Source organism: Eulemur rufifrons, chromosome 17 (assembly GCF_041146395.1).
Source record: "Eulemur rufifrons isolate Redbay chromosome 17, OSU_ERuf_1, whole genome shotgun sequence".
In the NCBI taxonomy this organism is placed as follows: domain Eukaryota; kingdom Metazoa; phylum Chordata; class Mammalia; order Primates; family Lemuridae; genus Eulemur; species Eulemur rufifrons.
The window spans coordinates 26,276,194-26,420,372 of NC_090999.1; the positions used below are offsets into that span (position 1 = coordinate 26,276,194).

The 144,179-nt window shown below is 37.6% G+C and overlaps 1 protein-coding gene across 1 annotated transcript; it reads right to left on the bottom strand.

Moving 5' to 3' along the window:
• Window positions 1-9,533: 9,533 nt before the first annotated feature.
• On the bottom strand, window positions 9,534-94,930 carry FYB1 (FYN binding protein 1). The gene is made up of 18 exons (XM_069492158.1): window positions 93,791-94,930; window positions 55,496-55,652; window positions 43,987-44,033; window positions 41,762-41,781; window positions 41,265-41,299; window positions 40,157-40,277; window positions 37,613-37,772; window positions 36,989-37,130; window positions 32,931-32,953; window positions 29,960-30,026; window positions 28,960-29,097; window positions 27,205-27,230; window positions 24,857-24,923; window positions 21,994-22,093; window positions 20,954-21,116; window positions 12,566-12,599; window positions 10,460-10,500; window positions 9,534-9,680 (listed from the first exon to the last, which is right to left on the bottom strand). The coding sequence occupies exons 1-18, from the start codon at window positions 94,923-94,925 to the stop codon at window positions 9,658-9,660; spliced, it is 2,499 nt and encodes an 832-aa protein (XP_069348259.1). The 5' UTR covers window positions 94,926-94,930; the 3' UTR covers window positions 9,534-9,657.
• Window positions 94,931-144,179: the final 49,249 nt, after the last annotated feature.

The window sequence follows — 144,179 nt, forward strand, 5'->3', positions numbered from 1 at the left end:
GTGAACCTGTAATCAGAGTTACAATGTCAAACGCTTGTGATATATGTACCTGGAAGGCAAAGAGATATTGGGACTTCCTAATCCAACACTTTGATGGAAAGATTACCATGAAAGACCTTCTGATGTACAAAATATCTAATAATGCAGAAGAAGAGATAATAAGCATTTCTTTGAATGTATAGTTGATCTCATAAGAAAGAAAGTGAAATTCCCAGGGTTTGAAAGACTGGCTTCCAGAAACCAGCAGTGTTAGCTGCAGCTGACATGATAACTTCCCGGGTTTTTTGATGATGTTTACACTGAAGAAAGTTGCGTTTTAAAGGTAGTTTGGGAAAAATAAGATTGTGTGTCTGCATAAAGGTGGGAAGTTGAAACTGAGACTCCTCTTACAGCCTATCTGCAAAAATCAAGTCCACTTTCAAAGGGTAAACATTTATTATATTTTGACAACAAAGATATTAAAAATAAATTCTTTCTAAGCCCTAAAGGCAAATTTGAAGATAGAATCCCTCTGTGCCTCCTTTTTTGTGTAATAATAAATCCCAATCTTTTTTATTCTCATTCTCCTTCTTAATATAATATCTGTACATATAATATCTGTACATAATTTCTGTACATAATATCTGTACATATATATGTAGCACATGAAATATTTTGATATATGCATAGAATATGTAATGGTCAAGTCAGGGTATTTAGGATATCCATCACCTCGAACATTTATTATTTCTTTGTGTTGGGAACATTTCAATTCTTCTTTTCTAGCTATTTTGAAATATTCAATAAATTATTGTTAACTAAAGTCACCCTGCTATGCCATCAAACACTGGGACTTATTCTTTCTATCTAATTGTATGTTTATGCCCATTAACCAACCTCTTTTCACCCTCTCAACCCCCTCCACACACCCTTCCCAGCCTCTGGTATGTATCTATCATTCTACTCTCTACCTTCATGAGATCAACTTTTCCAGTCCTACATATGGATGAGCGCATGCAGTAGTTGTCTTCTTGTCCCTGGCTTATTTCACTGAACATAATAATCTCCATTTCATCTATGTTGCTGCAAATGACAGGATTTCATTATTTCTTATGGCTAAATAGTATTCCATTGTGTATATATGCCACATTTTATCCATTCATCTGTTGGTGGACAGAGGTGATACCATATCTGTGCCATTGTGAATAGTGCTCCAATAAACATGAGATGCAGGTATCCTTTTGATAAACCAATCAACCCTAATCTTATACAAAGCATTGAAATGAGTGTGGATCCCCACATATTGACTACTTTGAATGAAACAATACTATTCCGGATATGTAAACTCTGATAAGTCTGCTAAACAGTCAATTGTAACATGTTGTCATCATTTTTCTGCAGTTATGATAAAATTTACATCTCATATTCTCAAATTTAGCTAACATTAATTAAATTTATATATTGACTCACAATTCCCTCTGTTAAACTCCTAATCTTATTTTATACTATACTTATTCTGATTGTCATCTGTACAGTAATAGAAAAGATCTAACAATTTTCCTTATTTCTGACTTTTTTGTCTCACTGATCATTTTCAAGCTTTTTTTGTTTATTGTTTATTATTATTGTTCAGTGAGATTAGGGAGAAGTGTGTATCATATGTACAACAAAAGCAGGATAACACAATTAAGACCTTGGGTATGGGGTATAAGCCTTATTGGCCATGTAATTTGGACAAATCATGTATCACCTCCAAGTCTCATTTTTTCATAGTAAAATGCACCTTACTTGAGAGGGTTGATATAAGAATTAAATGAGACAAGGCCCACAGGCACTTAGCAGTGTCTAGCAAATAGTGAGTACTCAATAAAAGATAATATTATGTATGGTGAAGAGGATGATGATAATGTACCATAAATAAAATTAACTTAAATACTGAGATTGGATAATTTTAACATTCACATAAATGAATAAAAGACACATGATAACAATAAATAGGCTTATAACGAATATTCACCTTTCAACTGCCTCTCAACTGATTTACCCAGTATAAATTTTGTTACTTAGGGAATGTTACAGCCGAAATAATTCAGGTTGCTGACAGGACCCTGACAAGCCAGAACAACTCCTTAATGATATGGGGAGGTCAGTTCTAGGGTCTGATCCATAAAATATACACATTCATATCCCTTCCTATTCGATGACAGAACCACTGGCCCTGCAGAAAATTTACTTCTGATTTTTTTCCTGGTAAATTTTCTTGGCAGGTGCACCTACCTCTCAGCCACTGTAGGAGTTGGCTAGCAAAACTCACACGTGCAATTTAATGGTGCCCAGAGATTGGTAGGAGACTGAGGTTGGGGAAGGCGATGACTCCAGCAGCCAAACACTGACTGAGGGGTGTAGGACAGCCCAGCTCCCTCAGGTGGCCTAACGCAGTGGTGCCATTCTTGCTCCAGGGTTCCTCCCACAACCAGGCTGAGGTTGGGCTTTAACTGAATCCACGTCTTTGCCTAACTTCTCCAGTGCACTCCTGCTTCCTTCATTCCTGTAAGGTTTCTCCTGAGAGTACTCCCTTAACAAATGCCTCATACAAGAATTCCTGTCTCAAGCTCTGCTTCTAGGAAATCCAACTATTATGGACTGAATGTTTGTGCCCTTCTCCCTCATTCATATGTTGAAGCATAATCCCCAATGTGATGGCATTTGGAGGTGCGGCCTTTGGTAGGTAATTAGGTCACGAGAGTGGAACCTACGCAAATGAGATTAGTGCCTTTATAAGAAGAGTCCAGAAAGCCAGCTTGCTGTCTTTCCACTGCAGCCTGAGGACACAAGGAGATGTTATTTTTCTTCTAGACGAATGCACAAAAACCTTTATGTGTCCTTTAGTAGCTTGTGGTTTAGGTTTTCTAGTCCTGTACATTTATGTAGATATTGGAGGTTAGGTAACCACGGTAGCTTTCTGCACCTCTTTTAGATCTATACGTATTAAAGATGAGAAACCAAAAGAAAACTCTGGTCCCCTGAGGCATGTGGGAGGCAACAGAATTTCAGTGCTTTACTTAACACAGCTTCTACCATTTACAGTGAAGCTCTGACAAGCATATTGCATTAGCTAAACTACCATAACCTGAATTTCGTCCTAACTTTTAAAAAAAGATTACTTTCAATACTGCTGCTAGAGACATGATAAAGAGTTAAGCTTCATGTCTGATTGCATATTTGTTGAGATCAGCAAGTTGAAAGGGAAGATATGGTTTAAATGCTTAAATAAAACTCTTCATCAACTTAATATAAAGTTTTTGAAAAATATTGCAATATTTCAAAGACCTACTTCCAAGAAGTGAGACGAGAGGGCTGACGTCAGTGGTCATAAAAGGGATTTCTTAACTGTCCTTTGCTGATACGAACCTGGCCACAAACAGCCTATACTAGCTATGGAATAGCATTCTCAGCTGGGCACGTTTCAAACCACAATTTAACTTTACACTTTTATTCAGTTTTAGGCAGTGGTATTTGCATCATCTCAGATGTTAAAGAATGTGTGTGCAGCAACATTACTTTTTTATGATCATAATCCTAGTAGACCTCTTGATGGCGTTTGGTGCTACTGAGAGAGAGGGAATCTGGCTGTCAGAAGCACTAAATACATTTGGTCTGTCACTCACCCATACTAAAACCTTCCTCTACACTGGCACGGTGGAATAGTTAGAGTGACCTGTGCTTTGTCTGATTTATTTCTCATCATACATGGCACAGGTTGCAGATTAACCACATAGGCCAAATCTGGCCTATATTTTGTTTGGTCTGAATAGCGTATTGAAAAAAATTTTAATCGGTAGTAAGAAAAAAAGTGGAAATTTTACACATAAATCTTGATATCCACCTTCGCTTGAAATATTGGATGACCCAGCAACATTGGGTCCACAATTCATTAGAGTTGAGTCATGTATCAATAGAACCTAGGCAGGAAACAAATGGCAAACTCAAATTGGGAAACTGGAGGAAAGCTTAATAAAGGGATTGTTCACAAATGTGTGGACAGTGCCAGGATAGCACACAGTAAACAGCAGAACCCCAGGGCTGGTCAACACAGGAAGTGGTTGCAATGCTGGAGGAGCAAGTTGAGGGAGAAGAACTGACACCTAGAGAGTCCCCACAGCCAAGCTGTGAGCTTGGGGTGATGGACAGAGCGAGCTCACAGTGACCCCTCCGGGAGGATGCTGAAGAAATAAATATCCAAACCTCACTCTCTGTCCTTCTGATTGACTGCTAGTTCTTTCCAGGGACCAAATGAAACTGGAAGCAGAAGTCAAGGGAGCCTCTTGGGGTTAGTCCATAAGGGTTAGTCTTGAGGGGCACAGAGCAGGATGGAGAAGGTTGGAGAGGGGGATCTGGAGGGCCAAGCAGAAAAGAGCCAGCATAATTAGCAACTCACTCTGGTAGACAGAGCTTATGCGCTACAGTTAGCCACAGTCCCCACCATTCTCTACTGTCCTCGTACTAAAGCTGAACATCAGTTGCCACTTATCATCATGCTGGCACTACAGTGTTTCTTATTCTAACCATTTCTCTACCAATGTCTCTATCAAAAGTGGGCAAGGAATGATAAAGGACCAAATTCTTCAAGAAAATGGAAGAAAAATACATATAGGATAAATATTAGTGTGTTTAATATGTAAACAGAATATACCTTGGTTTTCTTTAAATTTTTGTTTATATATCTTTTACTCGTGAGGTCGAGTTCACTCTCTTTGACAGCATTTTGAATTTTGTGTTGGGAAATTATCTTTCCACCGTTGAGAGTAGTCTTGTTTGAGAGGATGATTCTAGGTGATTTTTTGTTACTGTGGGAGGTGACGGGTACAACCCTCCCTCACCCCACCACACGGGCAGGCACATGACTTAAGCCCAGTCAAGGGTGTTCTCTCTCCAGGGCCTTTGAGTCATGAGTGAGTTACTCAAGGGCAATAGTAAATTTCTGTTGCTTGCAGGCAAGAACTCTGACTGAATCATTGTCTAAAGTGAGTAGGAAGACTATTAATAGGTTGGTGCTTAAATACAATTTTTGACATTTGGAAAACCCTTCTAACTCAATAGGCTGTGGAGAGAGTTACAGAGGAATTGCTGAATGCAGATGAACCCGCAAAGACGAGAGGTACCTGTTGAGCATCTATTAATTTGCCAAATTTGCAGATAAAGCTGAAGATTGTGACTATGTTCTAGGCTACTGTAGGAGAACATACATGTAGCCTACATTTTTCCTGGAGGAAGCAGAATGAGGACTGCTCATGACTGTGCAGTCATCTGGTACAGGTCATGACCTTCCCAGGGTGGCCCACATAAGATAACACAAGTGGGGTACAAAGGCTGCCTGTTTTGGACTGAAAGGAGGGAACAGATAACGGGCAGCATTTACTCCAGAGGTCCCTGTCTGGCTGGCTGAAGCTTTGTCAAGCCTGCATTGCCGTCCAAACTCTTCCTCTGCTCAGTCCTGCTTCCTCCCCTTCCTTTCACAGATATTGATCCTTAATAGACATCTCTTCCCCCAAACTCTGTCCCAGCATCTGTTTCCAGAAAGATGCTGGGTGGTTGAGACCATTGCAATCAGCTTGGTCTTGATTGCTTCAGTGAATTTTCCTAAGGTCGCCAACGACCTGCATGTTGATAAATCAAATAGGCATTTCTCAGCCATCAATTTACTTAACCTCTTATGGTGTTTGAAACAGTAATTAAGAAAAAATTACAGAGACACCCCACAGAATTAACAGATTCCTTGCAGGCACATCATTCATTTATAGTTTCATTATTAAATATATAGCAAAAGGCTTCAAATACCATGTAAAATATAGGACTATAAAAAACAAGACAGAGTCTTTGTTTTCCAGGAGCAATGTTCATTGATATTTCATTAGACATGGACAATAAAAGAACAGAAACAAAGCAACTTCTGGGTTTCTAGCTTGGGTGACCGGATGACAGAGATATCACTGAGGTAGAATCTGCAGGAGGGGTAATTAATTAGTTTAAGGGGAAAAGAGGAAAAGTTCAATTTTGAATCTTACGAGTTAGAGGTACTTGAAGGACATCACACAGAGGTGACTTTAGAGTAATTGTTGCAGAGATCAAATTGCAGTAAGTTGAAGACTCAATATACCTTGAGAATATGGCAAAGGATGAACAGAGACGAGGGATTCCCAGATGGAGCAGAGCATCAAACTCTTATTTAGAGTTTGATTTAGAGTTAATAAAAATTGGATTACAAAGTTCCTCCCTGCCCCAAGATTCTGATTCAGTTGATCTGAGGAGGAAGAGGTGCATTTTACAAACTCTTCAGCTGTACTGTGTTCAGCGTGGATTCTCTGGAAGGCAGACACCAAGATGCAGTGAAAATGCAAGGATTTTCTTCTGGTGGGCAGGGAGGAATAAGTGTGTGAGAGAAAATGAGGAGGGAGACAGCGAAGGCTGCAGGAGCTGTCAGATTGCAATGCAAGTCTGCCCCAGTGCGGGCAGGAGGAGGGACGGTTGGAGGGGTAGAAGTGTCTCAGGACACTGTGCAGGGTGAGGAAGTTTTAGTAAGCTTGTCAGGGAGTCCTCAATCTAAATACGCCACGTGAGGAGTTCTGTATCTTTCAGGAAGAGGGCTGCCTTAGTATCCCTGCCGTGCTCAATCATTGGCTAACGCAGCCTGTGGGAAGCCGGGTCTTGGCATGAACATGGTGAAGGATTTTGAAGCACAGGAGCTGAAGCCTTTGGTCAATTAAATTCCCCATAGTTGGAGGTCTTTGAGGCACATTCTCCTGGCAACCACATGTACCCTACCATGTTAAGACAGTGGGATAAGGAAAGGAAGATAAAAACGGGCTGTAGTTGGAAAGATATTTGGGTCTAAGGCAAGTTTTCATGTTGTTTTTCAGATGGGAAAGGTTTCAATATGTTTGTAAGCCTAGAGAAGGAATCTGCACAATTGAGATAACCAGTGCAATGATGAAGTACCTTCATAATTATAGCCAAAGCAGAAATGGGATATTTAATAATTCTTATATCTCGCTAATGTAATCTTTTGAGATTAAGCAGAGAGATCATTTTCTGTTCAAAATTTCAAGACTTTATAAAGATAACCAAAATTTCATAACAAATGGTAATAAGGAGTTTGTGAATTCATTTTCTATGATACCCAATAACGTGCCAATTAAAACCCAGACACCATACTGGCACCTAATGAATATAGCAGAATGATCAAAGAAATTAAAGATAAAGAAGAGGGAGAGGGGGAAAAAGAGAGAAGGGGGAGAGAGAGAGAGAGAGAAAGAGAATGAGAAAGAATGAATTGTGGAGGAAGAAGACTCCAGAAAAGGTGGGAAGAAATAGGATCAAAGACTGTGGTTTTGAATCTGAGATGTGGCATCTTATTCTCTGGGACCGTGTTTCGATATAGGTTAAGGTTGTGGATTGTAGGGAGTTGAAGGGAATGCATTTGGTTATCTCAATTTCTAACACCAAATAGGAGGCAAATTACCAGAAGCAATGTTGGAAGGTTTGCTTTTAAACAGGAGGTATCCCAACTTCTGAGGCTGAGCAAAAAGAGGTAAGGATGGGTCCAGAGACTCTTTTGTAGGTGTAGGATCAAGTTAAGGGAGCGAAAGGCTGATGGTCTTAATTTTTTAAATGAAGTAAGAGGCAAGGTTTCTTCTGAATGTATTATTTATTTGTAGCTCATCTCACATGACAAATTTCCATACATAAAACTATAACAGAAATAACATTTGGTATATTAAAATTAATGTTTCAAATATATCTTTCATATTAAGATCATTGTCTACCATATAAATCTTCCATAGGTGTGTGTCTGTTTCTTGGTGTATAAACCAAAACTCTAAAATATTCTCTTGTTCTACCTTGGAATTTTAAAAACTGACATTGTATTTAACTTATAATATTTTCAGTCAGAAAAAAGAATTACTGAAACTGTCCTGTCTGTGTATTATGTATATTTTCTACTAAATTTAACAAACAAAGCTCACTTTTGAACCAGGTAATTTTATCCAGTATTAAAAGAAATTCATCACATGGGCATACACTGGCCAACCCTTTTTAAAAGTAGACATCAAAGTATTTCATAATTGCAGAGAATCTTTGAAGGGAGTAGCTTCTAATCTGGGGGTCTCAGACTCCAAAATCTATATATTTTGCAGTGGAAGGTGATGATTTATTTTCAAATTTCAAAGCATCTAATGGAAATCCCACTTCACCCCTGTGAAAGTTTTGATTTCGTTTAGTTATTTGAAATTATTTCAATTCAGTAGGGCCACTTCAGAAACTCCACTGGGCTTTTGCAGTATTAAAATGTGGATAATGCATTAATCAATGAGTTTTAAAAATAGACAAAAGCTTCTGAAACATGGGCTGGAGTAGGAGGATTATACAAGCCTGAGGTAATTGGTAGCAAAAGAGTCGGGAAAAACTGACTTAGTCTAATCCTGTAATTTACAGATGAGGAAACTGAGAGGATAAATAATTTATTCAACATCACATCATGGTTCATTAGTAGGAGCCAGCATTAAGATTTGCTTATTTTGTATTTTAGAAGTTGTGAAAAACTTATTAAATGTTATTTTCTAGGGTGTTTTCCATTTTTTATCATAGTGTTTAGTGTTCTTAGCATTTGAAACCCAAATGCTTCACATTTTGTTTTTGGGTTGCTTTGGAAATGAGTATCAATAGGGAACAGCCCAGTCCAAACACTAGGGCTTATTACTTTGTACTCCCTCTGCTGGCCAACTTTCCAGTAAAGTGGTTAAAAAAAAAAAAGTTCTGTAATTGAACACAAAAACAAAAATTTTAAAAGCATCTTCATTGTAAGGAAGAGGTGGCATAAAATTCAATTTAGTTTCAGGTTCATTCTTTCATTCTTTATACTGTTAGAGTTATTCACATTCAGAACTACTCTAGCTAATATAATAGTACTTCAAACAGTACAGAATTAAATTGTTAGCAAATGAATCTGCAAAAAGAAAAGGCATTTTAGACTCTTCTACAGTTTACTCTTAGGTGTCCATACCAAATGCATAACATTCTTATCAAATAATTAACATATGTACACAATTAACAAATAGGGACAAACTTTATACAAAAGTTCTGCTACTACTGTAATTTGTGAAAACATTTAGCCCACCAGCAGGAGATAAGACAGTACCACCTTTTAGAAGATAGATAATTTGCATAGAGAATATAAGATATAATCATAATTAGAGGTGTAAACAATAGTTTTCCTTTTTGTGGAATGTTTTAAAATTCTCTTCCTTATGTTTTTTTCAGACAAGATAATCATTTCTTTTTGAATAATTTTCCTTTTTCTTTTCTTTTTTTTTTTTTTTATGAGTGGGGGGGTTGTCTATTGATGATCTAAAAGAGATACCTTCATAATTGTAGCCAAAGCAGAAATGGGATATTTAATAGTTCTTGTATCTTGCTAATGTATCTTCTGAGATACTGATGAAGCAGAGAGATCGTTTTCTATGTTCGAAATTTCAAAACTTTACAAAGATAATCAGAATTTCATAACTAGTGGTAATAGTTTTGTACGTTCATTTTCTATGATGTCCAATAAAATGCCAATTAAAACTCAGACTTCATATTGGCACCTAAGGAATACAGCAGAATGACCAAAGCTGAGTGTTAGTCATTGTCATAGATGCAACCTGAAAGAAAACAAAAAATTTAAATATAGTTATATACAACATACTTTTTAAGTGTTCCAAGGTTGGAAATATGGGTGATTCATACTTTCCTGATTTAGGGATAAAAAAAGTAGAAGTGGCTCATTTTATAAAAAAAAATGAGTTACATGGAAAGCCATATATTTAACTTTCGTTGTTTAATATACAATTCCAACAAAATTTCTGAACAGATTTATTCTCTATCAAAGTGAAACTCCAGATTATTTTATTTTGTCTGGCACTTAATCAGATGTACTTTTTGGTAGTCATTCTGTAGAGGGTTGAAAATACTAAACATCAACAAGAATCATAAATTTTAAAGATTAAAGGGCAACATGATTAGCACTATGCTCCATTTCAGTTAGATTCATTTTTAGATAAGAATTTAGATATGTATGATGTTTACAGAATAGTATTATTGGTTATGAAATTAATACCTATTTATTGGCCAAGTATGCAAATTTATTTGGATAAAAGAAATTCTTAAGATTCACAGTACAATGAAAAGTTTACCAAATATTTTTGTACTTCTGTTTTCAAAGTAAATAAAGGTTTATTTCTTGATTTCCAGTCCTGTGTGAAAATGTGTTTTTCTTTTCTCCCCATTATGCCAGGGCATTTACCTTTTCTAATATTTTCAAGTGATTCACATTCTGATCAGATTGGAAAGCTCTAATTAATCCAATAAGCTATTTTTAGCATTTGTAAAAACAGTAAATTCACTGTTACTATTCTCTGTGATGGTGCTGTATGAGACTTACCATCAGCAATATCATCATAGATCTCTCCATCGTCTCCATCACTGTAAATGTAGAAAATCCACATATTTTTTAAAAAAGTCTTCTTAACATTAAAGCAATATATAGAAGAAAAAGGTAATAGTATGAATTTATATAACACAATTAAGGCTTTAAAACATATTATGCATTTATAAGAAATGTCGTATTCATCATCCCTTCTCTCATTGGCTTAATCTAATCTTCTGTTTTGGTCTACACACAGAATAATTAACACATGCCTCGAGCACAGACTATGCCTTACTTATCTTTGTAAGAAATGTTTGTTGAACTGAACGAACTGAAAAACAGTCACGGTGTGGGGCCTTAATTTAAAACTGGAATGAATTTTATGTCTATTAACATCAGATTCATAATTTCACTTGAATCTCAAATGTTGAATGAAATACAATAATATTTGGCATAGGAAATGTCTGCATTATTTCATGTTTCTAATTATAATTTTTAAATATTATAAATACATAAATATTATTTACCGAATAAGTAGCCAACACGTGGTTATTATGGTGATTCTTGTATGATTCTAAAAATATCACTTATGATTATAGGCAGCATCCATAATAGTAGTTTTGGCTACTTACACACATTTTAGATTTTGCCTGGCCCTGAATATTTGTAAAATATGCTATCCAACAAACATATTGAGTCCCTTCTATCTACCAGGAGACAGAAATATGAGTTAAGACACAAACTTTGATTTAAAGTACCTTATAATCTAATGGGAGAGAGGTACATGAGTAATAAAAATAGAAAGTATTATAAATATTAACACAGCCTTGAAATGTAAGACGCACTTTCAAAGTTCAGAAATGTAAGCTGGTTTTGTCACTTAAACCAGAGCCACTCTTTGCTGTATTATCTCTGTGCTCTACCATAGAAGCAGCAGGAGGCCCTTCCAATTGCTGCCAACTACGGCAGATGCTATGAGTTGTCTTCTGTTTCGATCCTTTCTCTGAGATTGAGGGAGGGTTTGGCTAATGGAAATCTGATACACATGCAAAGAGGACAGATTTTCCTGTCATTCACTCAAAAAACATTTATGAAGTATTCACTTCAATAAGTGGTGAACCAATAATTACTTAGAGAATATACTTTCTAAATTCTCTCTTAATCAGCCTGCAATAATCACTGATGAAGATGTTGTCCTATTACTTGCCATACATTCTTTCCTGAAAATGTATACCTTTCATGGAACAAAGCCCATTGAAAAGTCCCATGATTAATGCCCTGAGGAAAACAAAGGCATTATGATTATTTTTCTTTTGACTCTCTACGATTACAGTTTGCGGACAGACCTCTTCACATTGATTTGTCTTTCTGATTGGTGTCGGTTGTTTATGGATACAGTTTGTGAATCCTCCTGGATCGTTTCATTGTGCTGAATTCTGTAAATCTTTGCACTGGTATATGACCTAACCTGATAATGAATTTTAGTTTTTGCACTGGCTTACTTGGGACAGAATCTTATAATGTTTTGGGGGACTCCAAAGGCACACTAGTACCAGACTGTGACAGACTGTGACAATGTCTTGTTCATATGAATAAAAGAATCATTGACCACTATCTTTTTTCTGGCATGCTTCCAAAAAAGGCAACATAATACTCTACTATGCTTAGTGTGAGTGAAGAAAAGCCCTCAGTCAGTGGATAAACTATAAACTGTTAACAGGTGACATCAGTACCTACTGTGTAGACACTAATTGGTCGTGAATTCATTCAGTTCAACCAAGTGCATGAGCAAGCGAAATACAAAGTATTAATGAAAACGTTAGTAGTTTTGGCCTGTCTTCAGTGTTTGCTGAGAGCACAGTGAATATATAAAACTGTGAACCATGAACTGTATAATCATGAATGAGACGGGCTTTTGCCTATTTAAAAGAGTAGCACTTTCTGAAAACCTTAACTTTACTATGGATACTGCCATGTTGACATTAGTATAGCATATTGTTTTTAAACTTATTCATGATAGTTCAATAGGTTACATTATTTTAATGATATTAGCAATCTTTTTTTTTAAGAAAAGCACACAATTCTTTTTACAAGTGTAGTAGTAGATGAAAATGGGCTTACTTGTTTACCAGATAACTCCGAAGGACATAACCATCTATGAAGGAGAAAGAAAATAAATTTTATTAATAGCACAAGTTTGAAAAATCTTTAATATTTGTTTTAGATAATTGGAACACAAGAGAATAATCATCGTAATATAATAAAATATATTGAATAATTATATCTGTCTCTGAATATGACCCATTTTTCTTGTGTCTAATTTTCTCTCCATCCTTTTTTCTTTTCTCCTTTCTCTCTCTCTGACTTGTCTTATTTTCCCTCCATTTACAATCTTTGCTCTTTTTCTCTTTTTTTTTTTTTTTTTTTTGAGACAGAGTCTCACTCTGTTGCCCAGGCTAGAGTGAGTGCCGTGGCGTCAGCCTAGCTCACAGCAACCTCAAACTCCTGGGCTCAAGCGATCCTCCTGTCTCAGCCTCCCGAGTAGCTGGGACTACAGGCATGCACCACCATGCCCGGCTAATTTTTTCTATATATATATATATTTTTTAGCTGTCCATATAATTTCTTTCTATTTTTAGTAGAGATGGGGTCTCGCTCTTGCTCAGGCTGGTCTCGAACTCCTGAGCTCAAACGATCCGCCCACCTCGGCCTCCCAGAGTGCTAGGATTACAGGCGTGAGCCACCACGCCCGGCCTCTTTTTCTCTTTAAATAAACAAAAAAATATTTTTTTTCTAAGCTACTACAGGTCATAGCACAGTGTTGTTTCAAATTTTAATCTAGGTCTTCAAGATATTACCCATATAACACAGTTTTAGGAAGAATTTAGTCAGTCTAGATTGCAAAAGTAGTTTATAGGGAAGTATTTTAAATACCAGCAGACCTAAAACTTACCTTTTCAAATTTTGTTATATTAAGTAGAGTCAGAACTGTTTTCAATTCCCCTTTCAGATGCCCATGAGCTAATGACTACGGGTGGAGAATGCATTTTACTCTCTTAATATACATTCTAAAATTTCTGGTACTCAGTATGGAAGAAGTTCCTCTGTTTTTGCCATTTGACAGAGTGTCAACATTTGCATTTCATCATTCATAGAACAAAACTATTATTAGAAGAATATATACCCAGGATTCTGTTAATTCATAGAAATAGAAAATAAACCATATTTTGCATATTTTGTGCAAGAAAGCTAAGATTTTTTTTTAATTGTTGTTGTTTTTCAGCACCTTATATTTGCCCTTCATTGTGCAAATACTTTCCTAAGGAAAAATATGAACTATCTTTCTTGAGAAAATGTCTGCTGACATCTAATTAATATTACTAACCTTTGAAATTGCTAGTTTTGTGTTAGCATCTAAAATCTGTTGTATGCTAGAGATTAGTATCATTTATTGCCTCTTAAATAGTCTCTAAATAATTTCTCTCACTGAATCTGTCTACTGGTCTTGGTCCACTTTAGACCTAATTTTGGTTCTAAATCAAAGTCAATATGTTAAAAAATTACAAAGAGGAAATCCATAAGCAAAGATTAATACAAGTGATAAACTTACTTAAATGCATTGTTGTTATATTGTCATTGTTTAAATATGAAAAAAGGTTTTTTAAAGTTAGGATTATACAACTGAAGTTATAGATTCAAATTTAGGAGAATGAACTTTCCCTTGAAGTATTCCAGGGTAAAAAAACTCCACCAAAATATTTTATCAAGAAGTTTACTACTTTTTAATGAAAACTGTTTATAAATATCATATTTGGAAAAGAAAGAATCAAAGTTATCTTTGCATTCTTATAATATGGAAATAATGCACCATGTATCAAAACGATAAAAGTACAAAAAAGTAATATATTTTATGTAGAACATGAAAAATTACAGCATGTTATGTCTTTCTTTTTATTTCAATTAGAGCAAGAGTAGCAAAAATTACTAATGTAAAAACATCTACAATTAATATCTATGGCTCCTGGGTAGGTTTTGATATTACAGTTCATTTTATGTTAACAGAATTTCTTTTTAAGTTAAGGTATACATCATACTTTAACATAATTTCTAAAAGGGGGTAAGCTCATGTCTAACAAATTTAATTTTACATGTGTCTCTCAAAAAAGAAAAATCTGTGAAGATAAGCTTTTAGAAAGATCGTAGATTTTGTATCAGGGTCCCAATAACTGAAATCTCTTTATCTATATCTATATTTGGGGCTAACATGAACTTTGAAGAGTTCTCTACAGACAGTAATAGTCACAGACTTTTTTTTTTATCAGTTAAAATTGGTGGTTCTGCTTTCATTTTGGATTTTTTCTTAAAACAAATTGAAAAAAGAACAACATAATAGTAAATGTTCCCATGTTCCCATATTCATGTTTATGTTAATAATTAAAAAAGAATTATGCATATGAGCTGAAGCATTTAACATTGAAGTCAATCTCATGTAAGCTATTAGGACTTCATAAAGTCTTTGAACTAAAATTGGAAGATAGAAAACAAAAAATGTTGAAGATATTATATACTGTTGACTGGTGCAGTGACTCACACCTATAATCCCAGCACTTTAGGACACAGAGGTGGGAGGACTGCTTGAGGCCAGGAGTTTGAGATCAGCCTAGGCAACACAGCAAGACCCTGTCTCTACAGAAAAGAAAAATTCAAGAAAATCAACAAAACAAAACAAAACAAAACAAAAACAGTTGCCAGAGAGTAGTATTAAGGTAGCATCAAATATATCCCTGTCTTTTTTTTTAAGAAACAAAAACAGAAACAAAACTCCCTAGGAAATTATGAGAAATAAAGTTCAAAACAAAGAGCATGTAATTACCTTTTTTTAGAAATGGAAGATTTTTATTTTCTCATGCTTTTAGATAACGTACTTTTAAAAATTCAATTATGCTAAAATTGTGTAGATCTAAATAAAACACTATTTGTAAAGAACCCTAAAACAGTCCTTTACATAACCAAAGTTACTCATTCATGATATATAGTGTAATTACCTCAACTTTACAAATTAATTATAAAAAATATATTCGCTTAGATTCTCAAACCCTTATTCCATTCCCTCTTTTATCTTGCCTGTTCAAGAGTTCTAAGGAACAGCTTTATCTTTTGTTGAACACTCTGTTGTTGTTGTGTGTTTGTGTGAAATACATAAATATCAATGCTTGGAAATGTTGTTTAAGAAAATTGTACTAAGGAGATGTGGATGGTACTGTGCTGCTGAGATGTTTCCAGAAATGAAGTGATAATATGGGGCTTGTTAGCTATAAAATCACTATTAAATAGCATATTTACAGAGTAAACGAATTTTAATACAGCATAGATTTTGCTGTCTAATACCATTAAGAATCTTTGCTAAAACTTCATCTATGAAAAGCATGGCTCATGACACAGTCAAAACAAATGACTTCCCATAAATTTTTATATAATTTCTCCATTATAGTTCCTAGAAACAATTTTTGTTTTTTGCAGTAGGAAAATGTTCTCTTTGCTCACATGTTACATGTACATTCATCATAGGGAATGTTAGTGAAAAATACAAACATGAAACAAACAAACAAAAGCATGTTCTGTGCCACGTAGAATGGCTGCTATGTTTAGGGAGCCCGATGATATTGTGAGTTCTGGCACGCCAGGGATTCTCACATATCAAATGAAATTATTATTTGGAAATCTCACATGCATAGAGCAGAACACAGTGGCTGGAAACAAATGTTTTGAAATATGTGGTGGGGTAGAGTGAGTTAGGAAAGTGACACCCACCCCCCACATGTGCCAGTTAATTTCTCCCCCAAACATTTGCTTGCTGCAGTGCAGATGTGTCTCAGAACTAATGACTCACCTTTGAGAAGGGTATTGTGAATATAATGTTACCAAAATATAAAAAATAATCTTTGGAAAAATGGAAATTATCTTCATCTAATATTTTCAAATTGTTTTTCTTAATAAAAATGACAATAGAATATTTCATCATTATTTCATTTGTTGTAGCCAACTCCAGAAATAAAGTTAAACTGACTCCATTTGGCCTCCTGCAGTTTAAAAACAATAAAATCATATTGCATAGATTTATCCAAGCAAGTGGAACAATGTCCAGCTTCACGGAAAAATGCTCATAATGTGATAAAAAGAAAAAAACAAAATGTGGTGTATAATACTGAGTACAAATTATTATCTTAGTTTTACAAAAATATTCTCTCTCCTCTTTTCTGTCTCGTTATAGTTGTTTCTGGGGCTTTATATCTGAACAACTTTTACAATTTCTAAATTAAAAAAAATTTTTCATCACTGAGCATGCGTTGTTTTAAAATTGAAAAAAATTACTTAAGTAGAGAAATGATCAAGTGGATTTGGAAGGATCTAAAGCAACTTTAAAACCCCTCTTTCTTTGATGTTTAAAGGAAATGGAGAACATTTTGGCCACAGATAACTCAGTTCTTGTCTCATTCCACATTTTTTGTAGAAAATTTTTCTCCAGTGACAGGAGGTGGGAAAACTCACAGTTTATGAGACATTGAGTTGTGGAATATGTGCAAATATTAGTGAGAAATCCTAAACATTTGGGAATGTGCCAGAAATATATATTTAAGATCTCAACACCTACATAGTACACGCTTCTACAAGTCAGTGGGTGAGACTTGATCAAATGTGATAATGTCTGTAAAAGTGGCTTGTGCTCTGCTCCACAATGGTGACGGATTGTTGTTCATGCCTTAACTTTTAATTTCTATCATTACCAACTTTAAGTTGAAGTAAGCTATGCTTTCTTTTCTTTGATGGATTAAAGAATGAAGAGTAAAGATAACATTAGCGTCACCACGGTGCTGGATTGCAAATGCCTTTGCTACTAATCAGAAGATGCTGAAACAGGGAACTGAAAGATGTAGAGGCTCCCCAGTAATATATAACAAGCAAAGCATATTACTAAAGCTAAGAGAGAGAATTGTATTCTAACCAGTTAAACTTTTCAACCGACTTCTTCCTGTGAGTGTCTATATATCAGACTTGCAACTGGCTATATAACTGCAATTTCCAAATTATTACATTCAATCCAGCAAGCCCCACACAAGGTGCAAGGCACTTTGCAGTATGTTGGCAATACAATGTTGAGAACATTTTATTGAATAATGACAATTACAGCAGCAAAAGAAGTATAATGGAATTGGGGAGAGATTAATTGTAATGGGGTGTCTGGGAGTAGACAGTGGGGATGCTTCTAACTTTGCATGACAACTGAGTTGTTTTTAATAGACAATTATGGGCATTCCAAGTTGAATAAAATAGCATAGTAGGATGAAACAGCATAGTTTATTCAGGGAGTGACAAGTAAGTTGTTTGTATTTCTGGCGTGTATAATAGATGGGAAGCAGCAGTCGGTGAGGGTGAGTCATAAAGGGTTTTATGTGCTAGCTTAAAGACTTCATTTTTAAAAATAATACTTAGGTAACACTGTGGTGAGTGGATTGGCTGAGGGTAAGGGTGAAGACAGACACATCATTTGAAAGGCTACTGCAATTACCCAGGGGAAGGAGGGTTAAATCCATACAATCATCCCAGATTCTACAGAGGTGTGTGAAGAATGGATTAGAAATTTAAAAAATTAAGAATGTCAAGAATCCAGTCCAAAGAAGGAATAAGCAGCAGGTTTGAAAAAAATTAAAGTGAAATTAAGTAGGTATGGTAATTAAATCTTGGAATAATACTTAATCTGAGAGGCAGTAGCAGATGCTCCTAGCACCCTCCCTTATGTCCTCACCCTTACCACTTGCGTGCTTACAGATCCAACTGATGACACTGGCATTTAAATTTTTTTTTTACTGACGGCTTTTCTCTGGCTTCCAGAACTCTTTGTCAGCTTGCTCAGCATCACGAATTACTCCCTCCCTGCCCATGAATAGGGGTGTTTCCCAGAAACACTTTCCAAATGTGGAAGCCAAAGGAAGCCAAAATTCTGCCCAAAGAAAATATTTATATAAAAAGCAACAGGTATGTAAGTGCTACCGATACAATCATCTGGTTTCCAACCTATTTGAGATGGACCCCAAAAACACCTGAGAACTGAAGTAGTTATCACTGAACTTGGAAATTGTAAAGTGCATTGGTACTACACCAGAAAAAAAAAAAGATAAGTTGCAGAGTTAACATGAAACTCCTGACTGTGATCTACCAGAAGTTTATTAAATGTTTCCACTCCTGATTTTTAAAAGGTGATGACTTCTAAGAGGTCAGGAGCTCTCCAGTATTTGTAATAGTACCTAGAATTATTGATCTTCAAATAGGAAATGATAGTAGATTATAAAAATATCCCTAAATGGCTGCTGCTTTTCCTCCTTTTTTTTTTCAGCCACTCTTTTTTTTTGAGACAGAGTCTCACTGTGTCACCCTGGATATAGTACGGTGGCATCATCATCAGAGCTCACTGCAGCCTCCAACTCCTGGGCTCAAGCAATCCCCCTGCCTCAGCCTTCCAAGTAGCTGGGATTACAGGTGTGCACCACTACACAGGGCTAATTTTTTCTGTTTTGTAGAGATGGGGTCTCACTCTTGCTCAGGCTGGCCCCAACTCCTGACCTCAAGTGATCCTCCCACCTCAGCCTCCCAGAGTGCTAGGCTTACAGGCATGAGCTACCATGACAGGCTTTGCTCTTCCTCATTCTTAAGGTCCCCTGATTCCTAGGAAGACAGGAATCTCTTTAAATTTCTGTTACTGGTGCTATATCTATTCCTGCTTGTCTATACCCATACATGTTTGTTGATGAGGTCATCTATGTCCTTGTTACTCAGGAACAGCACCAGCAATTACTTGGGAACTTGAAAAAATGTATAGTATCATGCCATTTTTATAAAGGCAAGGTGGGGAACAAAAGTAAAAAAAAAAAAGAATGTCCGACCTTACTTCAGACCTACTGAATTAGAATCTGCATTTTCAACCAGATCCCCAGTGATGTGTAAGTTGGACTAGCATCACTTTAGACAGTATCTGTTGCTAAGCATAGGAGCTTAGATCACCATGACGAGATTTTCTTCCACCATACCAGGGGCAAGATGTGCTTGTACCCTGGACAGAGGTCTACATGACAAATTCTAGGACAATTCTCTGCTGTGAAAAATGTGAAAGCATTCGGAAAGTACAGGAAAGAAAACATCATTTAGACTCATCACCTTATTCAGCCACAATTAACATTTTGACATAATTTCTTTCAGTTTCATTTCTTTTATTTGCATGATTTTTCAGCATGGCTGTAAGTCCTACCCCAAATTATTAATAAGTAGCCTTCTTATCTCTTCAACTATTATGTCATGAGAAATTCATCACATTAGTATCATAATCATTAAAATACTCATTTGAGTATTTTCATAACATTTAATTATTTAAAAATCTTTGAACTTTTTAATATTTTTGATGACCTTTTAATGCATATAGTTTTTATGTTTCTGCAATTAAGGCCATTCCTCAGGGTAGATCCCCACAAATCCTAGGGCTCTTTCTATACATTATCTCCAGTAAGCTTCAACTATTAATATTACACTGTCCTGCCCTTTATCTTTGCATTTACATTTCATCTTTTCCTTTGAAAAGCCAACCACACATAACTTTATATCCATTTCCTCCACCCTTGAGTCACTGTGTTTTATTCTTGAAACTCCATTTCAGTTCCTATCCCTGAGTCACCTTCCTCTTATTAACATTCAGACTCCAAGCCCATGTTTTCCATGCAGATGAACCAAGCTGATACGGGGCAGCTGTGTTGGCTATCCAGTTCCAAATGTAAGACAACATAATTTTGAATTATTCTTCCCTGGACTTTCAATAAGCTTCCTTTTGAAATTTGACAAAAATATTTCCCTCTGTCAGCTTTAATAGCTGATAAAGTCAAAGACGACAGGTACTCTTTTACATTTATTTGGAATAGTATGTTGCACTGAGTATGTCCAAAGATGAAATAAAAACAAGTGGATTTGCAAGGTAGGAAAACTGGAAATTCTAGGTGTGAAATACCTAGAATGCTACATAATTTGAAATTCTACATAATTTTAAAATCACACGGGAGCAAGAGCCACTCACTAGCACAGTGGTTCTCGTGTTAGTGTACATATGAACAAGCTAGGGAAGAAATTATGGTCACAGATGTCATCTAATTCCCAGAGCTCATGATTCAGCAAGTCAAGAGTGGGTCCAGGCAACTGAAACTTTAGTATACACACAAGGACCGTATTTTGAGAGCACTAATTTGCCATTACCTTTGACACTAGAGTGTATATATATGGTGGTGGTAAATGAAAAGAGACTGAAATAAAATACATTGATTTCAGGACAGCAAAATCTCCAGTTTCTGAATGTTCTGTATAGCTCACAAAGCACAGAGTAAAAAGAGTTGGTCACTACAGGGTGGTCACTACAACTTGTTTGGTTGTTAAATTCTCCAGTGCCATATAGAGGCAGTGTAAGCAATGACTTACATTTTCCTTCTTCGTTTCTGCAGAGAACCTTTGTATCATCTGTGTTTTGTATAACTTCAAGAGATTCACCAGGTTTTATCTGTAGATCTCTGGTCCCCCACTTTTTAGAAGTTAAGGAGGCTGCAACTTTGGTTGAATAAAGGACTCTAATTTCACCGTCATACTAGGAAAAGAAAGCAGAACATTTAAATTATTGGTTGATGTGTATTATTATTACAGTAACTCATTTATTTATTTTTTATTTTATTTTTAAAAAATGAAATTTTTGTTCACTGGGATTTGGGACCGGGTAATCAAGAAGTTTGGTGTTTTTTCTTTTTCTGAGACAGAGTCTCACTCTGTTGCCTGGGCTAGAGTGCCATGGCGTCAGCCTAGCTCACAGCAACCTCAATCCTCCTGCCTCTGCCTCTCAAGTAGCTGGGACTACAGGCACATACCACCATGCCCGGCTAATTTTTTCTATATATATTTTTAGATGTCCAGCTAATTGCTTTCTTTTTTTTTTTTTTTCTCTTTTTTAGTAGAGACAGGGTCTTGCTCTTGCTCAGGCTGGTCTCGAACTCCTGAGCTCAAACAATCCACCCGCATTGGCCTCCCAGAGTGCTAGGATTACAGGCATGAGCCACCGCACCTGGCCAGTAACTCATTTATTGACAGATTTATTATGAAAGTCTTTGCTAAATAGTTCAGTGTTTTCAAAAGATGGGTAAGAAGATTAAAGAAAATTTCTGGGGGAAAACCACTCATAACCTCACAAATCTAATATAACAACTATTTTTAGTATCTTCTTATCAAGGTACGAAGGACAACTAAATTTAGATGATTATCACAGTATGTATTTTGTGCATGTATTACAGCTTGCTTAATCTCTTATAGGAATAAATTTAAATGTAAAACAAATTTTGTATAAAATAAAGGAGCTATGATGGCTAACTGTAATATTGATTATTACACTTTTAAAATGTGCATTTTGGAACTTAAAAATCATGGGTTTTTTCATCAGTGCTTTGAACTTTGTTTAATATTTAAATATTACATACTTTAAATTTTTTCCTGAAGTCTTTTTCTTCTTTTTCTTGCTTTTTTAGCTTCTTAGGGTCTTTTTCTTCTGTCTTAGACTTTCCAATATTGATTCCTTGACTAGAATGGCAGAACACACATAAAAACAATACTTTGTTAAGAAAATATAAAAATAATAGTGTATAAGAAAGATTTAATTCCTAATACTAAATTTTTGCTAAATTTTGTTTTCCATTAATTCTTTTCCTTAGAAATCCAATACTTATTGTAATAAATGATGACATTTTGTAATGCATAAAGGAATCTTCAAGAGAGTACAGATCGTGAGAGTTAGAATGGAAGTGAGAGATTCTCTGTTTTACTGAGTCATATAAAATCACTGAGTCATAATTCAAACAGGGTTGCATATCAGTGGTTTTATATGATTCAACCTATTCTTCAACCCCCTCTATATTTTCAGCCCTTCCCAGATGATTAAATGGCTTAATCAATGTCATAGAAAAGGCTTTTTTAAAAAGAACACTTTTTAAAAACTGATTTTTATGGCTTTACAAAGTTTATGTGCTAAGTTTTTCACATCTACTTAAAACGGAGCCAGAGTATAGGTTAATGAAAAAATTTTAGGTAAAAGTTTAGATTTTAGATATTGTAAGAAGGAGCTTCTTAAAGAAGATGGCTAATATTCAATCTTTATCTTGATCATTTTATCAATTGTCCTTTTGTGGGTGTGTATGTGAGAGAGAGGCGCATGAGAGAGAAAGAGAAACATACCCTAAGTATTTTGATCAATTAATGGACCTAATATTTTTTAAAAAACCCTAGAATCCAGGTATAGAAATTCACCGTATCTCATAGATACTAAACAGACGGAAGTCAATAACTATCATATAGGTGAATAAGTCCAAGAAGTGACTTTCTAGCCTGGCTACACATGGGATCACCTGGGAAGCTTTCAAAATATACCATACCCTTGCCCGATTCCTGGAAATTCTAATTTAATTTACATTAATTTAAAATTCTAATTCAGTCTGAGTGGGGTTCAGGTACTAATATACATATTTTAAAGGCTCCCAGTTGATATTAATTTGTAACCAAGGTTGAGAACTATTCACTAGGGTTAAGTATGGATGTTAGGGAAGGGATGTGAATCTCTTCAGAAGGGAATTTTAAAATTAGGATATGCGTGAATCATGAAACATTTTACACACTGATGATTTTTAGATAATTTAAGATAAAGTTTTGTCTGTAACCAATTTATTTAAAATATTAGATTCTTAATTTTTAAATCTTAGCATTTAGCTGGTTCGCTGTGAGAACTGGCACAGTGTCCCGTATGAGGGTCTGCCTCTGCTCCCCGTACCTCCCGCCTACGGTAGTCTGGGCACTGCTGAAATCATTGCCCCAGGCGAGCCCTCTGAGGCTATCAGAACATACATGAAAGTTTAAAATGCTCTACAAACTATCTTTGAAAATAATGTGTCAAAATTTATTTAAAAATAGAATGCCATGTTAGAGAACACAAACTTGTTTTAAACTCTGAAAATAAGAAATCAGGAAGAAAACAGTCCATATCAAATACAGTTTTGTCAGCTGGGATTTATTTTGCTTGGAGAAAAGGGCCAGCGTGTGGCTCTGGATTTCTAGAGAGCTAGTTTATGGAATGTGGTGGCGTTTCTACAGTAATATAAAACGAAAAAACGCATTGGAAACTGTCAAGGATTGAAACACCAATGGTGAGAAATATTAAAACTCGAACATATTACTAAGATTAGATTTTTGTTTCAGGGAGAATGACTCTCTTTTCATCTTTCTTATTTGTTTTGCTTGTGGAACTTAATCTTCCTCTTTGAATGACAGCATATTTTCCCTTCAGATTCTTTGATCTTGATACACTTGCGAGTTCAATAAAATTAGTTTAACAACGTTGGTAAAAAATAAATACTTTGGAGTTCACTCATGCATTTTTACCAGTACAGCTCAGAAGACACCACTTACTGTATTCCATTTATGTTACTTTCATCCTTTAACCTATCAAATACAAGACCTTTTTATTCATCTTTCCTTTTTCTTGAAAAATCTAGGGAAGTGTTCTTGCTTTTATACACAGTATGTATCAGATCATCTTGCACATTTATTGGTATATGAGAAGGCACCTTACCATGTTATTTTCTATTTCAAAAGAATTTTCAACAGGGTCTCCTTTTGTATTAACTGATCTAAACAGATTTTCATCCAACATTAGCCTAAAATTAAATTGAAACTTTAGGTAAGCTGAAGAATGTCACTGTTCACTGTTGACTTTTTTTTTTTTTTCAAATTTGAAAGAAACCTTTGAGATTCTGATGCTTTTATGAAAATGAGACATACCTAAAAGCCCCTTTAAAAAACATCCTTTTTATTTTCCATAAAAGAGACCATCTTGTGGAGGACAGAGGTGGCCTGAACAAGATAAGTGAAGGCGGAGATGTAAGCTAAGAAGTATATTCAAGATAAAAAGGTTGGGGAAAATAGCAAAAATAAAGGGAGCAGATGACTCAGTGAGATCAGTTGTGATCAGGATGTCAAATATATTTTCCCAGTGGATGAGTGAATAAATGAAGGCACACATGGGTGAGTCACAGGGCAGAGGTTGATCAGGAGACAAGGAGCAGAATGGGGGAGGGGGAGGAGGGTTTGGGGAAGGGCAGGAGGATTGGTGCTGTCCACTCACAAATGCAGCAGAGGGGTTAGAGATGGGATCAGAAAGAGACACAGCTTTAGAGAGGACAGAGCAAACATAATTGCACACAGTAGACACGCACCCCAGTGCGTTTTCATTTCAGTTAAATTTTCTTGGGCAGTCTAATTTTCATTACTTCATTGTAATTAAAGCATTTAAATTACCTCATCTCTGCTGGCGGAGCAGGGAAATCAGAGGTATCCACATCATCGTAAACTTCATCTCCCATGTCTAATGAACGACAGAATACCAATGGTTGAACTATTGTCAGTTTAAATTTTGATATGAACATTCAAGAATTTTCTTTTGTTTGATACATATATATAGATATTTTTTTTTTTTTTTTGAGAGAGAGAGAGAGAGTCTTGCTCTGTCATTCTGGCTAGAGTGCAGTGGCATGATCATAAATCACTGCAATCTCAAACTCCTGGGTTCAAGTGATCCTCCTGCCTCAGCCTCCCTAGTAGCTGGGACCACAGGTGCGTGTCACCACGCCCACTTAATTTTTCTATTTTTATTATTTTTTAGTAGAGATGGAGTCTCGCTCTTGCCCAGGCTGGTCTTGAACTCCTGAGCTTAAGCAATCCTCGGCCTCCCAGAGTGCTAGGATTAATAGGCGTGAGCCACCACTCCATCAATGATGTTTTTAATATAAAGATTGCTTTGGGGAGAATAAAAGACATTTTCTTGGTTTCTGGGTACATTTCCCCTGAAAGCACTGTCTTGTTCCTTAAAGGGGTGAGGTTCTTATCTCCCTGGATGCGTCTGTTATATTTTCCTCAAAAAACCAGTGTACCAGTGATCATAATTGTAACTATTGTTAACTAGAAGGAAAAAGAAAAACCCACGGAGCAGTGACTCTGATTGATTATTTGAAGATCTACAAGTGTGATGAGTGGAAGGAGTAGCAAATTGCTGACAAACAAATCAACATTACTGGCGATTGTCAGGATGAAGTGGAGCTTGAAATCAAGATTCTTATGGGATTTCAAGTGCTTTGGTAATAATATATATCATTTTATTTAAATGTCCCTTCCTCCCTCTAACCCTCTGTTCCTTCCTTCTCTCACTGATCTGTTCCTCATTAACATTTACTTTACAGTGATAGGAGGAGTGGCACCACCTTCAAATGGAAAGAGTATTTCTCTCAGTAAGATACTTCTGATACCAGTAGGTGCTGAGAAACAGTATTGGCAGGAAAGCTGCCATGACCTTAACTGGATTCAATGTCTTTTCCAATCTGTAGATATTTTTCTTCCTTCTAGACATCTTGTTAATAAAGTCGGGAAGAATGTTTCCTCTCTGCAACTGTTCAGTTGCTCTACAGCAAATTAAGCTGAAGATGTGAACTGAAGAAATTGCAAATATTTTAAAGAATGATTAGCATAAAAAGTTGAAATGCTCTCTGGTAGGGCAAGGAATTGATTTCCTTTAAATGTTTCTCTCTCTCTCTCTGTCCCTCTCTGTATCTACAGATATAGATATATCTCTGCGTGTGTGTGTATGTGTGTGTGTGAGAATTCAGGTTAATTAATTTCACAGAATAAAACTTGCCAAATTATATGAAAAAGCCAGAATAAATACTTTGAAAAATATCATTGGTTTCCAGAGAGTAAAAAATTCTACTCCATGCACATGTACTTAAAACACACTTGAGAACAAAAAACTTAAAACAAGAAACACATTTTTCATTGAATTGATTATATTTGTTCCATTTTTATAACTACTTTTTGTGGAGTAAAGTTTTTTGAATACTTTTTGAATATTGTAAATTAGAATATAAGCATATCATCAGATACCGATCAAATTGAGTTAGTCCTTTACCTATTTTCAAACTGATAAATGAAAAGAAAGTTTTAACGTCAGATAAAATGTTTGGAAGAATAGATTATCTCTGTGTTGGCTTGCTCTTTTAATTTATTTTTAAGTTAAATAAACTTTTTGAAAGCACCTGAATACTCTTATGAGACATTTTATTTTGTTCAAAGAAAATTTTTAAAAAATCTTTTAAAGATGTGTCTCATCAGGGATAAAAAATAATTGAAATTGTACTAGGAAGACACTGTGCTACCTTTAAAAATTTCCAAATACAATATTAATTATACATTTAAAAAATCAAAGAAATTAGATCTAAATGGGCCTTATTGGCACACAATCCAGCATGTTTTAGATATCTTTACGCAGAAGTCCCTTATATTAAGCTTGGACTGAATTGGGGTAAGGGGACATAGGGGTTGTTGATGCCTATTTCTTCCCACTTATCCCTAACTCCATAGCAGCTCCTGGAAGAACAGTTTAAAAACCATCAATATTTTTAATTTTTCTCATCCTGCTATTTTATTCTTGAGCAATGGTGGCCACGCAGGTGAAGTTACTTGCCCAAGGTTACATACTTCATTATTTTCAGAGTCAAGACATTAATGCTGATACTGTGACTATATCCAATGCTTTCCCACTACCCCATCTGTAAGAAATAAAGATACAGAATATACAATTAGCTTTTATTACTTACCCAATTGTTTAGGGGGAGAAGGGAAACTGAAAAAAATATGAGAACATAATTATAATCAGACTGATATGAACATGGAAATTGATTATATAGGAGAGGTATGAACAGCCAATAGCCCAGAGCAATATAAAGGCTAATTAATCTGTTGACCACCATTCCTTTCTCATCCTCCATTTCTCCACCAAATTCAAGTTTCTGTCCATCAATTTGGAATTTAGCAAGACTGTTTTGAACCCCAATATTGGCCAAAAATGTCAACAGTCAAGAAAGACACTCAATTGGCTTATTTTACCCACAGACATTAGACACATGTTTTCAGATTTGTTCTGAGGTTTACATAGAATATTAATTAGAAAATTTACTCTGAGTACCACACCAGAGTAAATTTAACGGACTCAGTATTTTTAAGTCGTTGTGGCATACATATCTCTGGCCAAAACTAGTTAGTTGAATTAAAGAGTAAAAACGCAAAGTCAAAATCAATAGAGGCCAAAGGAAATGACCACGTTTCCCCAATATGTACATATATACCCCCAGGAGAATGGTGCATGAGAGGAATATCCACTTAAACTAGAGAGTGAGAGCTTATTAATAGAAGTGACCTGATATCAGGATTAGATGGCATTTAGTGTCAACAAAAAAGACCTGTGCTTTTATTATTTTCTGAACTATGACTTCTAAATACACACACACACACACACACACACCCCACCCCTCCCCTGCATTGAAAGCGTGGTGGTGTACAGGATAGGAATCAATGGTTAAAGCAGAATGTGAGGGACCGTTAATTCAAACTATTCAAAATCAGAATTGAATGGTGTGTAATTGAAGCAGGAAAAAAATCTCTTATTTTAAAGTAAGGATTATATTTGCATAATACTGTTCAAGAGAGGACTTCTCACATTTTCTTAAAATTTCAATTCTACTCTTTATTGTACTATTGTTTTGCTGTTTCACAAAAGGGTTTAAAATTAGGAATGCTATATAGAATTAATATCTTACAAAGATTTTAGTTAAATATGGTGAATTCATTAGGTATACATAAAAGAGAAAGACTTTTTTGTACAAGGAAACATGATTAAGATTCTTAAATTCATATGTATGGAATTTATACTACAGGCTTATTTTGGGGATAGAAAAAGAAAAATTTTGGCTTGGTTTTTATGGACAAACTCAATATATTTAGAATGATTTCAATAGGAGAAATATAATTCAAATAGCATTAATATGTCATTATTATGGAACAGAGTTACAAAGATTTTAAATACTGTATTTAGAGAAAAGAAATTCCAAATCATGTCCTTTATTTCTAACAAATTAATTTTTAAAATAGAATGCATGTTTTTAAGAGTAGTCAATATAAAACACTGTATAGTAAAATTCGGCATTGGAATTGTGAGCTTTTAAATGAAATAGTTCAGTTAAAAAATCCTATTAAATGAAGTGTGTGAATGTTTGTGTATGAGTGTATGAGGGTGTGTGTGTACTTGTGTGTAAGTGTCTTTTTATGCACGTTTGTGGGGAAAGTGAAATATATCTTTGAACTACATGATAATTTTGGATACTTGGGCTCCTCTATGTAATGCATGAGTTTAAAGGATGACACCATAAATGAGACTAAGATGATTAATGGAAAATAACATTAAGATGGCTTAAGCCTATCAGAATTTGGTTATTGATTATTGAATATTAGTAGCATTTCATTAAATAAATATTAGTGTAGTTATTGTGCACTGGATTTAGTTGGTTGATTCTTACGATGAACCTTCGTTACTGTCTGACTCAGAGACTTTAGGTTTCCCTCGTATACTTTTCTTTTTGTCATCTTTCCCCTTTAACATCTTCAAAATCCCCCAGGACCACGTGTTACTCTTCTCTTCAACCTGTAGTGTGGAGCTTTGGAGCATGCAGGCATTGATCAGAATGTAATAATTAGTGGTATGTGAAGACATTGCATGGACATTCAGATTATATTTTGCTGCATTAATCATTCAGGCAATTAACAACGCATTGTATTCAACAAGATGATGCTATTAAGCTTATAGATCATGGAATTTGAATACTGCTACTATAAGGCTAATCACTTTTTTCTATTAAGAGAGAGTCCTCTTGGTTCTTAAAATTTAAAGTTAAGTGAGTTAGGATTAAGTTTTAAACATTACTTTAGCTTCATTTATGATTAAAATTAAATAATTAATAGATTTAAAATTTTTAAGTATGCTTTTTTAAAATGGAAAGAAATTTATTTTATTATTAACCTAAAGAATGCTTATTTTTATAATTTATTACTAAATATAATAACTATAAAGATATTTATTATTAAGATAAAGGATTAAGTATTCAGTACTGGTTCTGCCACAGATAGCATATGGTCTCAATTTATTTGGGTTGCCTATAATTATGTCATTGTACAAGGGATAATTATGCAACTGATAAACTCTCCAGAGATTATTATAAAAGTAAATTGTTGACTGATGAATAAATGATTAGAAAAGGTTTGAAAAAACATCTACAATACCTGTAATTTATCCTTTTATTTCACTTCTTTTGCCATAGTCGTTGAGATTCTTTCAATCTACCCTTTCATTTAAGTGTAGTGCAATTACACTTCCTGATTTGCTATTGCTGTTAAATACCCAACTAATTTGGAGTAATGTAACAAAGAACACTATTTTCTGGTTTTGTCCTAATTGGAAATCAAAAGTAGGTTTCAGCATATACAATAATTTACAAAAAGCAATTCCCTGATTGTTCTTACCCATCATCAGCATCTTCCTCTTCAATCCCATCATAAATGTCATCATCTGGTGGTGGTGGGAACATCCCTTCATTTGGAACAGGGGGAAAATCTGCTGTTAATTTCATAATTTGGCCATGTAATGGTCACAGATTTTGACAATAGATCTTCCTTATTTAACTGCAGAAACTGTCTTTTATACTAATCATTCAAGTAAAAAGCCTTTACATTCCTACTCTCATGTGATTATTGCTTTGCTGGTCATTTTATAAGGAATTATTGGGGCTAAAATTACAATAAAAAGTGAGAGGTGATAAGAGGTACCATGGACTTGAGTTGAAAGGAATGGGGGAGAATAAACATGAGAAAAAGTAAAATTGAATACGGTATAGAGTTAAATACTTATCGTTGAAAAAGAGAAGTGAAGAGGCGATGAAAAATCTAGTTAAGAGTGAGAACTCACTTAGAAAAAGATACTGATCAAGATATAAATGAAGATGGAATGAAATGAAATGAAAAGTGAATTTGCAAACATTGATGGTGCTTAAAACAAAGAAAGAAATGAAAGGTAACCTTTTTAATATGTGTTTTTTTAAGTTAAACTCTTGTTCCATTTGTTACAGTATGCTCCTCAGAAACCTTGCTATTTGATAGATATTTAACAAATGTTTACTGAATGCCTTCCATGTGCAGAAATACATACAATGAATTTGAAATTTGACTTTTCATATGAGAATTTTAGCTCTGCAAGGTATTAGTTCAAATCCTTTATTTTGCTGCTGGGAAATATAAGGGTCTTGAGGAGCCACAGTCAAAGAGACCATATAAGTTATTGTCCAAACAAGGATAATTCTGAAAGTGAAGGGGGATGCTGTTATTAATTGTGCTCAGCCAACTGGCATAAATCAAGACCTTGCTGGGCACATTGGAGTGGGGTCACCCTATGATCCATCACAAACTGGGAAGAAAGAAGTGATTTGCTTGGAGTCTCTTGGTGGCCAGGTCTAGAATCCAGTTCACTGGCTCCAAGGCTAGTGTTCTTTAGATCACATTAATATCTAATTTATTATTTTGCAAGTTAAAGCATTTTGTCATTAATTTACACAAAAATATTGAAGACTTACAGAGAAACTACTGATAAAAGTGTGTGGCTTCCTATGCTCATGGATTGGAAGAATTAATATTGTTAAAATGACCATACTATCCAAAGCAATTTAAATAATAGATTCAATGCAATCCCTATAAAAATATCAATGTTTTTCACAGAAATAAAAAAAAAAATCCCCAAATTCATATGGAACCAAAAAAGAGCCAAAATAGCCAAAGCAATCCTGAGCAAAATGAACAAAGCTGGAGACATCACACTACTTGACTTCAAAATATATTACAAGGCTACAATAACCAAAACAGCGTGGTATTGGTATAAAAACAGACATACAGGCCAATGGAACAGAATAGAAAACTCAGAACTAAACACAATTTTACAGCAAACTGATTTTTGACAAAGGTACCAAGAACATACTTTAGGAAAAAGACATTCTCTTCAATAAATGGTGCTGGGAAAACTGGATATCCATATGTAGAGGAATGAAATGAGACACCATCTCTTGCCATATACAAAAAATCAACTTAAAATGGATTAAAGGCTTAAACATAAGACCCAAAACTATAAAAGTATTATAAAAAATACATAGGGGAAACACTCCAGGACGTTGGTCTAGGCAAAAATTTTATATCTGGGACCCCCAAAACACAGGCAAAACCAAAAAGACAAATGGGACTATATTAAACTAAACAGTTTCTGAACAACAAGAGAAACAACCAACAGCAAGACAACCTCTTGAATGGTATAAAATATTTGCAAACTATTCATTTAACAAAGGACTAATATCTAGAATATACAAGGAACTCAACAGCAACCTCCCCCCAAAAAACCCCCCCAAAACAAACAACAAACAAACCCCCAAAAACAAAAGCCCACAGACAAAAATTAAAAAGTGGGCAAAGGATCTAAATAGACATTTCTCAAAAGAAGACATGCAAATGGCCAACAGGTATATGAAAAAATGCTCAACCTCATGAATTATCAGGGAAATGCAAATCAAAACCACAATGAGATACCATCTTACCCCAGTTAGAATGGCTATCATCAAAGAGACAATAATAGATGCTGGTGAGGATGCAGAGAAAAGGGAACTCTCATACACTGTTGGTGGGAATGTAAATTAGTACAGCCATTATGGAAAACAGCATGGAGATTTCTCAAAAAACTAAAAAGTGGAACTACCATACAATCCAGCAATCCTGCTACTGAGGGTATTTATGCAAAGGAAAGGAAATATCAAAATGACACATCAACCTGCATATTTATTGCAGCACTATTCACAACAGCAAAGATGTGGAATCAACTTAAGTGTCCATCAACAGATGAATGGATTAAAAAGTGTGATATATTTATACAATATAATAGTGTTTGGCCGTAAAAAAATGAAATCATGTCATTTGGAGCAACATGGATGGAACTGCTGGTCGTTAAGTGAAATAAGCCAGACACAAAAAGACAAACATTGCATGTACTCACTCATGTGTGGGAGCTGAAAAAGTTGGTATTATGAAGGTAGAGAGTAGAATGATAGACCCCAGAGGCTGGGAAGGGTGTGTGTGTTGGGCGGGGTGGGGGAAGAGGAAGAGTGCTTGGTTAATGGGTACAGATATACAGTTAGAAGGAATAAGTTCTAATGTTCAATAGTAGAGTAGGGTGACTATAGTTAACAATAATGTATCGCACATTTGAAAATAGCCAGCAGTGAGGACTTGAAATGTTCTCAACACATAGAAATGATAAACGTTCATGGTGATGAATATCCTAAATACAGTAACTTGATCATTACACAGTCTATGCATGTAACAAAATACTACAGATATACCTTCATAAATATGTATAAATATTATGTATCAATACAAAAAGTAATCAAGAAAGTGTGTGACTTACCTCCACTTCCACTCTGACTGTGGCTAGAAAAAAAAAACCAGAAATATTAAATTAATATATGAATTATTTAGCTCTCAAAAAGAGAAGTACATATATTGATCACTTACACAAAAGGGAAATAATATTCCAGTTAAAATTTATTAGGGTGCTATATGCAATAAGGAAGAAAAATATTCCTTATCATAACAGATGACTAATAATAAGGTAATAAAACAAAACAAACAAAAAACAAGAATTAAGTGAGTTAGAGTACTACATATGGTATTCAAAACGATGACACTATTGCCTTTTAACATTTTCCCATGAGGCAGTTTTCAGAGTATACATTATTACATCATTCCATAGATAACTATTAAAACAAACCCCAAGGGTATTATTCCAGAAATCATAATAGAGCAGTTATCATTGCATTAAATTCAATCTTCTCTGAATATCTTATAACTGCAGCATTGTACTCCTAGTCCAATAGCCTTAAAATTTTTTTAAAGGGAGAACTTTTTAAAAATTGAAATCTTATTCATAGAGTTTTTAATATAGTGTGACCCCTGACTCTCTAAATCTAGATTGCCTGTGTTTTTTTATTTACTTTCATAACATTATGTGGTTTCCCTATTTTAGCATTTATGTTGTAATTGTCTGTTTTGTTGCCTGTATCTCTCACTAAAATGTGAATTCTGTAAGAGCAAAGGAAATGTCAACTGTGAGAAGTGGAAACATATCAGAAGTCATCTATTTAATTACCTCATTTTGCAGAAAAGAAACTGAGGCTCTGATACATTAAGTGACTTGCCCAAGCCCACTTCTACTCCTGGAGGCACTCCCCATACCCCTGCTTTTCCCCCTCGGTTAATCTGTCAGCAACAGTTACCAGTTTGCTGTTGCCATCAAACAGGGCAATTATATAGTACTCATATCTGATTCCTTGATGTTAAAAGTCAGTAAAAGAAAGTGATCTGATGCAGATCTTGCCTTAATTTAGACATAAAAACATACTGCTGCTAATGGAACTTTGGAGAAAAACATGTTATAAGCGTTTTGCTGTATAAATAAGGAATTGACTTTTGAAGAAGTTGCAGTACACTCTTCACTTGCTTAGGTACCATTTTTACATTTATTTTCCCTGACTCTCCTCTCTGAGCATGAAGCAGGCAGTTGGAGTTACATGAAGAGTTGCATCGTGGTTGGCTGCCACTCCTGACAAATATGTTTCATCTTGGCAATTTTTATACTCAATTCCTACAGAACAGGGTTGTGGTGATCAGGAGCAAACCCATTTATTTCATTTCTAGAGCAATTCTTCAACTTCCTAAAATGGCCTGTTCAGAATGTAAAACATTTGAAGATGGGAAGAAGACGAAGAGAGAGAGGAGGGTGTGAGTGGAGAGGAGGGTGGGGAGGGAGAGAGAGAGAGACGTGGAAGGAGGAAGGTTTGCTGTGTGATGGAAGAGTGGTATTTGCATTTGTAATTTCCTTTCCTTCAATGTGTCATATTCATTACAGAAATTGCTTTAGTGGAGAAGAAGGAGAGAAGGACCTGTCAGGACCTGTGTTTTGAAGCCTCATGTCTATTCTCAGAGTTGGAAGCCTGCAGCCATCTCTCCTCAATGGGGGAATCAGGAAAGGGTGGGCAGAGAGTGCAGGAACCAGGGGGCATGCAGAGGGTAGAGAAAGAGAAGATGATGCCTTCTCTTCTCATTCTTGCCAGGGCAAGCTGCCGACTATATTCAGCATCTTTCCTTTTTCTACTAAGAACAAAGCACGTTCTGTTTTAAGATCTCTGCCAGCAGCAGCTGTAGTTTCAAAAATAAAACACGTATAGAAATAGCTTCTTCCTTAATTTTCTTATTAAGTATGCATAAGAGAGGCATAGATGCTAGTAAATATTGTGGTGTTATATGTGTTGAAGATACTGAGCATTAAAACCATACAATACACTTCTTCCAACCTCATTCTTTATTAAATATAAGATTATTTTCCTGCTACATGTTTACCAACTACAGCATGTTTTCAGAGTTGGGGTATGTATGTATTTAATAAAATGGAAAAAGGTAATAATGTTAGTTTTGGGAAATATTCACCTAATATGGTTAAACAATACTTCATTTTAAGAACATCATTTCTTTCTTGTGGATTTATTATTTTTATTCTTGAGTATACACAGCAGTGTAAATATGTATTTATTAATGTAACTGGGGTTCTTTAAATACAAAATAAAGAAAATGTACTTTTAAAAAATAAATAAAAGATAAATATAAAGTATATATCTTGTTAATATACTTGACATACTCATGTCCAGAAAATTCTGTAAATTGTAGAATATGACCATTTGGAACTTCATCTGACCCCCAAACTGGCATTTACTGACTCTCAAACTGGGCCAATGTGTTTCTTATTACTAAAGTGATCCGCAAATCAAATTCTAGTCCATGTATTGCATGTTTTGACATGTTTTACATAATTTATGATCATAACATGGTAAGGCATAGCAGGCTGTAATTTATGTTAGAAAGACAAACTTCCAGAAAGCAGCATAACAAGTTTAATTGATATTATGAGGTAAAAGACTCTAAGAGGGAAATTAAATTCTTCATGTTTTATAAGAATATTACTAATTTGGTGGTTTTTAAATGATTGATAATTAAATTTTTTTCATTGAAATTTGAGTTATGAAGAATGCAGACACAGTTTTATCCAGCTGAATGAAGATCTAGAATGATCGTTGTTTTTTTTTTTTTTTTGGTTTTTTTTTTGGCAGACTCTCGCTCTGTCATCTCAGGTAGAGTGCAGTGGCGTCATCATAGTTCATTGAAACCTCAGATTCCTGGGCTCTAGCTATCCTCCTGCCTCAGTCTCCCAAGTAGCTGGGACTACAGGTGCGTGCCACCATGCCCGGCTAATGTTTCTATTTTTTGTAGAGATGTGGTCTTTCTATATTGCTCAGGCTGGTCTTGAACTCCTGACCTCAAGCAATCCTCCCTCCTCTGCCTCCCAGAGTGCTAGGATTACAGGCGTGAGACACCGCACTGGCCAGATCGTGTTTTTTGGGATCACAATGGAGGTTTCCTAATTTCAAAAGGTGGGCATAGAAAAATGAGGATTCTGAACTGGGCTGGAGATTTTCCTCCATCTTTTCTTTCAACTTGGGATCACGGCTTTAATAGGAAAGGGAGGTATTGGAGGAAAGAAGGAATGAAAGGTGAAGGGGAATGGAAAAGTATGAAGGAGAAGAAAGGACACAGGAAGATCACAGCGGGGACAAAGAGACAGAGGGGAAAGGATGGAGAGAGAATGTAAGGCTTAGAAGGGAAGGTAGAGAAGGAAAGGGTACAAGGAGAAGATGGCCAATCTTTCCTCTTGCTCCTCCAGAAAGGATGTCTTATTCTGTCATTCTGGCCCAGGCAGGTGTTCCCATACTTTTAAAAGGGAAGGTCACTTTAACCTAGTGGAATAAACGGGCTAGGGGAAGTTGGATCCTTAATTGATACCCAAAGATCATAGGGAATTGACTTTTTACTTTTTTAATTAATTAATTATTTCACATTATTTATTGCAACATATTTTGAAGCAACAAAAGATTAGAAACAACCTCTAAATATCATTTTTAATTTTAAAGAGAAAACTGAAGTTGTAATAAAAACTATTTTTTTCTGTTATATTTTGAAATAATAACAACAAATATATTTAGACTCAGAGATTTTAGAGTAAAAAATGGGCTTATTTTATGCTTCATATTTTACCAAATCATATTTACATTAGGCATATCCCTAAGATCAAATCATAATAAATATTATAAAACGGTGTTTTGAAATGACAACATATTTGACAAGACCTGGCAAATGGCCCATTACATTTCAAGTAGTGCTTGATATATATATATTCAAACAGTAAAATAAAAGACTACGGAGTTTTAGATGACCCTTCACCCATCTTGGGATTATTGTAAGTGGTCATTGGGTTTAGCGATAGAGATATGGAAGGTAAAATTGTAGCATCTTGAAATATATAATCTCTGACAAGGAGACTGTCTGGTCTGCTCTACAATATGTATTTGCACGTACCTGCTAATATCGTCCTGCTCTGCAACATCATCATATACTTCTTGGTCATCCTCAATAGGTCTTGAAAGAACAGCAAGTGAGGTTTTTTTCCGCTTCAAAGAATCGTAGTCAATCTCTACAGCAGTTGTTTTAATATAGCCATCTACCAAAAAGGAAAAGATTTATGTTAGGGCAACTGTAGTGTAAATATTTTAAAATTGTGAGTAATATATCAATTGGACATTTGCTCTTTAAAATTTTCCTTTATTTATTTGCTTGCAATTGTGATTTATACTCTGTCAAAATCTTGTCCTGTTGTATTATAGTTTAATGTAAGCCTAGAGACTGTTTTAAAGATTCCAATGTGATTCACATGAACCATTGTTTCCTTTTAACATCATTGAGGAACACAATGCCCTTTGTTCCACCCTGTAATAATATAAAATTTTACATTGTTCCCCACTAAAAAGATAACACGGATGAGGTGAAGATGGAATTATTCCTGCCATTTAAAACTTTCTTGCCTTTGTCCACCCTGTAACATTCTCCTAACTTGATGCCTATCAGTAGTTCCAGAGGAATTTGCGTATTTAATATTGGCTTAAAAAGAAAACATTTTGAAGTCATAGGGAAATTTTCACTCACATGACCCCCTTGCTGTTCTACCCAACCATTTTCCTTCAGGGTTGTCTGTGATGCGGATTATTTCAATTTGTTCGCCTTGCTTAAAGCTCAGTTCATTCTTTCCTCCTTTGACATCACAGCAAGCTTTTGCTTGATGGATGACTTGAATAGGGCCTGTTAGCTACAAAGAGAAAAAAAAAGTAGTAACAATAGGTTTCCTTATTATTCAGAAAAACTTTAAGGAATGCAATGTTGAGAGATAATAAGTCTACAACTTGCTAAACTACCTATATTGAACATTTACAGATTTGAACCAGAGATAGAGGGTGAATGTCATTGCTGGTGAATATTCTTATAGGAGGGATTAGGGAAAAATCTCAGAGGCCAAGCAGGATCAGCAACGAACAGGTGAACATGTGCTTGGGGGCCAGGAGAAAGTGGTAGCGATCTGTTGACCTTAGGAACTCTGCAAGAGGCCGGCACTGGCAGCCCCAATAACTGAATAGCACTTCGGTACAACAATGGATGCTGAATGCTTTGTGTTTCATGGGATATGCTGGTGGTCTGTTTGGTAGGAGTGTTTTTTCCCCTTTGCATTGTGTAGTTATCTGATGGCTCTCTGCAGGCAACAGCAAAGGGAAAGGTGGGTGGCAGTTGTAATTGTGGGAAAAGCATTTTCTATTTTTATTTATTTTTTTTAACTTTGTGCCTGTCTATAAACTTGGAGTAAACATTACCTGTTATAAACAAGATAACATTTTAGAAATAGCTTTGTAAATTAAAAAACAGCAAACAAATGTTATGTGAAGTTTTAAAATTAATATCTTAAATAGTTGGTGGTTTCTTGACAGCAGGGGAATAATCTAGTTTAGACCATGAATCCCAAACTCTTAAATTTCTTAATTCTAAATTGGTATCTTTTCAACAGAATTTCTTGGATCTTTTGATATGCAAATATGCATGGTGACTTTTGAAGCTCTACCTTATTTTATTGAATATGATGCCATGAATTGTAAACATGTACCATTAATTATGTACCACTAAGAAACAAAGAAACAGCTTAAATTAGATATGTCATGATGTTGATGGGTTTCAGTTCTCACATTCATTTAATTTTCTTACCTATTATCTATTAACATCTTGTGGAAAAAATTTAGCTTGTGAAGTCCTAGTCTTGACAAACTTTTGAGTCCATATTTAATGGTCTGATTTCCGTACTCTGTTTTTTTCCTACTAAAAATATTTGAATGAATGAGGGGAAGTAATGTAAAACTGGTTTCTCCAAAGGAAACATATGGAAACATCACATATAATTCCTTCAGAACTATAAACAATCTCTTCATGAAAAGAGCACTACATTTTCATTTAAGAAATTAATTCTTCACTTGAAAAATATAGACATTGGTAGACATGCATTCTGTGTGAGTAAAATGTTTTAATATTCATACCATAATCATAATCTTACTTGTACATAGTGAGCTGTTTCAAAATGTAATGAAAACCTATAATAGATACAGTGCCTTCTGTGCATTATTTTGTTTAATTACATAACAAACTTTCTGAACTGGTATCATTTATTCTCACTTTAAAGATTAAGAATTTAAGGCTTAGAGCAGTTAAGTAATAAGCCCCGTATCATGTGCAACTCGTATGTGCAGATGGAATTTGAATCTGCACATCTGTCTGACTGACTCTATTCTGTATGTTTTTCCTTCACTGTGCTGTTGAACCTTTGCTTTAATACAATAAATATGCTGGGAAGTTATATGTAAATCAGATTTTTATAATTCAAACCATATATTAAATGCTCCGAAAGGAATAAATATTTAAAGGAACCATGATGTGCATCCTTTTTTAAAGTGAAGAATAATAGTATTGTAATTCAAGTGATCACTCTAAATGTATCTGATGTGTACACCCACACCAGATGAGCCATGTCATCAAAGATGGTGTAGCCAAGAGAACATAGCCTGTGAGTGTAGCATTTACTGGCGGTAGTAAGAGAAGTCACGCAATTATCAGAGAAGAGAGAGGTCAGAAATCCAGATAGACAAAGAGGAATGAGAAACAGCAGGTATCAGGGGTCAGCATGCACACAAATTTAAAATAAAGGCAAAAACATAAGTCAGGTCCAGATACCAGAAATTAGAGTAGTTCATAGAAATCTTACTCTAACACAGGTCTGGTTCATCCAGGAGCCACTTGTATCCCTTGCCCCCACTAAAATACATGCCACACAGACATCTATGTGTGTGGTGCTAAGCTCATACCATAAGTAGGCATTATGGGAGAGCCAACATGGGTTTGAGTGAGTATTCATTCACTCAATCAATATATAATTTCCTGGATGCCCATCATAAAATAAGCCACCATATAGTATATGAATTTTATCATATTACATTTTTCAGTGCAGGGATAAGGGAACACATTGGCCAATAAGTACTGTTATGAAGATAGTTACTCTTTAGAAATAATGATTAAGTAATTTTCCAACTTATGTAGGTTTCACGAATGGTGCCCCTTTTGTGTGAAAGTTATAAAAAGATGTTACTCTAAAGCCCTTACTTTAAACTTCTTCTTTATTTCTTGTTCTTTCTTTTCTTTCTCTTTCTGTTCCTTTTTCTCCAGCTCTAATCTCTTCTTTTCCTCCTTTTCCCTTTTCTTCTCTCGTTCTTTGGATGCTTCTCTGTGAATAGAAATTGTTAGATAGTTTCTGCATCTGAAGTGTTGATGTGGCAGGGTTCACTATTCAGAGAGGTTTCTACCCACAACAGAAGATGGTATCTGAAGCATGGATGAAGGTAAAACACCAAAGGTTGGTCAAAATCCTGGATGTGCGAGATTGTTTTTAAAACCGGCAGGAGGCACAGAGCTCAGGATACCTTCCAAAGGCTCTGCTTCCCCTGACAACTTGTGCCAGCAAGTGGAAGCCACTGTTTATAAAGGCCCAGTTCTTGCTGCATGTTGGGATGAATAGAATTCATTTTTCTCCCTCTCTCTCTCTCACACATGCACGCACACCATGCATTCACAGGTATACATACAAACCTTGGTTCAGCAACGTTAGTTAGAATTGGTTGGATAAATACTGGGTAGAAGAAATTAAGACATCTGAGACCCCCATTTGATAAAAGAAGATAACATATTCATTTCTACTCTCACCCACTTTTCAAGAAATTTCTTAGTCCTGGGCTACCTAGAAAGCCATTTTAGAGCTATTTTTAACATCTTTCCAGGTGGAAACGTTAGCAGGCAGAAACATTGGTATCTGGGTGCCATGTTAAATTATTTCTCTTAGCTCCCCTGTGGGTTAAGTACAGCCCAGGTAAGAAGGTACAACACATAAGTTACTAATAATTCATTTGTCCAAGGATACACTGAGAACAAGGAATATAGATTCCTGTCTCTGATTCCCTTCCTGTGGTTTACCTATTATTATAGGCTGCAGACCTCTGGCCTCTTACACAACAGCTTGTTAACAGAGTCCTTTGTAGAATCCTTAGAGAACTAAAGAAGTTTTAGTTCTTTGTATTGAAATAAAGGTTATTATTATATGCCAATTGCTTGAACAAATGAAGCTTCCCTCCTGATAGTGGTGTATACCCACTTGCCCTTGTACAAAACATTATATTTATCTTAGAAGAAAAATTTCATGGTAAAATGTAATTCATACATGTCTTCATATGTTTCTCCATCACTCTCTTGTTCCTGTCAAGAAAAACATTGATAATGATTAATTTTGATTATTCAAAAAGTTAACATACACATATTACATTAATCAAACACTCAGTAAAACAAGTATTTGTAAGCATCTTACTCTAAGTATACGTAAATTTGGCTTGTTTAAAATTTTTTTTTTTCCTCTTTAGAGATATACTGGGAAAGTAAACACAAAAAAGTTTCATTTTCTATCTTGCTATATAATTTAGAAGTGTAGCCAGACTTAAGTTTATGTTCAGCACTACAACATTACTATGAGTCAGTGTAATGACTGGTGTTTAATATCTCAAGCATTTTAGATGAATTAAGATTATAAATGAAAAAATAGCATCATTACTCATAAGAATTTTCATCTGTTCAGTTTATACCAATAGAAAATGAATCATAATAATTGTTAAATATTTTAATTGTAGCAATGTAATGTGAAAAGAAAAAGAAAAAAAATCTGACCTCATCTAGATGTCCTGTACCTAAAGGATTAAAAAGAGAATAAAATTTAATATATTTTAATAAGAAAACATCTTAATATAGGATTATTTTATATAATATAATAATATTCAAAACAGTTCATAATCTAACAGAACTCATGCTTTGTCAAAGATATGGAAGAATATATGCTTTAGATCCTTACTGTGGATTTTTTGATACTTGCAATTTAATCACGAAATCATTTCATTGGCTTTCATAAAGCAATGCAAAAGCCAAAAAATAATCAAGACACAGTTTATTCCCTTTATGAAAGGCATGTCCACTTGGTTCTATGGGTTTGTGTACAACGAGGAATTATAAAAAAATCACAGCTAGTTATTCCCAAGGATTTGCTTTCGGGTATTAAACAAATCAAGTTATTTAGATTTTTTAAAAAAAATTTTTACTGTTTAAGAGTTTTGTGTAATATCAACTAATTACCAGATATCAAGACATAACCTAATATTAAGAGCAATAACATAATACGAAGAGCGATAATACTAACAGTGTGTTGTTGGTATAAGAACAGGCAAATAGACCAATACAATAGAGCAGGGAGTTCAGTGACATATGCAAACTTACATGTACACATTCATAGAATATACACATAAACACGCACATATATACACACGTACACACATACAGAGTTGATATGGTATAAAGGTGGCACTATAATTTAATGAGAATAGGATGGATTGTTTAGAGTATGGTAATGAGAAAACCAGCTCCATACATAGGCGACAAATCTGCATTTCTACTAACTCCACAAAGGGGCACTACAAAGAGACCAAAGACCTACATACATTTAAATGACAAAGTTCACAGAAAGAAAACATGAGGACATTTTTATTTCATAAGAACTTTTTAAAAAAAACTTAGGAAGCATAAATTAATATAAAGCAAAAATTAATGAATTTGATTATATCAAAATTTATTTATGTTCAGTGAAGGACAGCACGGGCTAAGTTAATAGACAATGGACAGAATGGGAGAAGATATTTGCAATACTTGAAACTGACATTGGGTTTATATCTGGAATATAAAGGAACTCCTGCAAGTCAACCAGAAAAAGATATGAACCTCAAGAAAAAGAATGGTCAAAAGATAAAAACTGGCAACTTACAGAAAAAGAAACCACAAAGACTGATAATCAAATGAAGTGTTCAAACTCAAGAGTAAGCAGAGATATGAAAATTAAAAGGAGATATAGGCCGGGCGTGGTGGCTTACGCCTGTAATCCTAGCACTCTGGGAGGCCGAGGCAGGAGGATCGCTCGTCTCTGCTAAAAATAGAAAGAAATGATCTGGACAGCTAAAAATGTATATATAAAAAAAAATTAGCCGGGCATGATGGCGCATGCCTGTAGTCCCAGCTACTCGGGAGGCTGAGGCAGAAGGATTGTTTTAGCCCAGGAGTTTGAGGTTACTGTGAGCTTGATGCCACAGCACTCTAGCCTGGGCAACAGAGCGAGACTCTGTCTCAAAAAAAATAAAAATAAAAATAAAAGGAGATATAATTTTATATGTATAAGAAAAAAGTGGAAAGCCGAATAATGCCATGTGCTGGAGACATGTTGGAACCTTAATGCCCTATTCATAAGAACATAGACGGGTGCATCTCTTCTGGAGAGCACTATCATGCTGTCAACATAAGAACTCTACAGCATACGAACAGCGATTTCACTGCTGGATAATTATCTTAAGGAAAGTCTCTGAGAGGCCCACATGTGGTGTAAGTACAATAAGGTGCACTGCAGGATTATTTATGGCACCAGTCAGTTGCAAACAAATAAAATGGAGATGAATACTGTGGAGTACCGCACAGTAGTTAACAGCAACAGTTTAAATGCATACACAGTGATACGAATGGGCCCCCAAACCACATTATGCTGAGAAATATGGTACTAAAAAAACCCAGAATAACCTATAACATACTGTTTATGTAAATTAAATATATGCATGTATTCCACGATATGTGAAGAATACGTACACACAACATTAAATAAGTTATAATATTTGTCTATGGTAAGGGAGAAGAAGGGAAGTGGGGATAAAAGGAAATAAACAAATAAATAACACAAAACAAGAGAGGGGTCTTACATGGACCAATGACAATAACAACCCCTTCACAGCCTATATGGAATGATCAGCTCAAACTTCTGTACCTAGGGTAACAAATAAATAAACAAAATGTCTTTTGGTCTTTACCATCAGCGTGCATGACACCATCTTGCTGTTCTTCATTTGCAGGGCTTCTGAAAATAAGACAGAAGAAAATGTGAGACTGGAACAAGTAGATTCTCTCCTTACAATAAAAGAGAAAAAAAGATTATTTTTTGAATTATTCTTTTCTCTTTAATATTTGCTCTGTTAAAAACTTCAGACATCACTAGGATAGGCTTAAGCCTTGTATTTACGCTGCTCTTGTGGTGGAAAATGGAGAATTGGGAAACTTGAGTGCAGCAATATACAATCATAGTGGACACATACAATTAACCCATTGCTTGAGGAGAATAATATGTTTTCCATTAAATCGGCAGTAAATCATTGATTCAATTCCGGGATTCTGAAAGCATTTGATTGGCTCTATGGCATATATACCAAAGAGAATTAGTTCCAATCCCTGACTCCTTCCTCTTTTCCAGATGGTGTCCACCTGGCTTTGCTTTCATCACTTTGTAGCTTGGACTCCAGGGGACTTCATTCCAATGGCTCGTAACATAATTATCAATACCTGGGTCCCACTAATCCCTAATGATTTATGTACACATCTGTATTTTCTATTCCTAGTCTCAGGTTGATTACCATAGCTGGAGAAAACTGCCAGTTTTACTTACTCTGGACACTACAAATAATTGGTATTCAATCTCAACTGTACTCCCTTCAATACTATTCTATAATCTCATTACTCTTTTTCTATCAGCCTTCTCTTGCATCATCCTTCTCAGTACCTATTAAAAACTTTCATCACTTTCATTCGATTCTCAGCTTGACTATTGTTGGTATATAGGAATGCTACTGATTTGTGTACATTGAGCTTGTAAGCTGAGACTTTGCTGAATTTATTTATCAATTCCAGGAGTCTGTTGGCAGAATCTTTGGGGTTTTCTAGATACAAGAACATATTGTCAGCAAAGAGCGATAGTTTGACATCTTTCCCCATTTGGATACTCTTGATTTCCTTCTCTTGCCTGATTGCTCTGGCTAGGACTTCCAGCACTATGTTGAACAGAAGTGGTGACAGTGGGCAACCTTGTCTGGTTCCAGTCCTAAGCAGGAATGCTTTGCAAACTTGTACAACCTCTATGGACATTAGTGTGGAGATACCTCAAAGAACTAAAAGTAGAACTACCATTTGATCTAGCAATCCCAATATTGGGAATTTACTCAAAGAAAAAAAATACATTTTATTAAAAAGACACTTGCACTCAAATGTTTATAGCAGCACAGTTTACAATCGCAAAGCTATGGAAACAGCTCAAGTGTCCATCAATACATGAGTGGATTACTAAAATGTGGTATATGTATACCATGGAGTATTACTCAGCCATTAAAAAAATGTTGAGCTAATACCTTTTGTAACAACCTGGATGGAACGGGAGACCATCCTTTTAAATGAAGTATCGCAAAAATGGAAAAACAAATGCCACATGTACTCACTGCTAAATTGGAACTAATAGATAACACTCATGTGCACACATGGTAGTAAAATTCAATGGAAATTGGGTGGGAGGGGGGAGAAAGGGATGGGTAAATTCATACCTAACAGGTACAGTGCACATTATCTGGGTGATGGACACACTTACGACTTTGACTCAAACTATACAAAAATAATTTATGTAACCAAAACATTTCTACCCCCATAATATTCTGAAAATTAAAAAAAAAAAATCCAGCTTTAGCAAGAACCCTGCTAAGTCAGTTTAGCAAGAAACTTCCCACTCTTGGTATCTGATCACCCCTGATATCTGATCAGCTTCCTCCTCCTCTACCATCTCCCAGGTGATGTCTGATGGCCCTGGCCTGTCTTCAGCAAGAATCCTGTTATGTTGGTTTAGCCAGAATGCCCCTTACCTGTGATGTTAACTCTTAGTAGTTTTCCATCCACTTTCTCCTATCTTGCTCCTTGGCTACAAATCCTCACTTGTGCACACTGTATTTGGAGTTGAGCCTCATCCCTCTCCCCACCGGCAAAATGCCAATGCAGTGGTCCCTTTCCACATTGTGATGGTCCTGAATAAAGTCTTCCTTGCTATACTTTTAAAAAAATTTTTCATCACTTTCCTCAAATCTGCTGTTTCTCTCCTTTCCCCTATAATTAGACGACCTTGTTTCCTATTTCACTGATAATATTGCAGTTATTGGATGTAAATTCTCTTAAGAAAATACATTCCCATAGCCCATGAGCATATCTGCAGCTGTACCTGTCCTTACCTCCCTTTACCGAAGCTCTTCTCTCCACCTGTGTTCTGAATCCTATCTGAATTCTTGGTAATTTTATCCATCAATTATCCTCTTTCATTCACATGTCATCATATTTACATTCCTCTTATTCCTTCACTCTCCATCCCTAGGTATTTCATTCTTTGTTTTCTCCCTCAGCCCAGGTTACTCTCATCCATAAACAACAAACACTTTTTACCTCTCTGAATCCCCCACATGACCACAAGATATTCCTCCTTTATCTGGCCAAGCTAGAACAAACTGTCTACACTAATTCTACTTCCTCTCTTCTCACTCATTTCTTCACTGACTATAATCTTTCTTCTATTGCCACTTCTTCACCGAAACTATTCTTAAACATATTAGCTACCAAATCCCCTGGACACCTCTCAGAGTGAATCGCACTTGATTGCTTTGTGGCCCTTGACAGTATGGGCCATTTTGCTCTCTGTGAGTCTCCTTTGTTTGTTTCCATGAGAAACATCTTCTGGCTCACTTCTTGTCTCTGTGGCCACTATCCCACAATTTCCTTTGTGGCTTTATTTTTTTTTTGACTTCCTCTTTCAGTGATGATGTTCCTTTGTATTCTGGTCTTTGTTTTCTACTTTTTTTCCATTTTACAGTTGTCCCTGAGTGGTTTTATATACGCCTACAGCTTCATATGTGTGTGTGTGTGTTTTTTTACTTAGATGTCCTACAGCCAGTTCTATATCAATATCTGATATAAAACTGAGGTTTCCCCTGTCCATCTCAGCCTAAACCCGCACTCCCTACGAGGTTTCTTATCTTGGTGAATGGTACTGCAATTCACATATCCACCCAAGCCTCAGATCATCCTTTACTTCTCACTCTTCTTCAGCCCCACGTCAAATTAATCATCACATCCTGTCAGCTCTCCATATTTAATTTCTCCTATAATTCAATTCGCTCTTCCATCTCTCCCCTCTCTCCTGCTGGACACGAGAACAGGATTGTATCATCTCCAGAGTAGACTCTGGCAGTGGCCATCTGGCCACTCTTCTAGTAATGAGAATTGCTCCTCCTCTTCCCCACCCCGACTGTTCCTTCTCCAACTTTTGCCAGAAATATAATCTCTCATGTAAAAATATCACTCTTATGTTCAAGACTCAAACTGCTTTAAGAATTAGGAAAGAGAGTTACTTGAAGTCAAGAGATGCTAGTTGCAAAACCAACTCCATAGGAAGAATGCGTGCTGGAAAAGTCTTCTGATCACTAAGACCATAAAAAGGGCTTGGTGGGTACATTTGTGGCTCAGGCAGAATTGCCACGGATATATGTGTCTCAGTCTCTACCTGAGATGGTAAACATCTTTAGTGAGCAACTATAACTCTAATAAACTCACTTTTAAAAAATATTGCAAATTAAAAATTTACGCATGCTTAGTTTTCTTTTTATGTAAGTGTAAAGGCCCAGTTAATCAGCTCATTAAATTGGTCATCACAAGACACTTGTTTCCCTTAGTGAGTCTTTTTTTTTGTCCTTGGAAGATTCAGAATTAAATACAGAAATGATGAAGTAAGCCAAATTCATGGTAAAAAAAAAAATTGTGGAATAAGTTTTATAATAACTGGGACAATATGTATGTGTTTAATATTTTAAGTATTTGTGATATTTAAGAGATTTGTTACATTAGAGAATATTCTTTTAGACTTGTTACATCAATTTAAAATTTGTAGTTTAGACGAAAAATAAGGACTCCAAGTATTGAGTGTCGATGGCTGCTCACATCAAAAAAGGAGAGTCGAGAGTATATTACGATTTCCTAATAAAAGAATATACCATCATCTGAGTCTTACAAAATAAAATAAGTAAAAAACTCAGCCACCTCTATATCCAACCACTAATTTACGGGAAATACAGAGGAGAGAGAAATACATAAGCTACATTATAGAGAAGCAATTAGCAAAATCTAGACTATGGGTAACTATAATATCCACAAACAACTTAACAAACAACAAGTAAATTGCAAAGAATAAAATAAGGATAAGAAAAGTTAGCCTATAGCTTAAAGGAGAATGATAAAACATATCATTTGGATTCTTATTCAAATAAACTTAAAAAAATGCATTTTAAGAGACAATTAGAAAATTGAACACTGACTCGATGTTTTATATTAAAACACCAAGTTTATTTTTTAGCGTCACCTATTGAAATATTTGTGGATGAAATTATATCATGTTTGTTATTAGTTTCAAAATAATATAAAAGGGAGGTGGTTAAGGGTATAGATAAAACAAAATTGGCTATGAATTTATAATTGTTGAAATTGGTGAAGGGAACATGGGGGCTCATTATTCCATACTATTCTCCTTGCCTTTTATATGCTTAAAATTTTATAATAAATATACTTCTAAAAAGTATAAAAAATAATTGCAAATGCTATTGGAATATTTAAGAGAACTGGCCGTGGTTTAATTTAACAGATTTACAAGAGTCATTTAAGTTCTTGAGAGGGTTTTGCTTAGTGGGGTCATTAAATTTGTTCATTTGGGTGTTTGGAATGCTTAAAAGTGAAAATATATTGAATTTATACATGCAATGTAAAACATCTAAGGAAGTTTAATTAACTAAATTTATAAATAGAACTGTTGATTTTAAAGAATTTAATCTGAGCCACTTGAGTTCTCCAATCATTAATCAAAAATCTTCCTGAAAATAATTCTTATTTAAATAAAAATTACTAGGGAACCAAGCACCATGGCTCATGCCTGTAATCCCAGCCCTTTGGGAGGCTGAGGCTGGAGAATTGCTTGAGGTCAGGAGTTTGAGATCAGCCTGGGTGACATAGTAAAATCCTGCCTCTACAAAAAAAAAAAAAAAAAAAAAAATTAGCTAGGCATGGTGGCATGGTGCCTGTAGTCCTAGCTACTCACTACTCCAGGGAGACTGAGGCAGGAGGATAGCTTGAGCCCAGGAGTTCAAGGCTGGAGTGAGGTATGATTACACCACTATACTGCAGCCTGGGCAAATGGAGCAAGACTCTGTCTCTAAAAAAAAAAAATAAAAATAAAAAAATAAAAATTACTAAATGTATACATAGAATAACAAGTTAAATAATATAAATTTATGTACTTAAAATAAATTAGGTATTTACATTACCTTTAATGAATTGAATATTAATTAAAAAGAGGTAAATACCTTAGACATTAATATAAACTGACATTGTACAGAATAAAATCTATAGCCCTTTCCATGGCATACAAGGTTCCTATGAGCAGCTGTGTCTTTTATATTTCTTTATTTTTCATATTTTCTTTGCTCAGATCATCTTCTTCTCATATATTAATGCTGAACTCGCATACTCTCTGAACACTCTCTGGTTTCTTGTTTCTCCATGCTTAGCCAGTGCTTCTCTTCTCTGGAATAATCTTCCCCTCTCCTCATCCCCTGCTTGTGGCCCTCTTATTCGTTGAGCCTCTCCTTAAACACTCCCTCCTCTGTGAAGTTGTCCCCAACTTCCTGAAGCCCACTCGCTGCTGTGTCTATGTGTCATCTATCCACCCATCACAGTGATGATTCTGTATCACTTAATTATAGAATCATTGCTTACAGGTCTCTCTTCTCACTGCCAGGCCATAAACTCCTTGCAGAAAGAGGTTGCCACTTTGTTAGCTCATTATTATGATTGCCATTTTTAGAAAGCTATTAAAATCATTCTTCTCATGATAGGCCTTTAATTTTTTTATGAATAAATGATTTCTCAGTAATACTAGGAGACTAAACTCACTTTTATTACTAAAGTAAATGATTATCATTTTTGAAAAAGGATGTTAAATTGAAAAGACCACTGGACTTAAATTGTTGACTTCTTAAAACACCTGGATGACTAACAAATACTTGTAAAATGAAGGGTATTTATATACCACATTCATACATGTGTTCCTGCATGTTTATGGAAACCATGTATTGCTTGCAGACAAGGTTTGCCTGCACACATTTATTTGTGGACCTGACTTTATAGCCTATGAATCTTAGTGCTATTTGATATAGGTCTTTATTCATAATATGTATAACATTAAAATATTAAATAAATACGAAATAGTGGTCACAATGGTAATGAGAGTAAAGAATAAAAGGAAAAGAGATGAGGAAGAGAAATAGGTGGAGATGCCATGAATAAATCCAGATCAAACTGTCAGCAATGGCCCAGAGTGTTCCAGGGGCACTGAGAAAAACCCCATAGAGAGATTAAAGGAAAAACAATGGGACAGTCACAGAAAATTGAGCAGAGGGAGTTGCTGAAGGAGAAGAAAAGGAAACTTATCAGTTGTGGTCATAAATCTATTCAAGAAGGCCTTTCACCATAGATCTTTGTTTTTAGGCTATAGCAGGTGGAATTATATAGGAAAAGTAAAGTTAATTTAATACTATGACTGTCATTTTTAGAAAGCTATTAGAGCTCTATTTCCTGATGTTTAAAGATGTAAAGCTGTTGATCTTTTTTTTTTTTCGTTTTTTTGTTTGTTTGTTTTTTTTTTGAGACAGAGTCTCACTTTGTTGCCTGGGCTACAGTGAGTGCCGTGGAGTCGGCCTAGCTCACAACAACCTCAAACTCCTGGGCTTAAGCGATCCTACTGCTTCAGCCTCCCAAGTAGCTGGGACTACAGGCATGCGCCACCATGCTCAGCTAATTTTTTCTGTGTATATATATATTTTTAGTTGGCCAGATAATTTCTTTCTATTTTTAGTAGAGATTGAGGTGGGGGGCGGTGTCTCACTCTTTCTTGCTCAGGCTGGTCCCGAACTCCTATACTCCCGCGATTCACCCGCTTCGGCCTCCCAGAGTGCTAGGATTACAGGCGTGAGCCACCATGCCTGTCAAGGTGTTGATCTTTATACCTTGTTGACTATTCATGAATTTAGCTTTTATTAATAATCAGAGGGTTTTTGTTCATTTGTTTTTTTGTTTTTAAAAAGAAGAAAGATACGTTAAAATTTTGTTCCATACCTGCTCTTACCGAGAATAAAATCTTGTGGCCTTTTCTCTGGAGCATGTCTTTCTATATTTAACCTATATGAGGAATTTTGAAACTATGAATTGGTTAAGCCAATGCTTTCCCAAATGGAGTGAGGTAAGACTGTCTGGCAATCAATGGACGACTGATAAGGCAAGTCTAAGGTTCCAGAAAATGTTACGCATTTCTAATTAATAAAAAGGCTGTAGTGATAAATTCTTATTTTTCCTCCAGTTTTATACCCAAAAGCCCCCCACCACAAACAAAAAGAAAAAACCAAACACAAAAAACAAAGCCCTACCAAAACCGCAAACCCCTTAAACTAACTATGAACCACCTCAGGATAAGAACTGTTCAGAGCTTTCCTTTTCTAACCTTAGTCACTTCCCATTATTTATTATTTCTTATTACCTCACTTTTCCTGTCTCATTACTATGAATAACCATGTATTTGTTTTGTGTGCCAAAATACTCAACCATACATTGGTTCTGTTTTCATATGAAGAATTAGTTACGATGTTAAAATTATAATTAATTTTAAGAAATGATATCAAGGAATGTGTTATACTAAAAGATGCTGATTCGAACATTACTAATGATAAACATGTTCTTTTGACCCATTTCAATTACTCTTCAAATGCCTGAGTAAAATAGCAGAAAATGTAAAGAACTGATTTCTGACCACTAGGTGGGGAAACAATACAATTTAAAATACAATATAACTTTGGCCTCAACTACTTAATTTTCAAAGTTATTTATGATTTGTGATTCTCATCTGCCTTCAATCGTTTACACTTTTAAGACATCCTGACCTAAGTGATATAATTACAAGCTACTTCTGGGAACAGCTTTAGAAGCAGGCAGAACAGACTGCAGATGATAAAGCCACCCTATCTTCTGAAATTCCTTCCTTCATCCCAGTGAGAGATTCCAGGCTGCCACACCCTAAGGAGAACTGCAAACCTTAAACCTTATCAGTCCTTACTTCAGTGGCTACCAGAAGCCAATGCCTGGCAGGAGCACTGGGTCTCAGTTGCCCTAGTTCTTGGTTCCTGGAATTCTCCCCTCTCTCCACTTTTACCATTCCTCCCTGTTTACTGTATCTTTCTCAACAGCACACAAGCACGCTGTTATTTCCATCTTAAAAAAATTCTCTTGATTCCATTTCTCCCACCAGTTCCTGCCTCATTTCTTGGCTTCCCTTTTCTCCTTTAAAGAGTTGTCTTCACTTGCTCTTTCCAATCCCTCTCCTGGCATCGTCCCTCAAAGATGTTTAACCAGGCTTGCCTCCCCACCACTTCTGGCATTTCACCCACGCTGCTGCCTCTGTGCCCATTTGTTTGACACTCCTCAGCATCTGACCCAGTGGCTCACTGCCTCCAGGACATCTCCTTTGTTGGCTGGTCCTTGTATTCCCTGTTGTCCCTTCTTCTTCTTCTCCCTGGCCTCATAGAGTTACAGTGCTCCAGCGTTGGTTCTTCTCTACGGACCCTCCCTTCCTTGGTCATCTTAACCAGTCTCATGACTCCAAGTGTGGATTATGTTCCTATGTCTCTCAAATCTCATGTTTTTAACCCAGAACTCTCTCCCAGACTCTTCTCTTCTTATCCCCAATTGCTTCCTCATCATTCCCACTTGGATGTTGAAGAAACAACTCAAACTTAACATAGCCTCCTGATCGTCCTCACCTCCAATACTTGCTCATCTCTGTTAAGCAAAATCTAGGAGGTGTTGGACTAAACTCCTGCACTGGGCCCAACAGATCAGACTAAAAATCAAAATGGAGTCACTCAGGCTCATCAACCGAAACTGAGATGTTATCCAGCCTTCTGAGAAACCAGTGGGGAGCGGGGAGAGAGAGAGAAAGAGAGAGAGAACAGCACAATTTGCCCAACAAGGCAGTTTCAATCTTCCATCATGATAATGAGGTTCCTGCTGTTTTAATCTTTACAACAAAGAGTGACCTGAAGTAACCTGGTATTGACCAATCAGTTATCTTTCTATTGTTCTGTTTCCCTGTCTCTGCCTGACAAGGAAATGACCAATCTGGTTTTTGTTCTTTGTTTCTGCTTTCTTCAGTTCTTTTTCTGTTTATAAAACCAAACTCCTCTGCTCTGATCATTATTCTGTTTTATGGGATGAAGTGTTGCCCTATTCTAAAATTGCAAATAAAGCCAATGGAAATCTTTAAACTAAATTTGTTGTCATTTTGTCTCTTGACACCCACGATGATTCTTCAGTTGATGAAGCATCATCCTTACAACTGTTCAGGCCAAAAACCTTGATGCCATCCATTCTTGACCCTTATTGTCTTTCATACCTTAAATCCAAGTTCTGTTGTCTCTACCTTCAAAATCTATCCAGAATATGGACACTTCTCACCACCTCCAGTGCTACCATCCTGGTTAGAGCCATCTCCCTATATTTGCAGGTCGGCAGAGGGAGTGCTTGCGAAACACTCATGTATGCATTTTGAGGACTGGTGGTGTGATAAGAAGCACAGAAACTCCTATATCTTTCACAATTCTACCTAAAGACTACCCCTTAAATTTCCCCTTCATGTGAAATTTAGGTTTTTGAACCTGAATAGCAAGACTCGTTTGGGTTTCATTTCCTCTAGACATTTCTAGTTTCCTCGACTTGGGGGAAATTGTCTAACATAGATATTTCTTTATTTTGGAATTTACTTAAGCTCTCTGATGGCAGCTTGAAAGTCTTTTACTATATACCACATTTTCCCTTTTGTAAAAAAAAGTAGCAGATGTCATGGGGCATTAGAGTCTTTAAATTGGCATTCATAAATGCAAATGCCTGGAAGGGTGTGTAGTGAATATAAATGTATAAAGCAAGTCGTATATAAGATGGTAGCCACTAAGTTGCTCTGACACCTTCTAGTTCCCATCTTTAAACTCCCAAGAAAGCATAATAAAGTGAAAAGTGTGGTGGCTACTCATGACAAACGTGCTTTTAATCCCTGCTTTAAATTGTACTCACCAAGCATTTAAGGGAAGATGTCAATCTGATATTATTATAATAGTTTCTATTATATAAATTATGAATATTAAGTACTTTTACTGTGGAGAACATCAATGTGGTAGGGGAATTGAAGGGAAGGAAAATGCAATTGTACTAAAAATGATGGCTATTACTTATTTGTGGTAAAGAAGAACCATGTAAAGAAATTTTTTAGGAAAGAAAGGGAAAATCTAGTTTGCCTTGCCGTAAGAATCTATACTTGCCATTGTTTGCATATTTCTTTTTAAAATTACATTTCATTCTATTCCAATCCTCCACTTGCTTTTTCTTCAACCAACTTTTCCGGTAACTCATGAATAAAGAGCCCATACATAGCACCCCATACAGTTCTGACAGTTCTCAAAAGTACCATATAAAAAAATTTAAGCAAGAGTAGGCTCGAATAAAAGTATCCTAGGTTTTTAACACCCAGCCAAAAATTCTGAAGGATGAGAGAAAACCTGTATGTTTTGTGTAAAGGAGGCTATTTAGCATAGTAGTTTAAAGCAAACATTTACTTTGGATTCATACTGACATTGGTTCAAATTTCTACTCTACACTATTGTGTGATCTTGGAGAAGTTATTTGGTCTCTTCACAGAGGTGAAGTTCCATTTCCTCTTCTGTGAAATGATGATACTACCCACTCGATATGGTTATAGAGATTATATATGTAAAATGTCTAGCACATCATAGGCTGTCAGCAAAATGTGGTGGTAGTGGTGGTGGTTGACAATGGTGGTGATGTTGACAATGACAATGGTGGTGGTGGTGATGGTGGTGATAGTGACAATGACAATGATAGTGGTGGTGGTGATGATGATGGTGGTGGTGGTGATGTTGACAATGACAATGGTGGTGGTGGTGATGGTGGTGATAGTGACAAAGACAATGGTAGTGATGATGGTGATGGTGGTGATGGTAACAATGACAATGATAGTGGTGGTGGTGATGATGATGGTGGTGGTGGTGATGGTGACAATGACAATGGTAGTGGTGGTAGTGATGGTGGCAGTGAGCTGACTTCAGGAAAGCTTCAGAACTTTTAAAAAGACAGTGGAAATTTTCTTCTCATGAACTCTTAAGGGGAGACCGAATAAACAATAGATAAACAAGAATTGCTCAGACTTAAGGGGGTTCCATGGATATAAGAACTGCCAGCTCAGCCAGCCCTTTTTCCTGCCAGCTGCCCACTTTTATGGATCCCTCAGCACTCAGCCAAGCATAGTTGGAAAATCTATGACAAGAGACTGGCAAGGAAATGGCAAGATAATCTTTTGCTTACTTTAGGTCAAGTGGAGGTTTAATGTTCCTGGGAGGTAGGCTTGGGGCTGCAGGTTGTGTTGGGTGAGATGCTGGCAACGATGGTTGGCTGGCCGGATGGGATGGCGGAGGTGGTGGCAGGGAAGCTGTTGAGTAAGATGTGTGGCCTTTGCTGGTACCTAAGAAGCAAAGCAAACAATACCAGGAATTAAGACAAATCCTCAAAATATAAGAAATGGCTATTCCAAGTATGTAGAAATGAGGACCTTAAATATAAAAATGTAAGTAATGCATCCCAGTTTGAGTTAATGCTTTACGGAGTCTAATATTTTGAGTATCATGGGACATGGATTTTATGTGTTACATTTCTTGAAATAGATAAATTCTTTGATTTTAATTCCCACTATTAAAAAGAATTAGTCTTAGTTTTCTAAGCTTTTGTAAGCCTTAATTTTAGTATTGTGGATTCTGTGAACAAGCCCACATCAACCTTTATACCTATATCAACATAATGATTTTATAAATGTAGATTACTTTTTACCACACTCATTATTTTTAACCAAAGAGGTTTAGTTTCTGCATCTTTGCTCATAGATAACATACTCTTATTTTTTTTTTTTTTGGATGATATCCTTGAATCTTTAAGTTCTGTTTTGTTTGAGGTGTGATTTTAAAATATTGAAACAGATTAAACAATCTCACAAGTAAATCATATACATTATAGAAAATTATAATATGGAGATGAATAAAGCTAAATGTCGATCATATATAGTTCCATCACCCAGCCACAACTACTGAGTTGCATGTATTTTAGAACATTTTGGTTCAAATACATGCTTTTATGGGAGAGTAGCAAAATGATCCCATTTTACTATTTTGCTACAAGCTTTTAATTTTTTCTCAATATTTGTAAATATCTTTCCAAGTTAATATAATTACATATGATTTTTAGTGCCTGCACAATTTTTATTTACATAGCTACCATGATTTAAAAAAAAAAAACTAGGGCCTTAATATTGTATATTTATTATTTCTTTTCTGCTGTAATAAAAAAAAGACTAAGGCTTTGTATATATCCTTAAAGTTTTTTCTTAGGATAAATTTCCATAAGTATTACAGAAATGCTGGGTCAAACAGAATTTCTTAAGGCATTTGGTACAAAATATCAACTATCTTCCAGAAAGATACCAACTGACAGCTTCATCACTTAGTATATGAGAACACCTAATTTCACATCTCTGTCAACATTGTTTTGAATCTTTGCCAATATTATGGAAAAAATTCTACCTTCTTAAGTCAATTTCATTTTTTGTCAAGACAATACATGTTCAGGAATTGGCAAGTCAGGTAGTATCAAATAATATATGACACCTATCATTGAAACTGGTTCCCTGAACAAATTTCAATGACCCCTGTATGTTTTTTATAATTCTCTCCCTTAACTAACTACTTGACCTTTTGAGTTGTTTCCCAGAAATGATGGGTTTTCTGCGAGACAAACCAGTTGAGATTCTGAAGGCCCCAGAGCAACTTTCTTGACACCAGGACTCAGCATCCACCACCACCTGCCCCAAGGCTCGTGGCCTCTCCTTAAAAAGCCCATGATCTCCGTTAGTCAGAGAGACAGATTTGAGGCAACGTTTTCTGTTCTTCCCACAGACTTTTGTCATATTAAAAAAAATTCCTTTCTTCCTCGGCAATCCTTGTTGTCTCAATAATTGGGTCTTTGTGCAATGAGCAAGTGGACCTAAACTGAACTCCTCTGCAGATTTTTTTTTCTGACACAGGGTCTCACTCTGTCACCCCAGCTAGAGTACAGTGGCATCATCACAGCTCACTGCAACCTCAAATTCCTCGGCTCAAGGGATCCTCCTGCCTCAGCCTCCTGAGTACCTGGGAATACAGACATATACCACTATACCCGGCTAATTTTTCTACATTTTTGTAGAGACGGGGGTCTCACTCTGGCTCAGGCTTGTCTTGAGCTCCTGACCTCAGGCAATCCTCCTGCCTCAGCCTCTCAAAGTGCTAGGATTACAGGTATGAGCCACTGCACCTGGCCTTCCCTTATAGTTTTGACAACACAACAACAACAACAACAAAGTCTTCTGCTCATCTCACTGGAGTTAATGACTTTCAACATTTTAGACATTTCTTTTTATTTACTGTTATATTACTATTACTATATGTGTATGACTACTGCTTGATTCATGATTTTTAAAAAGATTATGGACTTTCTATTTGATAGATGCAAATTTTTGCTCTTTTTTTCCTTCCCCTTCCAATATAGCCAAATCACCACTATTTTTGATGAAATCTGCATTTATCGTTTTCATTTTCATGACAATGTAAATATTGTTCTTTGCTTTGTCAAGTAGTATACAATGACTACATTTACTTTCCCAACTGATTTATTGTTCTCTTGGAATTAATATTAATAATTGCCTCATCTAATTATTTGCAGAGTTTCCTTTGGAACTCTTTCTTCTCACAATTTCCAATAGTTCTGTAAAGTGCTTTAAATTTTTTTTAATAAAATTAAACCTGTCATATAAGTTACCAGTTCCAATATATTGTCTCTGTCTCTTGCCCTAATCTGACCTGTTTGCTTTTAAGGTCTGCCACACAGCTCTCTTCCTGGGATTTCTCTTTGCCAGCATCATGGCTCTGATACACCGAGAAAAACAGAGGGACAAAGCATGCAGGCTCTGAAGCCAGAGTGCCTGAATTTACTTGCTGGGTGCCTTGGATAAGTCACTTTCTGGTTTCACCCAGATAATGGAGATAATAATAGTGCCATCTCACAGGAATGTGGTAAGGTCTTATGACCTAACATATGCAAAACATTTAAGACAGTGCCTGGCGTCTAGCTAAGTTCAACGTTTTATTTTTCATTCAACAAATATTTATTAAATGCCCACTATATGTCAAGCTCTGTTCTCAGTACTAGAAACACAATGGAGATAAAATAGACAAAATTTTCTGCTCTTATGGATTTAGGGAGATAGACAATATCTAAACGAGATAAGTTAAATACATATAAAATTGTGGCGAGAATGTGGAAAGACCACGTAATTGTGTACAACTGGCATCTCTTTCCATCTCTGCATTTAGTGACCTCACTATGGTAGATGAACTTGAACATGGGGTGGGAGTATTTACCTCATGGAAATTGGCAAACAGTACAAATTTGGGCTTGATTCATTGTCGTGTTGATTACTGAAGATGAGAAAGTGATGGAGAAAGTGATGGAGAAAATGATAATAATGCAGATTAAAGTTAAAAGTGTGTGTTTTCTGTTGTCATTACATTGTGAATAGCATAAAAAATTGACAAGATGTTTTTCCAATATTTGACAACTATTATCGAACTCAGCAAAGTAGTCACTCATGTCATTGACAAATGAGTGAAGTTCTGACTCACTGTTTCATGTTTATATTTATTGTTTCATGCTTGCTTACTTGTTAACATAAGTGAAAATATCAATATTTAGGTTGGATCCATGCTCATTTGTTATTGGAACCATAATTGGCTACAGACACAAGAATTTGGCAAAAATCAATGATTGGCTATATGAAATTTTCAATAAAGAATACTGTTTATTTTATTATGATTTTTATATTATATGCTATATGTCCTTTATATAAAAATTTATTACATGTATGTGTATATCACCACACACACACATACACACATACACACACACACACATACACACATACACACATACCACTTCTTCCCCTACCTCCAGTATTTCTCGGAGAACTGATTGTTAAACATTTACCAGCATACCACTGCTGGTACCTAAAAACTTCCTGGGTTCTATTGGCTAATTCTGAGTACTTACCTCTATAGTTTCCTCTTTTGCTACAACTCTCTTCCTCTCTGTCATTCCTCCATTTACTTTCTGATTTTATATATTGTGCTTTGTAATTATGCATATTGCCTAGTTTTCCTGAATATGGAGTTTGCATTTCTCATCTTCCTTGTTTTGGGTGATTTGTTGAGAGGAAAAGAGGGTATCTTGAAAAATATTTCATTTTAATTTTACATGTGTTTGATCACTAATGAGGTAATTTTTTTCATGTTTATAACCATTTGCTTTTAAATTGCATTATCTATTCAAATGCTTTGCCTATTTTTAAAATAGTATTTGCTTTTTCTTATTGGTTTATAAAATCCTTTATTAAGGATATTAATCTTCTTGTTTCTCACAAGGATAAACAACACAATTTGGCTCCTTCGGCTCCTGCTTTTGCTTGTTCATACATTTAAAAGAAAATACCATAACTATTATAAAAAAAACTATCTTTAAAACCTTTGAAGAAAATATAGAACTTTACTGTAAATTTCCTTGGGGGGCAATGCCAAGGTTTTACACAGCATATGACACAAAACATTTCCTAATTCCTTTTAGATATTCCTCCCTCTTGCCAAAGTTTTTACCTCAGGTAACCGCTCACAATATTGCCCTTCCTCCTCATGTTCTCTCCTCGCCACCACAGTGCTCTTATTTCTCCTAGAGTTTTAAAAATTGCCCAGGTCCTGCACTCCTAATCTGTGACCCTCCCTGACAGGGGCAATTCTCCCAAGAAGAATTGCTACTCTTCAGGGGTTGAGGTAGAGAGAATTAGTTCCCTATAAATCTAATAAATAAAAAATTCCAGCTGGAGATATTTATGGTGGACATGCTTTGCTCAGTTCATTTTGGTCATAAGTGAAATTAAAATTTTTTGATATATAGGACTTATCACTTTTTCTCAATCCAATTAATTGATCCTTTTATATGTAATTTCTGTCACTAGAGTTATGTTTAGGAAGGCCTTCCTCACCCTGAGAACAGATAATTACAACATTATGTTTTCTCCTACTTCTCTATGGCTTCCTTTTTTTACATTTAATGCTTTAAAACTATTAGTAATTTATTTTGGAGTTTGGTGTGAGATACAAATTTAATTTTATGGGTTTTTTTGCTATTGTTGTTCCTAAATCATTTGCCAAATGTCCCCTATACCATTTGTCTAATAAGCTCTTACTTATTGATTTGAAATGTCTCTTTTATTATAGAATAAACATTAAAAATTCTAGTAAATTTGACATGTGAAAATGGCATCTTGTGTTTTATTTATTTATTTTTTTAGAGACAGAGCCTCATCATGTCACCCAGGCTGGAGTGCAGTGGCACAATCATAGCTCACTGCAGCCTCAAACTCCCAGGCTCAAGCAATCCTCCTGCCTCAGCCTCTTGCGTAGCTGGGACTACAGGCATCCACCATGGCATCTGGCTCATCTTGTTATTTTAATTGATAAATAATATGGTTTGGTAGATTCATAAGTGATTTAAAGGCTGCACCCAAAAAGAACAAGGCTCTGTGAGTGGATATTAATAAATCATTGTCCAAATAGAAGAAAAAAATGTTTATCAGCCATTTTTGACTTATCTTTTCATGGAAAAGATTTTTGACAGGTAGGAGGCACTACCATATGAGAGTGATCTAAAACCTGGAGGTGACAAGTTATATTTATCGTCCGGGGAATGGAGTCCTTTGAATTGGAGACACTGAAAACTGACTTACTCTGAGCCAGGCAGTGTTCTGCCTTTGCATAGGCCTGTGAGACTCTGAGGAAGTGTCTGGGGAACCCCTGCTGTTTTGCTCGCCAGCCATCTATTCTCTCCTTGGTTATAATGGCTTGAGCAACCCAGGAAGGGCTGTGCTTGCTTTGCCACTGGACTTGGACCAGAAGGGGGTCCTCCTTGAGTTGCTGGCAGCCGTCTTGCCACCACCAAGGCAGGGCTTGCTGAGAATGCAGCAAAGCCAGGGGAAAGCAGGGTGAGAGATGGATGGGGACTGGTTGGATTTTAAATAAAAATTATCTTTGGAAAATTGTCAAAGATAGTTTGAAAGACTCTTAGGTACTAAATGAATTGTTTACACGTCCTCTTCCTTATGAAACTTGAGAGAACATATGCTAGTTTTCCTATGTTACACTAGGTAGCAGTGAAATATTTTGCTTTGCAAAATCTATGGCTGCTTTCAAATAGTGCAAGGAATACATTTGCATGTATAAAAAACAATTCTAAGAAAAAGCATCTTAGTTTTTCTGGGGAAAAAACAGACTTAGCTTAATGTAATATTACTGACTCTAAAATCTCAATCTGGACTATATAAACTAAAATACAACTAGTAATATTGGAATTATCAAAAGTGAAAATAGGGTTTTTTTTTTCCTGATGGAAGGAAGGGGATGGATATTGAACTATAGTAAAACGAGTAAAAAAGAAATAGAAACAATAAATCTATAGGAAGTTTCTGGGAGTAAAGATTATTAAATAACATTAATTAACCACTTAATTTTTGCCAAGCACCATACTAGGCATTTTGCATATGTAATCTTATTTTTTCTTTATAACAATCCTATGGGGGTATATGTTATTATCTAGTTTCCATCTTACAGTTAAGGAAACTACCCAAGTTTAGAGAGTTAGTAAGCAATAGATGTAGGGTTCAAACTCAGCCAGAATTTGAACCCTAGTCAATTTTTTTATACTGTCCATGCCCTTTCTGCTATGTTCTGCTGCTTCTCAAGGTAATGAAATGAAAATTATTGATGAATTCAAATAAACACTTTAACAAACTTTCCTATGATCTGGGTGCAAGTCCACCTTTTTTGATTTGTACCTTTCCTTTGAGTGTGATTTTATGAGTGTTTTCAGTTTAATGTAGGACAGAACTGGCTCTAGAGACTCTAAAGTTCACATATATGGGTGTTTTGGATGCTAAATTTAGATGCTTCAGAGTATGATCTTGGAAACCAGATAGTAGGAATGCAGACATTCAAGAGCTAGTGGGAAATGGGCCCCAAAGATAGATAGATGACTGTTGTGAGCGGGCTGGAAAAATAACCCCTCAAGAATTGGAATTTGGTAATTTGGAATAAAGTCATAAAAGGAGTTAGTTAGAAGATACGAAATAAGGGGAAAGAACAACACATTTAGATGTTAGTTGGTATCAAGAATTAGGGATGTAAAGTCGGAGAAATAACACCTAAAACTCTGATCTACTTATGGATCTCATCCCCCAAAGCTCAGGAGAAATTGTCGAGGTGGTCTGTGATTTGAACATACTGGAGCTGAAAAGACCACTTGGATTTCCTTCCTCAGAGAAGGCAGGATTGGGCAGGATATGGACCCCTATGCACTGGGCAGAGCTGGTCTCTTAGTGCAGGATGGCTCAGCAGCAGTGGGCTAATTGGTGAACTTGCCACCTAGCTCCCATTCTCATCCCCAGACAGACTAAGGCACGGAGCTCTGGGCATTTTACAGGAGATCAAGGCTTCAAGAAGATAATGTGCATTTTGCTAATAAGCAAGTAAGAGCTGGAGTGACTAATGGCAAAATTAAGGAGACTTCACTATATCTGTGTCAGGGAACAGTTCATACTAGTTACAGAAAAAATGGGGAGGGTTGGGAATAAGGAGAGACCATGAAAACAACTCTCAAGAATCTAGGAAGTTAACAACTCTGAATTCGAACTTTTCATCCTGTTTAATTTTGGAAGTTCAGAAGAGACCTTACAGGACTCACATGCCCCTGCTCAGGCTCATCCGGATGGGTGGAACACGAGGGCCATTTTACCAGGAGGAAATGAGTAGGAGAGGCTCTCTGTGAGTCAGAAGGTGCCCAGTGGTTTTCTGGCCCTGCCCTGAAGGGTGGCTTCAAGTTCACTAAAACAAAGTGGTGAGATTTTGTCAGGATCCAAAACTCTGTAAACAGAAAAACAGAATTGAGGGGAAAGAAAGAAGGAATAAGGAGAAAAGAGGTGAGGATAAGTAGAGAAGACACAACGAGGGTGGTGCTATGCTCATAGGAAATGGAAATTGTATTTTCACAAATTTTGCATTTTAGATCTTTTTGCCAACTCAAAATACTGGTTCTAGATATTGGGACAATACTCTTACAACACAAAGATCTATGAGGACTCAGGAAATCTACCTACAGATTCTGGTATCTGTGACTTCTGAGTAAGAAGTTACCCATAGCCTTCATGTTCCAAGGGATCTAAGGAACATCTAGAGACCAGCTTCTCAATTTCATTTTAAATCTATGGATTCCTCTACAAAACCAAAGACATTGTACTATATTGCTACCAATTGCCACAAAATCCTGACCCTAGACCAGGCATTCTAATTTTGGTTTTGTTGGGATGTCTTAGAATTGGACCAGGCATTAGAAAACTTTTATTTTTACCACCAGTTATTTTACCAAAGAGCCATTTGTCTTTGGCAAATCAGTTAACCTCCATGTAATTTGGTTTCTCCACCTGTCAAATGGGAGTATTAAGATCTCAACTACTTCACAGCAGTTTAAGGATTAAATGAGCTAATACGTGTGAAAGCATCTTAAAAATTCTGAAGCACTGTATAAGCATAAAAGATGGTCACCCAAGGCTGAGGACTGCCACAAATATAATTATTTATAAATTACCCTGACTTAAGAAATTTGGAAGTCATTTATAGAAGTTCATGATTCATTTATTTGGGAATTATTAGGTATCTGCCTCAGAATCTAGCCATTGAACTGGCAACTTGGCATGTAGACTTATTTTCTCTGCGCCTGGGTAGGTACACAGCATTGTCCGTCAAACAGGAAGACAAGCTCTAGCAACTGTATGACACTTCCAGAATCTGGACTGAACTCTGTACTGAGTAATTTGTGAAAACAATGTAGGTGGACACTTAATGGAATCTCTTTCAGTTGTATGACCAAGCACATTCACTTACACATAACTGAACATACGCTTTTGCAGGACTGAGTCTCACTGAGGTCTTAATGCATTTACCATAATGGTTGTTTCTAACCTCCCCACAGAGAACCTTACCTTTTATTTTGCCAAGAACATGGAGAATACTCCACCTGACCATCCTCACTTGCCCTTGGTTCTACCTTAAAATCTCCTTATATCTTGCTCTCCCTTATTTCCTTTGCCCTGCTTTTCTGGAAAAATGTCAGTCTTCCTTGCCAATGCTAACTGGTGTTCTTGGTTGCCATTAGTGCCTGTTTCCGTATGCAGCTGGCTCCGTTAATAACTCCTTTACTTGCATCAAGCAAGAAGTATTTATTAAGCACTTACTATGTGCTCTGGACTGTGTGTTTCATCTTTCAATATGCATTTTTTCACCTTAAACACAGTCTGATTTCCCCTACTATAAAGAGACACCATAATATTCTATTTACCCTTGTCCCCGACTATAGGTACCAGCTGATTTTGATCCTCCCCTTGATAGCCAAATTTCTGGGAACAAAAGTCTACATTTGCCACTTCTATATCTTTACTGTGCTTGGGTGGGCTCATGGAAGAGTGAAGAATGAAAGGTTTGGGTTTGAATTCAGACTCCACCACTTCAATGTTGACCTTCCATTTTGTATTACTCAATATGAAGATTTGTATAAGTTGCTTGACTTCTCCAAGTCTTCATTTTCTCATCTGTAAAATGGTCACATATACTCACTTTGCACAAGTTCCTGACACATTGTACGTATTAATAAACAGCCCTATTCTTCTTAGCTACTACTTTATCTGGCTGCACCATTGATACACTACAGTCTTCCCAGCTCAATTGCAAAAAAGCCAAAAACCAAAAACCAAGCAAACAAAAAACACCTTTTCTCCAAATTAATCATACCTAATCCTGGTTCTGTTAGAGAATCTTAGAATGGACTAAGAATCAAGAAATTTAACTTTAAATCCCTAAATCCATCCCATTAGGTACCAAAACAACCAAATACTATTCCTAAACATACCAGAAACAATTTTCAACATGAGAATCTGAATGGTTGGTAGAAGGAACACTTGTGCTAGAGTCATTCAGATATGGGTTTGACTACTAATCCCACGAAGCACTAGCTGTAGGACACTGGGTAATTTATTTTGCTTCTCTGGGTTTTATATTCCCTGCCTGTTAAAAAGGGACTGCTGATTCCTAACTTAGAGGGTGGCTATGGGAATTCAAAATAATATGTGAATCTTCCCAGCATGCAGTTAGCATTCAATGCTACTTACGATTTGCCGTAGAACCTGGTACTGTTGTGTTCTATACGGGGCAGGCTCTAGATAAATCTCTGGGGCATATTTGCTTCCATCTGTGAAGAGGAACTGGGGTAATAATACTTCAGTAATTTTTACAAAAAGTTTTCTAATCTGACACTCATGCCTGAAACAACATTCTAATTGCCACACCTATGACCATTCTGTTAAAAGCAAGCTTTTGAAACGCCACCTGCTCTTTTGAAGTGTGGTATGGCTGCATTGCCATTCCTTGGTGTTAACACCATGCAGCCTCATGCAGCTCAGAGAGTTCGCCATTGGTACACAGAGCTTTGGTATGTGGTTTCTTACACTATTTTTATTTTCTTTAAAATTGCCATAAATTACCTTTTCATTGTATTCCTAGCTAAACAGTGAACTTCTGAGGGCGGGTCTACACTGTCATCGACAGCTGTGTATGCCCTACAACGCTGCAGCAATCGTACACAGTTGGGCTTTTAATGTTTTGCTGGTTTGCATTTTCTTTTTCCTTTACTCTTTTCCTTTACTTGAATAAATAAATATATGCACAGTAAAACATTTAAGAAAATGTAAGAGGGAATGCTGAAAACGCAATCTCACATTCTAGACCCCCATGTCCTAGCTCCCAGTCTCAAAGACAACAACTGGTATTAGTATCTTATGTATCTTTCAAGATACTATGTTCTATGCTTTTTTTGGTACATAAATGGGTCCATGGTACAGACAGTATTCTGTACTTTGTCTTCTTAACTTAGTTTTAAAAAGAAATTATTCTATATGGGGACAAATAGTACAATCTGCTTTTTTTGTGACTGTGAAGTTCTCCAGTGCAGGGATTTACCATAATTTATATGACCAGTCTCACTATTGCTGGAAATTTAGGTTGTTAAAAGACAACGTTATTGAGGTATAATTTATATCTAAAAAGTGGTTTAAAGTATACAATTCTGTGGTATTAATATATTTGCAGTTGTCAAGCCAGCACTATAATCTAATTTTAGAACAGACATATCACCCCCCCCCCAAATAAATCCCCTTACCTATTAGCGATCACTCTCTATCCTCACACCCTCTGCCCTCTGCCTCAGGCAACTACTAATGTACTTATGGTCTCTATAGGTTGGTTTATTCTGGACATTGCATAGTAATAGAATCATTCATACAATATGTGGTTGTTTGTGATTGGTTTCTTTCACTTAGTTGTTTTTGCAGTTCAATCATGCAGCAGATATTAATACTGTGTTCTATTTTGTGGCTGAATTATATTTCATTGTATAGACATATCATGTTTATTTATCAATTCATCAGTTGATGGACATTTAAATTGTTTCTACTTTTTAGCTGTTATAAAGAATGCTGCTATGAACATTCATGTACAAGCCTTTTTGTGGACCTATGTTTTCATTTCTCTTGAGTATCTGCCAAGAGTAGAATTGCTAGGTAACTCCATGTTCAATATTCTGAGTAACTCTAGGTTGTTTCCTATTTTTTGATATTTTAGACAATTACAATTATAAAATTATTCTTGTATTTTTGTCTTTGATCACAAGTATCAATATATCTGTACGATAAATTCTTAGAAAGTTGAATTGCTAGGTCAAAAGGACTGAGCATTAAAACATTTTGGTAAATAATGCCATTTAGTAAGATTTTCGTGTATCCTCTAGCACAGGAGGATAATAAGTTTTATCATAACCTCACTAATGTGCATTATCACACTTTTTTGGTATTAACAATTTTGATAGGTAAAAAATGATAAATCATATCAGAATTTAATTTGCATTTTTATAAGATAGAATAAGTATCTTTTCATATGCTTACAAGACATTGTATTTGTGTGAGTGTATGTCTCCTTTATAAAAAAAATACTAGAAGTACAGCATCCTATTTAGTTAGCACCTGGAAAAATGAACATTATCTTTTTTATGATTGGTATTTGATCTATTACTATAGAATATCATTTACAATACAGGCATATAAGTAGATATTGTTACGTATGTTAAAGTATCTTAGAAATTGTCAGAAGATTTTCAGTAGCATTCAAGGGTAAGGGCTTGAAATGTCTGGGTCACAGACTTAGAAGATCTAGTTTAGCAGAATTTTTCCTTGACTTAATTCAAAGTCATCTGTTCTTATCTTCAAAGGATTTGTAAACCACAGTGGATGGGAAATTTTGAAAACTAATTTAGGTGAAAACAAAGCACTGTAACTATATTACTACGAAAGCTTTTAGCTGCCAAGAAAATGTTGGCCAGCTCAGAAGAGTCCATCAAAATGGAAAGAAAAGTAATACTGAAACATCAGTATTTATACAGATAATCAAAGCAGAAATTAGGATAGAGGTGAAGAGGTAGAGATCAAAACAAATCTGATGATCAATGAGAGGAAAATAAGTGAAGAAAGGCTTTGATCATTATCTTAAACTTCCCCATCGCAGACCCTTTGCATTCAATGTCTCCAAATATGGTTTTCAATTCTTAAAAACTCACTTCCCAATAACTTTGTTGGTTATTCAATTAGATGTAATGATGGAATGTAAATTGTTTTATAAATGATTTTATTTATTTTCAATTCATAAAATAACATAAAATTCAATTTAGGCAGCTATTTGACAGGAGATTGCTGACTTTTGGATATTCCCTGTTTCTTTTCTTTTTTAGATCGTTACGTATTACTTTAAAAAGGAAAAAAGTCAGTATATAAGAAAATTTCTTTGTCAAACACTCATAGATTACAGAGTACCTCTCTCCTGCTCTAAGATAGAACATATTTGGTATGAGACAATAACTGATTTTTTTACTTGGAATGCTAAGAGTTGTTTTAAAAGTGTACAAATAACTTACATAGGAGCAAACAAAGTACTAGAACTCAACTTTTAGAAACATCCTCACACTAACTGTTTTATTGGTTAAAGGAATAGTGAATGTTGTGGGTAAATCAACATCCTCTGAAAATACTTTTAGAATAAAATCACTATACACCAGACATATAACACCTATGCGCAGAGAAGAAATAAATATTGATGCTGCAGAGGCAATATCACAGCCTCAGGGAGAGAGGCAAATAGAAGGATAATTATAGCAAAAGCTCCAAACTCAACTGTCTATGGGAGCCAGGCAGGAACATGCATTTGTCCATTGGGCTGGGAGTGTGTGATTGTGGGGAACAGGACATTAACATCCTGTGTCCATGAGGTGGCCATACAGAGCTCTAGCCCATTGTAAATGTGTGAAGAATAAGGCTAGATTTTGCTATGAAATCTTCCAATTTTTGAATATTAGTAGCCAATAAACAAAACAAAACAAATCAATCAAATGAACAAAAAACTCTGGACACTAACAAAGGACATTTTAAGCTGTATTAATTTGTGATAGATACCTTTTTTTTAGTCATGAAAGCGAAAGCCTCATAAACAAAAGGTTTATTAAGGGAAATTGTCTGATCAGTGGTTCATCCAGGAAGACAGTTTTTTCCTGCTAAAACTCTGAGGTTTTGAAAGAGGTAAATTAGACTGTCAGACCAGGCAGAAAATAGTAATGTATTGGGGAGAAGGACCAGAATTGCCAACAAAGATGGCAGAGCTTCCCTGTGGTGCCCGGACAGAACAGGTGTTCTCGGCAAGAAGCAAAGGGAGATAAAGTGTCCACAACCCAGAATACCTATAAGAAGCACAACTGTGTACACAGACAAGTGCCAAGAGAAGGTATTCAGTTCAATTAAATATTTACTACTTCTAGTATGACAATGACTATTGTTGTCATTGCTATTTTTGGAAGATGACCCATATAGAAGAAATGAGGGACCCTTGGTCAAAAGATTGCACAAAAACCATGAGAAGACCATAAATCAAGTCGTACAGAAGAGAAAGTTATAGAAAAAGGGAAGATCCAGAAGAGAAAATATAAAAGCTGTAGAGAAGCAGTGTGGTGTAGTGAAAAAGGCATGTGTTTTGAAATCAAATGATCTGGTGACGGTGCTTCTACTAGAGGTATGATCTTGGGAAGGTCTCTTTCCCTCTCTTCTTTTAAAAAAGCAAAATAGGTATTTTTAATTACACAAATAATATATGATTCATTTCTGAAAAAAGTTTTACAACACAGATCAAGTAGAATTTCACATGACCTCTAAACTCTCCCTTGCCCTCACCTTCCCCAAAGCTACTGTTGTTTACCTTTACAGAATCTTTTCTATGTGTTTATTCACCTGTATATGTATCTATGCAAATATCTGATTAAAAACCTAAATAGCTTTGTATGCTGAATATGTGTTGCATATATTGGGTGTATCTCATTCTTTGCAACTGTGTCAGAGTGTTCTGTGATAGGGATAGTTCAGGTTTGTTTAATCTTTCCCTCTTAACTACTCACAACATTGCAATGAGCATCCACTCAATCAGTTTTCAATTTTACCAACACAATCACTTAATTTTTCTTTTTTTGAGACAGAGTCTTGCTCTGTCACTCAGGCTAGAGTGCAGTGGTGTCAATCATAGCTCACTTAATCTCAAACTCCTGGGCTCAAGCGATCCTTCTGCATCAGCCTCCCAAGTAGCTGGGACTACAGGTGCATGCCACCATGCCTGACTAATTTTTCTATTTTTTGTAGAGATGGGGTCTCGCTCTTCCTCAGGCTGGTCTCAAACTCCTGAACTCAAGCCATCCTCCCACCTTGGCCTCCCCAAGTGTTAGGATTACAGGCATGAGCCACCACATAGGGTCACAATCCCTTAATCTTTATGGGCATCAATTTATTCTGAAAAATGATAAAAATTCTACGACACAATAATGTTATGATAATTACATTAGTTAACGGTGCACATCACAAGCTAACAAAATACCCCATAAACATTAATTCCTTTCCTTCATTATGGATTTTTTAGTGAAGAAAGATGTAATCAAACTAGATGTGTATTTGTACAATTTTCTTATAGTGCTAATAAGACTTTGCAATTAGCATGTGTATAACTGTACAGTAAATCTGTTTTTTTAAATTTTTTGACCCATATTTATATTCTATTTTTAATTAAAGTACTATAATCAAGATTATTTCTTTTTAGTTTAGCCTTGCTATATTATTATATTCTGTGTTATAACTCAATTTTCCTACTACATTTCTTTTTTCTTTTTTCAAATACTGTGAAATCCTTGTGACAAAGTTTGGCTTTCACTTGTTCTTTTTTTATTAGCCTGAGGCAAATAAAGATGCACTTCAATGATAATTAATGTAAATGTATGTTTCCATTAAATTTTTTTTTTAGATTTTCACTGGAATGAAACATAATTTAAAGATCTATGTAGGAAATTTGAGGATCCCTGAGAATGTCCAAAGACCTCCGATGGACACAAACTACCCTAACTGCCCACAGCTCAGTCAGGTTTACCAATTGCACATAAAGATATTTCCACTTCATTTATCTCATTTGTGTACTTTGCTTAACGATTCTGACTTCCAATGTCAAATAAAGCCAAGATGTACAGTTTCTAAATTTAATTCTTAAATCTTGTCACCATATTCTAAAAGTTAAATTAAAAATCTTCCAGTCACATTTACTGTTGTACATCTAGTCATCTATGAAGTCCAAACATAAGAGTTGATTGATGACATTAACACATTACTAATAAATATTTAGCAATCATTCATATTAATTTCTCCTTTTTTTTATTCCCTACATCCAATATGTGAGAATTTCCTATTATGCTATGCTGAAACACATTCTAAATTCACCCACTTCTTTACCCTCTACTTCACCACCCCGGGCCGAACCTCATCATCTCTTACTTGGACTATGACAATAGCCTTCTTACCAGTCTTTTGATATCATTCTTATTTGCCTAAAATATATGCTGCATACAGCAAAGAGAAGAGAAAGAAGATAAAATGCAAACCAGATCATAATACTCCTCTTCATAATGGCTTGAACTGCAATGGCTTTCTGTTACAAATTCCAAACTATAACCTTCTAGGATCTATGGAATGTGGTCAGTGCCTGCTGTTTCAGCCTCATCCTGAACCATCCTCCTTCACCGAGGGATTCCAGCCTCGCCAAGGTCTCTATGTTTCTCAAACCACGTCAGGCTTGCTCTTGTCTAAGCAATTTGTCCTAGCTGCTCTCTGCCTAGAACCTCCTGTCCCATATCATTGCATTGTTGAACCCTCTCACCATTCATGTTTCTCATTTATTAGATTGCAGAATCTAATAAAGAACTAAAAAAATAACCTGGACATAGCATTTATCCACATTTTTCTATTGTAATACAGGACACTAGCTCTTAAATCGTGGGCTCAGAACCAGCAGCATCGGCATCACCTGAGGACTTGTTAGAAATGAAAAATCTTAGGCCCTATCCCAGGCACACTGAATTAGAAACTCTGGGTCTAATTCAGGGGCCCACAAATTTGTGTTTTAATAAGCTCTCTAGGTGAGTCTAGTGCACACTAAAGTTTGTGAACCACTTTGTAGAATAAATGGTGGGTATATGTCATTTCATTCAAATTGTCTCATTCAAAGTTCAATGTAAAAATGTAGCAGCTGTGAAGAGACCAGTAACTTCAAGAAGTCATTGCACTAAAGTGTGCAACTTACTGCCTGAAATGTACTGTTATCACCACCTCCTTTTCTTCAGTTTTGAAGCATAACTTGTTTAATTTTGACCCTCAATAATACCATATCAACTACCAGCTGACACTTCTTGTTAGCATCTCATTCTCTGAGAGTTCCTTGCCCTTTCTGCAAGAGCCAAAGCATCAGTTGAAGTAAGAGAACCCAGGGATTATGGGGTGAAAAAAGCCTCATTAGGATGCCACAGCACTACCCCTTTCATAACTGGATGAACGAGGAAGTGACAAGCAGGGGCGAAGGGTGAGGAAGGTAATGGGGAAAATCAGAAGATGACTTTAGGAGATGGTAGATTGAAAAGATTGGGGAAAGGGAGACAGAGTGGCCAAGAGCAGTCTTCAGAACACTCTTGATATACTACTCACCACCAGCTTTCTTCATAGAAAGGGACCAGAACTAGGCAAAGTGGATTCATCAAGTGGGTAGAAGCCGTTTTCAACCACCTACCCTATACCACTTATGGAACAAATGACCAAGCAATTAGAATCTCTGTTCCTAGAGACAGAACCACAAAATTCTAGGACCGAAAGTTCCTAAGAATTTACTGTTCCAGTGCTTTTTATATAGTTTGGCATAAACAAACCTGTTTATTCTTTATGAAGCTATCTTTCTGCTTCTGCATAGAACTTTAAAGCACAGATTGAGAAAATCATTTAGACTTAGGGATGACATAGCACAGGATAATCCTTAAAAACACTCTCTGTTTTTATTAAAGATGAGAAATCTGAGGTCCAGATAAGTTTAGTGATTTACTCAAGGACACAAAGCTTAAAAAATAATGAGATCCAGGACTACAATCCTGTTTTCGTTATTCAAATCTGAGGTTTTCCTTTTTTCTACCATGCCATGAAACCAAAAATACATCATCTCTCTTTTTCTAGTTTGTTTCAAAACCCTAAAAAGATAAAAACTAAACATCTTCCCTTTGTAAGTTTTCTCAGCATCTCAATGATGAAATAAATGAAAAAGTACATGTTATGCTCTAAGATAAAAGAAGAAGCTCAGAAGAGACCAGACACAATGGCAAATCAATAACTAGTAGACTAAGGGCAAACTTAAGCAGGAAGAACTCTTCCCCCATACACAAACAGATTCTCCAGCTTTGTGTGTGTGTGTGTGTGTATTTGTGTGTGTGTTGGGGAGGAAGGGGTTGTTTTTGCTTGTCACAGTAGTGAACAGGCTGTTGAGTGCTACTGGCTTCTTAATGGCTTGAGGTCAGGGACTCTAAAATGCCTGTGATAGACAAGAGAGTTCTGACCGATGAGGAATAATGTGTCCCAGACTCCAGTGACATTCCAGAACACTGAACACCGCACACTCATTTTATCGAGGAGATCTAGTGTTAACTGCTCGAGTGCAGGTGCCGAGCACAGACCAGCTCTCCAAATGCAGCATCGCTTCCATGGGAGCTCATTCTGCTGCCCCACAGTGGCCTCTTCACATTTGTTATCTTGTCTTCAGAGAATCCCAAGTCATTTTTATATCTGCCTAAGAACAGCATGTTTGGAAAGGCACACTGCTGCCACTATAATCAACTTCATTAACCAAAGCAAATCTATACTTTAAACTAAAACAACTAAACATATAACAACCTGCAACTGTGCATGATTGGATGGATGAGTCTTCCTTTGGCACTGATTATCCTGAGTGGCCATACTTTAAAAGTGCCAGTCTTTAGAAAGGTAAATGCTGTTTATTTCTCAAAACAGTCATAAAGTATAGGGAAGGAAACAAAATTGAAACATTAAGAGTTTTTCAGAAACGAGGCTTTTTGTTAAAAGTAAAATAAAAATAGCAACACGACTCTCTGATTTTTCCGATTCAAGTTATTTCTTGTGGTAGTCATTTAGGCTGGTTTCCCAAGCCCATGATAATTGAGATGGTGTAGGCAGCTAAAAGAAATGCATCAGTAAAACCACAGCTAGGTTTCCCCTTGACAGGCAGGAGCAAAAACAGAAAGAAAAGAGGCCAGCCTAATTTCCAGAGGTTGGGCAGTTATGATTTCAATTAGGCATTATGCACCTGTGGGGCGAAGGCAGTTATCCTCATTCTTGTATACATAGTATTTCTGACTTTGCAAGGTGTAGACTGTCTCAGGAACTTGTGTCCCGGAAACAGTAGAATACAACTTTTTGATGGTTGTCATTATTTCCAGGCATTCATGGCCCACACTTACTATCTCTGCACCATCCTGAATTTAGTAACATGACACATTGGCCCTGCAGGCTGGAAGCTAGACACCTGTCTGGTTTCCTGAGGGCTGTGGCTAATCTCCAGAGTTTATTGTTTCTCACGCTACTTTCTTACTTTTGTGTCCTGCCACTTAGAGAGGCCTCCAATTTCTTGGGCAACTAACAAACCAAAGAAATTTGTAACCTACCCGTTCCTTTAAATTCACGGATCTCTAGAGCTAAAATATATCTTAGGGGTAATCTAATTCAACACTCTGATTTTTCAAATGAGAAGGTGGTTAAAGAAGTTACTTGTCCAAGATCTCCCAAAGTTGACAGAGTTGGGCTCAGAAAGGAATCTATTGACATTAAGCCTAACTACATTGCCCAATTTAATAAAGCAAGCTAATTAGATTTCTTATGATTTACAGTGCGCAAATTGCTGATTGTCAAAGAATTAGGGAAGCATTTAGAAATTGCAAAATTATTTTTCCAATGAGTTTTTCAAACTTTGCAATTGATTTACTTCAAACTTTTGAGCTTCAAATTTTAGGCATAAAAAGGCACCAACAAAGTCTACAACTCTCTTCATTGTCTCCCTCATGTCCTTGAAGTTGTATGTGCATGTGTGCACGCTTTATGAGATAAGGTATCTTGCAGCTTTGGCTTTGAACAACAAAGTTGCTGAAACTTAGAAGCTGCAAGAATACCCACTTCCTACTTTACTGGTGACATATTTTTGCAAAGCTGTTCTCACTCAGCTTCCCCATGTCAAGCAAATTAAGATTTAGAACAATGACTTTAAGTTCCTTTTCATGATGCTTATTTTTCACCAGTGAATTTGAATTGTAAATATTATCTGTTACTGCATTTATCTCACACAACATTTCTTCCAAAATGAATTCCTGGGAACATTGATCCTACTGAGATATTTTGAGAGAAAAATTGTTTTGTGGTCAAATATGATTTGGAAATTGCTGCAAACTGTACCCTCTCTTTGATATTCATAGTGCACACTAGTGTCTCAAAGACCTTACAGTAAAAAACTAATTTAACTTTGCTTAACCCAGAATTTCCCCAATATATTTGAATCCCTTCTCCCCGGCAACATTTATGAACATTCTGCAGAACTCTTAGTACCCAGGCCATGCTGGGATAACAACTAACACTTATTTAGTGTGTATTGTATGCTTTACAGTGTTCCAAGCACTTTAGAAGGATGATTTTTTAAAGGCTCAAATATTGTAGTACACATTCAGACTCCACAGTCAAAAGGCCCAGGGTTTAATTTTGGCTGCACTTTTTACTAGTTGCATAAGTTTGGGAAAATTACTGAATCCCTGAGCCTCAGAATCATCATTGCAAAATAGTGACAATAAGGATAGATTACGATATAATGTGGTGGGAAAAGAAAAAAGGTACCTGTAGAATATTCAAATAAAGTAGAAAAACATGAGCAATGCTTAGGTTTTTTTTTTTTTTTAACTGCACCAAGCTTCAAAAAACACAGAAGTCCTGCCATTATGTTTCTGATAACAACTGAGGCTAATTTTTAAAATCTTTAAAGAAATATCACCTGAGAAATGACCATTGGGTGTACTGGGAAGATTTTTCCCCCACATCTTTTAACACACTGCGATAGTTTCCTGATAGGTACCAGATAATTTTCTCATAATCTTAGGAAATCTTTTATTTTATAAAACATACCTTCTTGTGGAGCACACAGAATTTTTTTCTAAGTTTTTAAATCTTTTTTCCTGGCCCTGGCCCTCAGTGGGTTTGGGCATAGAATAGTTTGTATGTAGTTTCCCATGTAAACGTAGGGTACATACTTGTTTGTTCCCACACTAGCTAGTAGGAGTCCTTTTTAGCCCATAATAACAGATAACCTTTATAGAGTGCTCCCTGTGTGCTAGGAACTGCTCTAAGAGCTCTGCTTATGGAGATGTTCATTTAATCTTTCAAAAGCCTTACAAGATAGGCAGTGTTATTGTTCTCATTTGCAGGTGAGGGAACATGTGAATTATGAGCCTGCCCAAAGTCTGCCAGCTACTGAGGGCCAGAGCTAGATTCAAACTCAGACAGCCTGGCTCCAAAGCTTGTTCATTGGACCAATGTGCACGGTTCCCCATGTCCAAATCCTGGACAGCAGGATTGGTCTGGATTCCAGGGTAGGAGCAAGAAACATGGGGTAGAGTAGGAAAAAAGAAAAAAAAACGTGATCTTCTTTTCCATTTCCAGGAGTCAGGGAACATGTACATAGGGACTTACTTTCAACGACTCACCATTTCTCCCACCAATACCCTGAATTACAGAAAAGTTTGCTTGGCTACACCGCCAAGCTCTTACTTCTCTATATATCTTTTCTTCTCTATCTTCTCTCCTCAACCTCTATCTTCTTCCCTAACTTGCTTGGTTCACACCTACTCTATTTTGGGGGCTCAACTCAGGTATCAGTTCCAGCAGGAAGCCTTGCCTCCCTAACCCTCCAGGAATATTTGTCTCCAAGCACCCAGGACCCTGTACTCTCCTTACCTTAGCACTCATCACATGGTAATATTAATGTCCATTTGCCTGTGGCTCCTAGTAGAAAGCAAACTCCAGGAGAGCAGAGATGCACCTGTTTCATCTCTGTTGGTTCCCTAGGGTCTAGCACAGTACCTGGAACATGGTTGGTGCTTGACAAATATATTTGTTGTGATCCAAACCATTGCTATCCCAATGGTTTGCCATGTCCAAAATAACATTCCTCACCACTAATTTCCTTCTTCTTAGTACATAGTCAGGAAAATTATATCAGACTCTATAATGGTAGTGGAAGAAATGAGGAGGAGAGTGTTTCTATGGAAGCCTTGTCTCCTTTGTCCTGTTCCATTTTCATGTGCCCACCACTCCTCCGATGTCCTTTACTGACGTTTAATTCCTACTCCATTCCTCCCATCTGTAAGTGGTAGGAGGGGATCCCTTGTAATAACACTGTGGTGAGCATGTGCAGTTGGGTGCTGGCCAAGACTCTTAGGAAGGTCCCTCCTGGGAGACTGACCAGGCCCAGGAAGACTATGTGGGCAGGACTCTACCAGCACTATGGTTATATCGTCAGTTATCTTGGCTCTTTAGGCACAGAACACATTTGAGCTGGAACCAGAGATGTTACAGCAACACATGCTTCTGCTGTCTCCATGAAGTGGCAAATGGTGGCAGGTATTGCCCACTGAATGCTCGTCTACTTGAGACTGACAGCAGTAGGGGCAGAGGGCAATGGGAGAAGACACCACCTATTTTCTACCCCTCCAGCTTCTACTGTATAATTTTGTGAGTAATAAACCCCTTTACTAAGCTGTCTTACAACCAAGCTATAGTACTCTAGGTTTTTAATTTTTAGTAATTATTTTGTCAGTATAAACCTAAGAGATTATGTAAGTGATTATTTTTCCATATATTTCTGGACCAGAAGTTTAGGTATTTGCTCACGCAGCCACTCACTCACTTATTCACTTGCTCAATGCTTGCCGAGCACACCGTACCAAGGCATGAGGGAAAACTTAGGGATGCTTAGGGCATGGTCCTTGCTGTCAGAGAACTCACAACACACAGGATTTAGGAACAGAAATAACTAACACCATATAGAATGTAATATGTATGATACTGTGGGAAATGTTAATTCAGTTTTAGAGATGTAGGAACCGAGGTAGCAGTAGGTCATTATATCAGAGCTGTCCAATGGAATGTTCTGGGATGATGGAAATGTTCAATATCTGTGCTGTTTTCTACTATAGCCACTAGCCACTGTTTAAAATGTAGTTAGTGCAAGTGAAAACATGAAATTTAAATATAATTTAATTTAAATTTCAATATCCACTGTGGCAAGTGGATACTGTATTGGAGAGTGCAGAGCTAGGTAACAGTCTATCAGACAGGTAGAAATGTAAAAAATCAGAGAAGCGCTGGCTGCCAGGAGGTAGGCTGGAGTGTCAATGATGCAGAGAGAGAACCGAAGCTCCTGTGAGCTCCAGGCCCTTACACTGCCTTCCTGGTGGACATCTCAAAGGAGTCTCAAAGATTCTTCAGACTGAAAGTGTTCAAAATAAAATCCATGGTCCTCCTCTGCGTCCTGGTCATTCTCTCCAAACCTGTGACCATCTAATTATTCAAATTAGAATCTTCAGAGCCATCCTTGATACCTGCTCATTCTCACCCATACAACTGATCTATTTTCTAATCTAAGAATCTCCCAAATCCATCCTCTGTTCCCCTGTCCACACCCACCTCCCTAGTCCAGGTTCTTGCCTGGGTTACTACATGATCTCCTACTTCTTTAATGGCTTTTTAAATAAACTGTGGTAAGAACACTTAGAACGAGATCTACCTTCTTGCCAAATTTGTAAGTGTACAATACCTCTAATAGGCACAGTGCTGTACAGCAGATCTCCAGAACTTAGTCATCTTGTATAACTGAAGTCATATACTGGATCCTACTTATTTCTGCTGCTACTGGACCAATCCTCAAACATCAGATCTGATCGGGTCACCCTCATATTTAGGCTAAAGCCCCAAGTCCTTAACATGGCTTAAAAGGTTTGGCCCCTGCCTACCTCCCTAGTACCATCTTTTACTACTTTTTTCCTTTCTCTTCATTGCAACATCACTTATCTTCTTATCTTCCTCAGATAATGCTGGTGCGAATGGAATGCAGGTGGCGCATACAGATGTCATTAATGTGTGTGCGTGTGTCTCTGTGTGTGGTCAAACATCATATATCCCTGCCATGTGGTTATAACAAAATTTGAGGAAGCTCCCAGAGGTACTGTGCAGGTGCCTCTAAGAAATAAAAAAAATAAATGCTTTTTATTTAGGCCTCTGGTCTATCATTGGTTAATATAAAGTTTTAATTAAATAAAAGCTTTCAAAACGACTCCGGTCATGTATATCATTTTAACTGGGTTAGTAAGTGTGACCTATGCAGGTGCAATATGAGAAAACTGAGCTTATTTTAGCAGCATCAAATCCCTTGCTAATTAGTTCCTCACAGACGCAATCAGTATAAAAACAAGGAGCCATAACTTAAGTAAGGTCTTTTAAAGTCAGAGTATTTGGCATGTGAGTGATGACAAATATATTTGGCTGAACAAAGTGCTCAGCGGGAAGCAGATGAGTTAGAGTCAGAAGTCTCTCCTCATGCCACTACTTTCCCCGTAACAGTTGGCACCTCTGCCCCTCTGCCCTACACAGCGTTGTGTTATTGTTTCCTTTTCTGTCTGTTGTTATCCTTAATTTTTCAGATGTTTCAGGAAAATTACATTATCCACAAGTTGTTCAGGGCACGATTGTCTTCTTAGGAAAAAGGAAACAAGCTGCAGGCAGGGCTCACTCTAACCAAAACTAAGTTGACAAAGTTTGCCTTTTAAGGTCCCTACATCTCCACTTGGTGTCATTTCCCTTTTTAGGTACTCTCAAACCCTGGTCCATGAGTGGTTGTATGCAAGGTGTCTTTAGTCACAACTGAAAACAAGCACAATGCATGCACTGGACCTGTTGGGACCTATCCTAAGGGTACTAGCCTCTTATACAAGGGCTGGCTGGAGTTCCCAGCATGATGGGAGAACAGACATTGTCCAGAGAGTCTTTTGTGCTTCTACACAAGTAAATTGCCAAATGCTAGCTCTTGTAGCACTTAAGACCAACCCACTGTTTACAACAAGATGTTCTGGAATGATTCATATGAACTGTCTGGTTTACAGGACATCCTTTTTCTTGATACCTCTATCCTTCCATACTTACTCTGTCCAAGGTATCCCTAAGAAAAATGAGTTTCTAAAACAGCTCAAAATTAACTATTATTGACTTTATAAAAATGAAAAGGTATTTGCCATTTAAAGAGGGGCTGAATTGGGTTAAAATGTTTCTATTGTCAGTGTGCATAAGAATCTCCTAGGCAGGTTATTAAAAATGGAGATACCGAGGCCCCAAAGCAAGAAGTTCTGATGCAGAAAGGGAGCTACAGTGGTGGTAAAATGGAGGCAGGAATCCTAGTTTTTCAAAATTGTCTAAGCCCATTCTGGTGTAGATGGTCCACAGGCCACACTGGGAGAAACACTGCCTTGAGGAACGATGGGTAAAATGGAAATTTTATAATAGGCATCAGGTGAGATATTTTGAGGTGACGAAATTTATGTCACCTAGTGGCAAAACCATTTCTATTTAACAACTTAGAAGAAAAGGCAATTTTTGATTTTTAGAAAGAAGAGTAAATTATCAAAAACTGATTTTCTAGGTTAATTTTGTGATCATGCCAGAAAATGTGATTATATTATTCACAAAAACTATTTAAAGCAGACAGTTGTCAAAGTTTTAAGGTGAATTGTAATTCAACCAATTGATCAATGGAATCTGAAATATTTTTGCAATGCCACATTTGAAACAGAAGAACAAAAACTTAAATCAATAAATAATTCAACTATTTTAACCAAAAAAAGTTTCAGGAGTTTTCTTCTACAAAGAAGTATAATTATCTTTATAAAATCAATAATGTTATTAACTGTTTACATCATTTAAAATTATTACCACGTGAAAATGTGAAAACAAAAGTTAAATAGGTTATTTTGATGAGTTTGAACACGAAAATCCTAAACTACTGGGTAACAGTCACAGACATCAAAAAGGTTAACTTTCTTGCTTTTTCAAGAAAATTCCCTAAGAATTGTCCCATTGGATGATTAGTTCATTTGAAGGAAAGACTAATTTCATATTTGTAGAATATGTTATTAAATATACTGCTGCTGTTGAAAACTGGGCTTCTAACATTCTTTGTTGAATCAAGATGCTGAACTAACTTCCATCAGTTTGCTGGTATGAATTAAAAAAAAAATTTCCTCAGTAAATGTATATATTTCTTGATAATTCACCCTTTGCCTCCGAATTTATCATAATGGTGTAACAGATATTTGTTGGAGATATGTTTCAAAACTAGCATTTTCTCAGAAACAAGAGATGATACACAACTTGTTTTGACCTAGTTATAAAATTTTACAGAATTATATGTATTTTATTATAAAATGTTAATTAATCTATCCCATGGGCATCTTTCAACATCAATATATATTCATTCTTTTCCCTAAATGGAAAGTACTGTAAGTAAAAACAATTTTGACTCTGCTTTAGTCAACTCTGATTCCAGCTTATATTCTGTTAGTATTTATACTTTAAGTCTAGAATCTAAGTCAAAATCCTTTCCTGGAGAATATGTAAGTTTTAAAAATCCAAATAATTAGTTATGTGGCCCTTTAAGGCACTCAAACCCATTTCTTAAATCTCTTTTTTTAGATCTTGTAAGTTGCTGTGGACAAGGAATAGTGCTCATTATACCAAGTAAACATTGTTTTTCCTATAACATAATTTAAGCAGTGAAAAGCCTAGATAAAATAATCAGCTTCTTTAGGATGGTGGTCTTACTTGTTACTCTGTGCAAACTCCACATTGGCATATATACACTCCTAAAACACGAGGATGATTGAATTTTTCACTCTTTTTTGCATTGTGTAAACCCAAACCTTAGACGATTCTTTTAAGGTACTAACCCATTAACTATTTTTCTGACATTGATGCTTTACAGCAGTTAAATGTCCTACTAAAGATTTTCCTCTTAAAAGTTCCTAGTCAAGATGGTAGGCTGAGCTACATGCTGTTGCAAGCTCTCCTGACCCCAAATCTCTAGAAAGGATAGAAAAGATAATTGATTTTTTTTAAAAAAACAATCACACTGGAAAACAAGAGAATGCACTCACAGTAAACTCCAGAAACCACGAGGAATCCATAAAAGACAAATTTGAGGAGAGATCAGATCAAAGAGGACTCAAAAGCCCCACGAGAACACGAGAGGGCTATAAAAGCTGGGACCACCTCGAGAGTGCTCCACACTCAGAAATGGTGAATACCTGGAGCAGGAAGGGTCCCGCGGGTGATTCTTTGAGAAAATGCAGCAGGGACAGCTAGGCACTTTGACTTCTACACAACAGAAATACAGAGAACAATGATTTAGGCACCTAGTGGGGGAAGCTGGGCAGAGGCCTGCCGGCTGCCATGTCCAGTAGGAGGCGGAACATCCGGGTCTTCGACCCGCCATCAAAGCGCCCAGCCCCAGCTGGCTGCACAGACAGAAGTAGCAGAGGATCTAACAACTGAGTCTCAGCTACAACCACGCACACAAAACCAAGAATCTCCAAACATTAAAAAGACAACACCAAGAAAGTAGAACTCTTAAGTCTTAGAGCAGAAACCTAAGGAAATAGAGTAATACAAGAGAGATGTAAGAAGAGACTATTAATAAAAGAGGATCAAGTTGATGTGACAATGAAAATCTATTATGTTGTGTTTAAACAAAACAAAACTGATTTAACATCTGCAACAATTGGATGACATTTTTACCAGTATTGGTTGATACTTGAGGCAGCTGCTGATGGCTACCATCTATTTTTCAATGGAGTCTTTATTTGAGCTTTATTTCCTTTTCTCCTTTAAAAAATATAATTCAGTTGCTGCCAATGATTTGAGCCTCTATGACGTACCAGGAACTGTACTAAATACTGTTTCTACATTTCCTTTTAATCCTTACAATAACTGTATGACATGGTATGCTTATTAACCCCATTAGCAGATGAGAAAACCAAACCTTAAAGAGGCCAAGAATCTTCCTTGGGGTCTCACAGTAAGCAGAAAAGCTGGTACTGCCACTCAAGTCTCTCTAGCAGCAAAGTATCTGCTCTTAACTTTTCCTGATGAAAAATTGTGAAAACTCCTGCATTTTTCAAAAGAATAAAAAAGCGCTTCTGTCTTTATAATGCACCTCACTTTTCATAGATCACTAAGGGTTCACAGTGCTTTCTGTAAGTTCTCCTATCAACTTCAAAGCACACTTAAACTTCCCAGCTTACAAAAATACAGCAACAAATTTGAAAAAATGTTTTTATCAGTGCCACATCCATCCTCTCCTTTTATCATTAGGTTCATAACACAGGGATCTGTTTACAGCATCAAAACTTGAGAGTGCTTTTCTTCAAACTTGCTTATCTTCGTAGATCCAACTAGAAAGCATTATAAAAGAAAGGCATCCTTTATTTTAGGACAACTGCCTAGCTCTTTTTTGCATTGGCCTAATTTCTTTTAAGTACTATATGAGCATAGGTATATTTTGAAGATTAGATACTTAATACACTAAAAAATTACTGAAGAACAAGATGAATATTGATATCAAATAGTGAGATATCTAGATAGTGGAGTAAGTAGGCCAGTGTAGTTGCACTTGGGCACTGATCAGATTCAGGGCATAAAAATATGCAGAGCTTTACCTCCTCTCACCCCTTGACCTTCTCGGTCAGTTTGGGTGGGTGGGAAGGTCTATTACCAAGCACGGAGACCTCCCAGAGGAACAAGTGTGGTCATCTTAGGCAGGACTGTGGGCTCCATTGTCATTATGGCCTCTATCATCATAACAGCAGTTCTTACAGTGATACATAGGTATTCAGATTGTCAAAGTCCATTTATCTTAGTGCTTCCTTTTGTTTTTGATTTTTTTTTTTTTTTTTTGCCTTGAGTACCACCAGTAGGGCTAAATTATTTTTTCAATTTAATGAATAGTAATTGTATGTGCCATATGAAAAGCTCTGTATAGAGCAAACCTTAAGACCACTGCAGGGGAGAAGGGGGAGAAAAATGAAAAGGGAATAGAGAACAGAAAAAAGGAAGAAGGGAAAGGGGGAGAGAGAAGCAAGAGTCCTAGATTACAGGTGTTTTGTGAGTGGAAAGCTACACCACTCTTCCAGGCTGATGGCCAGCTGGCATGTACAGTTTAACCACCAATTGTTAAAATAGTGAAATAGCTTCAGTCTATCTGCCAAAGGCTCCACCCATCCCTCGGGGACACTTGGACCTTTCTGTGATCCAGCAACTAAAGGGTTAACACCTGCCATAGCAAAGGACTTTCAGGACTCTGGTGTTCAGCCACATCAAGTGGTCAGAGCTATGCCATCCAAGATGTTAGATATTTGAATAGCACCTTTGCACTTTCCCTAACTAAGCAAGTGTTTAAGACCAACCATAGGGCATGCACTACCTGTTTGCTTAAACGGATTACTCACTCATTTGCATGTTTTGATGTAACCAGTAACTTCTAGTATCCTGTCTCAGTGTTAAAGCATTTCATTTGGTTTGAGAAAAATACCTATGGCTTAGAAACGCTTCCACTCCTGGCCTTCCCGTTCCCTTTCCTTCCCCACTGTAATAGTTCGCATAGTTCTGCAGTATTTCCTAATGTGATCTAGGAACAACTTATATTAGAATCACCTGGTGAAGCTTAGTAACTATTCCCATTCCTGGGTTCCACCCTAGATGTCTTGAACTAGAAACTTTGGGGGCATTCTTATGCAACTTAAAGTGTGAGAACCTTTGAAAGTCTAAGGCTTGATGTTTTCTTTCTCCTTCTGAATATATGACACATATACTGTTGGTCAGAACCTCTAGCCATTCTGGCCATCTTTCTCCTTAGAGACCCATTTAGTGTTTACAATAAGGAAGACTTGTAAAAGACCCTGGCTGGCTGGGGTGTACTTGTAATATTTTAACTCAGGAAAGAACCTGAAAGCTTTCAAATCCCAGGTCTGATAGAAGAATGTCTCTCCATGGAATTCTTTTTTTTAGGAAGGATCTCTGGTGATTAGGCACTGAAAATGTACAAGAAGATAAAACAACCTATCACTCCAATTTGGGGCAACTCAGTTCCTGTACTTGTGCTGAGATTGACCAAACTCTTCTAGATATAGCCTGTTCATCAGCAGTTCATTTCTGATAATATAATGACTATCAATAGCAACATAAAGCAAACCTACTCCCTCACCCTGGCCATCCTTCCCCACTGATGTATTCTAGGAAGGCGGCCTTTGAATAAGAAACTTCTGCTCATGTGCAAAGGAAGACAACAGCTGAGTTGAAGGGTATGGGCTGGAGGTAGCTAAACTATTCTGAATAAGAAAATGGAAAGAGTGTTTTTATTTTTATTTATTTATTTTTTTTGCTATTAAGAAGGATGGGTCAAAGAAATGAGGAAAAGAAAGGAGGGGGGAGCCACGGGAGAAGGCAGGAGCCTAAGTTACAAAATATCTAGTTATTTTTGAAAAACAGAGATTGCCAATATTCTGTTTTAAGTTTCTAGTTCAAGGTGCAATGTAAATCCCTCTGGCTCCTCAAACCTTCAGTAAAGTCTGTCCTGCACATCAAGACCTTGATGAGTGGTCCACAGTGAAAAACAAAGAAAAAGTACTGAGTCCTTGTTTGGGTTCTTGCAGTACAGCTCAGAGTCAGGGAGGCAGTTCCCAAGCCCATCCAAGTTAGAAGCAGCAGGAGCTAGAAGCTGGAAATACCCTTGAGAAATCAAGCCACTTGCTCATTCATCGATCTACAGAGAGCTTTAGATGTTTCCTTAAAACATGGGATGATGTTTGGAACTAACTTTGCCCTGATTTTAAGGAGAACGGTAACGCAGCTTTTGTATTTCCTACCTTCGCTTTTCTATTTCAAAATCATGTTGACACTTGTAATTCTCTGTGCTTTTTTAATAATTCAGAATTCAACAACCTTGGTGGCCCTCACAATTCCTTTAAGCCCAGTATTTTATGTGGGCTTCACTGATCCAAAAGAAAGAAGATTTGTGGTAATGGTGGAAGTAATGAAAAAGAATTAAGATTTTTTTTGAAAAAGAATCATAGCTTACAAGATGAGAAAGAAGAAGAAAGTGGGAAAATGGAAGGGGGATGGTTATTTGGGGGGTGGTAGTGGAGTGTTACTTGCTAGGTTTAGTGGCACAGGCAGCTCCATTTAAATGGCAGGCACACTGGATAGTCTTGGTGGGAGTGGAGAAAGCAGGAGTCCCAACTGGTAGGTAGAGATCTAGCGGGACATCTAGAAACCTTATCTGGTTGCATGCCATTCGGCCACCAGAGCAGGATTCATTTTTTCCCATGAGGATTAAGAACTCAAGGCTTCAGAGAAATCACAGATGGCCCCTTCCTACAAAGGAGTGAGATTTCCTGCTTGTCTAATGGCTTATATCATGTCTAGAAAATTTCTTTAGTTTAGAGAGACATGGATGACTGAAATGTATTTTGTGGACTTGTTTTATTTGCCTTCTGCATAAAACTGCTTTTTGAAAAATGGTTGAGGAACAAGTCATGGTTGTATGTGTGTGTGTGGTGTTGGCTTTCTTACCCACTCTAGATGAACTGAATGTGACAGGGTGGAGAGCAGAAGTGCCAGAAAAGCTGCAATCTGGATCCTCTATAACTGAGAGCACACAAGGCAACCTCAACTTCTCTAAGGTGACAATTTGGAAGAGAAATGGGAAGCCCTGTAGGACCTTAAACACTAAGGGGGACTCTTTTTGGCACTAATCTAGGTTTCTTCCTCTGCCTTATAATAGCTGAATACATTTTATTGCAGAATAAGGTGAAAAAATGCCCAAACATACTTTGGATGTCTGAGATATTTATCTGCCTTGCCATTTTTGAGGGGGCTAGGTTTTTAGTTGCTTGGTTGTACTAATCATATTGCCACACAAGTTGCTTTTGAAAAGCAGCTGAGCTATTTTATTCTGAGAAGTGTAAGAAAAACAAGAAAAGAGAAGAGAATGGTATTATATGTGCCCCTCTTCACCTCAAGAGACCTACTGCCACCCCTAGAAAAACACAGGCTCTCTTGCCAAGACCAAGGCTGAACAAGCCGTTGTGGTGTGCAGTCTTGCAGCTGCAGAGAGATGCGGCTGTTATAATAAACACAAATAGCTGATTCTACAATGTAGGTTCTTACTTTGGGGAAAAAAAAAAAACCTCATCAGGTTTTTGGTTTAGATTTTTTTCTCTAGCCAGATGTCTCATCTTCGGTTACTTTTTCCTGATTGTATCTATTGCTATTGAGCATTTTAGATGTTTTTTTCCACCTTTGACATGCCAGACACAATGAAGTGTAATCTTTTCTCTTTGGGTGCAATTTAAATAGAAGAGAAAAATGTTTCTTATCTATTTACTAGTGGTTAATATAGAAGTTAAATGTCTCCAATTTTTGGACTCATTTTCTCTTCCTTATTTCTCATGTGCTGGAAAAACAAATAATCTAGTGCTCTAGATCTGCAGTCCCTAACCCCTGGGCTGAGGCCTGGTACTGGTTCGTGGCCTGTTAGGAACCGGACCATGAATCACCACCTGAGCTCCGACTTCCTCCCCCCGAGCACCACACAGCAAGAGGTGAGTGGCAGGCAAGTGAGCAAAGCTTCATCGGTATTTACAGCCACTCCCCATTGCTTGCATCATCACCCAAGCTCTGCCTCACCCACCCCCTGTGGAAAAATTGTCTTCCATGAAACGGGTCCCTGGTGCCAAAAAGGTTGGGGACTGCTATTCTAAATGGTTCCCTGGGCTTTAAAGCCATGCCATAACTATCATGATTGTGCCTTCTCTAAAAGGATTGGAAATGTCCATATATTTTTATAAAAACAGGTAGCTGGATTTCTGCTCCTGAGGAATATTTTTTTTCTTCCAATAACTAGAGTTATTCTTTTATTAGAGGAGTCAATTTCATTTTGTTTTGAAAATCAAAAACATGCACAAAGACATGCTGTTAGCATATGAACCTATCATATCAGAAATAGTTTTAATCAAGGCAAAGCAGCAGCAGCCTTTAATGCCAAATGCACATTCATAATATAATCATTTAAGAAAGGGTTTTATTTGACATGGCTTGGAAATTATTTTAGCAGACTGTATGAAGCAAGGCATCTCCTGCTCAGTGAGGAGACTGAATCGTAACATACTTTTGTCCAACCTTCCTGGCTAGTTTTTTTATGTGATGTTTGTAAGCACAATTTAAAGCAAATCAGGAAGAGCTTTTGTATAATAGTATTTGATTATTAGACTCATATATTTGTATTTGATTATTAAACTTTCTTTTCAATATTCTTTCTTCTGAAGTAAATTGTAAATTCATTTTAAGGCTTTTAGTACTTGGGGGATTAATAATTTTGATCAAATTTGGTGTGTACTAAATCATCTCATAATGCTTCCCACACTTTATTTGAGGATAAATCAGTCACTAAAAATATCTACCTTACAAGTGGTCATATCTTCTTTGATATTGTGCAAAGGCTACTAAAGTTGATATAAGGCCAGTTGAATGGATAATATTTTCATACATATGTTTTAATCTGCTTAAAAATATCAATTTCAGCCTCTTGATCGCAGGAAGAGTTCTTACAACAGGGCAAATCATGGCATGTTTTACATAAATTTCTATTCCCATAACTAAGAAAAGCGACAGTCCCTCTTACAAGCATGGTGACTAAGGAAACTCTTCCCTGCAAACTAAATGATAAGTGTGGACTGCTATTGAGTTAAAATTAATATTAAAAGAATAGCTGGTGCCTGAGCAGAAAGAATTTTGAAGGTTAAATTGAGTGCCATGGCAGACACTCAGTTTATGTTAATTTCTTTTCTACCACTTCACTGCCTGCCATTTGAGGAGGTGAGTTGATGGCCCTTTTGGAAATGTTGTTGATCCCTAGACTATAATTAAAGTATTTAGTTGGTATTAAATAATGGGGATGGGGGAGTTTCAGGATGTCCCTCCTCTAATTCCCAAATAAAAATAATAAAAGCAAAATAAGGCAGAGTAAACTTTGTCCAAAACCCACTAGCACCCACTCCACAAGAAAGGAAAATAACCTCATGCATAAACTTCATGAAGAAACAGAAGGTTCTGGTGCCTCAGGAGGCAAGCCAGGCTTCCCATTTATTTCCTGGGCCCAGAATCAATCCTTGGGGGAAGACGGTGATGCTAGAAAAACCTGTGAATTCTCTCTAATGCAATCCAGGTTAGAGAAGTGGACTGAGACATGAGTGAGCAGCCTGGGAAGGTCGAGGAGAATCCTCAAGTGTCAAATCCCTGAGTACCACAACAGGATTCAGTCAGAGGCAGGAGGCGGATGAGCTGCCGGGGCTGGTCCTGCCTTGGTATGGGGCACTGAATGAGATCTCAGAAAATGGAATAGAATCCAGGTCCCCAGTAAGGTGTGCCCTGGAGGCCAGCACAGCTGTCATTCACTCCACAGAAGAGTGGGTTCAAAGCCACACTCAGAACTCTATTCGCAGTTCTGAGGGGAAGACAAATTTATCACACTGGATTAGAACTTGTGGATGTACTTTTCATCCATCAGCCAGATCCAAAGAAATGGTGTGATCCCTTTGCATAGAGAACAGAAGATTCCTGAGAGAAGTATTGTGATAGAATAATTGATACAGACATATCCTGGCTAAGTTTCTAAACCTAAAGGACAAAGATCTCTTTGAGAATCCAGACAGAAAGGCAAATGATTTTCAAAGAGGGAAATTCAGGCTGGCCTCAGACTTCTCCACAGTGAAATTCAATGCTGGAATTTTGAAACAAAGGCCACGTGGAGTGCTTATAAAGATGAGAAATTGTATTTAAAAGGCCCAGGGGATGCTGTTGGGATATGAAACAGCAGGGTACAGTTTATTCAAGAGAACCAGGTTTAGACTGAGGAGCTGGTTTATCTTAGAACTGCAGAAGAGAGAAGTTTAGAACTCAAAGAGGAAAGACTACAAGTAGAGGGAGCTCATGAGGTTTGACCAGGGCCTGTGTGGTTAAGGGAGGAGAATCTTTCTGAGGCATTTCTATGATGGGATTAAACCTAGGTTAGCTCTCCATTAACAGCAAGTGGTTCCTCAGGAGTTTCAACCTGAACTAGACGGAAGCCCCAGCAGAGGTCTTCTGGAAAACTGCTTTCCCAGGGATCAAGGGGGGGCGAGTGAAATAGATCTGGTTCGAGTTGGAGTAAAGCCAAGGGTGGATGCCAGCCACAAAGCATGCCATGCCCGTGAGAACGAGCGTGGACGACGTGTTGAGGGCCTTGCTGCCACCCGAAGCTGAGCCACGTTGTTGAGTGACTTCCAGTTCCAGTCCTCGCACGAGACAGCTTTGCCTCCAGAGTTTCAGTGTCCTGAAACGGTCCAGTCTGTGAGCTGTTTCAGAAAAGGTGTCTTGGGATCTGCTCTTTAGGCACCTAGTCCTTAGACTCCCAGTGCACAGTGGCACAGGAGTGCGGAGAGAAATTCTGCTGTAAAGAAAGCACCTACCCCCACATTTCTAAAATGTGTTTGAACATAAAACCTCCTTTTTCTGTAATGGCTAGGAGCAACAATTTGGAAAACACTGGTACACACTGATATCAAACAGTTTTCAATAGACAAATATCTAATAAGGTCATTTTAAGAGAGCACATGTAAAAGGAGAATGAGGGAAAGTGAAAGGCGATAGCTTCAGGGTCTGTGAAGGAGAATCTTACCCACTCCTGGAAACAAATTACTTGCTGGTGAAAATAGCCCAAGCACCTTCTGGTTTCAAGTTGCAGTAGGCTGGATTAGTTAAAGTGACATGGGTACAGATGAGGAGGGGGCACGTCACCACTAGCCTTTTGTTAATGTGCTCTGGGATGCTGGCTTACCCCTGTGGAGGCGCACTGTGATCATTCTTGTAGCTAACATATGGACAAATCAGTCTTGGTTTATCTCCAGCATTAAGGACACGACTAGAAAAAGAGTTGAATTGAATATTTCCCTGCAGATTTTTACTAACTTTCACATGCAAGCTACCAGTCAGGCCAGAGGTTCTCAAGAACCCAAACTTCACTGCTGGCGTGGCACGGCGTTGATGCATGGGAGGAAGTCCCTCATGAATGTCCCCAGAACCAAAAGGAACCAAAGAAAAGGTTACTTCAGAGAACATTCTGATATTTTGGATTTTCTTTTTAAAGTTGAGCCTTTTATAACCTTAAATAGTTCTTAGAAAAAAAAGTTGTTAGTTCCACATTCAGTACAGCAACATGTTATAGTCAAGTTTACAGTTTACAAGTAGGTGAGCTCCATAGATCTGCAAGATAGATTCTCTGTATAAAATGCATTTTGCATCGAAGCTCCACTCAACTGAATGCCAGTCTATTGGCAGGAGTTATCTAATTTGTTCAAGGAACTGCTAAAGTATATAGAGAGTATTAAAATCTAATACTGAAAAATCAGGAAGCAATTAAATTCTGATTAAATAGACTTTTGTGAAAGGACAAACCTGAGAAAGTAACAAGAATTTATATTACTTCTGTGTTCCAAATGATGAGACAATGGCAGACCGGTATCTGTCTTTATGAAGCTTAGAGTGGTATTTACCAAAAAAAAAAAAAAAAAAGTTTCAACCAAAGGCCAGAGAAAAGGAGAAGAATGAGGATTCTTTAGGTGTCATTTATGCTTGATTTATTACCTTGTGATACCCTATATTTCAAGAGAGGTGGCCCAGCATGGGGTGGTGGCGGGGGGAACACAGTCTTTGGAATCAGAGAGACATGAGATCAGCTATGGCCCTGCTTAGTCATGTTATAACTTTGGGCAAGTTACCTAATCTCTCTGAGCTCTAGTTTCCTCATAGAATTCCTATTTCACAGCTTGGGAGGAATAAACAAGGTAACTGCTATATAACAAGTCCTCAATAGATGATAAATATTTTAATGACTAATAAGTTAGACAAAGATGATAAGAGATGGAGGGCACATCTGGGGAAGAGGTTTAAAGAATTGGATGTGAACCTGGAAGGAAAGGAGCGAGGTAGAAGGCTAAGAAAGTAGTATTTGAGTTTTAAAAACCTATAGGGTTATGAGATGAAGCTTTAGTAATTAGCAATATGAACACTAGTATAATTACTTCTAACAGAAAAAAAAAATAGTCTTTTTTAGAGAAAATCTCTGTATTCACTTGCAAAGCATTTCACTTCAGTATCTATTAAATCTTACATTTAGTAATAGAAGCCCATTTTTTCTAAAGCATATAATCTCCTTTCTTTCCCATCTTATTACAAGCAAATGGATAAATTTTCTACCTATACCATGCAGCAGATAATTTATCCTGAATCCCTGCTATCTGAAAATTCTTGCCTAGGCAAGTATGGTTTGGAGTCATGATAGTTAATTTTTTATCTGAGGTACAGAAGAAATAAAGAAGAGCAACAGGGGGCTTTTTAGAAGGTCTCACAAAAGTAACAGTTCTGAATTACAAACAAGTATTGAAACAAAGTGACAGATAAGGAGGGGACATAAGGCTGAACAATTCTACAAGACAGATGATCAGGGGGCCATTCATACTTGCTTTCTACATGATAGAGTTAATGGAGGACTTGATCACTGATCTGTTTATCAACAAGGAGAATGCTGATCTCAGAAAGATGACATATTGCAAGATGCTTCTTCAATGCAAAAATGAAAAACAACCTTTAGGCCTAGAATTGCTTTCATTAGACCACACTTTTGTAAGAAGAAAAATATGACTAATAGTGATGTGGTCATTTGTAGGCATCCTTTCCCCTCCTCCCCATAGTAAACAACAGTTGCACATCATTTGCTTAAAATATTAATCATCTGACACAGGAGTGAGCTTCTCTCATCATTATGCAGGGTTATAAATTTTACCAAGTCATTCAGTATCAAATCTTCCCACATGCCAGAGTACGGCAGTGACATCTCTGGTAGAAAGTTAAACTATTTACTCAGAAGGAGAATAATGTACCCCTTTGTCTGCCTTATTTCCTAGCTATATACTACGTTATGAATCAGAAAAGTCCAAAAAACTTCATACTGAGAAATAGAAAACAGCTAAAATAGGAAACACTAAGTACAAGTTCATAAGAGTCTTGTTCTTATTTGAAAATTGGGCTTGGGAAACATGATGAATTGTGTGGATATTTGAAATCGCTTCAGGGTTTCTCATCTCTGCACTATCGACATTGCAGCCTGGATAACTGTTTTTAGTGGGGGACAGCCCTGTGCATTGTACGATGTTTAACAGCAAACCTGGCCTTCACTCACTAGCTGCCAGTAGCACCCTCCAGTCGTGACAATCAAAAATGCCTCCATACGTTGCCAAATGTCCCCTGGAGGTCACCATTGCTTCTTTTTGAGAATAACTGACTTAGAGGTGTGCTCACTGTTCCGCGCAACTCCTTTGTGGTAGCAGGGGTAACACACCTCAATCTCATCCAACAGAAATGAAACTCAACTAAGGAAGTAAATGCGATGGTTATCATTGAGCAAAACCACTTATCAATCAAATGGATGCATTTCCTTTCTGTCCTCCCCACAAAAAAACCCAGCCACCCACCGAGGCATTTTCTCACAGAATGCTTACACAGAGCCAAGACTTCCTCCTTTCTCAGATCTCCCACACAAAAGAAAAAAAAAAGCCAAAGAAATTTCATCATGTACACATGAGTACTAGTTATAGAATCATTCCTTGCTACAAAATTTCCCCCAGAAGCTAAACCACCCTCTTCTGTGGAATAAATCATACTAAGTAGCAAATGAGAAAAGAACTCACTGTTGCCAGAAGCGGTTTTTCGAAATTTCGACAGGTCAACATTTGGTGGTCTGTTGGGCTTTTGTGGAGGCGGATCCAAAGTAGACAACGGAGGCAAAGCCTTCTGCTTTGGGGTGGCTGAATTCTTGTCTCCCTTTTCCTTCTCTTGATTTTGGCTCCATGGCCCTCCCACTGTCAGCTTCGAAGGGGCCTTAGGGAACTTGGCCGGAGAAGCCCCGGAGGCCGACTCTTCCTGATTCATTTTGCTCAGGAAGATGTTCTTAGCAGCATCTATCGTCCTATCTTCCTTTTTCTCCTCACCATTTTTGGAGAGGCCTGGGCCTCCTCTGCTTGCAGCGGGTTTCAGAACCACTCCAGGAAAAGGTGAACTTGACATATCACCTGCGTGGTTTTTATTTTCTGGGTGTCCCCTTGCTGGTTTTAAAGGGACACCTTTGGACCTGAGTCCCAGAGGAGCTGGGGCACCTTTCTGTAGAGACACATTCTTAGTGGGGCTCTCATCTTCATGGGAGTCCTCAGTACTCAGAGATGGCTTCTGGCCAAAGGCAGGTTTGGGGAAGAGGGGTTTGGGGTCAAGATCTTGTGAGGCTGACATAAACTTGCCTTTAACCCCAGCCAAGTTTGGGAATGCTTGCTTCGGCTCATTTTCGGGGGCTGGAGGTGTAGGCCCAGGTTTTGGGCCTGGTGTCTTTAAGTCATGGTCTTGGTTAACACCATGAAGCGATGGTTTATTTCCAGGAGGCCAGGGAAACACAGGTTTGGAATCTTCTTTGGGCAAGTTGATGGGCTTGGGGCCTACAGGTTTCAGAAATCCCACTTTTACCTCAGGGTCTCTGGTGGCGGAGTTTGCCGGTGTTCCAAATCTTTGGCCCACTCCAGTAGGCTTTAGAAACGGGGGTTTGGGCTCCTTGTCAGGCTTTTCCTCAGGAGAAGGTTTCGCCGCCAAAGGTGGCTTTGGAGACCCAAACTTAGCAACGTTGCTGGGTCCTGCAGGAGGGCTGGCATTTCCTTGGTTGTTGAATAAGTTCTTTTTTGCTTGTACTCCTGATGGTGAGTTTTGCCCTGTGACTTTGAAGGGTCGGCTATTGACTGAGACCTCCTCTGTCGGGTTGCCCCCTGTGTTAAATTTCGCCATGAGGGACTTCACATCTGCTTTTCCATCCTACAAGCATAGGGAACAAAAACTAACTGAGAGACAGAAGTCTTTCACAATTTAAAATACTATACTTTAAAGAGCTTCCTGGTTTGAGGCCCGCAGCGTTGCTGATTGGTTAGCAAGATATTGTAACATTTATCTTCCTCTATGGCAAAATAAGTTGTGAGAGTTTTTCAAAGGGGGAGGGCTATCGCTGTGCATATACTTTTTCTTTTGGTCATCTTAGACTGACTTGCTCATTTTTTCTTTTAAGTAACAAATCTTTTCTCTTTCTTCTCACTGTTTCTCTGTCTTGTTGGCTTTACTCTAACTTGGTATTTAGCACTTTTTTTGTTTTCTTTGAAAAAATATGGAAGTGACTAAAAAATGACTTCTTCCATATTTTTATAATTGAGACTGTTAAATAGAAACTACACTTAAAAAATGAAAGTAAGTCCTTCTGTAAATGGAGGCTGCATGCTTTATACAGCATGGTCATGTTTAACATCTCTGTGGTTTGCAAGAATATTTTTCTGCTCCTATCCACATTTAAGGTCTGTTTGTTAACAGGGCGATGGGGCAGAAAAACTCGCTCATTTTTCTAAGTAAGTAATACAATAATTTTTTCTACTAATTTGTAAATATTTAGTCTGGGTACTAGCAGGCAGAATGTGCTCACTTTCAGAATTGGTCCTGTCTAGAAGGCACGGTCTGCAGGCACATGGGGAAGGTAAGGAAGAAGCAATAGAGACTTGTCTCATTTCCAGAACTTTCTTTCTACATTTATCACTCCTTCTCAGAGGTCCTGTTACAGAGTCTCTGCCCTATTCTAGAACTAGGGTATTACTTAGCAAAGGTAGCAGTCATCCACCTTTCTCTCTCAATATAATCCCACTTAATCTGGGAAAATTAATGGTGTGTTTGCTCTTTCTCCCAAAAGAATGGGGTTGAAATTTTCTAGTTCTTTTAAAAATATTTGAAAATTTGAGGCTTAAAAATAAAAATCACTGAGATTACACATGTGACCATGACAATTTCCCTTTTTGTGCTTTAAAGCGTTTTCCTCCTTCTCTCTGTCCCCCAGCTTTCACTGCCGCACACCCAAACACATTTCATCTTTCAGGGCACAAAACCAGCTCCTGTCCAGCTGGGAAGGTTTGCTCCTTCCCCTAACTCATGTGGCACTTCACCTGCTTCTACACGCCTCTATGTTATTTCCTCTCAGGGTGATAAGAACCACCATTTAGTGGGTAAATACATGTGCTTGATACTATATCGTCCCATCTCATTCTTACAGCAATTGTCAGAGAAGTTAACTCTGTTTCACAGGAAAAGAAAGCGAGGCTGAAACTGTAGGAGGATAACACGGCAAGAGCATGGGAACTGGGTTTGAATCCTAGTTCCTTAGTGGGGCCTCAGTTGCAATAATCCAAAAAATGGGGATAACACATATCTGCCAGAACTGTCATGTGCGTTAGAGAGGAAATTTGTAAAATGCCCGCCTGGCCCACAGCATGAGCTCAATGCATGGAAACTGTTATTAGAGCTGTTAAGTAGCATATTCAAAGGCTCATAGTCAGGAGCTATGAGCATACGCAGGCAAATTCAGGTGTGTGGCTTGGGCTCCACAGTCCAGAAACTGTCTTATTTCTTTTTGTATTCCTACAACACCTAGGCCAGGGCCCAACACCCTCCAGATTCTAATATATGCTTGAGAATGAGGGTTGGCACTGAGTTGAAGGTGGTGCATAGTGATTTTACAAGAAATGGTGCCCTCAGCACGAATTCCTCTCCATAGCAAACTGTAGCGCATGTACATTTGCAGGGTAGGGATGAAGACTTAGGCAGGAGGAGGAAACCTAACAGCAATTTCTAGCTTGAATTTTGTACCTTTAATTTACTCTCCTATGTCAGAGTCACTGAAAACACCTTGTTTTCTAACTTGCCTCCCTTTACCACTTTTCAGTCCCCATGATTTCCTCCAATCTTCGAGCAATCCTCAAAGGCAATGGACAGTAAGACAGCAGAACTAGGGAGAATTTGGGTATTAGGGGACGAAATAGGAGAGGATGGATCCTTCCCTGAACCTCCAGGGAGATCATAGCTGTGAACCTTTGCACAGGAATCTTAAAGACGTACCAAATACAAAAATTTGCTCCCCACCTGGAAGCCTGTCTGTCTCTGGGGAAGATTTCTTTTATTCTAGAGTGGATTATATATTTTTAAATTTATATTCTAGATTTGTAACTTATTCTAGATTTCTAACAAAAGGCTGCATAGCAGAGTGGTTAAGAGCACAGACAGAGGAGCCAGACGGCCTGGGTTTGAAGTTCACTAGCAATTTAACCTTGGGCAAAGGATGTGAGATTCTTTGGGCCTTAGTTTGCTCACCTCCCTAATGGGAATAATAATGCCTAGTTATAGGGCTGTTAAGAAAACTAAATGAGTTCATATTTCTAAAGCATTTTTAACGACAACCTGGCACATAGGAAGGTTTCCTATTTTTATAAAGCAAGTGAAACCTTAGACATCATCTAGTTCTTTTGCTCACTGCATTGGTGAGGAAATGGAAACCAAGAGATTTAAGTGGCATCTGCTTAGTTACAGCAACTTCACATCTTGAACTTGTTGGGGGAAAACTTATCAAATACCCCCCAAGCAGGGGTGGGGAGCCTGTGGCCTTCTGATTTCAAGATTGTTCTTTTTTAAGCAACAAAGGAGGCAAGAAAAGCTTCATCTTTCTCTGCCACATGCCTTTTAATAAAAGGATTTGCTCTGTAAAATTTGGATTCAGTCAAAAGGCCACACTTAAGGACCTAGAAGTGGTAGGAAGTGGTAGGAAGTGGAATTGGAACTGAAGTCTCTTGGCTGCTGACCCAAACCCAGGAAGCAGAGCAGTGTTGAGCTTAAAAGCACAGGCTCTGGGTTCATGACTTGGGTTCAAACCTTAACTTTGCCACTTAATAACCATGGGATCTGGTAAGTTACTTAACCTCTCTTAGGCTCAGTTTTCTTCATCTTTGAAATGAGAATAATAACCACACCTATTTGCACAGGGTTTTTGTTTCTTTTAAAATAAGGATTAAATGGGTTCATGCATGTAAAGTTCTTAGATTAAGAATTGCATGTAATATATGTTAGGTCTGGTGGAGGGTAAACAGGTGGCAAAGAGGTGGCTAAGGGTGGAGAGCGAGAACCAAACTGCAGCTAGGAACTGTTCCCTGGTGGGAACATACATAGTAAAATTTTCCTAGTAACCTTTAACTGACTTAGAGCTCATTATCATCCAATCAACATAACAAGGGGTGAGCTTCGTGGAGAATTCTGGAAAAGACTCATTTACAGAAAGAGAAACTGTTACATCACCAAACTGTTATGTGACCTGTCATGTGATCTGCTGCATAACAGCAACCTGCCCATCACCCCCAAAGGTGGGAAACAGCAGCCAATCCTGCCAGGGGGGAGGCTGGACAAACTAGCGGGTTTAAAAAGGCAGCGCGTGGTGTGCTCAGACTTTCCACTCCTGGAGACTAACTTGCTTCGCTTTCCTAGGACCGTATTTTTGGCTTGTGTAGCTTCCTTCAATACTTTCATTCTTTTTTTATGTGATCAACTGTCTGTATAAAATTGCTCTGTGTTTGTGATCACTACATCATCGGCTGGACTCGGTACCAGTCCTCATTCTTGACACCAGGAACCAGGGGACCAGGGAACATCCACACAGACAGAACAATGACAAGATATATCTAATGATTATCTGCCATCTCTGTTTTTTTCTAATCTGCTAGTTATATAACATCATTTTCTCCAGGTGACAGAATTCTAAAATTATAATCATTACTGTGATGTCCTAATTTTAAATAAGCATGACTGGAACAAACGTGCTCCTGAATAACATTATAGAGTTATAATGTTTGAGATTGGTTTACACACACTCTGAAACCTCTCACTGGATGTTGAAAGGTAAGGAACGAAAAAGCAACAAGTTCCTACGCAGGATGCCTTGAGAAACTGGGCTTACTAATGTGTCTATAGCCTAAACTCTACAATGATTTAATCAGTAATATTGACTTACTAGCTTTAAAGATTGTTTGATCGTTATCATTGCTAATAAGCTTACTAAGATAAAATTTTCAACACCCAGATTCATCCTCCTCCCCAATTCATCTTTAATCCTTAACAATAATAGCTAGATTTTTTCCTTAATGATAGTAATAGGGAAAAAAAATGATAAAAAATGACATTCTATCATTTTGATTTCATTGCAGATTGAAAATCCATTCTGTTTTCTAGGGCCTTTTTATCTAAAAAAATGGTAAGAGTAATATATTCTTGTATGATAGAGTGAAAAGTGAGCCTTCCTAGTTCTAGGGTGATCAGATATCATGTGAGTTTATGCCTGTTATTCTGGAATAATTATGTAATGCTTCCTTTTACTCTCAAAACTGACCTTCCTTAAACAATAAATCTTCCCCAGTTCCCCTCTCTGAAGGCACCCACTGTCAACTGGTTGTTCTGTATACTGTTAACTGATGCATATGCAAATATATATAAACATATCCATACACACATGAATCTTTCCTGTCTCTTTTACACAAATATTTTGCACCTTGCTTTTTTCCAGGGTTGATATTCGGTTGATATATACCAGTGGAGCTGGATATATGATCACCAACTGTTCTGATTGTTGGTATCTATGCAATTTCAGTTGTTAAATATTTTCAATATTAACTCTGCTTTTTTTCTCACCAATTGGCCTATATAGATGCATATTATTTGTAGAACTTTTTATTGTTTAACTCTTAATGATTTAAAGATTGGGCTTATACTTATTCTTTTTGTTCTTTTTCTTTTTCTTTTTCAGATACAGCGTCTCACTCTGTCACCCAGGCTGGAGTACAGTGGCATGATCATAGCTCACTGTAACCTCAAACTCTTGGGCTCAAGTGATCCTCCTGCCTAGCCTCCCAAGCAGCTGGGACTGCGGATGTGTGCCACCATGCCAGGCTAATTTTTTAATTTTTAAAATTTTTTTTTGTAGAGAGAGAGTCTTAATATATGGCCCAGGCTGGTCTTGAACTCCTGGCCTCAAGCGATCCTCCCACCGTGGCCTCCCAAAGTACTGGGATTACAGGAGTGAGTCACTCTGATTGGCCTACTTACTCTTAAAAAGAGGTCTTTCCCAATCTGGAAGACCTCAGAGTTTATGCTTTTGGTAAAAAAAAAAAAAAAAAAAAAAAAAAAAATTCATCCCAAATTACTTGAAATTTCCTTTTCAAAATCATTTGAAGCAATTTGTTATTTTTTCCACCTGTTATGTACCTAAATAATGCTGAGCCCAAACTACTCACAAACATGGCTCTATAATTACATAGATATAATAGTAGAAATTCTCTTCATAGAAATGAATTTCTTTTAGCCCCCATATAGTTTTCCCTTCCTCAGAATTATATATCTTCACTGATGTCAACTTATACCATTTGCTACAGCCCCTAGGAAGATGGCTATTAGCTAAAAAGCTTTTGTTACATCCCCTAGATTTCCAGTTAACAATCCCAGCTTCCAGAATTTTTTTTTTTTAGGTTTAGCAATTGTATATACAGCTAATGAACCAAGTGCATAGTCAAAGGCTGAGATAGCATGAAGGACAGACATCGAGAAATTGTTCACATCGGGAAAATGTTCCCTTTGTAGCCGGTTCATCTACATAGTTTTATATGGAAAACTAAAAATAAGCTATCTCTGTTATTGGGAACATGGTTTTGTTTTGGATTTATTATTATATTATTCATGCTTTTTAATGTCTCTTGGATGTTATACTAATCCAGTGGTTCTCAACTGGGGACAATTCCCCCCCCAGAGGATGCTTGGCAATGTCGGGAAGCATTTTGAACTGAAATGAGCAGCCAGGGCAAAGGGGGTGGTGTTATTGGCATCTATTGGGTAGAGACCAGGGATGCTGCTTAACGTCCTGTCCTACAATGCACAGGACAGCCTCCCACAAGGAAGAATTATCAGTCCAAAATGTCAATAGTGCCAAGGTTGAGAAACCCTGATCTAACTCTATTGCTCTTGAATTACTGAACATAGCCTTACCCGAAAGTCTGCTTTTGATTATTTTTATAATAGTGTACTGTCAAACCTACAAATAACTGTATAGAAACTAAATGTTATAAAAAGGCTACCATTAGAGATGGTTTTCAAAGTTACATAGCTTTGAAACTTTCATTTGCAGTATGTTTATTAAAATACAAAAAGAAATCGAACTTATCTATGAATTGTGGATAACTAATGAATCTAAAATAAATCTGAAGCCTGTTTTTACCTCCTTAAGATGTGCTTGTGTCACCTTTCCAATTAAAGCAAGAGGAGAATGAGTCACTCCTAGGGATATTGTTTTTCTTCCCTGGATAGAGCCCATGGCAAAAGGAAGTAAAATGACTTCACTTGATTGTATGTGATGCTTTTAATCATGAAGGAGGCAGTAAATGAATAACAATAGTTTGCTCACGTTGGTTTTTTAAGAAATCATTGATAAATTTTTACCTTATATAGGTTTTCTTTTTTGTTGTTGAGATTATGTTGCTTGTTACCCATGACTTATTTCGTCTGAATTGCTGGTTCTTCTCACTGGACACAATTTGCTCCTGTCACTGCCACCATTGCCCACAACAGGACCCCTGGTACAATGATATCAGAGGGCAACCCAAGGCTGCGAGGGGGCTCATAAGGAAAAAGGTTCCTGGAAGCCAGCGCTAGTCCTGCCCGAGGCTTCAGAGATTGTAGCAGGGTGCGTGGGGAGGCAAGGAGGCAGGTGAAGGTGGCGTGCTGCAGAGGAGGGCCTGAGCTTCTATGGGGGTGACGCTCATGTTGCTCAAACTTAGGACCTGCTGTGCCAAGGACTGACCAGGAGGCATAACAAAAAGACTGAAGAGACAGAAATTTCTTCTCTAAGCTGGAAAAACTCATATCATCCTTGAGGTAGGAAGCAGGCTGGTGAAAATTTACAATAGACTCAAGCAGTTCAAACTTTCATAGAGCAACAGTATTCAGCGTTACTGTTTGCATTGTCTTGATTAAAGAAAATAACAAATATGTCCCTCTTAACCAAGCCCTCCACCCCTTCTCAGTTCATACACACACAAACACACACACAAGCTGCCTTTTCTCTTTAAAAGGACTTGATCTGCTATAGCCAGTAAACCTGGAAAAGGGAATTGTTTTAATCAGAAAATAAACTTTCAGAAAACTCTTTATTGCTAGAAATTACATAATAAAAACTACCCTGACTGATTTTCATTGTAAAGTTAGAGCTAATGGAAACTGGCTGAAAATACAGTACTTGTGACAAAACCCTTCAGAAATATGGTAGATGGCAAGTTCCACTATAGATAATAAAACTGTGAACTTTTTCATCCGCATTAACACTATCTAAATATTTAGGTACTTAATGAATCATAACTTACATATTTAATGTGTGTACTCTTTTTCGCTAGAGAGATATAAAAGCAGGGACCCGGTTTTATTTTCCTTCCTCAAAGACAGTACCTTCTCCCCAAACAGACACCCGCCTAGGGCCTGGCACATCTCTTTCCATGTTATGCATTGAACATACGGGCTGACGGACTGAGTGTACTTGAATTTCCCCGTGATTGATCACACAGATGGTAGTTGGGGAAATGATTTCCTTAGCTTCTTTGTTGAACCCCAGTGGTGAATCTCTCCTTAAGAGCTAACAGAACATCTATTTCATTGCACATGGGCTGTGAGGGATTCCAGTGCGCTGAGCCTTTGAGGCTGGAGACAACACCAGGCCTCTCTTCAACAGGATGTGGGAACTTGTCTCTCACCGCAAATTGAGTTCTTGGGGCAGGAGCAGGCTGCTGCAGGCTCCAGGCAAGGCCACAGGTAGGAGGAGCTGGTGGCGGAAGCAGCAGTGCCAGCCCTGATTGTGACAACCTCTGTAGTTTTTTCTGTGACTTGTGAAGGTGGGGATGGAACTGCAACCACCCCAGCAACCAGTAGTGTCCTGTCTGCGATGGCCTTATGTTGTGAGGTGCAATGTAGTAAGAACAAAACACCTTCCTTATAAATGGGGTGTCTCTGGGTGGTGTGTGTGCTTGGCCACATGCCCTTGGGAGGCCGGCCTGAGGGCCTTGGCAGAAACCCTCTGGGGATGTCAGGGTGCATCATGGCTGGCTCTGGTGTGATCACAGGTACGGATGCTCTGGACCTTCCCTTTTTTCTACTGCATTCTCTCTTCTAGGGTGAAATGAAGTAGAGGAAGCAAGATAGTTCAGCAAGTGGTAAAGCTTAAGTGGTGATGAATCACCACCTCCCAAATGCTATCACCTTGTATTCTCAAGGTATATGATCGGTTGGATTTTTGTGTATCTTCTGTCTTTAAAAACCAGGAGCTTGAAAATCACCATTATTCTACAAATTAGAAACTTCAACCTTCTCTTTCTGGTTATTCTACCCAATATCTCTTATACAAATACAATTTTGACTTTGCCTCTGCTGACTTGAGCATAAGTGGATGAGGAAGTTAAATATGACTTTCTCCGTGTTGCTGAAGTCTGTTCTGCTGTAAGTTTTTGACGTCTTGATGTGGAAGGAATGATTATAGGATGTGGAGAATATTGAGTGGGATGTAAATTGTATAGAACAACAAATGGTCCTCAAACCACTTATTTTTGTTATTCCATTTTATAATTTTTACTGCAAATTTAGCTTACATTTGCTTAGGCTATAATTCACTTAGCCTGCATTAACAAAAAATATCAAATTGGAAAATAGTCTTTTAGGAATTTACATTCGGACTAATGTACTTGTATATAACTGAAAAATATTTTCATTTTTCTTGTTGGTTGGTTAGTTGGTTCTTAGGATAATGTTTAACATACATGCCTTAATACAATGTAAGTTCTTTCATTTTTTTCTGTACCTCCACTGTCTTATCTCAAAGAGACCTTAATTTCAGCTACCATTTTTATGGTTGTTCTATTTTCACATATAAATAGTATAAATCAGCAAAAAAACCCTATTTTGCTAAGAACATATGAGGTTTAAGATTAAAATTACTAGTGTCCAGGAAATATACTGTTTGACAAGGGAAAAATAGAAATTTTATGCTTCCTTTTTCCCTGCAGCTTCCATATCACTCCTGTCTGCACGCGCACGCGCACACACACACGCACACAGACAAATGCTCCTGGGTAGTGAATTTCTTTTCTGCACTTGACGTGAAGTTAGAAACTGGAAGTGTATGGTCTACATGGAGTGGAATGGGGGTGGAGGGATGAGGCCATCTGTGGGGTTTTCTAGAGACTTCCTTCCCAGCATGTGAAAAGATCTGTGTGAAGAGAACTGCTCAGAAGAGGAAGGATTCAACAAGCTAACCAAGACAGATGGCAGCTGCTAGTCAGGGAGGGATCCAGAGTTTGGCTTGAGGAATGTAAAACCTAAACATTAGAAATGGAAGGTTGTGGAAGATTCCACAAAGAGAAATGAATAATGTTTTGAAACCTCACTTTACAGAATGACAATGTGGAAACACCTTCCCCCTTGTTCCCATTCCATTTCTTCTCCTTTTGAACTTTGAAGAAAATGCATTCAATATTTAGTAATCAAGATTAAGCAATATAACCACCTCACACTTCTTTCCTCACCTTTTCTCTCTGTTATAACTGAGACTCTGCCATGATATGAGCAAGTGCCCTCACCTTCATTGTCACCGGGGCTCTTTGCTTTGGGTTGCACCTTTTCTCATTAAAATTGTGATGTTCTCAATTTCAAGATTTCCTTGGTGTATATTCTGCTCTTAGCACCTAGCCACCCTCTTTTCTCAGGCACCTTGATCTTTCCAAGGTGCTTCATGGTTTCAGCGGTGCTGGGCTCTCACTTAGCCATTCATTCATGTGCTCATTTGTTTTCTCCTGAGAGTTCTGGAGACACTTTGCTTAGGTGCTAAATCTAGTATGTGGCAGTTTGCCACCATCTAGTTGAATGTCTGTGCTTTATCAAAATTACTTATTCTGGGATACAAATCACTTTCACATTTTCCCCCCAAAACTCTATGTATACTCATATAGTTAGCAAGAAATTCTGGAGATCAGTATCTTACAACTATTACTATTTCCATCATTAGAACTAATAACCACATTTTAAAGCAAAATTTCACATAGAGTATTTCATTTGCTCCTTCCTAAGCCCGGTTAATACTTACTATCGTATAAGGGTAAACTGAGTCACTCAAGCTCTAGCAAGGGGTAGTGATGAGAACCAAACCCAGCTCCTGATTTTAAATCCTACGTGCACCCCAATATACCATAGGAATCATGACTTTCACTATTGTTCTTATATAGTTACCAGTTTAAGTTTAAGTCCTCAGCTTACACACAAAACTTTATAGCAGTGTCATGTTCTGATCCAAAAAGTTTCCCACCTAACTCTAGTAAATGACCTTCTGTCCAAGAATCTCTAACCATTGGAGGGGGTGTGATAACACTTGTCCTATTTGTGGTTGCAAATATGGCAGATCTGAGAAGAGCAAGAGACTGAGCAAGACATAGATAGGGATTTTAGGACTCAAGGCCAAACCCTCCAGATTGGCTTTGCAACATCACGGGCAATCTGGAAAGCAGAAACAACTATGAGAAGACAAACAATTTCACTTGCTTTTTTAATGTTTGGTCTGTGTGAGTCAGCGTTGGGGTAGGGTGTTTAGGTAGATGACTATATTAGGTCTCTTTTAGCCCAAACTGGTTCCAAACAGCTACCTCTTAGAGTTGGTGACATGAGCCATCCAATTGATGGTTCAGGGGCCTAGGACACCATTCTGGTTCATTCATTGTCTTCCTGGGGTGGTGTTTATTGTCCATCTGGCTGCAGCTTAAAACTTATTACCAGGGGAATGTTGAAGGAGGGTGTAAACAGATACAACAGGTGAAAGAAGTTATGATGTGGGAAGTCTCATGGCAAAAATCAGATCGATAGTAACGCATTTATACAAAATAACTTCTATCTGAATAAAAAAGTGAAAAAAGTATTAACATCTGTGGTTAATTCACAGAACAGAAATAAAAAACGAAACCCACCCAAACCTTTTCCTGTTTTATGATTTTATAAATGCTAAATGGTTTTCAGAAAGAATAGAAGTACTATAAGTCACCTATTTTTTTGGATAGATTTTTCTTTTAATTAAAAATTTAAACCACAGTGAGATACCACTTCATATCCATTAGCAGCAGTTCCCAACCTTTTTGAAACCAGGGACTGGTTCCATGGAAGACCAGTTTTTCCATGGATGGTGGTGGGGGCTGGGTGCGTCACCACCTGGCTCCATCTGAGATCTCTCAGATCGTCAGGAATGAGGCATTGGATTCTCATGGGGAGTGCACAACCTGGATCCCTCACATATGCAGCTTGCAGTGGAGTTCCTGCTCCTATGAGGGTCTGATGCCCCCACTGATCTGACAGGGATGGGGCTTGGGCAGTGATGTGGGCGATGGGGAGCGGCTGTGGGTGGAGGTGGGGTTTCACTCTCTCATCCACCGCTCACCTCCTGCTGTGCGGCCAGATCCTGATGGCCGGGGGTTAAGGACCACAGTCCATTAGGATGTTTTTTTTAGCAAAAAGGCAGAAAATAACAAGGTTGGTGAGGAGTTGGAGAAATTGAACCCTTGTGCACTGCTGGTGGGAATGTAAAATGGTGCAGCTGCTGTGGAAAACAGTATGGGCATTCCTCAAAAAGTTAAACATAGCATTACTATATGATTCAGCAATTTCACTGCTAGGCATACACTCAAAAGAATTAAAAGCAGGGACTGAAACAGATACTTGTAGATCCATGCTTATAGCAGTGTTATTCACAATGGCCAAAAAGTGGAAGCAACCCAAGTGTCTGTTGACAGATGAATGGATTAACAAAATGTGGTATATACATGCAGTGGAATATTATTCAGTCTTAAAAAGAAAGGAAATTCTGACATATGCTATAACATGGACAAACCTGGCAAACGTTAGGCTAAGCGAAATAAGCTAGTCACCAAACAACAAATATTGGTGATTTCACTTAAATGATATACCTAATCAAATTCATAAAGACAGAAAGTAGAGTGGTGGTTTCTGGAGGCTGGAGAAAGGAGGCTATAGGGAGTTAGTATTTATGGATATAGGGTTTTAGCTGAGGAAGATGAAAGAGTTCCTGAGATGGATAATGGCGATGGTTGGCCAACAACGTGAATATACTTAAAGCTACAGAATTGTATGCTTAAAAATAGTTAAAATGGGCCAGGCATTGTGGCTCGTGCTTATAATGCCAGCACTTTGGGAGGCTGAGGTGGGAGGATTGCTTGAGGCCAGGAGTTGGAGACCAGCCTGGGCAACATAGCGAGACTTCATCTCTACAAAAAATAAAAAAAATAGCTGGACGTGGTGGTACATGCCAATATTCCCAGCTACTTGGGAGGCTGAGGCAAGAAGATCGCTTGAGCCCAGGAGTTCAAGGTTGCAGTGAACTATGATCATGCCACTGAACTGCAGTCTGGGCGAAGACAGAGTGAGACCTTGTCTCAAAAATAAATAAATAAATAAAAAAAGAAAAGAAAAGAAAAGAAAAAAATGAATAAAATGGCAAATTTTATGTTACATATTTTTTACCGCAATAAAAAATTAAGTAAGATTAGTTTAAAATGAGTGTTTGAAGAATTATCATTAATAACTTAAATGTAACAATGGACCAATGTTAATATCTAATATGAATAGAAACAATCAATGAAAAACATTTGAGAGGTATAAGCAGAACTCTCACTAACTAAAGTTATTTTTTGACTGATAGGGTAAATAAAGGTATTCTGGGAAGTCTCCTTTGAGGGAAAGACAGGGACAGTAGAGGTGAGAAGCACAGTGTACGGTGGAATCTCCCTAGGGAGTTTTTTGCAAGCCACGCTTGTTGTGTGCCCCAACCTACTCTGCGGTGCTTGTGCTTCTCTCAGGGCTTCTTTATGGAGGGGAGTCACCATCCCAGCCAGCCAGGGGTATAGGCCAGAGGGTGTGGCACCCTGTGGTGTATTCAGATGCAAAACTGATTAAAAGCCGTTGAGATCCTGGGTCCCTCTTACTCTTATGCTCACATCTTTATTGATCAACTCCTGCCAAAAGAGGTGTAGAAATTCAAAAACTGGGGAACCTTTTGGGGGTACCCTGGTTCAGCATGAGTGACTGGGCTTGGGGTACAGATGTTGGTTGCTTGTCTTTACAAATTTCTCCTGTATTTTCTACAGCCACTGTAGTGGGTTGAATGGTAGCCTCCCCAAAAGATATGTCCATGTTTCAGAACCTGTGAATGTGACCTTATTTGGAAAAAGGGTCTTTGCAGATGCAACTAAGAATTATGCAATGAAATCATCCTGGGTGATCCAAGGAGCACTAATTCAATGACAATTGTCCCTGTAAGACACAGGAGAGAAGAAGACACCAGAGGAGGAGAAGGCCATTTGGAGACAGAGGCAGAGATTGTAGTGATGTAGCCACAGGCCAAGGAATGCTTGGAACCACCAGAAGCTGCATGATGCAAGGAATAGATGATCCCCTAGAGCCTTCAGAGTGAGCGTGGTTCTGGTGACACCTTGGTTCCAGACAGGGGCCTCCAAAACTGAGATAGAATAGATTTCTGTTGTTGTAAGACACTTAGTGTGTGGTACTTTGTTACAGCAGCCATGAAAACTAATACACACCCTCACAAAGCTCCAAAATACCTTTGTGCCAGATTGCTATTATTGTTCAGGCGCCCATGTGGGTCAAGTTTAGGAGGAAGGGAGAAAGTTTGTTTCATGATTACCTTTTCTGGGCCACCATTAGTTGCCACCCCAGCGGTGGCATCCTAGCTGGCGTTATCCCTGGCTTAGAGAGACAGAATAGGGGATTCGTCACAGGCAGCAGATGAACTTTGGTGGCATTTAACCTGCACTGGGAAAGTCTGCACTGCTCTGACCAACTCCTGTGGCACGAGCCTCAGCAACATCAATGACAAAGTATGTATTGAATTTATATAGCTAAATGGTTTTCCTGGTTTCCTGTCTGTGTAAAGAGGCTGATGAGCAGAGGTAGAAAAGCAAGACAAGTCCTGATGCCTACACACTTATCAGAGAAACCCCAGACCAGCTTCTGATGGGGGAATACACTTTGACTTCTAACACCACCTGTTCAAACACTACTTGGTTTATTCCTAGTGGCTGATACAGAGATTATGCCAACCTCCACTTCCTATCAGTCAGCAACTATATAATGAATACCAGTGACATGCTTGGCTCTGGGTTTTGGTAACAAGAAAAGAGTTGAAAATGGGCCTTAAAGGTAGACCAATTTAAATTGGAAGTCTTAGAATCACAGTGCTTGAGAAAGAAAAAAACCCTTAAACATCAGTGAATTAAGGCCCTTCATTTACAGATGGCAGGTAAGTGATCTGTCCAAGGTCACACAGCAGGGCTAAAATCTGGGTCCCCCACTTTCTCATCTGTGGGCTTCCCACTGTCCTGTGCTGCCTGACCTGTGGGGTACCAACTTCTATAGCAACTTGCTCTTAAAAGCAGTCACAACAAGAACAGATGACAACAGGGGTTGCTGCTGTGCTATGTTAGGAACTTTTCAGGCATTGCTAACAATCTACGAGGAAGTCACTGTTATCCCCATTCTACAGATAAAGAAACTGAGGCTGGTTCAGTAATTCACCCAAGGCTCACGGCTGGTGCATGGCAGAGTCCACATTCAAACTCAGCTCTTCATTCTGGAGCCTCGGTCTTCACCACAACCTCTGTTTGTGGTAGCCTAAACGTGCCAGTGAGCCATGGTTCACTCTCCCCACATTTTTGTTCTTTGAAATGTTCCCTCAGAGGCAGCCCCTGGTAACAAACATCTCAGACAAACAAAAGCTCCTTTTTACATCCCCTGACCTCTCTCGTGTTAACATGTGATACAAATGGTGGAAAATGTGATTTTTAAAGTGCATTGAGCAAAAGCTTCGAAGCGATGGGCTGTGTGTAGTCGGGACCACTAGGTGTCAGTGTGACTGCTTTGTGAGGCAGCCATCATTTCAAGGTTGCAGCGTTGACCCAGAAACCCGCTCTTAAACCCAGAACAGAGAAGGGGCCTCTGGATTCCAGTAGGAGCTGGGGAGAATCTGAAGCCTACTGGTAGTTAAACAAATGAATGGAATTGAAGCAGGCAGGTGGATTTGAACCTTTGAAATGATTTCACAAGGGAAACGGAATCCTTTCCAGCCTTTCCTTTTTGAAACAGAAGGACAACTTCTCCAGGGTGTCCTTTGAATACACAACTCCATTGATAATCACCTTTAATGAAACATTCTTAAAGATGTGGTTTTTATTGAAAAGAACAATCTCATTCTCCTCTCACTCACCTATCATTTGTCACTAATTCCTTGAAGCATTAAATTATATGAAGTTTGTGTCTCACCTGGTATATGCACATGTTTTGTGCTACATAAAACCTCCCCTGGCGATCTGGTAGCATGAACAAAAAAAGCAGGGCCAGGACTTTGCCCTTGGGATAATAAACCCATCTGTTTTTTCTACACAGAATACCCTGTATCCAATGCCAAAATATTGGTGAATATTAATAATCTATGATTACATATTAGTACACAATAAGTGTACATAATTTTATCCTCACAACAACCCTATAAAGTAAGTACTATTATTATTCCCATTTTTTAGATGCGAAAACTGAGACAGAGAGGTTAAGTGGCTTTCTGAAGGTCACACAGGCAATAGAAGACAGAGTCACCCATTCTCTTTTAATTACTTCACTATAAGTTTAGTTAAAAGAGGCAAAAAATCCTTTGTGGATTCTTTAGAAGAGGCAGCAACGCATGCAAAAGGGCCAATGGCTCCGACCAAAATTTTTAATTTCTGGTTGCTCTGAAAGCCTGCCTTGGTTGATTTGCAGCTGTTTGTCATTATTTATTGGGTTTGCCAGGATTCCTTCTGAGAAGGCAGAGTTAATGGCAGCTTAGTCCCTTCCCTTAGTCTGTGTAGAAATCTCACAGGAATCCCCACCCCTGCCAGATCTTAAGGTTTGGGGGGAAATCCAAAGTTGCTCTTCCTCATCAGAAGGATGGATACATGTTTGTGAGGAGCAGGAATAAAATAAATTATCTGTGGCCAGCTCTGCTGGCAATGGGGCTCTGTTTCTGGTTTTGTTGCAATAATGCTAGTGGCACCAGAGGTTGCAAAAGGAATGCACGGGAAGCCCTATCTAGTTACGAAAGAGCAAGTGACAGACGCATTCCCAGCCACATTTTTATCTGCTTATCACACTTTTGGCTACAATGAGGTCAAGTTTTAGTGTCCGGTGTTCATCTCTTTTGCTATTTTCCAATATAACATGCATTTCTTTCAGTTATTCAGCTAGTATTGTCTGTGCTGCCAGAATTTGAAGAATTCAAATTCAAAGAATTTGGTATCTTTTCCTTCTGTAAAAATTTGCACATTTATTTGAAAGAAGAAACCTAGGCATAGCTATTACCTGACTCCTGTAGAATCAGGTGGGAGGATGGTGTCATTTAGTGGATCTTCCTGGGGCCAGGGCCTGGGCTCCCCTCGCTTTTGGCTGTTGCATCTGTTCTGAATGCAGAATCCAAGGACTGTGGCACTTTCTGATGCCCAACAGGGATTTGTCCCCAGGAAAGGGAACGGTTGAGTGAGCTGCCCCTCCCTTCCCCCACCAGGCTGATTCAGACATGAAAATGTTATTATGTCCTCAGGATATTGAGCAAGAAGGAGAAGAAAGGGGAACTAAAAGTGTCTATTCAGCCTGGACACTTCTGCTGACATTCCCATCAAACATGTGATATTTTAAAGAGCAAAACCAAAACAAGGTTCTCCTTCAAGCCACCATGGTTATTCAGGGGAGGAAGCTGTAGGGCTTTTGGTCCCATAATCTTCCCACACACCCTGGCTTGTCACCTGCAGTGGGGGCCCAGGAAGTCTGCTCTCAATTAGGAAGATCCATTGGAATGTGTGCAATATTTGGGGCCTACCTGCACATGTAGTTGAAGGGTGAAGTGGGGTGCTTGACCATACTAACTGAAGAAGGTGGTGGAAAGTCCAGTGGACTCCCTTCTATCCATTCTCTGTTAGACTTTTCTTTAAACTCTGGAGAAAATGGAGGATTCAGATGATAATCCATGTTAAGAAATTTCCACCGGGACTCCATGAGATTTTAACAAGCTGTGTTTATTAAATCAACCTCCCCTATCTTCCTTCTACGCATTCATTCATTCATTCATAAACACTGAACACCTAGTATCTAGGCCAAGCACTGTGCAAGACCAGAAAGGTGAACAAGGCAAAGCTCTTCCTCTTAGTGGCTTATGATCTTGCAGAAGTTGTGCCCGAGATGGCCCCTTTCCTCCCAGTGTGATTTTCCCTTCTTACATAGCAGAGGTCAGCAAACTCTAGCCCACATGCCAACTCTGGCCTGTGGCCTGTTTTGTAAAGCCTTCAAGCTAAGAATGGTTTTCCAGTTTTTAAATCATTTTAAAAAATAAAAAGGAGGAAAAAGACAATGACAACAACAGTGACAATGATGACATGACAGAGACCATATATGGCCTAAAATATTTACCATCTGGCTCTTTGCAGGAAAAGTTTGCCAATGCCTGTTCTGTATTATGGGACCTCTGTTTTTTTAGTTGGCCCACAACTACATAGAATAAGACATTTTCTAGTCCCTCTTGCTATTAGATGTGTCCATATGACTAAATTTTAGCCCATGAGATCTAAGCAGAAATGATTTATGTAGCTTCCTGGTGGTGCCCTTAAAGAGGGGCCCATCCTGCTTTCTCCTTCTGGCTAGTTGGAATGCTGTGTGGGCCCGAGCCATTCTCGTCCATTGGTGATGAGGGTAACACTCTAGGGATAACAGGGCCAGAAGACAGAAGGAGCCCAATCCTATTGTCACTGGAATTTTCTGAATGAGTATGTGGGAAAAAACAAGACAAGGAGAAAAAAATTAGCTTTAAAAATCAGTCTTATGTTGAGTCTCTTTTGCTCCAACCTAACTTGTATCGTAACCACCCTAGGGATAGACACTGTGTAGCTAACCATGACACACTGCGATGAGTATTAATGTCAAGGTATGAACAAAGAGCTATGGAAGCACCCAGTAATTCCTACCACATGGAGGCAGAAGAGTTGAGGAAGACGTTACTTAACATGGGACATTTGATCTTGGATCATGAAGGAATCCTAGTAGGAGTTTGGAGTTGCTTGTTTTTATTCCCCTCTACCTTGGATTCCCAAAACAGGGAAAACAAGCAACCAAACAAAACTGAAAAAAAAACAAAAAAGAGTCAATCCACCCAAACCAGGAACATTCCCTGCCTTCATGGAATGCACCTCTCCCTCCACTTTTTCACCTGGTTAACTCCTGATCATTCACCTAAACCCAGCACGGGTATCCCCTCTTTCTGAATTCTGACCCACAAGCCTGGGGAAGGTGTCCTTCCTCTGGCTTGCTTTCTTCTACTATTTTTTAATTGTTGGGGAAATGGCTGTCTTTCCCACTAGACCGTGATCTCCTTAAGGGTGAGTGGGGACTGTGGCTTATTTGTCTTTGATTGCTGGCTCTTAGAGCACTGCGTGGCATACAGAAGGCACTTTCTAAACGTTGTTGAATGAATTAATTTGTTAGAGGCCAAGGGCAGCTTCCTGGTTTGTGGGGCTGTTGCTTTTTTGAAATGCATTTGCCTAGAAAAGGGAAGGTGAGCCCAGCAATTTATATTCCTCAGCCCCTATATACTAAAATTACATACATATTTTAAAAGTTTGCCTTCCAAAGTGGTGGAGAAGAAACACACACATTTAGAAAGTTTTAATTAAAAAATTGAGTATTTTGTTTGATATGAATGGTAGTTGTACTTACTGATAGTGGCTGAAAAGGTTTGAGGATTTAATAGGAACAACTAAAATGCTATGAAGTAAGTTTAGTAAATCATGATATATTCCTGAAATAAACAGAAGTGTAAATACTTGCCAAATCTGCCTTATTTTGAGCTTATATTATTACATAAGAAATACTCAGTTTTTTCTATTTTAATAAAATATTTACTCACAGAGGAAAATATGTGTGATAATCTATTATTATTTGATGACAACAATATGATAATGATAATTACATTTGATTCTCCTCTTCTCATTCTGTTATGCGGCTTATAACCAATAAAAAGTGAAAGCATTGCTTTCAGTGTAAACCTATTTTCCTATTTGCTCTGGATATATGTAACCAATTTTCTGAACCAGCAAATTAATGCAAGACTTTTAAGACACCATAGAGCACTAGTATTTTTCTCCCTACATTTAGAGGAAAGAATACAAAATATGAGGGGCATATTTTTCTTCACATATAATCCTTCTTGAGATGGTGTTGACAGAAGGTGAAGTTGGAAGGAATTACTTGCCTTATGTTCCTAAAGGAAACTAATAATGTAATATTGGGTTATTATTTGAATATGAAATTTTCATTATTTTTGTGGCTACTCACTAAAGGCTTTCATAAATTATAGGGAAACCTGAGCATTAAAATAAAATAAAATCATTCAAAGTTTTCTTAAATAAAATATTAAGCCTTACATCTGCTATAGAATCATAGCTAACACCTCAGTACTTCTGGATATTTTATTAAATGTTTAGAGCTTCCCCTCCACCATCCAAGCATAATTCTAAGCAAATGATGCATGTCTCAGTGAATAGCTCATTCTTTGTGGACATGAAAACTAGGGTTTTACTCCCCTATCCTGTATAGCTCTATTGTGTAATACAAGAAAATAAAACTCGATGTAGGAGAATTAGTGGCGGGGGGTGGGGTATAGTGGAGAGGAAGAAACTTAGCTTACTCTCAGAGCATTACTCCCAGTATCAAATACCTATTTAGGATATCAGAATTTCTGTCTTTATAACCCTGCCAAATTCTGCTACTACCCCTATCTCATCCCACCCTCCCCTCCACCCCAAGTTGAGAAACTCTACCCTATTCCATCTGCTCAGTATGATGCCAACTTTGAGGTGTCAGCCTGTTCATGCCTGTCACTTATCAATATGCTTGTTGCTCTGTCCTCTAAATTAAATATTGTACTTATTATTTATTGTTCTTTCACTCTAGCAAGGATAACATTTCCCCATAATTTTTAAAAACGTGATTGAGTTAATATTCTAGTTCTCAAAGGACTAAATAACATGAAGCCAATGGCCCAATCCAGCCACCTTTCAAGGAGATTGTGATCTGGTTCTGGTGGCCAAGCCAGCTCTGCTGTGTCACTTAAAGCCTCCAGTGGTGTACACAGAAAACACATCATAAATGTGTTTGAAAGTGAAAATGATTTGGCCTTGAGTCAGGCCTTAGCACAGTCCCAGTGGTTGATTTCCTTTACAACAGGGCTTGGGCATCCTGTGAAGACAGATGGGAGGCGGCTGCCACCTTCTGCATGCTCAACGAGGGAGTGGCCTCCCAGGCTTTGCCATTGCTCCAGACTAATGAGCAGCAGACGAAGCTCCAATGAATCTGCGCCCTTCTGGAAGCTCCCATAGCCCTGCCAACATATGTTTGTTTTGTCAAGAGCTCTGTCTCTAAGCCAATCACATCCTGATCACAGTTCATCCAAGGTGTGTGTTTCTCTAGTGGGCTCATGATCAGAAACCACCCAGTGCTCAGACACATTGCTAATTAGGATAAGAATGGATCCTGTAGGAGAGAAGAAAAGAAATGGATTCTGCTTGTTTTCTTTGACTTTAACAGCTATTTCCCCTTCCTTACCTCAATACTCCTGCATACATATCAGAGAAACATCAGAACCTGCAAAGAACCTGCAAAGTACAGGGCTGGCTCCTATGTAATGTATAAAAATGGTGTCTTTTATCTACTTTTCTCTACCTTACCTCCTTCTGATCTCAACCTTCTTCCTCTAACCTGCTCCTTCTCTTGCTTCTCAGGAAAGTAGGAAACTATCTGGTTAATATCAAAGATTTTTTTTCCACCTCTGAGCTTCTACTATTCCAGAAATGCTTTCACATTAGGAAAAGTTGTAAGGGACTTGAATAACTTCCAGAAGGTTTTGCTACATGGGGTTTTATTAATGAGCTCAATCTTATGAAAGATGTCAGCAATCTTTGATAAGCGTGGGTATAAGAACTGTGCCTACATTCCCCTTTCTCTTCGTTGAGTCTCTCTTTTCCTGATTTGCTGTCGTGTAGGAGTGGCCACTGAAGATTTTTGATTATGTATAGCAAGGAGTAAAACATATGTGAGAGAGGTTGGTGAATGGTATAAACTTATAGTTAGATGGAAGAAATAAGTTCTAATGTTCAATAGCTGACTGAGGTGACTACTGTTAGCAACAATATATTATATATTTCAAAGTAGCTAAAAGAGAGGACTTGAAATGTTACCAACACATAGAAGTGATAAATACTCAAGGTGATGGACATCCCAAATACTCTCACTTGATCATTGCATATTCTATGCATGGTAAAAATACTCACATGTACCCCATAAATAAGTAAAATATTATTCATCAGTAAAAGAAAATAAATAAATAAATAAATATATTTGAATATGCACACCTAAAATGTGGATATTTATTAATGAACCCTAAGAGATATATATATATACATATATATATATAGGGCCATTAAAAAATTGTTAATTGCGAGAGTATTAGGCTGGGATGGCTCCAGAGCTTTAGGCTCTTATGTAAGCAAACCAAAGACCAGTGTAAACAGTAAAATGAAACTAGAGGCTTTACCGATCAGAATCACCAACTAACCTCTAACTAGAGGCTTTACCAATCAGAAACTGCCAACTAACTTGTAACTAGGATCTTTCTACTCTAACCAGTCAAATATATATTTTTTGTCTCCCTTCAGTGCAGTCTAAAAGCCCACTGCCCATGCTTCTGGGGTGGAGCTCTGTGAACATCTGGTGGTTCTGAGTGCTACCCTATTCAAGAATTGTTTGCTCAAATAAATTCTTCATTTTGTCTAAAAATTTTCTTTTAACAACATACACATATATTACTTTTTGAATATACTTTCTCCATCATAAAGTGCAGACAAAAATAGAAAATAAAAGATGAAATTTTTAAAATATAAGATTTCTAACAATTTCTCTTCATGCCCAATGAGCTGTTTTGAACCCTCCTTCTGTTGTATTCACTTCACTTTGGAGACCATGGGTGAAAAGAGTAGAGAGAGAGAATCATACCATTAGAAGTAGGCAAAGCACACAGGGATCTCCTTCAACAAAACCACAGTGTTCCCCACTGGTTGGTCCCACCCATTTGAGTGGGTTAACAAGTTCCTTCATTCAGCATGCAAGTGTGCACCAAGGCGGGGGTCTCATCCACAGCTTGTCTCCTCACCCCAGAGCTGCATGGTCTTCATGCTCTCACTGTTGCTCTCCTGACTAGGTACCCACTTAACGGACATTTTCATCTGAATGTCCGGCAGGCACCATTCACACAAGACAGAAACATAAGCTAAGGATCCACTTTCAATTTCCTTCTCTGACTCACATGCTCAAATCTAACCAGTGTGTCCTGTCACCTCTGTCTCTCAAGTGTCTTTTGAATCCAGCCTTTCCCCTCCTGCCCCAGTGCGCTGCCTTCTTCACTTCCTGCCTCTTTAACTGCAGTGGCTTTTTATGGCATTGTTCTGCCTCTAATCCTTTCTTTGCAGGGCTGTCAATATGATCTTCTTATGATCAACTGGACCATGTTTGCTTAAAGCCTTTCATTGGCTTTCCAACTCTTCAGGAAAAAAAAACCCAACTCCTTAATACGGCATATGTAGCCTTCCTTCACTCGGCCTTCCCACATCTCCACTTGCACATGGCGTTGCTTCTACTTCTCTCACTCCTAGGCCTTCTTCCTCTTCTTCACCTGGTTAACCCACCCTTTTTCAAACTCAGCTCAAATTTCATCTCCCCCACCAAAGCCTCCTCTGACCCTCCCTCTGAGCCTCTCAGAGTACTTACTGATGGCATGATAACATTTTATATCTCGGTTCCATTAGAACTTGTCAGGGGTAGGGGCCAGTTCATAATTTATCTATGTGTCTTTAGAATACTTGTCCTCAAACTTTAGCGTTCATAAGAACAACAAGAGGTGCTTTTAAAAGTGCAGATTCCAGATTTAGCAGGTTTAGGGTGGAGCTCAACAAACTGCATTCGTAACTAGCTTCCTCCTCCAAGTAACTTCCATCTGTCAGCCTTAGAGTTTAGTACAGTGTCAGGTGCTGAGGCACCCAGTTAATATCAGTGAAAGAAGGAATTCTCTCTCTCTTATCTTTCCATGCCCGATAAGAGAACATACTAATACAGGCCAAGGCAAAGGCCATATTGATGATACTGTTGTTACTGGGACTTTTGATAGACTACACCTGGGTACAAAGAATATAACCCACAGCATAAATATGGCCTGCAGACCTGCTTCAGTTGTATGTGTGTGTATGTGTGCATATACAGTCACACATATCCAAACACATGCACACATTCATATAAATCATATTTATTACCAACAATTAAAAGTAGTTTCAAAAAGCATAAAAAGTGAGAGAACTTGTCTATATCAAAAGATATCAAAGAGACATAACAATTAAATGCAATATGTAAATCTTGATTAGATACTGATTTGAACAAAAAGTTTACAAAATAATTTTGAGACAATTAGAGAAATTTCAGTGTGGGCAATTACATGGTATGAAATCACTACTTTTCATATGGGATGATAATAGTATGGTGGTTAAACTGGAGAATGTCCTTATCCTTAGGAGGTGCATGCTGACATCTGTAAGAATGAATTGGCAGGATTTGCATAACTTACATTCACATGGTTCAGGAAATAATTTATATACACACATATAATGTGGCAAAACGTTCACAATTTGGGATGAATCTTGGCAAAGGGTATATAGATGTTGGCTACATTCTGTAAATTTAAACTTTAAAAAAATGAGAAAATGTGAAAACTAGAGTGTTTTCACATAACCATTCAGATTTCTGGCTTTCCATGAAAAATCAGATACCCTAATGTAACAATTTGCTGGGGCCCTGAAAACCCCCATAGTTTGCTGTAACTGCTTTCCTCATTGAAGTCACCTGCCTGACTCCACTAGGCGTTTGGTTTGCAACCCACATATGTAGGTCATAAGGCTTTGAAATTCTGCCCCGGTTCTCTCTTTATAGAATTGTTTTTCTTGAATCCCATAAGACTGACCTACAGTGTCTTCCATGGGGGAAGGTCTTTCACCTTGGGAGGGACAAGTGGGAACTAGGGAATAGAAAACTTGTGTGTCTATTCTTGACACACACATGAATCCTCATGCATCTCTCCAAGATCAGTAACCTTCAGCAGCAAAGGTTGACATTTAACTGGAGCAATAACATTACATCCATCTTCTGGGGCTTGGGGTCCTGGCCATACAAATCAGGATGGGCAGAACTAAACTTGGTTGGTAGATAAAGAAGTAACCTCAAAAGAAACACAGTGAAATCATGATAGACACTGTCTTTGGGAAGCAACGGAGGGAAAGAGACCTGAGGAAGAATGATGACTGAATTCCAACTTTATATACATCATTTATTCTTTTTATATTAGAAAAGACTTCAAGCGAAGCTGATAAAATCTTTGTCAATTCTTGATGATGGATACATTGTTGTTTGTTACATATTATGTTTTCTCTATTTTTAAATTTTCTGAAAACAAACAAACCAATCAAAACTTTTCTATTTCTCATGGGACAAAGATTTCCACAAATATTCCGTACCATGGATGTGCCAACTTTGGAAAAGTTGTTATCTGCAGTAATGTCTCATTCCAGAACCGAAGGAAGTGAAACTAGGATCATAAGGTTCTAGTTTTTCTGAATACTGGGAATCACAGATTTTACTTTTAAATCGTCAGGGTCAATGTTTTTTGATATGGTATTTCCCCTTAATTCCCCAGCAATTAAAGAAAGGGTAGCAAGGGAAAATCACAAAGCCCTCTCCTGCTGCTCTGTGAAGCTGAGGCTGAGGCCACAGCCCCTCCCTGCTCCTGGAGCACATGCAGTTCGTGTCCAGACCTCGGGAGGGAAGCAGGGAAGATGCACCTCAAGCGGGAATTCTTAGGAGGCCTCTGAGAGAAGAATCAAGATTTCGCTGTCTCCCAATGTTGTTCCTAACAATGAATATTACATTTTTATTTCTTCATGTAAAGTGACGGTGATGGTAGGATTTCCATGCCTTCAATCTTGTAAGGATCCTCTGCCCTCGGATTGTGACAGAATATGATGTGTCTTGCGTGAATGGGAGCTGATTAGCCGATACTAGACACACAAATATGGTAGATCCATACATGGACTATTATTCTGTGATAAAAATGAATAAACTTCTGATAGATGCTGTCACGTGGATGAACCTTGAAAACATTATGCTAAGTGAAAGATGCCAGATACAAACGGCCACCTATTGTACGATTCCAACTGTAGGACATGCCCACCGTAGGCACATCCACAGAGACAGTGCAGTTGGCAGTGGTTAGGGGAAGTGGGAAACAGGGTGTGACAGCTAACAGGGGAGGTGCTTTTGTTAGGGGTATAAAAAATGTTCTTGGATTAGAGAGTGTTAAGGGTTGCATATACTTATGAATATACTAAAAACCACTGAATTATACAAGCTCAAAGGGTGAAACTTGTTGAATGTGAATATTTCCCAAAAAAGTATAAAGGCCTTTTACTTTCAGATGATTCAGAAAATGAATAAATTTTGTATGCATGTGAAAAAAATGCAGGAGATTTTTCTTATCTATAATTCCCCTTCCTTTTTTTCTAATTCTGGAAGCTAATAAAATAAGATCTCTCACTTATGATGTAATCTTCCCTCTTTTTTGGTTCTGGAAGCTAATAAAGTTTAAAAACCCAATTATAGTGCCACAGCTGATGGTCCCTTGGGGCTTTTTAGCTAAATATAGCCTTCTCTCGCTATAATATTAGTATGGTTCTTTCTACAACTGTAATTCTCAGCAACGCGTGAAAATAGTAACAGGGCTTTGTCTTGTGGTGGCAGAAGGTGTCATTTCTTTGTGTGATGGGTGTGGCTGTGATACAGGACTGGGCTCAGCCCTGATAGAATTTCCTTCCTCACTGGCCAGAATGGGTTTGTGGCTAACAGAAGCTCAGGACTCGGGATCCGGGGAACGGTGACCTGAGTCTTTTAGATGGCAGCGGCTGATACTCCCTTACTAAAGGATGGGTGTGAAACACAGTGGGACTCAGCCTTGTTGGGATGGGACTGGTGTACACCAACCCCCAGGTGGAAAAGTGCGGACAACAGCTGCCTACATGTCATGGTAAGCTCATTTGTTCTACAGAGTCAGTCTCCATAGTGTGAAGAGACTGGCTATAAAAGGAGAGAACTCGAGAAGAAATCAGTCGTTGCCCAGACTTAAATGAAAAGACAGCAGGAATTAACACCTCGCCTGAGCTGTATCAGTTTGCCAACAATCTAAGCAGAATTAGTTGGAATTCTAAACTACTGTAGGTCTGACCAAGAGGAGTGAGGTTAGGGTACGTCTTTTGGTATTCATTTTTGAGATTTATGTTTGCTTCAATTTAGGAATATGATTTGACCTACTGTATGAAATTAATAACTATAGCTCCCTTTTATTGTGAGATTAACATATTCCAGAAAGGTGCATGGAATTTATGTGTATTATTTAATTTAATCTGCATAATATCACCAAGATGATTACATCCATTTTATAGATAAGGGCACTCAAGTTTAGAAAGGTAAAGTGAGTGGCCTAAAAGGCAGAAGAGGTCCCCAAAGTTAAGTCTAATGGCCTAGATCTGCTTTGCTAAACACAGCAGTGATTCTCAAATCCAGCTTCACTGTAGAATAATCTGGGGTACTTTTACAAATGCTGATGGCCAGGCCCATGTGATTCAATTAAATCACAGTATTTGGGTGAAGTCCCTGGGTATCTATTCTTTAGAGCTTCCAGATGATTCTAATGGATAATTGGGATCAAAAATCTCTGAACTACCTTATGCTGCTTCCAATATAACAAAGCCCATCCTATAGTGAGGGGCAAAATAATGTCCCCCCTCCAAAAGACGTCCACCTCTGAATCCCAGAAACGATGAATATGTTACCTTATATATGACAAAGGGAATTTGCAGGAGAGTAAGTTAAGGGTTTTGAGATTGGGAGATGATCCTGGATTACCCTGGTGGGTTCAATGTAACCGTAAGGATCCTTATACATGGAAGCAGAGGGAGGAGTGCCAGTGTCAGAGAGATGCAGCCTGAGAAAGATCTGACCAGTCACTGTGAGCCTTAAAGACAGAAGGGGCCATGAGCCAAGGAACGCAGGCAGCCTCTGCAAGCGGGAAAAGGCAAGGAAATGGATTCTCTCCTGGAGCCTCCAGCAGCCCTGCCTGCCCATTGATTTTGGCTCAGTGAGATCCATTTCAGACTTCTGACCGCCAGAACTATAAGATAATAAATTTGTGTTGTTTTAAGCCACTACATTTGTGGTCATTTGTTATAGCAGAGATATATATAAAATCTCTCTTCTTCCCTAGGGCCTTAATGAATAAACATAGAGAAATAAAGTGGTCTTTGTGGAGATGCGAGCAAAAATCTTGGGTACTGCTCACACTATCTAATGAGGAAACAGAATCAAAGCCACAGCACTGCAGGGGAATGTTTCTTTTTAGGATAAAACTCCATGATGTTTTTCAAATGTCATGGAAGATGCCTTTTCTTATTGTTTGTTTGTTTTTCCCTCCAGTTTTTATTGAAGTATAATTGACAAATAAAAATTGTATCTATTTAAGGTGTATTGATTTATCATTTTGATATACATATACATTGTGATTCCCAAAATCAAGCTAATTAATATATCCATCACCTCGTATGATAGCCTTTTCTTTTTGTTTTGTGGTAAGAACACTTAAGATCTATTCTCTCGGCAAATTTCAAGTATACATTATTATTAACTGTAGTTACCATTTGATCTCCAGAACTTACTCAACTTATAACTGAAAGTTTGTACCTGCACAAAGAAAAATTTAAAATAGACTTCTGATCTCTTCTCTGACCTCATTTGCTAGGGATTTAGAAAAAAAGAAAAATCTACGATTTTCATTACATAGGATCGGCAGATAATAAAGTAGATAGAAACTGTCGTTAGCTCTCAAATGTTCTAACATCTGTCTATGGATCTCCATCCTTCAAAACCTTGTTGTGGTCTTTGGAGCTTCTGGTTATTAGAATCCGAGGTCACATGGGTAGGGATTCAGATATTGCCATAGCTGACCAATGGAGGAAATATTTTGGTACATGTCGAACTCTGTAGTATTCCTCAAGTCATAGAGTGGGTGAAGTGAGTTTGCCCTCTGTAGCTGGATAGCTGGATCTGGGGTAGTCCTGCCTCGATCAGTGTTTGGAGTCTTCTCTAGTCCCTGAAGCATGGATATCTAGCAACGATTAGGCCATATTTTGACTTTTGTGTGGAGAGTGGTGCCTATAGCAGCAGAGCATCCAAGGTCTGACAAGACTGGGCTATAGGAGAATTTCGAAAAATTTAAAAGCTGTGGAAGACGTTCTTCCAAAGGAAATCTCTGTTAAAACCACATAAGTTAAAATCACTCTAGTGGAGGCAGGGGATAGTATGTCAGAACCTCTTATTTGCCCACCCCAACCCTCTGATGCACTTCCTTGAAATTTCCAGGATTCCTCAAGCATTTTGAAATTATTGGGCCGTATACAGTATTAGTAAAGCAAATGGAATGACTGTTTGTCCTAGACTAACCATAATAAAAATGAAGCATAATCTTATACAAATATTTTTCCATTTTAAAAGGAAAATATGCTCAAGTTTTCCTTTGATTGATATTGAGTAGAACAAGGAGGAAGATAAAGATAATGAGGAGAAAGAGCTATGAATCAAGAAGTACTTACTGGAGGAGGCAGTGCGATGAAATAAAAAAACTACCAGCTCAGAGCCAAATGGCTCGAGCTGCCTGCCCCAGCTGTTGCTGCTCTTGGATTTCTGTGTTACCTTGGACAAGTCGCTTCACTGTTTGAGCCTCAAGTGTATGAATTACATTAAAGAATATATTTGAAAGCACCTAACATCGTGCTTGGCACATGGCAGGTGTGGAACAAATGGTCAATCTTTTGTTTCTGAATGTATTGAGTCTCTTTTGGGTTATGAAGCTTTGTGTTAGGTGCTATGGTAGAAGTTGAATAAGACAAAATCTCCCGCTCTCAAGAAACTCAAGGCTATTTGGGGAAAAAATGATATATTTTTGGAAAATTTACAGTACAACAACTATTACATGGCAGTATATTTCAAGCATCAAATAAATAGTTCAGTCATGAGAAATTATTATACATTGGTGTGTTCCTGAAATGCTATGTAAAGACCGGGTAGAATTTGGTGAGATGAGAGACCAGGAGAATAGTGTACACAGTGGCAGAAAGTGCAAATAAGGAGAAGCTCAGAGGCTAAATACTCAAAATTCTTATGTGGCTGGGAGGTGAATGGAGGTACAGAAAACCATTTCTCCTTTAGGGGACAGAGAACTGAGATAGGGAAGTCTAAGCTCCTACAGAGTCAGCAATTCTCAGCTGCGCCCTGTCTAATTGGGTTTCAGGCATTAGACCACAGTGCCACCATCAGCCTTGCGTGTGATGCCCTTGAAGGGTTTCTTGGTAAGATTGAGTCACTGAAGTAATAATAGATTTTTACACAGTGATGGAACGTGGAAAGTGATTGTGAGCATGCTCAAGAGAAGAGAAGCTGTAGGGACACAGGGAACAGTACATTATTAAACTGGCTGGGTTCTGAGCTCTTGAGAAATGGATCAGTGTAGAACAATGAACAATGGTGAACTTTCTCTGGGTCAAAGATAAGAGTGGCTGAAAGAAGGAGACAAAAGATACCTGTTTGGGACCATATACACACATGCATATACACCACACACATGCTAATCTAGTCAGTTTTGATCAAAATGAACATTGTATTTTTGCCCAAAATGATCAATTTAATAGAAAATTTCCTAGTATCATTATCCCATATTGCCTGAAAATATAAGTCACATGAAACTAAAGAAACTAATAAGCTGCCAGGAAGATGAGTCAGGGCTGATTTGGGCACCAGTCTACCTATTCTCTTTGCAATAACCCACAGATGATGTGCAGTAGATCTCAGAAATGGTATTCAGGCTGTCAACAGACCCAATTATCTTCTCTAATTAAAATTAAATCCTCACTTAAAACCATGGTAAGTGTGACATTTTAAAGTAAACATTTTATGAAACAAAACCATTTGTATGCAACTGGAAAGAGCTAGGAAATATTTGGCTGGACAAATGAATGGTTTGGTTTATGAGAAGAAAGTAAGACTTAGATGTAGCCTCCAAAAAGTTGTGGGTAATTAGTTGACTGGATGAACAACCATGGTAGGCCTCCTTAGCAGAGTCTTCTGGCCAAGTCAGAAACAGGGTTCTGTTTGCTTTTCTCCTTTATCAGTTAATTGTCGCATAGGAGCCCATTTACCTTATATTTGTACTCACCATATTCTAGAGCAGTGGTTCTCACCTCTGTGGTTTCACAGAGCCACCTTGAATGTTTAAAAACTATTGGAGGACCCCAAAGGGCTTTTGTTAATGTGAGTAACAACTGAGAAAATTTTCATTTATTTATTAATTGACTTAAAATAGCAGTAAATCATTATGTATTAACATGACTAACACTTTTATGAAAAATATATTTTCCAAAACAAAAACTTTAGTGAGAGGCATGGCATTGTTTTACATTTTTGCAAATGTCTTTAATGTCTGGTGTAATAGAAAACAGCTGTATCCTCATGTTTGCTCTGCATTCAATCTGCTGCGGCATATTGTTTTGGTTGAAGTATATAAAGATATGACCTCACACAGATATGGAGTTGGAAAAGGGAAGAATATCTTAATAGACTTTTCAGATAATTACATAGTCTCTGGGAAATTCCACTGAACACTCACAAGAAAATGAGAATGAAAAAGGCAAGTAACACTTGAGTATTATTATGTAAGTAGTTTTGCCCTTGTGGATTGCTTGAAAGGGACTTGGTGATTCCCAGGCGTTTGTGGACTACACTTTGAGAACTACTACCCTGGCCTTTCTCTGGCTTATACAGGCCAGATGTATTTCCAAGAGATATGAAGTTTCCCTGTTATCTGTGGCTGATTCTGCAAATAAACTGACTATGAGTTCCAAATGTGTGATAGCCAGGCTCATTTCTAGGTCTTCTAACAGCATCTTCCATACAAATCCATCACCACTACCCCAACACTATAGCACACATATGTCAGCTAGCTTGATTGTGTGTGGAACTATGAAGAGTTTGAGAAAAGGTTACTCACTGAGATTGCTTTTTAAAATTGCATTTGTGTCTTTATCAGAATATTATTGATACTTAAAAGGCGTAACTCCAGGCAGGGAGATACATTTGTGAATCTTAGTGAATTTATATATGTAAAATTTATTGATTGTCTCCTAAAGAGTCATGTCCAATGTAATGGGATTATAAAACTAAATTGAATAGTCTCATTGTGCCAAGGATCTTGCAGCCCTTGAACTATGAAGAGGCAATTACAAAATCACATAGTTCATAAATATAAACTCAATAATCAATTTGAATTCCATGGATGGAAAGAGGCCAATGTGGTTTGCAGGGCAATGGAATTGCTTTCCTGTTCATACCATATGTAGGAATGGAGGCGAGAAATGATGACTGTCAGAAAGCTGAGATGAGGAAGGAATTATGGGTAACACACCAAGAAATAGCTTTTTTTTTGCAGTCAGTGCAGGATCTTAAAAATATTTTTCTTGAGAAATGAACAAAGATGACATTTTTACCCTTTGGGCTTAGAAAGGGGTCAGTGCACATTTCAAAAATAAATAACTCTTGGCTGATTTGATGCAGATGTCACCACAGCTGTCCAAGCAGGGGCAGAGAGGGCGTCCACAATTTGCCATAGATTTACATTTAGCATTTTCATGAATTAGCAGAATTCATGAAATGTAGACTACTTGTTGATAGAATCCTTTGTTTCTCTTTCTGCTGCTTAAATCTTTACTTTTTTTTCATATTATGATGCCAGATAACTGAGTAGCCATATAGGAGATTCCACTTTCATTGTACTAATACTTGTTAAGCATTTTTGAGCACGTATTTGGCACTAGTTCTTGCATTGAGTGAATAAATGATGAATAAAACCCTAATGTATGACAGCTATTAAACTTATAACTAATATATCATCAGCTGCCATAAATGATGTCAAACATATATTTCTCAACAAAAGTGTTTATAAGCTTCTAGAGTACTGCTATCCAATAGGATATTTTGTAACAATAGAAATGTTTTATATCTGTGTGGTCTAATGTGGTAGCCACTAATGACATCCAGCTAGTGAGCACCTGAAATGTGTCTAGGGCAATTGAGAAACTGAACTTTTAATTTTGTTTAATTTTAATGAATTAAAATTTAAATAGTCACACGTGGCTAGTGGCTATGGTATTGTACAGCACAGTTCTAGAGTACCTGAACCATATGATATCCTTTTGTTTTCCAAACCCCTCAGATACTAGATAAATTCTAGGTGTGCCAAACGATTTTAAAAGACACTTTATATTAAACTATTTGTATTGCCATTGAGGCTCAAACCTGGGTTAGTGAGAAGATTAACAAACCACTTTCTTTGCTCTGAAGGATAAATTTGAAAATAATGACTAGAAGATTTGTAGGAATAGATCTCTAAAGAGACCGATATATTTTTGGAAACCTGATGGATGTTCTGAATGTTAATAGACTAAAAAAGGCATTGAGGATTTTTGATATTATAAGAACTTATGAATTGAAGATTTAAGCCATTAAATAACCCTGGAGAAAGAGTGAAAGCAAATGCAGAAAATAAATACCATTAATATAAATACAATTTCTTGGGGATAGTATGATGTGGCACATGTGGGCCAGAGGAATTATAATGCTTTGACAAAAATTTAGAAAGTGAGATGTCATACCCATAGAGACCACAAAAACATAGCATCACCTAAAAATTGTAGGGGATATAGATTTTATAGTCAAAGGTTTCCAGTGTAGTTGGACAGATGAAGACAAAGATGCAGACAGCTATATAACAATGGAAGAATCAGAGAATAATAAAGAACAATCAAAGGATTATCACATGATAGCAAATTATTAATTGCCTACTAAAAGACTGGAAAGAAATGCTGTGAGTTTGGTGGAAGCTAAGCTCACATTAGACAAGGGCAGTAGAGAGTGGTGTTTGAAGTTAAGCTGAACTTTGAAGTCTTAGGCTCTCTGCTACTTAATTTTTTCCTTTTGCCAAGTTACTTGACCTGAGTTTCAACTTTATTATCTATAAAATGGGAATAATATTAGCTAATGTAAAGTTGCTGTGAAGATTGCCACAGGGCCTAACACATAGTAGGTACTCAAGACTACAAGACTACTCAAGTAGTTATGAGTATTAACTACTGCTACTAGGATCTTCTGAAAGCAGGGCAAGTCTAAGAAATGTGATGATGGTGGTGGTAGGCAGTGAATAAGTGAATTTAACTTAGAAGGAAACAAGTTTAACAAGTAAGATGGGCCACAAAATCTCTTTTCCCTGAAATCCTGACGAAAGAATTTGGGTTTGATTGTCACAGGTAATTGGAAACAACTGTAGGCTCATGCCAAAAATGGTAGTTAGACAGATTAACCAGTGGTACCACAAAAGATAAACTTAAAAAGATAAAGGCAAGGAAGGCAGTTAGGATGCTGTTACACTAATCCAAATATAAGATAATGGCCTTGGTGAAGATGGTAGGTGCAGAAACGGAAATAGTAGGGCAAATAGAAGGGACGTTTTGAAGAAAGATTAAATTCGAGTTTGCTGGCTCCTGTGCCCAAGTGTCATGAGTGAGTTGAGACCCACTAAGGCCTGGAAGCTGTGAGAAACATCCTAACCCCCATCGAGCAAATACTTCCAGATGCATATAGCCTTTTTTGGCTTACTCAATCAACCAAATATCATAATTTCCTCTGTGGGATGTGATAAGAAATATTCTGGTAATCACTGATCTAAGGTGCTTAATGTTAGACTGGATATTGGGAAAGAAGCGAAGAAAGTGTTAAAATGACTACTGCACTTTCATTCTTCAAGACAAGCTGGGTAGTACTAATGATGACAAGGTAGGAAAGGAAACTGGCTTGGAGAATTTTGTTTTGAGTATTTCAGTTGCTGTAAATATGAAATATTTGTGCAAATAAATAGTTGGGAAAACAAGATTGGAACAAAGACTAGAGGATTCTTAGAGGTGGAGATTATCTCCATTGATAATGGAATACAGTCAGTTGCATTTGTCTAAAATATCACCCAAAGAATGTGGATTTATGGATTGACATGAACACGTCTCTAGCTCCCTTCTTCTTCAGTCCTTCTTTTTAGGTCCGTTCTATGAATTATTTTCATCCTCATCTTAGACAAAGATATAGAAGCATTCTAATATTTATAAATCATACAAATATAGGAGAAACAGCTCATACATTGGCTGTTGTAATCAAGATTCAGAATGATTTGTTGACCCTAAACTAAGAAGATAAAAATAAACAAGTGCATGCAACCATGTGAATGTACTTAACACCACTGCAGTGTTCCCTCAAAAATGGTTAAGATGGTAAATTTTGTTATATGTATTTTACAATTAAAAAAAGAAACAATATTTATTGTGAAGTCCTGCATGTAAATGGGTGTATGTATGTGTACATATGCATTACATACATCATGCATATATGTAAGTGTTTATGTGTGAGTGAATGTGTGTATAAAATTACCATGAGGATAAATTTTAAGGAAGCCTGAGATGGAAAAAGAAAATGCTTCACACTTTGTTAGGTGAATTTTTACTTTCTTCCTTTGGGCCTCTCTTAAAGAATTCACTCTAGGGGAAAAATCCCCCAGTGGTAACATGGTAAAGATCAAAATATTTCATTACGGTAAAGGTAAGATCAATTTGTTTGCAGTACTTTTGTGGGCCAACCTGCCTCCTAGCAAAGAAGGGACCTTAAAGAGCAGTTGTCATGTGAGAAAAACGCTGGTGAGGATGAGGTCTCTGCAATCAAACATGGAACTTTTACTGCGAGTGCATGAAGACCAAAAAGGAGCCCTGAGCCCTTCGAGTACCTGTATGTGATCTCTATAACAGCCACCATCAGGTCAGCACAGTCTGTCTAGGACTTATCCAGAATAACTAAACAAACAGAAATTAAGTAGCACAGTTGGAAAGGTTATAAACCCATAGGAAAGCCAAGAGGGCAACAGGGTGGAGCTTCATGTTTGTGTTTACCTGTTGCCTCCCACAGCTAAGCTTTAAACCACTTCCCCTTCTAACACAGAAAAACCTCTTTGTGTGTGAGAACACGCTGAGTATTTCTGCACAAGCCATTGTGCCTTGAAATTGGGTGTAAGTGGCTCACTCTCAAGGAGGCATGGTCACACCAGGGTCTCAGAGGGTTCTGAGTCTGGGAGACGGGCAAGGGAGAAGGACACGTAGGCTTCATTTCTACGCCCTGGCTCTGAGGCTGTATGCACTCAAGTCAGCTTATCCCCCCACCTTCCTTTGTACGTGCATCTCCATCCCTTCCACGTCCTCCTTTCCTGAAAACCAAGAGTGAGGGACAAGTGGGAGCAAGGGAGGGAGGTGAGGTCAAGGCTGGGAGTGGGCGTGGGGTTCTATCCTAGTTCCTTACTTTTCATTTCTAAGGGTGGCCCTGAGTGGGCAAAGGAGCAGGTATGGTTGTGTCGATTGTGCCCTGAACAACCCCATGGGGGCCATGCACACTGTTGCCCGTGACACAGACCACGCCCAGTGAGAGATCCACCTTATTTGAGAAGCAGGAGCCCTGGAAAGGAGCCCTTGGGTTTGGGTTCCTCTGAATTCTTCCCACTACAGTTCAAGTTCTTCTTTTTGCTGGAGGGCATCTATTTATAACCATTTGTTCAGAGAATTTGGTTTTTAAAGTGCAAGTCTCTTGTAAACTTATATTAACAGCCTAAAAGAAAGTTTTATCGAGCCAAGAATTTTGGATTACTTTCCCTCTCAGCCATATTCTCCTCAAATTTTTCAGTCATCCTGAGGATATTCTTCTGAGAAGTCCTGGAACTCCTTACATGTCATTTGATATTCCAGAAACTGGGAAATCACTTCATTTCCCCCCTCTCTTCAGTTGAAACAATCCCAGCTCTCTTAGGTAGCCTGAAAATTTTTCTTTTTGATCTATTTCAACAATTTTCTTAAAGTTTTCAAATGCTAGAATCCAGAATTAATCACAAAAAAATATCTATTGTACCACAACTTTTAAAAAAAAATGTGTGTGTGAGAGACTTTTCTAATCTGTACAGTAATCATATTTTCCTCATGCAAAACGAGAAATATGATCAAAATACCTATGAATCTCTGCACTTAACAGGTAGTTAATAAATATTTGTCAATGTTTGTGGGGATTTGTGTGCCTCTTTGGGAGTCTGAGGTGGAAGGGATGGAGATTACAACTAATCAGCCTTTCCTGAGAGAGAAAGGAAGAATAAGCTGACAGTTGGTTGGATAGGTTTGTGAGGTTTGGAATGGGCTCTAGCTGCGAATTCACTATTGTTTCACTTGGCCCCAACAGTCCCTAAGAGAGAGAGGTCAGGGAAGGGAGCAACATTGAGGGAAACCTGAGAGAAGAGGCTTTCTGTGTCCGAGTGTCCAGATGAGATGAGGAGGAACAGGCTTTTGAAGAACGTGGTGGGCAGTATTATTAGCTAATATAGGATTCTCCCTCAAAGCAGACTACGTTATAAGACCTGGAGGGGTGTTTTGTCTATTTATACTTTGTCTTTAGAAATTTTGCAGCAATTCTGTTGTGCCAAGGGAGAAAAGAAGGAGTGTTTTCTTCTTTCTGTTCTGTTTTGTCCATGCCTACTCCAGAGTGAAAGAGTAAAGCAGCGTACCTCTGTTTGGGGTGGACAGAGGACATAGGAAAGAAAAATGTGAAAACTCTCAGAAAGTGAGGGAAACATAGAGGCAAACAGAATGGGGATCCTATGGCAACGAGAGCTTGTCACTCTGTCTACCAAACTATAAAGTTGCAGATTTTTAAAGCCCAAGTATAAGAACTATGTTTTCCCTTGTAATGATAACTAGCAAATATGGGGGGCACATATTAATATTATATAATAAATGTAATACTGTGTGATTATAATTCAGCTCAGGGTTATTGCCTACCAATTCCATTTCTATCAAAATGACAACTTGGCATGATTAGCTAATTTTTCCCCTAACAGTATCCTAAACCCTCAGAACTCCTATCACAACTCCTTCCTAGGGGAGGTGAAATATCATTTCCTCCTGTGAGAGCTCCAAGTTACACTGGCCACACACTCTTTTCACATGGTTCTCTGTCTTATTTCACACAACCAATAGTTCTGAGGGTTGAAAGTGACTTTTGTAGAAGAGTGAAAATGGAAAGTCTGTCTAGAGGGATCAGGTTAGACAATGTATAGTTTATGTAATATTTGGCCATTAAAAATATGTTAGAGATCCATGTGAACTGAAGGGGAAAAATGTCTACATTTCAGAGTCACATGATAAAGGAATGGAAACAGCATCATGTATTCAAGGCAGACTAAAACAGAGACTGAGAGCCCAAGCCTCAGAGCCAGACGGCCTGGGTTTGAATGTCAACTCTGCCCTTTACTGGGAGACTCTGGGCAAGTTACTTCCTTGTGCCTCAATTGTATCATCTGAAAGTGGGCATAATGTAGCACTTAGGATAATGGCACACACACGAAACAAGTCTTAAAGTTTAGGCCGGGTGTGATGGCTCACACCTGAAGTCCTAGCTACTTGTTAGGCTTGGGCAGGAGGATTGCTTCAGCCCAGGAGGTTGACGTTATGATAAGCTATGATCACGCCACTGCATTCTAGCCTACGTGACAGAGTGAGACTCTGTCAAACAACAACAACAAAAACCCAAAACCAAACCAAACAAAAACACTAAAGAAACTAAGATTAAAGTTTAAAATAGTCCCCAAAAGTGTGACCAGCAAAAAAAGTCACTTGCTTGCCTAACAGATCATAGTTCCTAGATACTAAATATTGAAATATTTAAAATATTTTCTACTATGTATATCTTTCTTTTGTTCTGCACAACTGATTGTATTTTCAATCATAATTTACAGAGTATGTATGAAAAAGTTATCCCTACATAATTTGACACATGATAAAATCTTGAGTTTATATTTTCAGATACAGTCCAATATTCTATTTACCTTAAGATCTTATTCAAAGATTGCTAGTTAGACATGAAAAGAATAAAAATTCATAGTTTTGACACACTTGAACAAGCTGGGCTCATGTCTTCAGGTTAATGCCCTAAATGGTAAAGACTATGATTTAAAAAGAAAAATCTCCCCAAATAAAAGAATGGAAATGTAACTTCTATAAAATATCATTTCAATTGGACATTTCTTACCCTAAGTATATTTATAGGCATTTTTATTTATATGTTAACTGTGACATTTCACCCTTTTTGAACATGTTACATGGTGAAGTAAATATACTCAGGGTTAATGTTGGCCAGCTTCATTCAGCAAACATTTGTTAAGCATCCAGTGTTAAGCATGCTGTGCTATTAGAAAAGTCTGTACTTATAAACATTTGAAAGTTTGATCTGTGGGCAATAATTCCTTTTGTTAGCTTTGGGCTTACTTTCCTATTTTTTTTTTTTTTTTCAGAGAACCTGTTTTCTCTCCTTTGAGGTCTTGGAAATTTTGTCCAGCAGTTTAGAAAAAAAAAAATCAAAGCAAGTCTCTTTGATTGCTCAAGTGTAACAAAAGGAAAGTTATTACTATTTAAGGGGTCCCTACTCTCTGAGTGGGGAGGGGAGTGAGGTGGAAGCACTCCCTGACCGAACTCATTTGTCAAAGAACTATAAATGAAGGAAAGGGACTTACATGACGAAAATAAGATTGACTGTGATATTAATTAATCTAGTTGACCAATAGCTAATATTAATGAAGCTTCTGACACAAATCAGGCACCTGATTAGAAGCTTCTAATAAAGCAGAGATAAACTGGACAAAGATCTGCTGTTAGGAATTGCCATTCTTGTTGGATGAGACAGTTCAGAGTTAAAAAAAAAAAAGTTTTCTTGGTAATATGATGGCACAATGAGGGTGCAAAAGGAAGACACCGAGTTCTTTGGAGGCGGCAGGGGTTGGGAGTTAGAAAAGCCTCCTTAGAAAAAGTGATTCGTAATAGGATATTCCAAATATTTTAAATATGCCCCTTAGAATGGACAAAGATACTGTTGGTGACACAGTCTAGTATAACACCGTCCAGTATGGTACCCACTAGCCACATGTGGCTATTTAAGCTTAAATTTATGTTACAATTAAAATTAAATAAAATAAAAAATTCAGTTCTTCAGTTGCACTAGCCACACTTGAAGTGCTCAATAGTGACATGTGGCCAGCGGTTAGGGCACTGAGCAGTGCAGACACACATGACCTCTGCATCATCACAGACATTTTTTTTGCTCAGTGCTGGGAAGCTGCGAACAGCTAAGCACTGCAGGAGTGTAAAGCTTAAGGGGTGAGTGAGGCAAGAGCCAAGCCCGGGAATAGAGGCTGTGGCCAAGGGATGGAGGCCTTACATGTCATATCATGAAGTTCTGACTTTATCCACTAGGCCAGATATCAGCAAACTTTTTCTGTAAAGAACCAGATAGGAAATGTTTTTGGTCTTGGACCACATGGTCTTTGCTGAAATGTCACAACTCTGCTGTTGTAGCATGTAGGCAGATCAACAATACCTAAATGACTGAGTGTGGCTGTGTTCCAGTAACACTCTATTTGTAAAAACTAACAATGAGCTGGATTTGCCCACGGGCCGTAGTTTGCTGACTCCTGTGGTAGGCCATGAGGGGCCATCTGAAGGGTTGAAGCCAGAAAGTTATATAATTGGATGTGTGCCTAGAAAGACCATTCCGGTAGCAGAGTGAGGATGGATTTCAGGAGTGTGAGATGCAAGACTATAATCGTCCAGTCAGCAAGAATAAGAGCCTGAATTCTGAAAATAGCCTATAGAATATAGTTGGAGGGAAGGCAACGTGTATGTGTTTATAACTTGGGTGCCAGGGCGGCGGTGGCAATGCAGAAACATAAAATGACGTAGAAGATGGTGGCTGCCTTCAGCAAGTTACAGAGAATATAGGAGGAGGAAGAGATTTAAGGGAAGATGATGACTTCATTTTGGGTCAGGTGGCCTTTGAGATGCCAGACATGAGAGTCATCTGCAGAGAATTAGTAGCTGAAGCCTTTAGAGAGACACAGATTGCCTGGGAGGGGGCAGGCAGAGTGATAGGAGGCAAAGATGGTGCCTTGTGTACTACCAAACTTGAAGGTGTAAGTCAAAGGAGACTAAGAAGGAATTGCCACAGGCATAGGGAGGAGAAGCAGGGAAGAATGGCATTTCAGAAATCAAGGGAAAAACTGTCAAAATGCCACTAAAAAGATTCTATCAGTTTTGCCAACTCGGAAACATTTTTGGAACATTACCCAGGATAGATTTTCTGAAACAAAATAAAACAAAAAATCACCACCAAAGTGTCTGGAACCTCCTTTTAAAAATATTAAGTGTCATGTTTTTGTTTGTTTGTTTTTACTTTTGTGTTAAGTGGCAGGATTTCTTGAAAGCAGGGAGAAGATGAGGGTCCTTTGAATTTCACCTTATAAATTATATGGTCCAGCAATCACTCTATTTGGGGATGGGAGGCAGGTGGGATCTTGTCTTGTTACCTCTGGGGTGATCGCTAGAAAATTCTTGGGTGAGCTTCATGCTATGAGTGTTGGGAAGTGTTTAGAAAATCTTTAAAAGTCATGTAGTGTTCTGATTTCAGGATAGGTGAAAACAAAAATGGTGGACTTCTTGAGACAAGGGACCATTGAGTTTTCCACAACAACCACCCCTGATACATAGAAATGCTTTATCCTGGCGCCACCTTAATAAAGAAACTAAATACTATTAGTTCTAAGATAGCATCATGTGATTTGTGAGTGTTCTGTTTTGCAATTTAATGGTCAAAAGATTAGTCATCACTTCAATGTAAGCATTTCAGATGATTTATAGCAACCTCTGAAGAGATTTATATGAAGAAAATATTTCACGTGCCTTGTAGGTGAATGTATTTCATGCAAACCTTGGGTGATGTGTTGTTTAAAATTTTGTTTTAAAATTGACAGAAAGAGGCCTGTGATTTGCAAGAGTGTTTCCTGAGAGAATAAGAACTAGTATTTGATACTGAAGGAATTGCTTAATTTAGAGCATGAAAATCTGAGGAACATTCATTTCTGAACACTTTATAAGTTGACATAAGCACTCTATAGACCACACAAAGGGAAAAATTAAAATGAGGGACAACAACAACGACAATAAGAACAAAAAAATAAATGAAGAGCTCTTCATTCCCAGAAACCAATTAGCTCAATAGTCAGAGAGGAATACAATTTTAACTGGAACTATAGTTTTACTGTGGGATGACTTTATTCTCTCTAGGGGCTGCTCTCTATTCCTTGGCCAGACCATGTTCTCACCTGGAAAGTCATTCTGAGAATATGTAGGCTACTCGAGTAAGCAGAAAAATCCCTGCAGGGTAAAGTGTGAAAAGTAAATTGAACTCTATACAGAGCACTGCTAAAAAAGAAAGATAGGTATTGTAAACTAGTCAGTTGTTTTTGACACTTCTCTAGAGAAATATAATTAGAATCAGAGCTATAATTTAAGAACTAAATAAAATTATTATGAAATTTACTTAGAAAAATACATGGATAAGGAGATCAATAAAAATTGTGAAAAAGAGGGGCAATTATGGAAGGGATGAGGGAGAACAGCCCTATTGAATATTAGAGTATACTATAAAAATCACAATGTAACAGGTGTGAAGATACAAAAATAAAATATAGGTGGCTAAAAAGAGAGCCATAATATATGATGATCTAAAAATAACAAAATTGGAGAATGTGTTACAGTCATTAAAAGGATTAAGAACAGTGGGTAGCAACGTGGAAGAATGTTTATGATTAACCTTAATTGAAAACATGCTAGGATAATTGTGTAAAATGTATATACTTAAAGATTGAATGGTCATATGATACAAGGGAAATAGCTTTGGTTGTGGGTGTGTTTCTTTTCAAATTTCTTTTAATATATTTTGGATAACACATACACACACACATGCAATCTGTTGTATACAGATGTTGTGAACAGGCAAGGAAGAAAAAATCAATCAGTGTAACTTCATCTCAATTTTTTAAAAAAATGTCAGAGCATATGTCTTAAGAGAAGCACTCATAGTATCATCACACAGTTAACTAATAATCTGGTACTAACCTAGTAACATGCACATAGAGAGATACAGGCATACTCACACTTAGTTTATGAAACAGCAAGTTTCCTTTGTATGCTATCACTAGACTAGGTTAGTGCCATTTTCTTTTTACCCTAGAGAACTAGAAGAATGGAGTAATTTAGGGGATAGGCTCTGGACCAACAGTCTGGGTTTGGATCCTTTTGGTTAATAATTACTTAACTCTCTCCCTGGGTTTCCAGATTCACGAGATGGACTAAAAGTGGTATATCTTCCAGGATTGCTGTAAGAATTTAATGAATTGATATTTAAAAAAATACTCATAACAGTGTCTGGAATGGAGGAAACACTTAGTAAAATGTTAGCTATTGTTACTGTTATTCTATTCCTTATTTTCTAAAATACAAAGTTTGAAAAGTGATTTAAATCTTGACATTGCTCAGGATTATAGTATACTTAGCAAGAGGAAGATAGAAACAATTCTTTTTTCTATTCCTAAAGAAAAGTACACTTTTTACTGCTCAGATTATCTAGTCTATTAATCTATTCTTTGAGATTCCCTGAAAGGAGTTTGTAATAGGAATAAATAAGATACTTTAATAAAATCAGAAAATCATGTATAAAATTTACAATGCAAGAAGGTGAACTAATGGAAACTCCTTGAAGTAGATGTATTAAAGATATCTCTCAAATATGAGTAAGAGTACTTCTTTGCACATTTTAGAGACCCAAAACCTAGTTTTATGCCCATGAAACAAAAATGTGCATAAACCCTGCCAACACCCATCTGGGGCCCCCAGAATCTCCTGTGCTCTTCAGAGTGATAGGCCTATCACTCACTGTGAGCCCTTGGGATGTGGCAATGACAACATCCAAATGGAAACAGCAAGAGCTGAGGATGGCTTATATTTTCTGAAGTAAGAATTCCATGTGTAACAACTATGACCTCAGTGTTTCTCTAAATTAACAGAAATGGATATCCTCATTTCTATCTAGAGGGAGGATTTTGTTTTAAACTGCATAGTTACTTATTAAGTTAGAAGCATGGTTTTGCCTTAGATCAGATTTTATAAAATTATTAGCCTGACAGCAAACATATATTGGCAGCTGGAGGTATGTAAGATGGTATGGTGGGATGTCAAATAATTGGAAAGAAAATGCATCTGAATATTAAAGGTGCTTGAGAGAATGTCAAGGCATTGACAAGGGAAATGCTGAAGGCAGGACATGCCAAATCAAGAGGGATTAGATTAGGTGAGAGTGAAAAGTGGAAGTTTTCATGAAAGAAGAGCATTAAGGGAAGTGTCATACCGGGTGTTGAAGAGGGGAAAGTGGAAGAGAAGTGGGACAAACACGGCTGTAATAGTCAGATAGAGAAAAGTCTTATACTTTGTGCAGTGATACGTCTAGAAAAATGTTTATGAAAATGTTAACAGTGGTTTTCATCATATAGTGGGATTCTTACTTCCTCTACATCTTCCTGTATTTTTGGAGAAATTTATCATCAATGCATCTCATTTTTCTAAGAGGAGAAAGCTATTTACATTTACAGGGAAAAGATTTATTGCTGGTATTTCACGTAGTGGGTAAAGGGGGCTGCATAAATGCACTGGTTAAGAATATAGAGTATTGTACTATCTACTTCCATTTTCCCAGTCTATTTGACATTCAAACTTTCCCTCACATTTCACTATAAAAAATTTCAAGCACATACAAAAGTTGAAATTGAAAGAGAACATCTACATACCTCCATCTAGATTGTACGGTTGTTGGCATCTTGCTATACGGACAGTCTCTGGGGTACAGATGACCCGACTGATGGCATTTTGTACATACAAATGGGCTCCTGAGGCTTCCCATAAGGATAATTTATAATTAAATAATTAAACTAATATTTTGGGAACTAATGTCTTCCGCGCATGTAAACGAACCTGCATGGCGTAGGCGGTGCGGCGTCAGGCGCAGCATCTTTACGAAGCCTCAGGTGCAGCATCTTTACGAAGCCTCAGGTGCAGCATCTTTACGCAGCGTCAGGTGCAGCGTCTTTACGCAGCGTCTTTACGCAGCGTCTTTACGCAGCGGCCCTTCTCAGAGGTAGAGAAGTGGCTCATGGAAACACAAGAACGTGAGGAAGATACAGGGCCAAGAAAGTTTTTGACAAAATATTTAGCTGAAGCCTTTCGTCTCATAGAAGCAGGGTTTGCTAAGCTTGAGGAACAGGATCCTAACACTGAGCGGTTTACAATGTTTACCGTGCAGCGAGTGAGAACGTTGGCTACTACAGAGCCATTTATGAGGTAAAAAAGAAAAAGGCTGTGCAAACAAGCCTAGAGACCTTTTTCAGGCCGCTGTCTTCAGTGGTAAGCTCCCCTCCGCCAGCAACAGGATCAAATCCTGATTCTCCAGCACCTGCTCCATCCTCTCCCGCACCGTCTCCATCATCATCTTCCGATAAACGTTAGCCTGAGCCTCAGAAATGCCCCTTCCAGTGAGCAAGACATTCATACAACATTAGGTGAGTGTTAACCTTTAATATTTTCCTTTGACATTTCTCCCATCTCCTACCTAAACTTTTTGTGTGAGTTTGTTTTTATGTTCTGTTTATTTGAATTACAAGAAAGAAAACAATAGTTTCTGTAACTTACTACAGTATAGAGGTATTATTACTACAGTATTACAGTATATTATTATTATCATATATGAGCCATTCTAGTATTATTATTACCGCATGTGTACTGTTCATCAGGCATCCAAGTGATGTACAAATCCGGCCTAAAGATATTCTCAGGAACATATCTCATCCATAACCTGGGAACCGCCTATGTTTGCTTTTACTTTATCACGTCTATCCATTTATTCATTCACTTTTGGGGGGATGCGTCTCAAAGTAAGATGCAGACATCAATATCCTATTTAATACCAAATTTTAACCACTACCGAATTTCTTCTGCACACACGCATTTAAGACTAGTCCAGAACCTCCCAGCAGGTTGTTAAGCATTTCCATTTGATCTCATTTTCCATCCCTAGACACTACTTCCAATCCAAACATGTCCAAAATCAGCTGCCTCCACAGAGGACAAAGTTTACCAAACCTTACCCTGACTCTTTCTATGCATCCAGAATTATATACTTTATTTCACTCATAGAATATTAAAGGGAAACTATCTGACCTGGGCCAACCAACTCCAATGTTTTCAGAAAGTGAACAGGTAAAGTGGGCTTGTGTAAGATAACTGAGTGGGTCTGATAGTGGAGACTGACCCAGCCTCAGTGTGTGGGAGGCAGCAAGGAGAAGGAGAGCTACCCAGAGAGCTTTAGAAAACTGAGAATTTACTGTCAAGGAGAGGCTCCCACACTCAGCCTGCCAGCTCCATGAGTCCTTTATTTAACGAACATCTCTCCTTTTGTCTCCACTGAGGGTCTAGGTCACTTAAAGGCACACATTTGTTAGAATAACTAGCGCAGTGCACTGTAATCTTTATTTACAGGTATTTATGGATGCAGTAATTATTGCCATTCAGTTAAATATAGGTCTTAATAATGGAAACAGTAACATTGATAAGATATTACAAATGCAAACATGTGGTGAGTTTCTAGTTTTTCCAAGTTACCTTCCCAAGAAGGCATTATTTCCCCACCTCTGGATTGAATACTTGTCTGTAATGAACCCAAAGAAAAGAGAAACCAGTGTTTTTACTGATCAAAAGGTAGGTCTAGCATCATATCCCAAGAATGTGCTGGTAGCCCACCTTTTTTTTGTGTGTGTGTGTGGCTTATAAATTAAATATAAGGACTTACCATGTGGATGGGTAGAAAAGTGAGAAAAATAGAGATGTAGAAGAATTAAGGTATATGGTATATTATATATGGTTTTTCATGCCTAACTAACCATCATCATCACAACATGGTTATTCTGGCTACTTTCTGGCAAGTTCCTCCCTCTCTCCTTGTCCTGCTTATCAAATTCAATAATACTTGCTCAGGTTGGCTAATCTGAGTAATTTAGCAATTTACATCTGAGAATTGAAACCATCTGCACGAGCTATGCTCAGTAGCTACAGGTGGACTTTGCTTAGAAATTAGAAGTTACAATTCCACCCTAGCAGTCTTTTTTCTTTGTTTGCTTCATAATTAACAGATAGTTTGGAAACTCCCCACTTCCCACTCCCCCCCCACCCCACCCCCACCCCGCCTCTTAGGTGACTAACTTGAGCAGTATGTGTCTCAGCCCTAATGTGGTGGGTAACTATGCTCTGCTATTGAAAAAACTCCACTCTAGCCCTGAAATGCTGTCTCATGTAGTTGTGGGTACATGTGATAAAATTAGTGTCTCTCGGATGAATGTCCTCTTGTGATAAAGTACACTTAACTGCTTATCCTTCAAAGTTGTAATGAATAAAATTACAAGTAGTTCTTTTGGACTGTGTCCATACATTGACAAATCAAAACGTATATATGTATATTTAAGCCTCCTGAATGCATACGAAAATGTTTTTTGCTAGATTTCACCCAAATTCTTTGGTCTAAATGTCTGTTGTAGATCAAATTCAGCAGATGTTTATTTCAACTCCACATCTTTTAATCTCTGCCAGTACTTACACAAATATTGAATTCATTGTTGGCTTATCAGGTTTTGTAGCTAAATCTGAGTTTAGAATAGTGATTCTGAACTCTGGTTTTATAATTCCACTAGCTAGTTTTAAAAAGCATATAGTAAAATTCTGAAAATTTTTATGAAAAAAGTTAATTTTTATCAATGTTTTTAAAAAGTATATATCATTTTGGGGAAAAATGCTGTATACTTATAAAGCAAAAGGGGTCTTATAAAGGTCTTATAAAGCAAAAGGTCCCAATCTAAAAAATATTTTTAAACACTTTTTAAAATTCCCATTCCCAAGATAACTTATTTTGAGTTAGATTTGTTTTGCAGAAAATTTTGTATGGCTTTTGCTGTGTGACAGGCATTATTCTGAAGATATTCACATATAAACCCATGTAATCCTTATAATAACCTTATTTGGGAGGTACCTTTTACATATGGAGAAACTGAGGCACAGAGAGGGCAAATTATTCAAAGTCACATAGCTGAGAATGAATGGAACTGAAATTGAAATCCAGGAGGTCCAGCTTTAGAATAAATCATTTTAAACTTCATTCACTAAAAGTTTACCAGTTTCCTCTTTGAATTCCAGAAGCACTGGCATAAGTGATGATCAAAATGGGCTAAGCAGTCAATTAATAACTAAAGCAAACTTTGACTGGAAATTTGGATTATTTGGGGAGTGAAAAAAAAGTTCCTGAGCCACCAGGCCAGCTGAATCAAAATCTTTTGGGGTGGGGCTCAAATAGCTGTGTATTTTAAAGTTTAAATGTCCAGCCAGGTTGAGAACCACTGATCCAAATCCTCTTTAGCTAAGTCTTAGCACAGTGGATCTCACACTGTAGCATTTGTCAGAACCACCTGGAGGGCTTGTTAATACACAGGTGGCTGGGCCCCACCTCCACAATTTCTTCTTCAGCAGGTATCCAGTGGATCCCAGGAATTTCCCTTAAGTTCCCAGGTGAGGTTGATGCTGCTTGTTTGGGGAGCACACTTTGAGAACAGCTGTCTTAACAAGTTGGAGTAGGGGTGAAGGGTGGTGATGGAGACCTAGAAGGAACTGAATTGATTCCCCCAATATCTCATCAACCCTGATGCTGACACATTTCCATTATCTTGTTGATTGACTACTGATCAAGGATGAAAGGAGAAAAGCGGAAGGAAAGATATGGAACTAAAGGGAAGTGAGGGAAAAGAGATGGAGAAGAGGGATCAACTTCTGGTCAGTGAACTAAAGCTTTGTGGCTCTCACTGGCCGAACGCATGTCAGTGACAGATTGGATATGAAATGAGAAGACTTTAAAGATAGCTACACTCAAAAAGAAGATAAGCTTTTCTATTTTAGAAAGAGAACAGAAACATAAGGCAATGAGTGAGACTGGAGGACTGAAGAGGCAGCCGCTGGTTCAGAGTAGGGAAGGATTTGTTAGTTCAGCTCCTGTGGTGTAACCTGAAAATCTGAGCTAAGGTCATTCTGGGAAACCAAGGGCAGAGAGTGACATGTCTTTTTCTCTCCTCAGCACCACAAAAGTAGACTAAATGATCTGCTTCTGAGATTGCATTGGAATAGACCAGTGGTTCTCAACTGGGGAAGATTTTGCCCCCTACCCCCACACCAAGGGCTATTTTATAATATCTGAAAATGCTCTGGGTTGTCACAATGGAAGGAGGAGGTGCTACTGATATCTAGTTGGTAAAGACCAGAGATGCTGCTAAACATTCTACAGTGCACACAAGTGCTGAGCTTTAGAAACCCTAAACTGGAGGCAGCCCCGGAGCCAGGACCTAGGCCAAGATACCAGTTGACTTACTAATGAATATGCTAAATTTCTGATATAATTGTTGGCCTAGATCACCCAGCTGGCAATATAGATGTGGCTGTGGGCTGGAGGCCTCAGAAAGGAGTAGAAGAGATGAGCACAGAACTAGAGAGAGGGGCTGTGAATGTAGGTAGAAAGAGAAAACTAACCAGCTAATCAACAAAGCCTTCTCAAAACTTGTGTACAACACAAAATCCCAAGACATAGGAATAAAACTGTTAAAAAGAAATAGCACACAAAAAATTAACGATTGAAATATGGGTTTACTTCAAATTAAAACAATAGAACAATCTGAAAATGACTTTA

Coding starts and splice junctions, on each gene's coding strand:
- FYB1 (XM_069492158.1), bottom strand. CDS start 94,925: ATGGCGAAATTTAACACAGGGGGCAACCCGACAGAGGAGGTCTCAGTC. Junction 55,653..93,790: donor AAAAACCGCTTCTGGCAACA/GTGAGTTCTTTT, acceptor TTTGCTTCTTAG/GTACCAGCAAAGGCCACACA. Junction 40,278..41,264: donor GGAGAAACATATGAAGACAT/GTATGAATTACA, acceptor TTCTATTCACAG/AGAAGCATCCAAAGAACGAG.